This window comes from Diprion similis, chromosome 10 (genome assembly GCF_021155765.1).
Source record: "Diprion similis isolate iyDipSimi1 chromosome 10, iyDipSimi1.1, whole genome shotgun sequence".
Classification (NCBI taxonomy): domain Eukaryota; kingdom Metazoa; phylum Arthropoda; class Insecta; order Hymenoptera; family Diprionidae; genus Diprion; species Diprion similis.
The window spans coordinates 2,255,980-2,400,158 of NC_060114.1; positions in this window are offsets into that span (position 1 = coordinate 2,255,980).

A 144,179-nucleotide genomic window follows, 5' to 3' on the forward strand; every position below is an offset into this window, starting at 1 on the left:
CAATACTTCCTTATTGGGTAGCTCTCTCAAAGATGCTGGAAACCAATCAGGAAGTAGTTTCTCTCAATTCTCAATTCTCAGTTTTTCTGAACAGTGAGTTGTTACACAGACGTCAAACAATTGTTACACAGAGGTCAAACAGTTGTTACACAGACGTCAAACAGTTGTGACATAGTCGTCAAGCAGTCGTTACCGTTTCGTCAAACAGTCGTTACATTTTTTCGTCAACCAGTCTTCAACAAGAAGAAGCAGCTCTCAGTTTTTTCAAGACATTCATTGCTCAATTCTCATTTTCTCAAGTCTCATTCTCAGGCTTCATTTTCTAATATATCTTCTCAGTTATTGACAGTCTTCGACCAGAAATCGTTCTCTCAGTTTTAGGCAGATCAATCAGACCAGAGAATCTGTTAAAAATTCAAAAGGTCTTTTATTTTATTTAATTTAACAAACTAGAGTGCTGAAAGGGAATTCCGTGACTTTACATTCAAACCTTTCATCTTTTATAATTAAAATCATTATAAGAATTTTCTTTGAACTTAATTTGAATAAACAAATACTCGTGTGTTAAACCTTAATTGAATAAACAAATATTCGTGTGTTGAACTTACATCGCGAGTTAAACAATTAATTACCTTTAACGCGTAATATAAGTTAAGCGATCAGTAACTTTAACCAATCTCACCACCGGCCGAACACGCAGAGCCGCCGACATAGCCCGAATCAACGGTCACCAGCGAAAGGTAAGTGACCATTTTATTATGAAAGTCGGTTCAACCAAGAGGGAAAACGACATCAAAATTCGAATAATTCACCATCCGGGAAAACTAGTCCGAGCCAAGCGTTATATTTTTGGGAGTAGTTTGGTCATCAGCCAACCCAGCCCATAACACCCTCACCGAATGATCTTCCCAAAGGGGGGGGCGTGTTACGTCCGACGTCCCGCCTCACGTCTCTCCCACCTTCCTCGACGCTTGTCTTTACCTGCCATTCCCACACTCCATATCTTGTCATCCTATTTCCATGTTGCCTTACACCACTCGCTATCGCCCTTACCTTGCTATTTCGATCCCCCTCTGCCATGGATCCTCGCTCATTTTCTCACGCAAAAGCCACACTCGTATCCCAACGCTCTAACCTCTCACATTCAGCTTCAACTCCCGTTCCCCGAGAAACATTACCTCAACTATTCCCCATCGACTTCACCCAATTTCCAAATCAAAATAAAAGTTACAATCATTTTATAATTATTGTTCTTTCCCTTCCGTTCCCTGAACCAAGACGGCGACGACTACGAACCAACAAAAATAGCACCCGAACCAACACCTCGGGTGAGTACATGGACTGCCGTCCCCCTGTACCGTGACAGATTCATAAATAGCTGTAATCCGTTGAAAAATGTAGAATTCCTGGCTATCTCGTCTCCAAATCGTGATATCTTCAATTTTTCTGCTGGTCTAAGCTGAATGTCTGCGATTCTGACAAACGCGCATGACAATTCCAGGTTTTATTCGTAACTTGGTCAGAACGGCCGGAAGCGACAAGAATCGAGGGTTTCTCAGCCAAATACTAACTTTTTTCTGAATTTTCGGTGCGGGGCAGCTGAGTGTCTGCAACTCTGTTGAACCCACCCAAGAATTTCAGGATCGGTTCATAAATAGCCGAAATCCGTTGAAAAATGTAGACTTCCTGGCTATCTCGACACCCAATCGAGGTATCTTCAATTTTTCTGCTGGTTTGAGCTAAATGTCTGCGATTTTGGCGAACGCGCATGACATTTCCAGACTTTATTCGTAACTTGGTCAGAACGGTCAGAACCGACGAGAATCTCGAGTTTTTCAGCCAAATACCAACTTCTTTCTGAATTTCCGGTGCGGGGCAGCTGAGTGTCTGGAGCTCGGTCGAACCCACCCAAGAATTTCAGGATCGGTTCATAAACAGCCGAGATTTGGTGAAAAATGGCGGATTCCTGGCTATCTTGTCTCTAAATCAAGATTCCTCAATTTTTCTGCTGGTCTGACCTGAATGTCCGCGATTCTGAGAAACGCGCATTGCAATTTAAGGTCTGATCCGTAACTTGGTCAGAACGGTCAGAACCGACGAGAATCGCGGGTTTCTCGGCCAAATACCAACTTTTTTCTGAATTTTTGATGCAGGGCGGCTGAGTGTCTGGAGCTCGGTCAAACCCCCCAAAGAATTTCAGGATCGGTTCATGAACAGCGAAGATTTGTTGAAAAATGTCGATTTTCTGGCCATCTTATTTCGAAATCAAGATTCCTCAATTTTTCTGCTGGTCAGACCTGAATGTCTGCGATTCTGAGAACTGCGCATTGCAATTCGACATCTCATCCGTAACTTGGCCAGAACGGTCAGAACCGACGAGAATCGAGGGTTTTTCGGCCAAATACCAACTTTCTTCTGAATTTTTGGTGCGGGGCGGCTGAGTGTCTGGAGCTCTGTCGAACCCAACCGAGAATTTCAGGATCGGTTCATAAACAGTTGAGATTTGTTGAAAGATGTCGAATTTCCGGCTATCCTGTCTCTAAACCGAGATTCCTCAATTTTTCTGCTGGTCTGACCTGAATGTTTGCGATTCCGACAAACGCGCATTGCAATTTGAGGTCTCATCCGTAACTTGGACAGAACGGTCAGCACCGACGAGAATCGAGGGTTTCTCTGCCAAATACCAACTTTTTACTGAATTTTTGGTGCAAGGCAGCTGAGTGTCTGGAGCTCTGTCGAACCCACCCAAGAATTTCAGGATCGGTTCATAAACAGTCGAGATTTGGTGAAAAATGTCGAATTTCTGGCTATCTTGTCTCTAAATCGCGATTCCTCAATTTTTCTGCTGGTCTGACCTGGATGTCCGCGATTCTGAGTAACGCGCATTGCAATTTAAGGTCTTATCCGTAACTTGGTCAGAACGATCAGAACCGACGACAATCGCGGGTTTCTCGGCCAAATACCAACTTTTTTCTGAATTTTTGATGCGGGGCGGCTGAGTGTCTGGAGCTCTGTCGAACCCACCCAAGAATTTCTGGATCAGTTCATGAACAGTTGAGATTTGTTGAAAAATGTCGAATTTCCGGCTATCCTGTCTCTAAACCAAGATTCCTCAATTTTTCTGCTGGTCTGACCTGAATGTTTGCGATTCCGACAAACGCGCATTGCAATTTGAGGTCTCATCCGTAACTTGGACAGAACGGTCAGAACCGACGAGAATCGAGGGTTTCTTGGCCAGATACCAACTTTTTTCTGAATTTTTAGTGCGGGGCGGCTGAGTGTCTGGAGCTCGGTCGAACCCCCTCAAGAATTTCAGGATCGGTTCATAAACAGCGAAGATTTGTTGAAAAATGTCGATTTTCTGGCTATCTTATCTCCAAATCAAGATTCCTCAATTTTTCTGCTGGTCTGACCTGAATGTCTGCGATTCCGACAAACGCGCATTGCAATTTAAGGTCCCATCCGTAACTTGGTCGGAACGGTCAGAACCGACGAGAATCGCGGGTTTCTCAGCCAAATACCAACTTCTTTCTGAATTTCCGGTGCGGGGCAGCTGAGTGTCTGGAGCTCTGTCGAACCCACCCAAGAATTTCAGGATCGGTTCATAAACAGACGAGATTTGGTAGAAAATGTCGGATTTCTGGCTATCTTGTCTCTAAATCAAGATTCCTCAATTTTTCTGCTGGTCTGACCTGAATGTCCGCGATTCTGAGAAACGCGCATTGCAATTTGAGGTCTTATCCGTAACTTGGTCAGAACGGTCAGAACCGGCAAGAATCGCGGGTTTCTCGACCAAATACCAACTTTTTTCTGAATTTTCGGTGCGGGGCAGCTGAGTGTCTGGAGCTCAGTCGAACCCACCCAAGAATTTCAGGATTGGTACATAAACAGCTGAGATTTGTTGCAAAATGTCGAATTTCTGGCTATCTTGTCTCTAAATCAAGATTCCTCAATTTTTCTGCTGGTCTGACCTGAATGTCTGCGATTCCGACGAACGCGCATTGCAATTTGAGGTCTCATCCGTAACTTGGTCAGAACGGTCAGAATCGACGAGAATCGAGGGTTTCTAAGCCAAATACCAACTTTTTTCTGAATTTTCGGTGCGGGGCAGCTGAGTGTCTGGAGCTCAGTCGAACCCACCCAAGAATTTCAGGATCGGTTCATAAACAGACGAGATTTGGTGAAAAATGTCGGATTTCTGGCTATCTTGTCTCTAAATCAAGATTCCTCAATTTTTCTGCTGGTCTGACCTGAATGTCCGCGATTCTGAGAAACGCGCATTGCAATTTGAGGTCTTATCCGTACCTTGGTCAGAACGATCAGAACCGACGACAATCGCGGGTTTCTCGGCCAAATACCAACTTTTTTCTGAATTTTTGATGCGGGGCGGCTGAGTGTCTGGAGCTCTGTCGAACCCACCCAAGAATTTCTGGATCGGTTCATGAACAGTTGAGATTTGTTGAAAAATGTCGAATTTCCGGCTATCCTGTCTCTAAACCAAGAGTCCTCAATTTTTCTGCTGGTCTGACCTGAATGTTTGCGATTCCGACGGACGCGCATTGCTATTTGAGGTCTCATTTGTAACTTGGTCAGAACGGTCAGAACCGACGAGAATCAAGGGTTTCTTGGCCAAATACCAACTTTTTTCTGAATTTTTAGTGCGGGGCGGCTGAGTGTCTGGAGCTCGGTCGAACCCCCTCAAGAATTTCAGGATCGGTTCATAAACAGCGAAGATTTGTTGAAAAATGTCGATTTTCTGGCTATCTTATCTCTAAATCAAGATTCCTCAATTTTTCTGCTGGTCTGACCTGAATGTCTGCGATTCCGACAAACGCGCATTGCAATTTAAGGTCCCATCCGTAACTTGGTCGGAACGGTCAGAACCGACGAGAATCGCGGGTTTCTCAGCCAAATACCAACTTCTTTCTGAATTTCCGGTGCGGGGCGGCTGAGTGTCTGGAGCTCTGTCGAACCCACCCAAGAATTTCAGGATCGGTTCATAAACAGACGAGATTTGGTGAAAAATGTCGGATTTCTGGCTATCTTGTCTCTGAATCAAGATTCCTCAATTTTTCTGCTGGTCTGACCTGAATGTCCGCGATTCTGAGAAACGCGCATTGCAATTTGAGGTCTTATCCGTAACTTGGTCAGAACGGTCAGAACCGGCGAGAATCGCGGGTTTCTCAGCCAAATACCAACTTTTTTCTGAATTTCCGGTGCGGGGCAGCTGAGTGTCTGGAGCTCCGTCGAACCCCCTTAAGAATTTCAGAATCGGTTCATAAACAGCTGAGATTCGTTGGAAAATGTCGAATTTCTGGCTATCTAGTCTCTGAATCAAGATTCCTCAATTTTTCTGCTGGTAACACCTGAATGTTTGCGATTCCCACAAACGCGCATTGCAATTTGAGGTCTCATCCGTAACTTGGTCAGAACGGTCAGAACCGACGAGAATCGCGGGTTTCTCAGCCAAATACAAACTTTTTTCTGAATTTTCGGTGCGGGGCAGCTGAGTGTCTGGAGCCCTGTCGAGCGCACCCAAGAATTTCAGGATCGGTTCATAAATAGCCGAGATCCGTTGAAAAATGTCGAAGTTCCGGCTATCTTGTCTCTAAATCGAGATTCCTCAATTTTTCTGCTGGTCTGACCTGAATGTCTGCGATTCCGACAAACGCGCATTGCAATTTGAGATCTCATCCGCGACTTGGTCAGAACGGTCAGAACCGACAAGAATCGAGGGTTTCTCGGCCAAATACCAACTTTTTTCTGAATTTTTGGTGCGGGGTGGCTGAGGGTCTGGAGCTCTGTCGAACCCACCCAAAAATTTCAGAATCGGTTCATGAACAGTTGAGATTTGTTGAAAAATGTCGAATTTCCGGCTATCTTGTCTCTAAACCAAGATTTCTCAATTTTTCTGCTGGTCTGACCTGAATGTTTGCGATTCCGACGAACGCGCATTGCTATTTGAGGTCTCATCCGTAACTTGGTCAGAACGGTCAGAACCGACGAGAATCGCGGGTTTCCCAGCCAAATACCAACTTTTTTCTGAATTTTCGGTGCGGGGCAGCTGAGTGTCTGGAGCTCAGTCGAACCCACCCAGGAATTTCAGGATTGGTACATAAACAGCTGAGATTTGTTGCAAAATGTCGAATTTCTGGCTATCTTGTCTCTAAATCAAGATTCCTCAATTTTTCTGCTGGTCTGACCTGAATGTCTGCGATTTCGACGAACGCGCATTGCAATTTGAGGTCTCATCCGTAACTTGGTCAGAACGGTCAGAATCGACGAGAATCGAGGGTTTCTAAGCCAAATACCAACTTTTTTCTGAATTTTTGGTGCGGGGCAGCTGAGTGTCTGGAGCTCAGTCGAACCCACCCAAGAATTTCAGGATTGGTACATAAACAGCTGAGATTTGTTGCAAAATGTCGAATTTCTGGCTATCTTGTCTCTAAATCAAGATTCCTCAATTTTTCTGCTGGTCTGACCTGAATGTCTGCGATTTCGACGAACGCGCATTGCAATTTGAGGTCTCATCCGTAACTTGGTCAGAACGGTCGGAACCGACGAGAATCGAGGGTTTCTCTGCCAAATACCAACTTCTTTCTGAATTTCCGGTGCGGGGCGGCTGAGTGTCTGGAGCTCGGTCGAATTCACCCAAGAATATCAGGATCGGTTCATAAATAGCCGAGATCCGTTGAAAAATGTCGAATTTCTGGCTATCTTGTCTCTGAATCGAGATTCCTCAATTTTTCTGCTGGTCTGACCTGAATGTCTGCGATTTCGACAAACGCGCATTGCAATTTGAGGTCTCATCCGCGACTTGGTCCGAACGGTCAGAACCGACAAGAATCGAGGGTTTCTCGGCCAGATACCAACTTTTTTCTGAATTTTCGGTGCGGGGCAGCTGAGTGTCTGGAGCCCTGTCGAGCGCACCCAAGAATTTCAGGATCGGTTCATAAATAGCCGAGATCCGTTGAAAAATGTCGAAGTTCCGGCTATCTTGTCTCTAAATCGAGATTCCTCAATTTTTCTGCTGGTCTGACCTGAATGTCTGCGATTCCGACAAACGCGCATTGCAATTTGAGATCTCATCCGCAACTTGGTCAGAACGGTCAAAACCGACAAGAATCGAGGGTTTCTCGGCCAAATACCAACTTTTTTCTGAATTTTCGGTGCGGGGCAGCTGAGTGTCTGGAGCCCTGTCGAGCGCACCCAAGAATTTCAGGATCGGTTCATAAATAGCCGAGATCCGTTGAAAAATGTCGAATTTCTGGCTATCTTGTCTCTGAATCGAGATTCCTCAATTTTTCTGCTGGTCTGACCTGAATGTCTGCGATTTCGACAAACGCGCATTGCAATTTGAGGTCTCATCCGCGACTTGGTCAAAACGGTCAGAACCGACAAGAATCGAGGGTTTCTCGGCCAAATACCAACTTTTTTCTGAATTTTCGGTGCGGGGCAGCTGAGTGTCTGGAGCCCTGTCGAGCGCACCCAAGAATTTCAGGATCGGTTCATAAATAGCCGAGATCCGTTGAAAAATGTCGAAGTTCCGGCTATCTTGTCTCTAAATCGAGATTCCTCAATTTTTCTGCTGGTCTGACCTGAATGTCTGCGATTCCGACAAACGCGCATTGCAATTTGAGATCTCATCCGCGACTTGGTCAGAACGGTCAGAACCGACAAGAATCGAGGGTTTCTCGGCCAAATACCAACTTTTTTCTGAATTTTTGGTGCGGGGTGGCTGAGGGTCTGGAGCTCTGTCGAACCCACCCAAAAATTTCAGAATCGGTTCATAAACAGCTGAGATTTGTTGGAAAATGTCGAATTTCTGGCTATCTTGTCTCTCAATCAAGGTTCCTCAATTTTTCTGCTGGTCTGACCTGAATGTCTGCGATTCCCACAAACGCGCATTGCAATTCGAGGTCTCATCCGTAACTTGGTCAGAACGGTCAGAACCGACGAGAATCGAGGTTTTCTCGGCCAAATACCAACTTTCTTCTGAATTTTTGGTGCGGGGCGGCTGAGTGTCTGGAGCTCTGTCGAACCCACCCAAAAATGTCAGAATCGGTTCATAAACAGCTGAGATTTGTTGGAAAATGTCGAATTTCTGGCTATCTTGTCTCTCAATCAAGGTTCCTCAATTTTTCTGCTGGTCTGACCTGAATGTTTGCGATTCCGACAAACGCGCATTGCAATTTGAGGTCTCATCCGTAACTTGGACAGAACGGTCAGAACCGACGAGAATCGAGGGTTTCTCTGCCAAATACCAAATTTTTTTCTGAATTTTTGGTGCGGGGCAGCTGAGTGTCAGGAGCTCTGTCGAACCCACCCAAGAATTTCAGGATCGGTTCATAAACAGTCAAGATTTGGTGAAAAATGTGGAATTTCTGGCCATCTTGTCTCTAAATCGCGATTCCTCAATTTTTCTGCTGGTCTGACCTGAATGTCTGCGATTCCGACAAACGCGCATTGGGATTTAAGGTTCCATCCGTAACTTGGTCGGAACGGTCAGAACCGACGAGAATCGCGGGTTTCTCAGCCAAATACCAACTTCTTTCTGAATTTCCGGTGCGGGGCAGCTGAGTGTCTGGAGCTCGGTCGAACCCACCCAAGAATTTTAGGATCGGTTCATGAACAGTTGAGATTTGTTGAAAAATGTAGAATTTCCGGCTATCCTGTCTCTAAACCAAGATTTCTCAATTTTTCTGCTGGTCTGACCTGAATGTTTGCGATTCCGACGAACGCGCATTGCTATTTGAGGTCTCATCCGTAACTAGGTCAGAACGGTCAGAACCGACGAGAATCGAGGGTTTCTTGGCCAAATACCAACTTTTTTCTGAATTTTTAGTGCGGGGCGGCTGAGTGTCTGGAGCTCGGTCGAACCCCCTCAAGAATTTCAGGATCGGTTCATAAACAGCGAAGATTTGTTGAAAAATGTCGAATTTCTGGCTATCTTGTCTCTAAATCAAGATTCCTCAATTTTTCTGCTGGTCTGACCTGAATGTCTGCGATTCCGACGAACGCGTATTGCAATTCCAGGTCTCATCCGTAACCTGGTCAGAACGGTCAGAACCGACGAGAATCGCGGGTTTCCCAGCCAAATACCAACTTTTTTCTGAATTTTCGGTGCGGGGCAGCTGAGTGTCTGGAGCTCAGTCGAACCCACCGAAGAATTTCAGGATTGGTACATAAACAGCTGAGATTTGTTGCAAAATGTCGAATTTCTGGCTATCTTGTCTCTAAATCAAGATTCCTCAATTTTTCTGCTGGTCTGACCTGAATGTCTGCGATTCCGACGAACGCGCATTGCAATTTGAGGTCTCATCCGTAACTTGGTCAGAACGGTCAGAATCGACGAGAATCGAGGGTTTCTCGGCCAAATACCAACTTTTTCCTGAATTTTCGGTGCGGGGCAGCTGAGTGTCTGGAGCTCAGTCGAACCCACCCAAGAATTTTAGGATCGGTTCATAAACAGACGAGATTTGGTGAAAAATGTCGGATTTCTGGCTATCTTGTCTCTAAATCAAGATTCCTCAATTTTTCTGCTGGTCTGACCTGAATGTCCGCGATTCTGAGAAACGCGCATTGCAATTTGAGGTCTTATCCGTACCTTGGTCAGAACGATCAGAACCGACGACAATCGCGGGTTTCTCGGCCAAATACCAACTTTTTTCTGAATTTTTGATGCGGGGCGGCTGAGTGTCTGGAGCTCTGTCGAACCCACCCAAGAATTTCTGGATCGGTTCATGAACAGTTGAGATTTGTTGGAAAATGTCGAATTTCCGGCTATCCTGTCTCTAAACCAAGATTCCTCAATTTTTCTGCTGGTCTGACCTGAATGTTTGCGACTCCGACGAACGCGCATTGCTATTTGAGGTCTCATCCGTAACTTGGTCAGAACGGTCAGAACCGACGAGAATCGCGGGTTTCCCAGCCAAATACGAACTTTTTTCTGAATTTTTGGTGCGGGGCAGCTGAGTGTCTGGAGCTCAGTCGAACCCACCCAAGAATTTCAGGATTGGTACATGAACAGCTGAGATTTGTTGCAAAATGTCGAATTTCTGGCTATCTTGTCTCTAAATCAAGATTCCTCAATTTTTCTGCTGGTCTGACCTGAATGTCTGCGATTTCGACGAACGCGCATTGCAATTTGAGGTCTCATCCGTAACTTGGTCAGAACGGTCAGAATCGACGAGAATCGAGGGTTTCTAAGCCAAATACCAACTTTTCTCTGAATTTTTGGTGCGGGGCAGCTGAGTGTCTGGAGCTCAGTCGAACCCACCCAAGAATTTCAGGATTGGTACATAAACAGCTGAGATTTGTTGCAAAATGTCGAATTTCTGGCTATCTTGTCTCTAAATCAAGATTCCTCAATTTTTCTGCTGGTCTGACCTGAATGTCTGCGATTCCGACGAACGCGCATTGCAATTTGAGGTCTCATCCGTAACTTGGTCAGAACGGTCAGAACCGACGAGAATCGAGGGTTTCTCTGCCAAATACCAACTTCTTTCTGAATTTCCGGTGCGGGGCGGCTGAGTGTCTGGAGCTCGGTCGAATTCACCCAAGAATTTCAGGATCGGTTCATAAATAGCCGAGATCCGTTGAAAAATGTCGAATTTCTGGCTATCTTGTCTCTGAATCGAGATTCCTCAATTTTTCTGCTGGTCTGACCTGAATGTCTGCGATTTCGACAAACGCGCATTGCAATTTGAGGTCTCATCCGCGACTTGGTCAGAACGGTCAGAACCGACAAGAATCGAGGGTTTCTCGGCCAAATACCAACTTTTTTCTGAATTTTCGGTGCGGGGCGGCTGAGTGTCTGGAGCCCTGTCGAGCGCACCCAAGAATTTCAGGATCGGTTCATAAATAGCCGAGATCCGTTGAAAAATGTCGAAGTTCCGGCTATCTTGTCTCTAAATCGAGATTCCTCAATTTTTCTGCTGGTCTGACCTGAATGTCTGCGATTCCGACAAACGCGCATTGCAATTTGAGATCTCATCCGCAACTTGGTCAGAACGGTCAGAACCGACAAGAATCGAGGGTTTCTCGGCCAAATACCAACTTTTTTCTGAATTTTCGGTGCGGGGCAGCTGAGTGTCTGGAGCCCTGTCGAGCGCACCCAAGAATTTCAGGATCGGTTCATAAATAGCCGAGATCCGTTGAAAAATGTCGAATTTCTGGCTATCTTGTCTCTGAATCGAGATTCCTCAATTTTTCTGCTGGTCTGACCTGAATGTCTGCGATTTCGACAAACGCGCATTGCAATTTGAGGTCTCATCCGCGACTTGGTCAGAACGGTCAGAACCGACAAGAATCGAGGGTTTCTCGGCCAAATACCAACTTTTTTTCTGAATTTTCGGTGCGGGGCAGCTGAGTGTCTGGAGCCCTGTCGAGCGCACCCAAGAATTTCAGGATCGGTTCATAAATAGCCGAGATCCGTTGAAAAATGTCGAAGTTCCGGCTATCTTGTCTCTAAATCGAGATTCCTCAATTTTTCTGCTGGTCTGACCTGAATGTCTGCGATTCCGACAAACGCGCATTGCAATTTGAGATCTCATCCGCGACTTGGTCAGAACGGTCAGAACCGACAAGAATCGAGGGTTTCTCGGCCAAATACCAACTTTTTTCTGAATTTTCGGTGCGGGGCAGCTGAGTGTCTGGAGCCCTGTCGAGCGCACCCAAGAATTTCAGGATCGGTTCATAAATAGCCGAGATCCGTTGAAAAATGTCGAATTTCTGGCTATCTTGTCTCTGAATCGAGATTCCTCAATTTTTCTGCTGGTCTGACCTGAATGTCTGCGATTTCGACAAACGCGCATTGCAATTTGAGGTCTCATCCGCGACTTGGTCAGAACGGTCAGAACCGACAAGAATCGAGGGTTTCTCGGCCAAATACCAACTTTTTTTCTGAATTTTCGGTGCGGGGCAGCTGAGTGTCTGGAGCCCTGTCGAGCGCACCCAAGAATTTCAGGATCGGTTCATAAATAGCCGAGATCCGTTGAAAAATGTCGAAGTTCCGGCTATCTTGTCTCTAAATCGAGATTCCTCAATTTTTCTGCTGGTCTGACCTGAATGTCTGCGATTCCGACAAACGCGCATTGCAATTTGAGATCTCATCCGCGACTTGGTCAGAACGGTCAGAACCGACAAGAATCGAGGGTTTCTCGGCCAAATACCAACTTTTCCTGAATTTTTGGTGCGGGGTGGCTGAGGGTCTGGAGCTCTGTCGAACCCACCCAAAAATTTCAGAATCGGTTCATAAACAGCTGAGATTTGTTGGAAAATGTCGAATTTCTGGCTATCTTGTCTCTCAATCAAGGTTCCTCAATTTTTCTGCTGGTCTGACCTGAATGTCTGCGATTCCCACGAACGCGCATTGCAAATAGAGGTCTCATCCGTAACTTGGTCAGAACGGTCAGAACCGACGAGAATCGAGGGTTTCTCGGCCAAATACCAACTTTCTTCTGAATTTTTGGTGCGGGGCGGCTGAGTTTCTGGAGCTCTGTCGAACCCACCCAAAAATGTCAGAATCGGTTCATAAACAGCTGAGATTTGTTGGAAAATGTCGAATTTCTGGCTATCTTGTCTCTCAATCAAGGTTCCTCAATTTTTCTGCTGGTCTGACCTGAATGTTTGCGATTCCGACAAACGCGCATTGCAATTTGAGGTCTCATCCGTAACTTGGACAGAACGGTCAGAACCGACGAGAATCGAGGGTTTCTCTGCCAAATACCAACTTCTTACTGAATTTCCGGTGCGGGGCGGCTGAGTGTCTGGAGCTCTGTCGAACCCACCCAAGAATTTCAGGATCGGTTCATAAACAGACGAGATTTGGTGAAAAATGTCGGATTTCTGGCTATCTTGTCTCTAAATCAAGATTCCTCAATTTTTCTGCTGGTCTGACCTGAATGTCCGCGATTCTGAGAAACGCGCATTGCAATTTGAGGTCTTATCCGTAACTTGGTCAGAACGGTCAGAACCGGCAAGAATCGCGGGTTTCTCGGCCAAATACCAACTTTTTTCTGAATTTTTGGAGCGGGGCGGCTGAGTGTCTGGAGCTCGGTCGAATTCACCCAAGAATTTCAGGATCGGTTCATAAACAGCTGAGATTAGTTGGAAAATGTCGAATTTCTGGCTATCTTGTCTCCAAATCAAGATTCCTCAATTTTTCTGCTGGTCTGCCCTGAATGTCTGCGATTCCCACATACGCGCATTGGAATTTGAGGTCTCATCCGTAACTTGGTAAGAACGGTCAGAACCGACGAGAATCGCGGGTTTCTCAGCCAAATACCAACTTTTTTCTGAATTTTTGGTGCGGGGTGGCTGAGGGTCTGGAGCTCTGTCGAACCCACCCAAAAATTTCAGAATCGGTTCATAAACAGCTGAGATTTGTTGGAAAATGTCGAATTTCTGGCTATCTTGTCTCTCAATCAAGGTTCCTCAATTTTTCTGCTGGTCTGACCTGAATGTCTGCGATTCCCACAAACGCGCATTGCAATTCGAGGTCTCATCCGTAACTTGGTCAGAACGGTCAGAACCGACGAGAATCGAGGGTTTCTCGGCCAAATACCAACTTTCTTCTGAATTTTTGGTGCGGGGCGGCTGAGTGTCTGGAGCTCTGTCGAACCCACCCAAAAATGTCAGAATCGGTTCATAAACAGCTGAGATTTGTTGGAAAATGTCGAATTTCTGGCTATCTTGTCTCTCAATCAAGGTTCCTCAATTTTTCTGCTGGTCTGACCTGAATGTTTGCGATTCCGACAAACGCGCATTGCAATTTGAGGTCTCATCCGTAACTTGGACAGAACGGTCAGAACCGACGAGAATCGAGGGTTTCTCTGCCAAATACCAAATTTTTTTCTGAATTTTTGGTGCGGGGCAGCTGAGTGTCAGGAGCTCTGTCGAACCCACCCAAGAATTTCAGGATCGGTTCATAAACAGTCAAGATTTGGTGAAAAATGTCGAATTTCTGGCCATCTTGTCTCTAAATCGCGATTCCTCAATTTTTCTGCTGGTCTGACCTGAATGTCTGCGATTCCGACAAACGCGCATTGGGATTCAAGGTTCCATCCGTAACTTGGTCGGAACGGTCAGAACCGACGAGAATCGCGGGTTTCTCAGCCAAATACCAACTTCTTTCTGAATTTCCGGTGCGGGGCAGCTGAGTGTCTGGAGCTCGGTCGAACCCACCCAAGAATTTTAGGATCGGTTCGTGAACAGTTGAGATTTGTTGAAAAATGTAGAATTTCCGGCTATCCTGTCTCTAAACCAAGATTTCTCAATTTTTCTGCTGGTCTGACCTGAATGTTTGCGATTCCGACGAACGCGCATTGCTATTTGAGGTCTCATCCGTAACTAGGTCAGAACGGTCAGAACCGACGAGAATCGAGGGTTTCTTGGCCAAATACCAACTTTTTTCTGAATTTTTAGTGCGGGGCGGCTGAGTGTCTGGAGCTCGGTCGAACCCCCTCAAGAATTTCAGGATCGGTTCATAAACAGCGAAGATTTGTTGAAAAATGTCGAATTTCTGGCTATCTTGTCTCTAAATCAAGATTCCTCAATTTTTCTGCTGGTCTGACCTGAATGTCTGCGATTCCGACGAACGCGTATTGCAATTCCAGGTCTCATCCGTAACCTGGTCAGAACGGTCAGAACCGACGAGAATCGCGGGTTTCCCAGCCAAATACCAACTTTTTTCTGAATTTTCGGTGCGGGGCAGCTGAGTGTCTGGAGCTCAGTCGAACCCACCCAAGAATTTCAGGATTGGTACATAAACAGCTGAGATTTGTTGCAAAATGTCGAATTTCTGGCTATCTTGTCTCTAAATCAAGATTCCTCAATTTTTCTGCTGGTCTGACCTGAATGTCTGCGATTCCGACGAACGCGCATTGCAATTTGAGGTCTCATCCGTAACTTGGTCAGAACGGTCAGAATCGACGAGAATCGAGGGTTTCTCGGCCAAATACCAACTTTCTCCTGAATTTTCGGTGCGGGGCAGCTGAGTGTCTGGAGCTCAGTCGAACCCACCCAAGAATTTCAGGATCGGTTCATAAACAGACGAGATTTGGTGAAAAATGTCGGATTTCTGGCTATCTTGTCTCTAAATCAAGATTCCTCAATTTTTCTGCTGGTCTGACCTGAATGTCCGCGATTCTGAGAAACGCGCATTGCAATTTGAGGTCTTATCCGTACCTTGGTCAGAACGATCAGAATCGACGACAATCGCGGGTTTCTCGGCCAAATACCAACTTTTTTCTGAATTTTTGATGCGGGGCGGCTGAGTGTCTGGAGCTCTGTCGAACCCACCCAAGAATTTCCGGATCGGTTCATGAACAGTTGAGATTTGTTGAAAAATGTCGAATTTCCGGCTATCCTGTCTCTAAACCAAGATTCCTCAATTTTTCTGCTGGTCTGACCTGAATGTTTGCGATTCCGACGAACGCGCATTGCTATTTGAGGTCTCATCCGTAACTTGGTCAGAACGGTCAGAACCGACGAGAATCGCGGGTTTCCCAGCCAAATACGAACTTTTTTCTGAATTTTCGGTGCGGGGCAGCTGAGTGTCTGGAGCTCAGTCGAACCCACCCAAGATTTTCAGGATTGGTACATAAACAGCTGAGATTTGTTGCAAAATGTCGAATTTCTGGCTATCTTGTCTCTAAATCAAGATTCCTCAATTTTTCTGCTGGTCTGACCTGAATGTCTGCGATTTCGACGAACGCGCATTGCAATTTGAGGTCTCATCCGTAACTTGGTCAGAACGGTCAGAATCGACGAGAATCGAGGGTTTCTGAGCCAAATACCAACTTTTTTCTGAATTTTTGGTGCGGGGCAGCTGAGTGTCTGGAGCTCAGTCAAACCCACCCAAGAATTTCAGGATTGGAACATAAACAGCTGAGATTTGTTGCAAAATGTCGAATTTCTGGCTATCTTGTCTCTAAATCAAGATTCCTCAATTTTTCTGCTGGTCTGACCTGAATGTCTGCGATTCCGACGAACGCGCATTGCAATTTGAGGTCTCATCCGTAACTTGGTCAGAACGGTCAGAACCGACGAGAATCGAGGGTTTCTCTGCCAAATACCAACTTTTTACTGAATTTTTGGTGCGGGGCAGCTGAGTGTCTGGAGCTCTGTCGAACCCACCCAAGAATTTCAGGATCGGTTCATAAACAGTCGAGATTTGGTGAAAAATGTCGAATTTCTGGCTATCTTGTCTCTAAATCGCGATTCCTCAATTTTTCTGCTGGTCTGACCTGGATGTCCGCGATTCTGAGAAACGCGCATTGCAATTTGAGGTCTCATCCGTACCTTAGTCAGAACGATCAGAACCGACGACAATCGCGGGTTTCTCGGCCAAATACCAACTTTTTTCTGAATTTTTGATGCGGGGCGGCTGAGTGTCTGGAGCTCTGTCGAACCCACCCAAGAATTTCTGGATCGGTTCATGAACAGTTGAGATTTGTTGAAAAATGTCGAATTTCCGGCTATCCTGTCTCTAAACCAAGATTCCTCAATTTTTCTGCTGGTCTGACCTGAATGTTTGCGATTCCGACGGACGCGCATTGCTATTTGAGGTCTCATTCGTAACTTGGTCAGAACGGTCAGAACCGACGAGAATCAAGGGTTTCTTGGACAAATACCAACTTTTTTCTGAATTTTTAGTGCGGGGCGGCTGAGTGTCTGGAGCTCGGTCGAACCCCCTCAAGAATTTCAGGATCGGTTCATAAACAGCGAAGATTTGTTGAAAAATGTCGATTTTCTGGCTATCTTATCTCTAAATCAAGATTCCTCAATTTTTCTGCTGGTCTGACCTGAATGTCTGCGATTCCGACAAACGCGCATTGCAATTTAAGGTCCCATCCGTAACTTGGTCGGAACGGTCAGAACCGACGAGAATCGCGGGTTTCTCAGCCAAATACCAACTTCTTTCTGAATTTCCGGTGCGGGGCGGCTGAGTGTCTGAAGCTCTGTCGAACCCACCCAAGAATTTCAGGATCGGTTCATAAACAAACGAGATTTGGTGAAAAATGTCGGATTTCTGGCTATCTTGTCTCTAAATCAAGATTCCTCAATTTTTCTGCTGGTCTGACCTGAATGTCCGCGATTCTGAGAAACGCGCATTGCAATTTGAGGTCTTATCCGTAACTTGGTCAGAACGGTCAGAACCGGCAAGAATCGCGGGTTTCTCGGCCAAATACCAACTTTTTTCTGAATTTTTGGAGCGGGGCGGCTGAGTGTCTGGAGCTCGGTCGAATTCACCCAAGAATTTCAGGATCGGTTCATAAACAGCTGAGATTAGTTGGAAAATGTCGAATTTCTGGCTATCTTGTCTCCAAATCAAGATTCCTCAATTTTTCTGCTGGTCTGCCCTGAATGTCTGCGATTCCCACATACGCGCATTGGAATTTGAGGTCTCATCCGTAACTTGGTAAGAACGGTCAGAACCGACGAGAATCGCGGGTTTCTCAGCCAAATACCAACTTTTTTCTGAATTTTTGGTGCGGGGTGGCTGAGGGTCTGGAGCTCTGTCGAACCCACCCAAAAATTTCAGAATCGGTTCATAAACAGCTGAGATTTGTTGGAAAATGTCGAATTTCTGGCTATCTTGTCTCTCAATCAAGGTTCCTCAATTTTTCTGCTGGTCTGACCTGAATGTCTGCGATTCCCACAAACGCGCATTGCAATTCGAGGTCTCATCCGTAACTTGGTCAGAACGGTCAGAACCGACGAGAATCGAGGGTTTCTCGGCCAAATACCAACTTTCTTCTGAATTTTTGGTGCGGGGCGGCTGAGTGTCTGGAGCTCTGTCGAACCCACCCAAAAATGTCAGAATCGGTTCATAAACAGCTGAGATTTGTTGGAAAATGTCGAATTTCTGGCTATCTTGTCTCTCAATCAAGGTTCCTCAATTTTTCTGCTGGTCTGACCTGAATGTTTGCGATTCCGACAAACGCGCATTGCAATTTGAGGTCTCATCCGTAACTTGGACAGAACGGTCAGAACCGACGAGAATCGAGGGTTTCTCTGCCAAATACCAAATTTTTTTCTGAATTTTTGGTGCGGGGCAGCTGAGTGTCAGGAGCTCTGTCGAACCCACCCAAGAATTTCAGGATCGGTTCATAAACAGTCAAGATTTGGTGAAAAATGTCGAATTTCTGGCCATCTTGTCTCTAAATCGCGATTCCTCAATTTTTCTGCTGGTCTGACCTGAATGTCTGCGATTCCGACAAACGCGCATTGGGATTCAAGGTTCCATCCGTAACTTGGTCGGAACGGTCAGAACCGACGAGAATCGCGGGTTTCTCAGCCAAATACCAACTTCTTTCTGAATTTCCGGTGCGGGGCAGCTGAGTGTCTGGAGCTCGGTCGAACCCACCCAAGAATTTTAGGATCGGTTCATGAACAGTTGAGATTTGTTGAAAAATGTAGAATTTCCGGCTATCCTGTCTCTAAACCAAGATTTCTCAATTTTTCTGCTGGTCTGACCTGAATGTTTGCGATTCCGACGAACGCGCATTGCTATTTGAGGTCTCATCCGTAACTAGGTCAGAACGGTCAGAACCGACGAGAATCGAGGGTTTCTTGGCCAAATACCAACTTTTTTCTGAATTTTTAGTGCGGGGCGGCTGAGTGTCTGGAGCTCGGTCGAACCTCCTCAAGAATTTCAGGATCGGTTCATAAACAGCGAAGATTTGTTGAAAAATGTCGAATTTCTGGCTATCTTGTCTCTAAATCAAGATTCCTCAATTTTTCTGCTGGTCTGACCTGAATGTCTGCGATTCCGACGAACGCGTATTGCAATTCCAGGTCTCATCCGTAACCTGGTCAGAACGGTCAGAACCGACGAGAATCGCGGGTTTCCCAGCCAAATACCAACTTTTTTCTGAATTTTCGGTGCGGGGCAGCTGAGTGTCTGGAGCTCAGTCGAACCCACCCAAGAATTTCAGGATTGGTACATAAACAGACGAGATTTGGTGAAAAATGTCGGATTTCTGGCTATCTTGTCTCTAAATCAAGATTCCTCAATTTTTCTGCTGGTCTGACCTGAATGTCCGCGATTCTGAGAAACGCGCATTGCAATTTGAGGTCTTATCCGTACCTTGGTCAGAACGATCAGAATCGACGACAATCGCGGGTTTCTCGGCCAAATACCAACTTTTTTCTGAATTTTTGATGCGGGGCGGCTGAGTGTCTGGAGCTCGGTCGAACCCACCCAAGAATTTCTGGATCGGTTCATGAACAGTTGAGATTTGTTGAAAAATGTCGATTTTCTGGCTATCTTATCTCTAAATCAAGATTCCTCAATTTTTCTGCTGGTCTGACCTGAATGTTTGCGATTCCGACAAACGCGCATTGCAATTTGAGGTCTCATCCGTAACTTGGACAGAACGGTCAGAACCGACGAGAATCGAGGGTTTCTCTGCCAAATACCAAATTTTTTTCTGAATTTTTGGTGCGGGGCAGCTGAGTGTCAGGAGCTCTGTCGAACCCACCCAAGAATTTCAGGATCGGTTCATAAACAGTCAAGATTTGGTGAAAAATGTCGAATTTCTGGCCATCTTGTCTCTAAATCGCGATTCCTCAATTTTTCTGCTGGTCTGACCTGAATGTCTGCGATTCCGACAAACGCGCATTGGGATTCAAGGTTCCATCCGTAACTTGGTCGGAACGGTCAGAACCGACGAGAATCGCGGGTTTCTCAGCCAAATACCAACTTCTTTCTGAATTTCCGGTGCGGGGCAGCTGAGTGTCTGGAGCTCGGTCGAACCCACCCAAGAATTTTAGGATCGGTTCATGAACAGTTGAGATTTGTTGAAAAATGTAGAATTTCCGGCTATCCTGTCTCTAAACCAAGATTTCTCAATTTTTCTGCTGGTCTGACCTGAATGTTTGCGATTCCGACGAACGCGCATTGCTATTTGAGGTCTCATCCGTAACTAGGTCAGAACGGTCAGAACCGACGAGAATCGAGGGTTTCTTGGCCAAATACCAACTTTTTTCTGAATTTTTAGTGCGGGGCGGCTGAGTGTCTGGAGCTCGGTCGAACCCCCTCAAGAATTTCAGGATCGGTTCATAAACAGCGAAGATTTGTTGAAAAATGTCGAATTTCTGGCTATCTTGTCTCTAAATCAAGATTCCTCAATTTTTCTGCTGGTCTGACCTGAATGTCTGCGATTCCGACGAACGCGTATTGCAATTCCAGGTCTCATCCGTAACCTGGTCAGAACGGTCAGAACCGACGAGAATCGCGGGTTTCCCAGCCAAATACCAACTTTTTTCTGAATTTTCGGTGCGGGGCAGCTGAGTGTCTGGAGCTCAGTCGAACCCACCCAAGAATTTCAGGATTGGTACATAAACAGCTGAGATTTGTTGCAAAATGTCGAATTTCTGGCTATCTTGTCTCTAAATCAAGATTCCTCAATTTTTCTGCTGGTCTGACCTGAATGTCTAAGATTCCGACGAACGCGCATTGCAATTTGAGGTCTCATCCGTAACTTGGTCAGAACGGTCAGAATCGACGAGAATCGAGGGTTTCTCGGCCAAATACCAACTTTTTCCTGAATTTTCGGTGCGGGGCAGCTGAGTGTCTGGAGCTCAGTCGAACCCACCCAAGAATTTCAGGATCGGTTCATAAACAGACGAGATTTGGTGAAAAATGTCGGATTTCTGGCTATCTTGTCTCTAAATCAAGATTCCTCAATTTTTCTGCTGGTCTGACCTGAATGTCCGCGATTCTGAGAAACGCGCATTGCAATTTGAGGTCTTATCCGTACCTTGGTCAGAACGATCAGAATCGACGACAATCGCGGGTTTCTCGGCCAAATACCAACTTTTTTCTGAATTTTTGATGCGGGGCGGCTGAGTGTCTGGAGCTCTGTCGAACCCACCCAAGAATTTCTGGATCGGTTTATGAACAGTTGAGATTTGTTGAAAAATGTCGAATTTCCGGCTATCCTGTCTCTAAACCAAGATTCCTCAATTTTTCTGCTGGTCTGACCTGAATGTTTGCGATTCCGACGAACGCGCATTGCTATTTGAGGTCTCATCCGTAACTTGGTCAGAACGGTCAGAACCGACGAGAATCGCGGGTTTCCCAGCCAAATACGAACTTTTTTCTGAATTTTCGGTGCGGGGCAGCTGAGTGTCTGGAGCTCAGTCGAACCCACCCAAGAATTTCAGGATTGGTACATAAACAGCTGAGATTTGTTGCAAAATGTCGAATTTCTGGCTATCTTGTCTCTAAATCAAGATTCCTCAATTTTTCTGCTGGTCTGACCTGAATGTCTGCGATTTCGACGAACGCGCATTGCAATTTGAGGTCTCATCCGTAACTTGGTCAGAACGGTCAGAATCGACGAGAATCGAGGGTTTCTGAGCCAAATACCAACTTTTTTCTGAATTTTTGGTGCGGGGCAGCTGAGTGTCTGGAGCTCAGTCAAACCCACCCAAGAATTTCAGGATTGGAACATAAACAGCTGAGATTTGTTGCAAAATGTCGAATTTCTGGCTATCCTGTCTCTAAATCAAGATTCCTCAATTTTTCTGCTGGTCTGACCTGAATGTCTGCGATTCCGACGAACGCGCATTGCAATTTGAGGTCTCATCCGTAACTTGGTCAGAACGGTCAGAACCGACGAGAATCGAGGGTTTCTCTGCCAAATACCAACTTTTTACTGAATTTTTGGTGCGGGGCAGCTGAGTGTCTGGAGCTCTGTCGAACCCACCCAAGAATTTCAGGATCGGTTCATAAACAGTCGAGATTTGGTGAAAAATGTCGAATTTCTGGCTATCTTGTCTCTAAATCGCGATTCCTCAATTTTTCTGCTGGTCTGACCTGGATGTCCGCGATTCTGAGAAACGCGCATTGCAATTTGAGGTCTCATCCGTACCTTAGTCAGAACGATCAGAACCGACGACAATCGCGGGTTTCTCGGCCAAATACCAACTTTTTTCTGAATTTTTGATGCGGGGCGGCTGAGTGTCTGGAGCTCTGTCGAACCCACCCAAGAATTTCTGGATCGGTTCATGAACAGTTGAGATTTGTTGAAAAATGTCGAATTTCCGGCTATCCTGTCTCTAAACCAAGATTCCTCAATTTTTCTGCTGGTCTGACCTGAATGTTTGCGATTCCGACGGACGCGCATTGCTATTTGAGGTCTCATTCGTAACTTGGTCAGAACGGTCAGAACCGACGAGAATCAAGGGTTTCTTGGACAAATACCAACTTTTTTCTGAATTTTTAGTGCGGGGCGGCTGAGTGTCTGGAGCTCGGTCGAACCCCCTCAAGAATTTCAGGATCGGTTCATAAACAGCGAAGATTTGTTGAAAAATGTCGATTTTCTGGCTATCTTATCTCTAAATCAAGATTCCTCAATTTTTCTGCTGGTCTGACCTGAATGTCTGCGATTCCGACAAACGCGCATTGCAATTTAAGGTCCCATCCGTAACTTGGTCGGAACGGTCAGAACCGACGAGAATCGCGGGTTTCTCAGCCAAATACCAACTTCTTTCTGAATTTCCGGTGCGGGGCGGCTGAGTGTCTGGAGCTCTGTCGAACCCACCCAAGAATTTCAGGATCGGTTCATAAACAGACGAGATTTGGTGAAAAATGTCGGATTTCTGGCTATCTTGTCTCTAAATCAAGATTCCTCAATTTTTCTGCTGGTCTGACCTGAATGTCCGCGATTCTGAGAAACGCGCATTGCAATTTGAGGTCTTATCCGTAACTTGGTCAGAACGGTCAGAACCGGCAAGAATCGCGGGTTTCTCGGCCAAATACCAACTTTTTCCTGAATTTTTGGAGCGGGGCGGCTGAGTGTCTGGAGCTCGGTCGAATTCACCCAAGAATTTCAGGATCGGTTCATAAACAGCTGAGATTAGTTGGAAAATGTCGAATTTCTGGCTATCTTGTCTCCAAATCAAGATTCCTCAATTTTTCTGCTGGTCTGCCCTGAATGTCTGCGATTCCCACATACGCGCATTGGAATTTGAGGTCTCATCCGTAACTTGGTAAGAACGGTCAGAACCGACGAGAATCGCGGGTTTCTCAGCCAAATACCAACTTTTTTCTGAATTTTTGGTGCGGGGTGGCTGAGGGTCTGGAGCTCTGTCGAACCCACCCAAAAATTTCAGAATCGGTTCATAAACAGCTGAGATTTGTTGGAAAATGTCGAATTTCTGGCTATCTTGTCTCTCAATCAAGGTTCCTCAATTTTTCTGCTGGTCTGACCTGAATGTCTGCGATTCCCACAAACGCGCATTGCAATTCGAGGTCTCATCCGTAACTTGGTCAGAACGGTCAGAACCGACGAGAATCGAGGGTTTCTCGGCCAAATACCAACTTTCTTCTGAATTTTTGGTGCGGGGCGGCTGAGTGTCTGGAGCTCTGTCGAACCCACCCAAAAATGTCAGAATCGGTTCATAAACAGCTGAGATTTGTTGGAAAATGTCGAATTTCTGGCTATCTTGTCTCTCAATCAAGGTTCCTCAATTTTTCTGCTGGTCTGACCTGAATGTTTGCGATTCCGACAAACGCGCATTGCAATTTGAGGTCTCATCCGTAACTTGGACAGAACGGTCAGAACCGACGAGAATCGAGGGTTTCTCTGCCAAATACCAAATTTTTTTCTGAATTTTTGGTGCGGGGCAGCTGAGTGTCAGGAGCTCTGTCGAACCCACCCAAGAATTTCAGGATCGGTTCATAAACAGTCAAGATTTGGTGAAAAATGTCGAATTTCTGGCCATCTTGTCTCTAAATCGCGATTCCTCAATTTTTCTGCTGGTCTGACCTGAATGTCTGCGATTCCGACAAACGCGCATTGGGATTCAAGGTTCCATCCGTAACTTGGTCGGAACGGTCAGAACCGACGAGAATCGCGGGTTTCTCAGCCAAATACCAACTTCTTTCTGAATTTCCGGTGCGGGGCAGCTGAGTGTCTGGAGCTCGGTCGAACCCACCCAAGAATTCTAGGATCGGTTCATGAACAGTTGAGATTTGTTGAAAAATGTAGAATTTCCGGCTATCCTGTCTCTAAACCAAGATTTCTCAATTTTTCTGCTGGTCTGACCTGAATGTTTGCGATTCCGACGAACGCGCATTGCTATTTGAGGTCTCATCCGTAACTAGGTCAGAACGGTCAGAACCGACGAGAATCGAGGGTTTCTTGGCCAAATACCAACTTTTTTCTGAATTTTTAGTGCGAGGCGGCTGAGTGTCTGGAGCTCGGTCGAACCCCCTCAAGAATTTCAGGATCGGTTCATAAACAGCGAAGATTTGTTGAAAAATGTCGAATTTCTGGCTATCTTGTCTCTAAATCAAGATTCCTCAATTTTTCTGCTGGTCTGACCTGAATGTCTGCGATTCCGACGAACGCGTATTGCAATTCCAGGTCTCATCCGTAACCTGGTCAGAACGGTCAGAACCGACGAGAATCGCGGGTTTCCCAGCCAAATACCAACTTTTTTCTGAATTTTCGGTGCGGGGCAGCTGAGTGTCTGGAGCTCAGTCGAACCCACCCAAGAATTTCAGGATTGGTACATAAACAGCTGAGATTTGTTGCAAAATGTCGAATTTCTGGCTATCTTGTCTCTAAATCAAGATTCCTCAATTTTTCTGCTGGTCTGACCTGAATGTCTGCGATTCCGACGAACGCGCATTGCAATTTGAGGTCTCATCCGTAACTTGGTCAGAACGGTCAGAATCGACGAGAATCGAGGGTTTCTCGGCCAAATACCAACTTTTTCCTGAATTTTCGGTGCGGGGCAGCTGAGTGTCTGGAGCTCAGTCGAACCCACCCAAGAATTTCAGGATCGGTTCATAAACAGACGAGATTTGGTGAAAAATGTCGGATTTCTGGCTATCTTGTCTCTAAATCAAGATTCCTCAATTTTTCTGCTGGTCTGACCTGAATGTCCGCGATTCTGAGAAACGCGCATTGCAATTTGAGGTCTTATCCGTACCTTGGTCAGAACGATCAGAACCGACGACAATCGCGGGTTTCTCGGCCAAATACCAACTTTTTTCTGAATTTTTGATGCGGGGCGGCTGAGTGTCTGGAGCTCTGTCGAACCCACCCAAGAATTTCTGGATCGGTTCATGAACAGTTGAGATTTGTTGAAAAATGTCGAATTTCCGGCTATCCTGTCTCTAAACCAAGATTCCTCAATTTTTCTGCTGGTCTGACCTGAATGTTTGCGATTCCGACGAACGCGCATCGCTATTTGAGGTCTCATCCGTAACTTGGTCAGAACGGTCAGAACCGACGAGAATCGCGGGTTTCCCAGCCAAATACGAACTTTTTTCTGAATTTTCGGTGCGGGGCAGCTGAGTGTCTGGAGCTCTGTCGAACCCACCCAAGAATTTCAGGATCGGTTCATAAACAGACGAGATTTGGTGAAAAATGTCGGATTTCTGGCTATCTTGTCTCTAAATCAAGATTCCTCAATTTTTCTGCTGGTCTGACCTGAATGTCCGCGATTCTGAGAAACGCGCATTGCAATTTGAGGTCTTATCCGTAACTTGGTCAGAACGGTCAGAACCGGCGAGAATCGCGGGTTTCTCGGCCAAATACCAACTTTTTTCCGAATTTTCGGTGCGGGGCAGCTGAGTGTCTGGAGCTCTGTCGAACCCACCCAAGAATTTCAGGATCGGTTCATAAACAGACGAGATTTGGTGAAAAATGTCGGATTTCTGGCTATCTTGTCTCTAAATCAAGATTCCTCAATTTTTCTGCTGGTCTGACCTGAATGTCCGCGATTCTGAGAAACGCGCATTGCAATTTGAGGTCTTATCCGTAACTTGGTCAGAACGGTCAGAACCGGCAAGAATCGCGGGTTTCTCGGCCAAATACCAACTTTTTTCTGAATTTTTGGAGCGGGGCGGCTGAGTGTCTGGAGCTCGGTCGAATTCACCCAAGAATTTCAGGATCGGTTCATAAACAGCTGAGATTTGTTGGAAAATGTCGAATTTCTGGCTATCTTGTCTCCAAATCAAGATTCCTCAATTTTTCTGCTGGTCTGCCCTGAATGTCTGCGATTCCCACATACGCGCATTGGAATTTGAGGTCTCATCCGTAACTTGGTAAGAACGGTCAGAACCGACGAGAATCGCGGGTTTCTCAGCCAAATACCAACTTTTTTCTGAATTTCCGGTGCGGGGCAGCTGAGTGTCTGGAGCTCTGTCGAACCCACCCAAGAATTTCAGGATCGGTTTATAAACAGTCGAGATTTGGTGAAAAATGTCGAATTTCTGGCTATCTTGTCTCTAAATCGCGATTCCTCAATTTTTCTGCTGGTCTGACCTGGATGTCCGCGATTCTGAGAAACGCGCATTGCAATTTGAGGTCTTATCCGTAACTTGGTCAGAACGGTCAGAACCGGCAAGAATCGCGGGTTTCTCGGCCAAATACCAACTTTTTTCTGAATTTTTGGTGCGGGGCGGCTGAGTGTCTGGAGCTCGGTCGAATTCACCCAAGAATTCCAGGATCGGTTCATAAACAGCTGAGATTTGTTGAAAAATGTCGAATTTCTGGCTATCTTGTCTCCAAATCAAGATTCCTCAATTTTTCTGCTGAACTGCCCTGAATGTCTGCGATTCCCACATACGCGCATTGGAATTTGAGGTCTCATCCGTAACTTGGTAAGAACGGTCAGAACCGACGAGAATCGCGGGTTTCTCAGCCAAATACCAACTTTTTTCTGAATTTCCGGTGCGGGGCAGCTGAGTGTCTGGAGCTCCGTCAAACCCACCCAAGAATTTCAGGATCGGTTCATAAACAGCTGAGATTTGTTGAAAAATGTCGAATTTCCGGCTATCCTGTCTCTAAACCAAGATTTCTCAATTTTTCTGCTGGTCTGACCTGAATGTCTGCGATTTCGACAAACGCGCATTGCAATTTGAGGTCTCATCCGCGACTTGGTCAGAACGGTCAGAACCGACAAGAATCGAGGGTTTCTCGGCCAAATACCAACTTTTTTCTGAATTTTCGGTGCGGGGCGGCTGAGTGTCTGGAGCCCTGTCGAGCGCACCCAAGAATTTCAGGATCGGTTCATAAATAGCCGAGATCCGTTGAAAAATGTCGAAGTTCCGGCTATCTTGTCTCTAAATCGAGATTCCTCAATTTTTCTGCTGGTCTGACCTGAATGTCTGCGATTCCGACAAACGCGCATTGCAATTTGAGATCTCATCCGCAACTTGGTCAGAACGGTCAGAACCGACAAGAATCGAGGGTTTCTCGGCCAAATACCAACTTTTTTCTGAATTTTCGGTGCGGGGCAGCTGAGTGTCTGGAGCCCTGTCGAGCGCACCCAAGAATTTCAGGATCGGTTCATAAATAGCCGAGATCCGTTGAAAAATGTCGAATTTCTGGCTATCTTGTCTCTGAATCGAGATTCCTCAATTTTTCTGCTGGTCTGACCTGAATGTCTGCGATTTCGACAAACGCGCATTGCAATTTGAGGTCTCATCCGCGACTTGGTCAGAACGGTCAGAACCGACAAGAATCGAGGGTTTCTCGGCCAAATACCAACTTTTTTTCTGAATTTTCGGTGCGGGGCAGCTGAGTGTCTGGAGCCCTGTCGAGCGCACCCAAGAATTTCAGGATCGGTTCATAAATAGCCGAGATCCGTTGAAAAATGTCGAAGTTCCGGCTATCTTGTCTCTAAATCGAGATTCCTCAATTTTTCTGCTGGTCTGACCTGAATGTCTGCGATTCCGACAAACGCGCATTGCAATTTGAGATCTCATCCGCGACTTGGTCAGAACGGTCAGAACCGACAAGAATCGAGGGTTTCTCGGCCAAATACCAACTTTTTTCTGAATTTTCGGTGCGGGGCAGCTGAGTGTCTGGAGCCCTGTCGAGCGCACCCAAGAATTTCAGGATCGGTTCATAAATAGCCGAGATCCGTTGAAAAATGTCGAATTTCTGGCTATCTTGTCTCTGAATCGAGATTCCTCAATTTTTCTGCTGGTCTGACCTGAATGTCTGCGATTTCGACAAACGCGCATTGCAATTTGAGGTCTCATCCGCGACTTGGTCAGAACGGTCAGAACCGACAAGAATCGAGGGTTTCTCGGCCAAATACCAACTTTTTTTCTGAATTTTCGGTGCGGGGCAGCTGAGTGTCTGGAGCCCTGTCGAGCGCACCCAAGAATTTCAGGATCGGTTCATAAATAGCCGAGATCCGTTGAAAAATGTCGAAGTTCCGGCTATCTTGTCTCTAAATCGAGATTCCTCAATTTTTCTGCTGGTCTGACCTGAATGTCTGCGATTCCGACAAACGCGCATTGCAATTTGAGATCTCATCCGCGACTTGGTCAGAACGGTCAGAACCGACAAGAATCGAGGGTTTCTCGGCCAAATACCAACTTTTCCTGAATTTTTGGTGCGGGGTGGCTGAGGGTCTGGAGCTCTGTCGAACCCACCCAAAAATTTCAGAATCGGTTCATAAACAGCTGAGATTTGTTGGAAAATGTCGAATTTCTGGCTATCTTGTCTCTCAATCAAGGTTCCTCAATTTTTCTGCTGGTCTGACCTGAATGTCTGCGATTCCCACGAACGCGCATTGCAAATAGAGGTCTCATCCGTAACTTGGTCAGAACGGTCAGAACCGACGAGAATCGAGGGTTTCTCGGCCAAATACCAACTTTCTTCTGAATTTTTGGTGCGGGGCGGCTGAGTTTCTGGAGCTCTGTCGAACCCACCCAAAAATGTCAGAATCGGTTCATAAACAGCTGAGATTTGTTGGAAAATGTCGAATTTCTGGCTATCTTGTCTCTCAATCAAGGTTCCTCAATTTTTCTGCTGGTCTGACCTGAATGTTTGCGATTCCGACAAACGCGCATTGCAATTTGAGGTCTCATCCGTAACTTGGACAGAACGGTCAGAACCGACGAGAATCGAGGGTTTCTCTGCCAAATACCAACTTCTTACTGAATTTCCGGTGCGGGGCGGCTGAGTGTCTGGAGCTCTGTCGAACCCACCCAAGAATTTCAGGATCGGTTCATAAACAGACGAGATTTGGTGAAAAATGTCGGATTTCTGGCTATCTTGTCTCTAAATCAAGATTCCTCAATTTTTCTGCTGGTCTGACCTGAATGTCCGCGATTCTGAGAAACGCGCATTGCAATTTGAGGTCTTATCCGTAACTTGGTCAGAACGGTCAGAACCGGCAAGAATCGCGGGTTTCTCGGCCAAATACCAACTTTTTTCTGAATTTTTGGAGCGGGGCGGCTGAGTGTCTGGAGCTCGGTCGAATTCACCCAAGAATTTCAGGATCGGTTCATAAACAGCTGAGATTAGTTGGAAAATGTCGAATTTCTGGCTATCTTGTCTCCAAATCAAGATTCCTCAATTTTTCTGCTGGTCTGCCCTGAATGTCTGCGATTCCCACATACGCGCATTGGAATTTGAGGTCTCATCCGTAACTTGGTAAGAACGGTCAGAACCGACGAGAATCGCGGGTTTCTCAGCCAAATACCAACTTTTTTCTGAATTTTTGGTGCGGGGTGGCTGAGGGTCTGGAGCTCTGTCGAACCCACCCAAAAATTTCAGAATCGGTTCATAAACAGCTGAGATTTGTTGGAAAATGTCGAATTTCTGGCTATCTTGTCTCTCAATCAAGGTTCCTCAATTTTTCTGCTGGTCTGACCTGAATGTCTGCGATTCCCACAAACGCGCATTGCAATTCGAGGTCTCATCCGTAACTTGGTCAGAACGGTCAGAACCGACGAGAATCGAGGGTTTCTCGGCCAAATACCAACTTTCTTCTGAATTTTTGGTGCGGGGCGGCTGAGTGTCTGGAGCTCTGTCGAACCCACCCAAAAATGTCAGAATCGGTTCATAAACAGCTGAGATTTGTTGGAAAATGTCGAATTTCTGGCTATCTTGTCTCTCAATCAAGGTTCCTCAATTTTTCTGCTGGTCTGACCTGAATGTTTGCGATTCCGACAAACGCGCATTGCAATTTGAGGTCTCATCCGTAACTTGGACAGAACGGTCAGAACCGACGAGAATCGAGGGTTTCTCTGCCAAATACCAAATTTTTTTCTGAATTTTTGGTGCGGGGCAGCTGAGTGTCAGGAGCTCTGTCGAACCCACCCAAGAATTTCAGGATCGGTTCATAAACAGTCAAGATTTGGTGAAAAATGTCGAATTTCTGGCCATCTTGTCTCTAAATCGCGATTCCTCAATTTTTCTGCTGGTCTGACCTGAATGTCTGCGATTCCGACAAACGCGCATTGGGATTCAAGGTTCCATCCGTAACTTGGTCGGAACGGTCAGAACCGACGAGAATCGCGGGTTTCTCAGCCAAATACCAACTTCTTTCTGAATTTCCGGTGCGGGGCAGCTGAGTGTCTGGAGCTCGGTCGAACCCACCCAAGAATTTTAGGATCGGTTCGTGAACAGTTGAGATTTGTTGAAAAATGTAGAATTTCCGGCTATCCTGTCTCTAAACCAAGATTTCTCAATTTTTCTGCTGGTCTGACCTGAATGTTTGCGATTCCGACGAACGCGCATTGCTATTTGAGGTCTCATCCGTAACTAGGTCAGAACGGTCAGAACCGACGAGAATCGAGGGTTTCTTGGCCAAATACCAACTTTTTTCTGAATTTTTAGTGCGGGGCGGCTGAGTGTCTGGAGCTCGGTCGAACCCCCTCAAGAATTTCAGGATCGGTTCATAAACAGCGAAGATTTGTTGAAAAATGTCGAATTTCTGGCTATCTTGTCTCTAAATCAAGATTCCTCAATTTTTCTGCTGGTCTGACCTGAATGTCTGCGATTCCGACGAACGCGTATTGCAATTCCAGGTCTCATCCGTAACCTGGTCAGAACGGTCAGAACCGACGAGAATCGCGGGTTTCCCAGCCAAATACCAACTTTTTTCTGAATTTTCGGTGCGGGGCAGCTGAGTGTCTGGAGCTCAGTCGAACCCACCCAAGAATTTCAGGATTGGTACATAAACAGCTGAGATTTGTTGCAAAATGTCGAATTTCTGGCTATCTTGTCTCTAAATCAAGATTCCTCAATTTTTCTGCTGGTCTGACCTGAATGTCTGCGATTCCGACGAACGCGCATTGCAATTTGAGGTCTCATCCGTAACTTGGTCAGAACGGTCAGAATCGACGAGAATCGAGGGTTTCTCGGCCAAATACCAACTTTCTCCTGAATTTTCGGTGCGGGGCAGCTGAGTGTCTGGAGCTCAGTCGAACCCACCCAAGAATTTCAGGATCGGTTCATAAACAGACGAGATTTGGTGAAAAATGTCGGATTTCTGGCTATCTTGTCTCTAAATCAAGATTCCTCAATTTTTCTGCTGGTCTGACCTGAATGTCCGCGATTCTGAGAAACGCGCATTGCAATTTGAGGTCTTATCCGTACCTTGGTCAGAACGATCAGAATCGACGACAATCGCGGGTTTCTCGGCCAAATACCAACTTTTTTCTGAATTTTTGATGCGGGGCGGCTGAGTGTCTGGAGCTCTGTCGAACCCACCCAAGAATTTCCGGATCGGTTCATGAACAGTTGAGATTTGTTGAAAAATGTCGAATTTCCGGCTATCCTGTCTCTAAACCAAGATTCCTCAATTTTTCTGCTGGTCTGACCTGAATGTTTGCGATTCCGACGAACGCGCATTGCTATTTGAGGTCTCATCCGTAACTTGGTCAGAACGGTCAGAACCGACGAGAATCGCGGGTTTCCCAGCCAAATACGAACTTTTTTCTGAATTTTCGGTGCGGGGCAGCTGAGTGTCTGGAGCTCAGTCGAACCCACCCAAGATTTTCAGGATTGGTACATAAACAGCTGAGATTTGTTGCAAAATGTCGAATTTCTGGCTATCTTGTCTCTAAATCAAGATTCCTCAATTTTTCTGCTGGTCTGACCTGAATGTCTGCGATTTCGACGAACGCGCATTGCAATTTGAGGTCTCATCCGTAACTTGGTCAGAACGGTCAGAATCGACGAGAATCGAGGGTTTCTGAGCCAAATACCAACTTTTTTCTGAATTTTTGGTGCGGGGCAGCTGAGTGTCTGGAGCTCAGTCAAACCCACCCAAGAATTTCAGGATTGGAACATAAACAGCTGAGATTTGTTGCAAAATGTCGAATTTCTGGCTATCTTGTCTCTAAATCAAGATTCCTCAATTTTTCTGCTGGTCTGACCTGAATGTCTGCGATTCCGACGAACGCGCATTGCAATTTGAGGTCTCATCCGTAACTTGGTCAGAACGGTCAGAACCGACGAGAATCGAGGGTTTCTCTGCCAAATACCAACTTTTTACTGAATTTTTGGTGCGGGGCAGCTGAGTGTCTGGAGCTCTGTCGAACCCACCCAAGAATTTCAGGATCGGTTCATAAACAGTCGAGATTTGGTGAAAAATGTCGAATTTCTGGCTATCTTGTCTCTAAATCGCGATTCCTCAATTTTTCTGCTGGTCTGACCTGGATGTCCGCGATTCTGAGAAACGCGCATTGCAATTTGAGGTCTCATCCGTACCTTAGTCAGAACGATCAGAACCGACGACAATCGCGGGTTTCTCGGCCAAATACCAACTTTTTTCTGAATTTTTGATGCGGGGCGGCTGAGTGTCTGGAGCTCTGTCGAACCCACCCAAGAATTTCTGGATCGGTTCATGAACAGTTGAGATTTGTTGAAAAATGTCGAATTTCCGGCTATCCTGTCTCTAAACCAAGATTCCTCAATTTTTCTGCTGGTCTGACCTGAATGTTTGCGATTCCGACGGACGCGCATTGCTATTTGAGGTCTCATTCGTAACTTGGTCAGAACGGTCAGAACCGACGAGAATCAAGGGTTTCTTGGACAAATACCAACTTTTTTCTGAATTTTTAGTGCGGGGCGGCTGAGTGTCTGGAGCTCGGTCGAACCCCCTCAAGAATTTCAGGATCGGTTCATAAACAGCGAAGATTTGTTGAAAAATGTCGATTTTCTGGCTATCTTATCTCTAAATCAAGATTCCTCAATTTTTCTGCTGGTCTGACCTGAATGTCTGCGATTCCGACAAACGCGCATTGCAATTTAAGGTCCCATCCGTAACTTGGTCGGAACGGTCAGAACCGACGAGAATCGCGGGTTTCTCAGCCAAATACCAACTTCTTTCTGAATTTCCGGTGCGGGGCGGCTGAGTGTCTGAAGCTCTGTCGAACCCACCCAAGAATTTCAGGATCGGTTCATAAACAAACGAGATTTGGTGAAAAATGTCGGATTTCTGGCTATCTTGTCTCTAAATCAAGATTCCTCAATTTTTCTGCTGGTCTGACCTGAATGTCCGCGATTCTGAGAAACGCGCATTGCAATTTGAGGTCTTATCCGTAACTTGGTCAGAACGGTCAGAACCGGCAAGAATCGCGGGTTTCTCGGCCAAATACCAACTTTTTTCTGAATTTTTGGAGCGGGGCGGCTGAGTGTCTGGAGCTCGGTCGAATTCACCCAAGAATTTCAGGATCGGTTCATAAACAGCTGAGATTAGTTGGAAAATGTCGAATTTCTGGCTATCTTGTCTCCAAATCAAGATTCCTCAATTTTTCTGCTGGTCTGCCCTGAATGTCTGCGATTCCCACATACGCGCATTGGAATTTGAGGTCTCATCCGTAACTTGGTAAGAACGGTCAGAACCGACGAGAATCGCGGGTTTCTCAGCCAAATACCAACTTTTTTCTGAATTTTTGGTGCGGGGTGGCTGAGGGTCTGGAGCTCTGTCGAACCCACCCAAAAATTTCAGAATCGGTTCATAAACAGCTGAGATTTGTTGGAAAATGTCGAATTTCTGGCTATCTTGTCTCTCAATCAAGGTTCCTCAATTTTTCTGCTGGTCTGACCTGAATGTCTGCGATTCCCACAAACGCGCATTGCAATTCGAGGTCTCATCCGTAACTTGGTCAGAACGGTCAGAACCGACGAGAAACGAGGGTTTCTCGGCCAAATACCAACTTTCTTCTGAATTTTTGGTGCGGGGCGGCTGAGTGTCTGGAGCTCTGTCGAACCCACCCAAAAATGTCAGAATCGGTTCATAAACAGCTGAGATTTGTTGGAAAATGTCGAATTTCTGGCTATCTTGTCTCTCAATCAAGGTTCCTCAATTTTTCTGCTGGTCTGACCTGAATGTTTGCGATTCCGACAAACGCGCATTGCAATTTGAGGTCTCATCCGTAACTTGGACAGAACGGTCAGAACCGACGAGAATCGAGGGTTTCTCTGCCAAATACCAAATTTTTTTCTGAATTTTTGGTGCGGGGCAGCTGAGTGTCAGGAGCTCTGTCGAACCCACCCAAGAATTTCAGGATCGGTTCATAAACAGTCAAGATTTGGTGAAAAATGTCGAATTTCTGGCCATCTTGTCTCTAAATCGCGATTCCTCAATTTTTCTGCTGGTCTGACCTGAATGTCTGCGATTCCGACAAACGCGCATTGGGATTCAAGGTTCCATCCGTAACTTGGTCGGAACGGTCAGAACCGACGAGAATCGCGGGTTTCTCAGCCAAATACCAACTTCTTTCTGAATTTCCGGTGCGGGGCAGCTGAGTGTCTGGAGCTCGGTCGAACCCACCCAAGAATTTTAGGATCGGTTCATGAACAGTTGAGATTTGTTGAAAAATGTAGAATTTCCGGCTATCCTGTCTCTAAACCAAGATTTCTCAATTTTTCTGCTGGTCTGACCTGAATGTTTGCGATTCCGACGAACGCGCATTGCTATTTGAGGTCTCATCCGTAACTAGGTCAGAACGGTCAGAACCGACGAGAATCGAGGGTTTCTTGGCCAAATACCAACTTTTTTCTGAATTTTTAGTGCGGGGCGGCTGAGTGTCTGGAGCTCGGTCGAACCTCCTCAAGAATTTCAGGATCGGTTCATAAACAGCGAAGATTTGTTGAAAAATGTCGAATTTCTGGCTATCTTGTCTCTAAATCAAGATTCCTCAATTTTTCTGCTGGTCTGACCTGAATGTCTGCGATTCCGACGAACGCGTATTGCAATTCCAGGTCTCATCCGTAACCTGGTCAGAACGGTCAGAACCGACGAGAATCGCGGGTTTCCCAGCCAAATACCAACTTTTTTCTGAATTTTCGGTGCGGGGCAGCTGAGTGTCTGGAGCTCAGTCGAACCCACCCAAGAATTTCAGGATTGGTACATAAACAGACGAGATTTGGTGAAAAATGTCGGATTTCTGGCTATCTTGTCTCTAAATCAAGATTCCTCAATTTTTCTGCTGGTCTGACCTGAATGTCCGCGATTCTGAGAAACGCGCATTGCAATTTGAGGTCTTATCCGTACCTTGGTCAGAACGATCAGAATCGACGACAATCGCGGGTTTCTCGGCCAAATACCAACTTTTTTCTGAATTTTTGATGCGGGGCGGCTGAGTGTCTGGAGCTCGGTCGAACCCACCCAAGAATTTCTGGATCGGTTCATGAACAGTTGAGATTTGTTGAAAAATGTCGATTTTCTGGCTATCTTATCTCTAAATCAAGATTCCTCAATTTTTCTGCTGGTCTGACCTGAATGTTTGCGATTCCGACAAACGCGCATTGCAATTTGAGGTCTCATCCGTAACTTGGACAGAACGGTCAGAACCGACGAGAATCGAGGGTTTCTCTGCCAAATACCAAATTTTTTTCTGAATTTTTGGTGCGGGGCAGCTGAGTGTCAGGAGCTCTGTCGAACCCACCCAAGAATTTCAGGATCGGTTCATAAACAGTCAAGATTTGGTGAAAAATGTCGAATTTCTGGCCATCTTGTCTCTAAATCGCGATTCCTCAATTTTTCTGCTGGTCTGACCTGAATGTCTGCGATTCCGACAAACGCGCATTGGGATTCAAGGTTTCATCCGTAACTTGGTCGGAACGGTCAGAACCGACGAGAATCGCGGGTTTCTCAGCCAAATACCAACTTCTTTCTGAATTTCCGGTGCGGGGCAGCTGAGTGTCTGGAGCTCGGTCGAACCCACCCAAGAATTTTAGGATCGGTTCATGAACAGTTGAGATTTGTTGAAAAATGTAGAATTTCCGGCTATCCTGTCTCTAAACCAAGATTTCTCAATTTTTCTGCTGGTCTGACCTGAATGTTTGCGATTCCGACGAACGCGCATTGCTATTTGAGGTCTCATCCGTAACTAGGTCAGAACGGTCAGAACCGACGAGAATCGAGGGTTTCTTGGCCAAATACCAACTTTTTTCTGAATTTTTAGTGCGGGGCGGCTGAGTGTCTGGAGCTCGGTCGAACCCCCTCAAGAATTTCAGGATCGGTTCATAAACAGCGAAGATTTGTTGAAAAATGTCGAATTTCTGGCTATCTTGTCTCTAAATCAAGATTCCTCAATTTTTCTGCTGGTCTGACCTGAATGTCTGCGATTCCGACGAACGCGTATTGCAATTCCAGGTCTCATCCGTAACCTGGTCAGAACGGTCAGAACCGACGAGAATCGCGGGTTTCCCAGCCAAATACCAACTTTTTTCTGAATTTTCGGTGCGGGGCAGCTGAGTGTCTGGAGCTCAGTCGAACCCACCCAAGAATTTCAGGATTGGTACATAAACAGCTGAGATTTGTTGCAAAATGTCGAATTTCTGGCTATCTTGTCTCTAAATCAAGATTCCTCAATTTTTCTGCTGGTCTGACCTGAATGTCTAAGATTCCGACGAACGCGCATTGCAATTTGAGGTCTCATCCGTAACTTGGTCAGAACGGTCAGAATCGACGAGAATCGAGGGTTTCTCGGCCAAATACCAACTTTTTCCTGAATTTTCGGTGCGGGGCAGCTGAGTGTCTGGAGCTCAGTCGAACCCACCCAAGAATTTCAGGATCGGTTCATAAACAGACGAGATTTGGTGAAAAATGTCGGATTTCTGGCTATCTTGTCTCTAAATCAAGATTCCTCAATTTTTCTGCTGGTCTGACCTGAATGTCCGCGATTCTGAGAAACGCGCATTGCAATTTGAGGTCTTATCCGTACCTTGGTCAGAACGATCAGAATCGACGACAATCGCGGGTTTCTCGGCCAAATACCAACTTTTTTCTGAATTTTTGATGCGGGGCGGCTGAGTGTCTGGAGCTCTGTCGAACCCACCCAAGAATTTCTGGATCGGTTTATGAACAGTTGAGATTTGTTGAAAAATGTCGAATTTCCGGCTATCCTGTCTCTAAACCAAGATTCCTCAATTTTTCTGCTGGTCTGACCTGAATGTTTGCGATTCCGACGAACGCGCATTGCTATTTGAGGTCTCATCCGTAACTTGGTCAGAACGGTCAGAACCGACGAGAATCGCGGGTTTCCCAGCCAAATACGAACTTTTTTCTGAATTTTCGGTGCGGGGCAGCTGAGTGTCTGGAGCTCAGTCGAACCCACCCAAGAATTTCAGGATCGGTTCATAAACAGTCAAGATTTGGTGAAAAATGTCGAATTTCTGGCCATCTTGTCTCTAAATCGCGATTCCTCAATTTTTCTGCTGGTCTGACCTGAATGTCTGCGATTCCGACAAACGCGCATTGGGATTCAAGGTTCCATCCGTAACTTGGTCGGAACGGTCAGAACCGACGAGAATCGCGGGTTTCTCAGCCAAATACCAACTTCTTTCTGAATTTCCGGTGCGGGGCAGCTGAGTGTCTGGAGCTCGGTCGAACCCACCCAAGAATTCTAGGATCGGTTCATGAACAGTTGAGATTTGTTGAAAAATGTAGAATTTCCGGCTATCCTGTCTCTAAACCAAGATTTCTCAATTTTTCTGCTGGTCTGACCTGAATGTTTGCGATTCCGACGAACGCGCATTGCTATTTGAGGTCTCATCCGTAACTAGGTCAGAACGGTCAGAACCGACGAGAATCGAGGGTTTCTTGGCCAAATACCAACTTTTTTCTGAATTTTTAGTGCGAGGCGGCTGAGTGTCTGGAGCTCGGTCGAACCCCCTCAAGAATTTCAGGATCGGTTCATAAACAGCGAAGATTTGTTGAAAAATGTCGAATTTCTGGCTATCTTGTCTCTAAATCAAGATTCCTCAATTTTTCTGCTGGTCTGACCTGAATGTCTGCGATTCCGACGAACGCGTATTGCAATTCCAGGTCTCATCCGTAACCTGGTCAGAACGGTCAGAACCGACGAGAATCGCGGGTTTCCCAGCCAAATACCAACTTTTTTCTGAATTTTCGGTGCGGGGCAGCTGAGTGTCTGGAGCTCAGTCGAACCCACCCAAGAATTTCAGGATTGGTACATAAACAGCTGAGATTTGTTGCAAAATGTCGAATTTCTGGCTATCTTGTCTCTAAATCAAGATTCCTCAATTTTTCTGCTGGTCTGACCTGAATGTCTGCGATTCCGACGAACGCGCATTGCAATTTGAGGTCTAATCCGTAACTTGGTCAGAACGGTCAGAATCGACGAGAATCGAGGGTTTCTCGGCCAAATACCAACTTTTTCCTGAATTTTCGGTGCGGGGCAGCTGAGTGTCTGGAGCTCAGTCGAACCCACCCAAGAATTTCAGGATCGGTTCATAAACAGACGAGATTTGGTGAAAAATGTCGGATTTCTGGCTATCTTGTCTCTAAATCAAGATTCCTCAATTTTTCTGCTGGTCTGACCTGAATGTCCGCGATTCTGAGAAACGCGCATTGCAATTTGAGGTCTTATCCGTACCTTGGTCAGAACGATCAGAACCGACGACAATCGCGGGTTTCTCGGCCAAATACCAACTTTTTTCTGAATTTTTGATGCGGGGCGGCTGAGTGTCTGGAGCTCTGTCGAACCCACCCAAGAATTTCTGGATCGGTTCATGAACAGTTGAGATTTGTTGAAAAATGTCGAATTTCCGGCTATCCTGTCTCTAAACCAAGATTCCTCAATTTTTCTGCTGGTCTGACCTGAATGTTTGCGATTCCGACGAACGCGCATCGCTATTTGAGGTCTCATCCGTAACTTGGTCAGAACGGTCAGAACCGACGAGAATCGCGGGTTTCCCAGCCAAATACGAACTTTTTTCTGAATTTTCGGTGCGGGGCAGCTGAGTGTCTGGAGCTCTGTCGAACCCACCCAAGAATTTCAGGATCGGTTCATAAACAGACGAGATTTGGTGAAAAATGTCGGATTTCTGGCTATCTTGTCTCTAAATCAAGATTCCTCAATTTTTCTGCTGGTCTGACCTGAATGTCCGCGATTCTGAGAAACGCGCATTGCAATTTGAGGTCTTATCCGTAACTTGGTCAGAACGGTCAGAACCGGCGAGAATCGCGGGTTTCTCGGCCAAATACCAACTTTTTTCCGAATTTTCGGTGCGGGGCAGCTGAGTGTCTGGAGCTCTGTCGAACCCACCCAAGAATTTCAGGATCGGTTCATAAACAGACGAGATTTGGTGAAAAATGTCGGATTTCTGGCTATCTTGTCTCTAAATCAAGATTCCTCAATTTTTCTGCTGGTCTGACCTGAATGTCCGCGATTCTGAGAAACGCGCATTGCAATTTGAGGTCTTATCCGTAACTTGGTCAGAACGGTCAGAACCGGCAAGAATCGCGGGTTTCTCGGCCAAATACCAACTTTTTTCTGAATTTTTGGAGCGGGGCGGCTGAGTGTCTGGAGCTCGGTCGAATTCACCCAAGAATTTCAGGATCGGTTCATAAACAGCTGAGATTTGTTGGAAAATGTCGAATTTCTGGCTATCTTGTCTCCAAATCAAGATTCCTCAATTTTTCTGCTGGTCTGCCCTGAATGTCTGCGATTCCCACATACGCGCATTGGAATTTGAGGTCTCATCCGTAACTTGGTAAGAACGGTCAGAACCGACGAGAATCGCGGGTTTCTCAGCCAAATACCAACTTTTTTCTGAATTTCCGGTGCGGGGCAGCTGAGTGTCTGGAGCTCTGTCGAACCCACCCAAGAATTTCAGGATCGGTTTATAAACAGTCGAGATTTGGTGAAAAATGTCGAATTTCTGGCTATCTTGTCTCTAAATCGCGATTCCTCAATTTTTCTGCTGGTCTGACCTGGATGTCCGCGATTCTGAGAAACGCGCATTGCAATTTGAGGTCTTATCCGTAACTTGGTCAGAACGGTCAGAACCGGCAAGAATCGCGGGTTTCTCGGCCAAATACCAACTTTTTTCTGAATTTTTGGTGCGGGGCGGCTGAGTGTCTGGAGCTCGGTCGAATTCACCCAAGAATTCCAGGATCGGTTCATAAACAGCTGAGATTTGTTGAAAAATGTCGAATTTCTGGCTATCTTGTCTCCAAATCAAGATTCCTCAATTTTTCTGCTGAACTGCCCTGAATGTCTGCGATTCCCACATACGCGCATTGGAATTTGAGGTCTCATCCGTAACTTGGTAAGAACGGTCAGAACCGACGAGAATCGCGGGTTTCTCAGCCAAATACCAACTTTTTTCTGAATTTCCGGTGCGGGGCAGCTGAGTGTCTGGAGCTCCGTCAAACCCACCCAAGAATTTCAGGATCGGTTCATAAACAGCTGAGATTTGTTGAAAAATGTCGAATTTCCGGCTATCCTGTCTCTAAACCAAGATTTCTCAATTTTTCTGCTGGTCTGACCTGAATGTTTGCGATTCCGACGAACGCGCATTGCTATTTGAGGTCTCATTCGTAACTTGGTCAGAACGGTCAGAACCGACGAGAATCGAGGGTTTCTCGGCCAAATACCAACTTTTTTCTGAATTATTGGTGCGGGGTGGCTGAGGGTCTGGAGCTCTGTCGAACCCACCCAAGAACTTCAGGATCGGTTCATAAACAGCGAAGATTTGTTGAAAAATGTCGATTTTCTGGCTATCTTATCTGTAAATCAAGATTCCTCAATTTTCCTGCTGGTCTGACCTGAATGTCTGCGATTCCGACAAACGCGCATTGCAATTTAAGGTCCCATCCGTAACTTGGTCGGAACGGTCAGAACCGACGAGAATCGCGGGTTTCTCAGCCAAATACCAACTTCTTTCTGAATTTCCGGTGCGGGGCAGCTGAGTGTCTGGAGCTCTGTCGAACCCACCCAAGAATTTCAGGATCGGTTCATAAACAGACGAGATTTGGTGAAAAATGTCGTATTTCTGGCTATCTTGTCTCTAAATCAAGATTCCTCAATTTTTCTGCTGGTCTGACCTGAATGTCCGCGATTCTGAGAAACGCGCATTGCAATTTGAGGTCTTATCCGTAACTTGGTCAGAACGGTCAGAACCGGCGAGAATCGCGGGTTTCTCGGCCAAATACCAACTTTTTTCCGAATTTTTGGTGCGGGGCGGCTGAGTGTCTGGAGCTTGGTCGAATTCACCCAAGAATTTCAGGATCGGTTCATAAACAGCTGAGATTTGTTGGAAAATGTCGAATTTCTGGCTATCTTGTCTCCAAATCAAGATTCCTCAATTTTTCCGCTGGTCTGCCCTGAATGTCTGCGATTCCCACATACGCGCATTGGAATTTGAGGTCTCATCCGTAACTTGGTAAGAACGGTCAGAACCGACGAGAATCGCGGGTTTCTCAGCCAAATACCAACTTTTTTCTGAATTTCCGGTGCGGGGCAGCTGAGTGTCTGGAGCTCCGTCGAACCCACCCAAGAATTTCAGGATCGGTTCATAAACAGCTGAGATTCGTTGGAAAATGTCGAATTTCTGGCTATCTAATCTCTGAATCAAGATTCCTCAATTTTTCTGCTGGTCACACCTGAATGTTTGCGATTCCGACGAACGCGCATTGCTATTTGAGGTCTCATTCGTAACTTGGTCAGAACGGTCAGAACCGACGAGAATCGAGGGTTTCTCGGCCAAATACCAACTTTCTTCTAAATTTTTGGTGCGGGGCGGCTGAGTGTCTGGAGCTCTGTCGAACCCACCCAAAAATTTCAGAATCGGTTCATAAACAGCTGAGATTTGTTGGAAAATGTCAAATTTCTGGCTATCTTGTCTCTCAATCAAGGTTCCTCAATTTTTCTGCTGGTCTGACCTGAATGTCCGCGATTCTGAGAAACGCGCATTGCAATTTGAGGTCTTATCCGTAACTTGGTCAGAACGGTCAGAACCGACGAGAATCGAGGGTTTCTAAGCCAAATACCAACTTTTTTCTGAATTTTCGGTGCGGGGCAGCTGAGTGTCTGGAGCTCAGTCGAACCCACCCAAGAATTTTAGAATCGGTTCATAAACAGCTGAGATTCGTTGGAAAATGTCGAATTTCTGGCTATCTTGTCTCTAAATCAAGATTCCTCAATTTTTCTGCTGGTCTGACCTGAATGTCTGCGATTCCGACGAACGCGCATTGCAATTTAGGTCTCATCCGTAACTTGGTCAGAACGGTCAGAATCGACGAGAATCGAGGGTTTCTAAGCCAAATACCAACTTTCTGGTGAATTTTTGGTGCGGGGTGGCTGAGTGTCTGGAGCTCTGTCGAACCCACCCAAGAATTTCAGAATCGGTTCATAAACAGTTGAGATTTGTTGAAAAATGTCGAATTTCCGGCTATCCTGTCTCTAAACCAAGATTTCTCAATTTTTCTGCTGGTCTGACCTGAATGTTTGCGATTCCGTCGAACGCGCATTGCTATTTGAGGTCTCATCCGTAACTTGGTCAGAACGGTCAGAACCGACGAGAATCGAGGGTTTCTTGGCCAAATACCAACTTCTTTCTGAATTTCCGGTGCGGGGCAGCTGAGTGTCTGGAGCTCGGTCGAACCCACCCAAGAACTTCAGGATCGGTTCATAAACAGCCGAGATTTGGTGAAAAATGTCAGATTCCTGGCTATCTTGTCTCTAAATCAAGATTCCTCAATTTTTCTGCTGGTCTGACCTGAATGTCCGCGATTCTGAGAAACGCGCATTGCAATTTAAGGTCTGATCCGTAACTTGGTCAGAACGGTCAGAACCGACGAGAATCGAGGGTTTCTTGACCAAATACCAACTTTTTTCTGAATTTTTAGTGCGGGGCGGCTGAGTGTCTGGAGCTCGTTCGAACCCCCTCAAGAATTTCAGGATCGGTTCATAAACAGCGAAGATTTGTTGAAAAATGTCGAATATCTGGCTATCTTGTCTCTAAATCAAGATTCCTCAATTTTTCTGCTGGTCTGACCTGAATGTCTGCGATTCCGACGTACGCGTATTGCAATTCCAGGTCTCATCCGTAACCTGGTCAGAACGGTCAGAACCGACGAGAATCGCGGGTTTCCCAGCCAAATACCAACTTTTTTCTGAATTTTCGGTGCGGGGCAGCTGAGCGTCTGGAGCTCAGTCGAACCCACCCAAGAATTTCAGGATTGGTACATAAACAGCTGAGATTTGTTGCAAAATGTCGAATTTCTGGCTATCTTGTCTCTAAATCAAGATTCCTCAATTTTTCTGCTGGTCTGACCTGAATGTCTGCGATTCCGACGAACGCGCATTGCAATTTGAGGTCTCATCCGTAACTTGGTCAGAACGGTCAAAATCGACGAGAATCGAGGGTTTCTAAGCCAAATACCAACTTTTTTCCGAATTTTTGGTGCGGGGCGGCTGAGTGTCTGGAGCTTGGTCGAATTCACCCAAGAATTTCAGGATCGGTTCATAAACAGACGAGATTTGGTGAAAAATGTCGGATTTCTGGCTATCTTGTCTCTAAATCAAGATTCCTCAATTTTTCTGCTGGTCTGACCTGAATGTTTGCGATTCCGACGAACGCGCATTGCTATTTGGGGTCTCATCCGTAACTTGGTCAGAACGGTCAGAACCGACGAGAATCGAGGGTTTCTTGGCCAAATACCAACTTCTTTCTGAATTTCCGGTGCGGGGCAGCTGAGTGTCTGGAGCTCGGTCGAACCCACCCAAGAATTTCAGGATCGGTTCATAAACAGCCGAGATTTGGTGAAAAATGTCGGATTCCTGGCTATCTTGTCTCTAAATCAAGATTCCTCAATTTTTCTGCTGGCCTGACCTGAATGTCCGCGATTCTGAGAAACGCGCATTGCAATTTAAGGTCTGATCCGTAACTTGGTCAGAACGGTCAGAACCGACGAGAATCACGGGTTTCTCGGCCAAATACCAACTTTTTTCTGAATTTTTGGTGCAGGGCGGCTGAGTGTCTGGAGCTCGGTCAAACCCCCCCAAGAATTTCAGGATCGGTTCATAAACAGCGAAGATTTGTTGAAAAATGTCGATTTTCTGGCCATCTTATTTCGAAATCAAGATTCCTGAATTTTTCTGCTGGTCAGACCTGAATGTCTGTGATTCTGAGAACCGCGAATTGCAGTTCGACGTCTCATCCGTCACTTGGCCAGAACGGTCAGAACCGACGAAAATCGAGGGTTTTTCGGCCAAATACCAACTTTCTTCTGAATTTTTGGTGCTGGGCGGCTGAGTGTCTGGAGCTCTGTCAAACCCACCCAAGAATTTCAGGATCGGTTCATAAACAGTAAAGATTTGTTGAAAGATGTCGAATTTCCGGCTATCCTGTCTCTAAACCGAGATTCCTCAATTTTTCTGCTGGTCTGACCTGAATGTTTGCGATTCCGACAAACGCGCATTGCAATTTGAGGTCTCATCCGTAACTTGGACAGAACGGTCAGAACCGACGAGAATCGAGGGTTTTTCTGCCAAATACCAAATTTTTCCTGAATTTTTGGTGCGGGGCAGCTGAGTGTCTGGAGCTCTGTCGAACCCACCCAAGAATTTCAGGATCGGTTCATAAACAGTCGAGATTTGGTGAAAAATGTCGAATTTCTGGCCATCTTGTCTCTAAATCGCGATTCCTCAATTTTTCTGCTGGCCTGACCTGAATGTATGCGATTCCGACAAACGCGCATTGCAATTTAAGGTCCCATCCGTAACTTGGTCGGAACGGTCAGAACCGACGAGAATCGCGGGTTTCTCAGCCAAATACCAACTTCTTTCTGAATTTCCGGTGCGGGGCAGCTGAGTGTCTGGAGCTCTGTCGAACCCACTCAAGAATTTCAGGATCGGTTCATAAACAGACGAGATTTGGTGAAAAATGTCGGATTTCTGGCTATCTTGTCTCTAAATCAAGATTCCTTAATTTTTCTGCTGGTCTGACCTGAATGTCCGCGATTCTGAGAAACGCGCATTGCAATTTGAGGTCTTATCCGTAACTTGGTCAGAACGGTCAGAACCGGCGAGAATCGCGGGTTTCTCAGCCAAATACCGAAGTTTTTCTGAATTTCCGGTGCGGGGCAGCTGAGTGTCTGGAGCTCCGTCGAACCCCCTCAAGAATTTCAGAATCGGTTCATAAACAGCTGAGATTCGTTGGAAAATGTCGAATTTCTGGCTATCTAGTCTCTGAATCAAGATTCCTCAATTTTTCTGCTGGTAACACCTGAATGTTTGCGATTCCCACAAACGCGCATTGCAATTTGAGGTCTCATCCGTAACTTGGTCAGAACGGTCAGAACCGACGAGAATCGCGGGTTTATCAGCCAAATACCAACTTTTCTCTGAATTTTTGGTGCGGGGCAGCTGAGTGTCTGGAGCTCGGTCGAACCCACCCAAGAATTTCAGGATCGGTTCATGAACAGTTGAGATTTGTTGAAAAATGTCGAATTTCCGGCTATCCTGTCTCTAAACCAAGATTTCTCAATTTTTCTGCTGGTCTGACCTGAATGTTTGCGATTCCGACGAACGCGCATTGCTATTTGAGGTCTCATCCGTAACTTGGTCAGAACGGTCAGAACCGACGAGAATCGAGGGTTTCTTGGCCAAATACCAACTTTTTTCTGAATTTTTAGTGCGGGGCGGCTGAGTGTCTGGAGCTCGGTCGAACCCCCTCAAGAATTTCAGGATTGGTTCATAAACAGCGAAGATTTGTTGAAAAATGTCGAATTTTTGGCTATCTTGTCTCTAAATCAAGATTCCTCAATTTTTCTGCTGGTCTGACCTGAATGTCTGCGATTCCGACGAACGAGTATTGCAATTCCAGGTCTCATCCGTAACCTGGTCAGAACGGTCAGAACCGACGAGAATCGCGGGTTTCCCAGCCAAATACCAACTTTTTCCTGAATTTTCGGTGCGGGACAGCTGAGTGTCTCGAGCTCAGTCGAACCCACCCAAGAATTTCAGGATTGGTACATAAACAGCTGAGATTTGTTGCGAAATGTCGAGTTTCTGGCTATCTTGTCTCTAAATCAAGATTCCTCAATTTTTCTGCTGGTCTGACCTGAATGTTTGCGATTCCGACGAACGCGCATAGCTATTTGAGGTCTCATCCGTAACTTGGTCAGAACGGTCAGAACCGACGAGAATCGAGGGTTTCTTGGCCAAATACCAACTTTTTTCTGAATTTTTAGTGCGGGGCAGCTGAGTGTCTGGAGCTCGGTCGAACCCCCTCAAGAATTTCAGGATCGGTTCATAAACAGCAAAGATTTGTTGAAAAATGTCGAATTTCTGGCTATCTTGTCTCCAAATCAAGATTCCTCAATTTTTCTGCTGGTCTGACCTGAATGTCTGCGATTCCGACGAACGCGTATTGCAATTCCAGGTCTCATCCGTAACCTGGTCAGAACGGTCAGAACCGACGAGAATCGCGGGTTTTCCAGCCAAATACCAACTTTTTTCTGAATTTTCGGTGCGGGGCAGCTGAGTGTCTGGAGCTCAGTCGAACCCACCCAAGAATTTCAGGATTGGTACATAAACAGCTGAGATTTGTTGCAAAATGTCGAATTTCTGGCTATCTTGTCTCTAAATCAAGATTCCTCAATTTTTCTGCTGGTCTGACCTGAATGTCTGCGATTCCGACGAACGCGCATTGCAATTTGAGGTCTCATCCGTAACTTGGTCAGAACGGTCAGAATCGACGAGAATCGAGGGTTTTTAAGCCAAATACCAACTTTCTTCTGAATTTTTGGTGCGGGGCGGCTGAGTGTCTGGAGCTCTGTCGAACCCACCCAAGAATTTCAGAATCGGTTCATAAACAGTTGAGATTTGTTGAAAAATGTCGAATTTCCGGCTTTCCTGTCTCTAAACCAAGATTTCTCAATTTTTCTGCTGGTCTGACCTGAATGTTTGCGATTCCGACGAACGCGCATTGCTATTTGAGGTCTCATTCGTAACTTGGTCGGAACGGTCAGAACCGACGAGAATCGAGGGTTTCTCGGCCAAATACCAACTTTTTTCTGAATTTCCGGTGCGGGGCAGCTGAGTGTCTGGAGCTCGGTCGAACCCACCCAAGAATTTCAGGATCGGTTCATAAACAGTTGAGATTTGTTGAAAAATGTCGAATTTCCGGCTATCCTGTCTCTAAACCAAGATTCCTCAATTTTTCTGCTGGTAACACCTGAATGTTTGCGATTCCCACAAACGCGCATTGCAATTTGAGGTCTCATCCGTAACTTGGTCAGAACGGTCAGAACCGACGAGAATCGCGGGTGTCTCAGCCAAATACCAACTTTTTTCTGAATTTTTGGTGCGGGGCAGCTGAGTGTCTGGAGCTCGGTCGAACCCACCCAAGAATTTCAGGATCGGTTCATGAACAGACGAGATTTGGTGAAAAATGTCGGATTTCTGGCTATCTTGTCTCTAAATCAAGATTCCTCAATTTTTCTGCTGGTCTGACCTAAATGTCCGCGATTCTGAGAAACGCGCATTGCAATTTGAGGTCTTATCCGTAACTTGGTCAGAACGGTCAGAACCGGCGAGAATCGCGGGTTTCTCGGCCAAATACCAACTTTTTTCTGAATTTTTGGTGCGGGGCGGCTGAGTGTCTGGAGCTCGGTCGAACCCACCCAAGAATTTCAGGATCGGTTCATAAACAGCTGAGATTTGTTGGAAAATGTCGAATTTCTAGCTATCTTGTCTCCAAATCAAGATTCCTCAATTTTTCTGCTGGTCTGACCTGAATGTTTGCGATTCCGACAAACGCGCATCGCAATTTGAGGTCTCATCCGTAACTTGGACAGAACGGTCAGAACCGACGAGAATCGAGGGTTTCTCTGCCAAATACCAAATTTTTTCTGAATTTTAGGTGCGGGGCAGCTGAGTGTCTGGAGCTCTGTCGAACCCACCCAAGAATTTCAGGATCGGTTCATAAACAGTCGAGATTTGGTGAAAAATGTCGAATTTCTGGCCATCTTGTCTCTAAATCGCGATTCCTCAATTTTTCTGCTGGTCTGACCTGAATGTCTGCGATTCCGACAAACGCGCATTGCAATTTAAGGTTCCATCCGTAACTTGGTCGGAACGGTCAGAACCGACGAGAATCGCGGGTTTCTCAGCCATATACCAACTTCTTTCTGAATTTCCGGTGCGGGGCAGCTGAGTGTCTGGAGCTCTGTCGAACCCACCCAAGAATTTCAGGATCGGTTTATAAACAGACAAGATTTGGTGAAAAATGTCGGATTTCTGGCTATCTTGTCTCTAAATCAAGATTCCTCAATTTTTCTGCTGGTCTGACCTGAATGTCCGCGATTCTGAGAAACGCGCATTGCAATTTGAGGTCTTATCCGTAACTTGGTCAGAACGGTCAGAACCGGCGAGAATCGCGGGTTTCTCAGCCAAATACCAACTTTTTTCTGAATTTCCGGTGCGGGGCAGCTGAGTGTCTGGAGCTCCGTCGAACCCCCTCAAGAATTTCAGAATCGGTTCATAAACAGCTGAGATTCGTTGGAAAATGTCGAATTTCTGGCTATCTAGTCTCTGAATCAAGATTCCTCAATTTTGCTGCTGGTAACACCTGAATGTTTGCGATTCCCACAAACGCGCATTGCAATTTGAGGTCTCATCCGTAACTTGGTCAGAACGGTCAGAACCGACGAGAATCGCGGGTTTCTCAGCGAAATACCAACTTTTTTCTGAATTTTTGGTGCGGGGCAGCTGAGTGTCTGGAGCTCGGTCGGACCCACCCAAGAATTTCAGGATCGGTTCATGAACAGTTGAGATTTGTTGAAAAATGTCGAATTTCCGGCTATCCTGTCTCTAAACCAAGATTTCTCAATTTTTCTGCTGATCTGACCTGAATGTTTGCAATTCCGACGAACGCGCATTGCTATTTGAGGTCTCATCCGTAACTTGGTCAGAACGGTCAGAACCGACGAGAATCAAGGGTTTCTTGGCCAAATACCAACTTTTTTCTGAATTTTTAGTGCGGGGCGGCTAAGTGTCTGGAGCTCGGTCGAACCCCCTCAAGAATTTCAGGATCGGTTCATAAACAGCGAAGATTTGTTGAAAAATGTCGAATTTCTGGCTATCTTGTCTCTAAATCAAGATTCCTCAATTTTTCTGCTGGTCTGACCTGAATGTCTGCGATTCCGACGAACGCGTATTGCAATTCCAGGTCTCATCCGTAACCTGGTCAGAACGGTCAGAACCGACGAGAATCGCGGGTTTCCCAGCCAAATACCAACTTTTTTTTGAATTTTCGGTGCGGGGCAGCTGAGTGTCTGGAGCTCAGTCGAACCCACCCAAGAATTTCAGGATTGGTACATAAACAGCTGAGATTTGTTGCAAAATGTCGAATTTCTGGCTATCTTGTCTCTAAATCAAGATTCCTCAATTTTTCTGCTGGTCTGACCTGAATGTCTTCGATTCCGACGAACGCGCATTGCAATTTGAGGTCTCATCCGTAACTTGGTCAGAACGGTCAGAATCGACGAGAATCGAGGGTTTCTAAGCCAAATACCAACTTTCTTCTGAATTTTTGGTGCGGGGCGGCTGAGTGTCTGGAGCTCTGTCGAACCCACCCAAGAATTTCAGAATCGGTTCATAAACAGTTGAGATTTGTTGAAAAATGTCGAATTTCCGGCTATCCTGTCTCTTAACCAAGATTCCTCAATTTTTCTGCTGGTCCGACCTGAATGTTCGTGATTCCGACGGACGCGCATTGCTATTTGAGGTCTCATCTGTAACTTGGTCAGAACGGTCAGAACCGACGAGAATCGAGGGTTTCTTGGCCAAATACCAACTTTTTTCTGAATTTTTAGTGCGGGGCGGCTGAGTGTCTGGAGCTCGGTCGAACTCACCCAAGAATTTCAGGATCGGTTCATAAACAGCTGAGATTTGTTGGAAAATGTCGAATTTCTGGCTATCTTGTCTCCAAATCAAGATTCCTCAATTTTTCTGCTGGTCTGCTCTGAATGTCTGCGATTCCCACAAACGCGCATTGCTATTTGAGGTCTCATCCGTGACTTGGTCAGAACGGTCAGAATCGACGAGAATCGAGGGTTTCTAAGCCAAATACCAACTTTTTTCTGAATTTCCGGTGCGGGGCAGCTGAGTGTCTGGAGCTCCGTCGAACCCACCCAAGAATTTCAGGATCGGTTCCTAAACAGCTGAGATTCGTTGGAAAGCGTCGAATTTCTGGCTATCTAATCTCTGAATCAAAATTCCTGAATTTTTCTGCTGGTCACACCTGAATGTTTGCGATTCCGACGAACGCGCATTGCTATTTGAGGTCTCATTCGTAACTTGGTCAGAACGGTCAGAACCGACGAGAATCGAGAGTTTCTCGGCCAAATACCAACTTTTTTCTGAATTTTTGGTGCGGGGTGGCTGAGTGTCTGGAGCTCTGTCGAACCCACCCAAGAATATCAGAATCGGTTCATAAACAGCTGAGATTTGTTGGAAAATGTCGAATTTCTGGCTATCTTGTCTCTCAATCAAGGTTCCTCAATTTTTCTGCTGGTCTGACCTGAATGTCTGCGATTCCGACGAACGCGCATTGCTATTCGAGGTCTCATTCGTAACTTGGTCAGAACGGTCAGAACCGACGAGAATCGAGGGTTTCTCGGCCAAATACCAACTTTTTCCTGAATTTTTGGTGCGGGGCGGCTGAGTGTCTGGAGCTCTGTCGAACCCACCCAAGAATTTCAGAATCGGTTCATAAACAGTTGAGATTTGTTGAAAAATGTCGAATTTCCGGCTATCCTGTCTCTAAACCAAGATTTCTCAATTTTTTGCTGGTCTGACCTGAAAGTTTGCGATTCCGACGAACGCGCATTGCTATTTGAGGTCTCATCCGTAACTTGGTCAGAACGGTCAGAACCGACGAGAATCAAGGGTTTCTTGGCCAAATACCAACTTCTTTCTGAATTTCCGGTGCGGGGCAGCTGAGTGTCTGGAGCTCGGTCGAACCCACCCAAGAATTTCAGGATCGGTTCATAAACAGCCGAGATTTGGTGAAAAATGTCGGATTCCTGGCTATCTTGTCTCCAAATCAAGATTCCTCAATTTTTCTGCTGGTCTGACCTGAATGTCCGCGATTCTGAGAAACGCGCATTGCAATTTAAGGTCTGATCCGTAACTTGGTCAGAACGGTCAGAACCGACGAGAATCACGGGTTTCTCGGCCAAATACCAACTTTTTTCTGAATTTTCGGTGCAGGGCGGCTGAGTGTCTGGAGCTCGGTCAAACCCCCCCAAGAATTTCAGGATCGGTTCATAAACAGCGAAGATTTGTTGAAAAATGTCGATTTTCTGGCCATCTTATTTCGAAATCAAGATTCCTGAATTTTTCTGCTGGTCAGACCTGAATGTCTGCGATTCTGAGAACCGCGCATTGCAGTTCGACGTCTCATCCGTCACTTGGCCAGAACGGTCAGAACCGATGAAAATCGAGGGTTTTTCGGCCAAATACCAACTTTCTTCCGAATTTTTGGTGCGGGGCGGCTGAGTGTCTGGAGCACTGTCAAACCCACCCAAGAATTTCAGGATCGGTTCATAAACAGTAAAGATTTGTTGAAAGATGTCGAATTTCCGGCTATCCTGTCTCTAAACCGAGATTCCTCAATTTTTCTGCTGGTCTGACCTGAATGTTTGCGATTCCGACAAACGCGCATTGCAATTTGAGGTCTCATCCGTAACTTGGACAGAACGGTCAGAACCGACGAGAATCGAGGGTTTCTCTGCCAAATACCAAATTTTTTCTGAATTTTTGGTGCGGGGCAGCTGAGTGTCTGGAGCTCTGTCGAACCCACCCAAGAATTTCAGGATCGGTTCATAAACAGTCGAGATTTGGTGAAAAATGTCGAATTTCTGGCCATCTTGTCTCTAAATCGCGATTCCTCAATTTTTCTGCTGGTCTGACCTGAATGTCTGCGATTCCGACAAACGCGCATTGCAATTTAAGGTTTCATCCGTAACTTGGTCGGAACGGTCAGAACCGACGAGAATCGCGGGTTTCTCAGCCAAATACCAACTTCTTTCTGAATTTCCGGTGCGGGGCAGCTGAGTGTCTGGAGCTCGGTCGAACCCACCCAAGAATTTCAGGATCGGTTCATAAACAGCCGAGATTTGGTGAAAAATGTCGGATTCCTGGCTATCTTGTCTCTAAATCAAGATTCCTCAATTTTTCTGCTGGTCTGACCTGAATGTCCGCGATTCTGAGAAACGCGCATTGCAATTTAAGGTCTGATCCGTAACTTGCTCAGAACGGTCAGAACCGACGAGAATCACGGGTTTCTCGGCCAAATACCAACTTTTTTCTGAATTTTTGGTGCAGGGCGGCTGAGTGTCTGGAGCTCGGTCAAATCCCCCAAGAATTTCGGGATCGGTTCATAAACAGCGAAGATTTGTTGAAAAATGTCGATTTTCTGGCCATCTTATTTCGAAATCAAGATTCCTGACTTTTTCTGCTGGTCAGACCTGAATGTCTGCGATTCTGAGAACCGCGCATTGCATTTCGACGTCTCATCCGTCACTTGGCCAGAACGGTCAGAACCGACGAAAATCGAGGGTTTTTCGGCCAAATACCAACTTTCTTCTGAATTTTTGGTGCGGAGCGGCTGAGTGTCTGGAGCTCTGTCAAACCCACCCAAGAATTTCAGGATCGGTCCATAAACAGTAAAGATTTGTTGAAAGATGTCGAATTTCCGGCTATCCTGTCTCTAAACCGAGATTCCTCAATTTTTCTGCTGGTCTGACCTGAATGTTTGTGATTCCGACAAACGCGCATTGCAATTTGAGGTCTCATCCGTAACTTGGACAGAACGGTCAGAACCGACGAGAATCGAGGGTTTCTCTGCCAAATACCAAATTTTTTCTGAATTTTTGGTGCGGGGCAGCTGAGTGTCTGGAGCTCTGTCGAACCCACCCAAGAATTTCAGGATCGGTTCATAAACAGTCGAGATTTGGTGAAAAATGTCGAATTTCTGGCCATCTTGTCTCTGAATCGCGATTCCTCAATTTTTCTGCTGGTCTGACCTGAATGTCTGCGATTCCGACAAACGCGCATTGCAATTTAAGGTTCCATCCGTAACTTGGTCGGAACGTTCAGAACCGACGAGAATCGCGGGTTTCTCAGCCAAATACCAACTTCTTTCTGAATTTCCGGTGCGGGGCAGCTGAGTGTCTGGAGCTCTGTCGAACCCACCCAAGAATTTCAGGATCGGTTCATAAACAGACGAGATTTGGTGAAAAATGTCGGATTTCTGGCTATCTAGTCTCTGAATCAAGATTCCTCAATTTTTCTGCTGGTAACACCTGAATGTTTGCGATTCCCACAAACGCGCATCGCAATTTGAGGTCTCATCCGTAATTGGTCAGAACGGTCAGAACCGACGAGAATCGCGGGTTTCTCAGCCAAATACCAACTTTTTTCTGAATTTTTGGTGCGGAGCAGCTGAGTGTCTGGAGCTCGGTCGAACCCACCCAAGAATTTCAGGATCGGTTCATGAACAGTTGAGATTTGTTGAAAAATGTCGAATTTCCGGCTATCCTGTCTCTAAACCAAGATTTCTCAATTTTTCTGCTGGTCTGACCTGAATGTTTGCGATTCCGACGAACGCGCATTGCTATTTGAGGTCTCATCCGTAACTTGGTCAGAACGGTCAGAATCGACGAGAATCGAGGGTTTTTAAGCCAAATACCAACTTTCTTCTGAATTTTTGGTGCGGGGCGGCTGAGTGTCTGGAGCTCTGTCGAACCCACCCAAGAATTTCAGAATCGGTTCATAAACAGTTGAGATTTGTTGAAAAATGTCGAATTTCCGGCTTTCCTGTCTCTAAACCAAGATTTCTCAATTTTTCTGCTGGTCTGACCTGAATGTTTGCGATTCCGACGAACGCGCATTGCTATTTGAGGTCTCATTCGTAACTTGGTCGGAACGGTCAGAACCGACGAGAATCGAGGGTTTCTCGGCCAAATACCAACTTTTTTCTGAATTTCCGGTGCGGGGCAGCTGAGTGTCTGGAGCTCGGTCGAACCCACCCAAGAATTTCAGGATCGGTTCATAAACAGTTGAGATTTGTTGAAAAATGTCGAATTTCCGGCTGTCCCGTCTCTAAACCAAGATTCCTCAATTTTTCTGCTGGTAACACCTGAATGTTTGCGATTCCCACAAACGCGCATTGCAATTTGAGGTCTCATCCGTAACTTGGTCAGAACGGTCAGAACCGACGAGAATCGCGGGTGTCTCAGCCAAATACCAACTTTTTTCTGAATTTTTGGTGCGGGGCAGCTGAGTGTCTGGAGCTCGGTCGAACCCACCCAAGAATTTCAGGATCGGTTCATGAACAGACGAGATTTGGTGAAAAATGTCGGATTTCTGGCTATCTTGTCTCTAAATCAAGATTCCTCAATTTTTCTGCTGGTCTGACCTAAATGTCCGCGATTCTGAGAAACGCGCATTGCAATTTGAGGTCTTATCCGTAACTTGGTCAGAACGGTCAGAACCGGCGAGAATCGCGGGTTTCTCGGCCAAATACCAACTTTTTTCTGAATTTTTGGTGCGGGGCGGCTGAGTGTCTGGAGCTCGGTCGAACCCACCCAAGAATTTCAGGATCGGTTCATAAACAGCTGAGATTTGTTGGAAAATGTCGAATTTCTAGCTATCTTGTCTCCAAATCAAGATTCCTCAATTTTTCTGCTGGTCTGCCCTGAATGTCTGCGATTCCGACAAACGCGCATTGCAATTTAAGGTCCCATCCAAAACTTGGTCGGAACGGTCAGAACCGACGAGAATCGCGGGTTTCTCAGCCAAATACCAACTTCTTTCTGAATTTCCGGTGCGGGGCAGCTGAGTGTCTGGAGCTCGGTCGAACCCACCCAAGAATTTCAGGATCGGTTCATAAACAGCCGAGATTTGGTGAAAAATGTCGGAATCCTGGCTATCTTGTCTCTAAATCAAGGTTCCTCAATTTTTCTGCTGGTCTGACCTAAATGTCCGCGATTCTGAGAAACGCGCATTGCAATTTGAGGTCTTATCCGTAACTTGGTCAGAACGGTCAGAACCGGCGAGAATCGCGGGTTTCTCGGCCAAATACCAACTTTTTTCTGAATTTTTGGTGCGGGGCGGCTGAGTGTCTGGAGCTCGGTCGAACCCACCCAAGAATTTCAGGATCGGTTCATAAACAGCTGAGATTTGTTGGAAAATGTCGAATTTCTGGCTATCTTGTCTCCAAATCAAGATTCCTCAATTTTTCTGCTGGTCTGCCCTGAATGTCTGCGATTCCGACAAACGCGCATTGCAATTTAAGGTCCCATCCAAAACTTGGTCGGAACGGTCAGAACCGACGAGAATCGCGGGTTTCTCAGCCAAATACCAACTTCTTTCTGAATTTCCGGTGCGGGGCAGCTGAGTGTCTGGAGCTCGGTCGAACCCACCCAAGAATTTCAGGATCGGTTCATAAACAGCCGGGATTTGGTGAAAAATGTCGGAATCCTGGCTATCTTGTCTCCAAATCAAGATTCCCCAATTTCTCTGCTGGTCTGACCTGAATGTCCGCGATTCTGAGAAACGCGCATTGCAATTGAAGGTCTGATCCGTAACTTGGTCAGAACGGTCAGAACCGACGAGAATAACGGGTTTCTCGGCCAAATACCAACTCTTTTCTGAATTTTTGGTGCAGGGCGGCTGAGTGTCTGGAGCTCGGTCGAACCCCCCCAAGAATTTGAGGATCGGTTCATAAACAGCGAAGATTTGTTGAAAAATGTCGATTTTCTGGCCATCTTATTTCGAAATCAAGATTCCTGAATTTTTCTGCTGGTCAGACCTGAATGTCTGCGATTCTGAGAACCGCGCATTGCAATTTGACGTCTCATCCGTAACTTGGTCAGAACGGTCAGAACCGACAAGAATCGCGGGTTTCTCAGCCAAATACCAACTTTTTTCTGAATTTCCGGCGCGGGGCAGCTGAGTGTCTGGAGCTCCGTCGAACCCACCCAAGAATTTCAGGATCGGTTCATAAACAGCTGAGATTCGTTGGAAAATTTCGAATTTCTGGCTATCTAATCTCTGAATCAAGATTCCTCAATTTTTCTGCTGGTCACACCTGAATGTTTGCGATTCCGACGAACGCGCATTGCTATTTGAGGTCTCATTCGTAACTTGGTCAGAACGGTCAGAACCGACGAGAATCGAGGGTTTCTCGGCCAAATACCAACTTTCTCCTGAATTTTTGGTGCGGGGCGGCTGAGTGTCTGGAGCTCTGTCGAACCCACCCAAAAATTTCAGAATCGGTTCATAAACAGCTGAGATTTGTTGGAAAATGTCGAATTTCTGGCTATCTTGTCTCTCAATCAAGGTTCCTCAATTTTTCTGCTGGTCTAACCTGAATGTCTGCGATTCCCACGAACGCGCATTGCAATTCGAGGTCTCATCCGTAACTTGGTCAGAACGGTCAGAACCGACGAGAATCGCGGGTTTCTCAGCCAAATACCAACTTTTTTCTGAATTTCCGGTGCGGGGCAGCTGAGTGTCTGGAGCTCGGTCGAACCCACCCAAGAATTTCAGAATCGGTTCATAAACAGTTGAGATTTGTTGAAAAATGTCGAATTTCCGGCTATCCTGTCTCTAAACCAAGATTTCTCAATTTTTCTGCTGGTCTGACCTGAATGTTTGCGATTCCGACGAACGCGCATTGCTATTCGAGGTCTCATTCGTAACTTGGTCAGAACGGTCAGAACCGACGAGAATCGAGGGTTTCTCGGCCAAATACCAACTTTTTTCTGAATTTTCGGTGCGGGGTGGCTGAGGGTCTGGAGCTCTGTCGAACCCACCCAAGAATTTCAGGATCGGTTCATAAACAGCCGAGATTTGGTGAAAAATGTCGAATTTCTGGCTAACTTGTCTCTAAATCGCGATTCCTCAATTTTTCTGCTTGTCTGACCTGAATGTCCGCGATTCTGAGAAACGCGCATTGCAATTCAAGATCTTATCCGTAACTTGGTCAAAACGATCAAAACCGACGAGAATCGCGGGTTTCTCGGCCAAACACCAACTTTTTCCTGAATTTTTGATGCGGGGCGGCTGAGTGTCTGAAGCTCTGTCGAACCCACCCAAGAATTTCAGGATCGGTTCATAAACAGTTGAGATTTGTTGAAAAATGTCAAATTCCGGGTATCCTGTCTCTAAACCAAGATTCCTCAATTTTTCTGCTGGTCTGACCTGAATGTTTGCGATTCCGACGGACGCGCATTGCTATTTGAGGTCTCATCCGTAACTTGGTCAGAACGGTCAGAACCGACAAGAATCGAGGGTTTCTTGGCCAAATACCAACTTTTTTCTGAATTTTTAGTGCGGGGCGGCTGAGTGTCTGGAGCTCGGTCGAACCCCCTCAAGAATTTCAGGATCGGTTCATAAACAGCGAAGATTTGTTGAAAAATGTCGAATTTCTGGCTATCTTGTCTCTAAATCAAGATTCCCCAATTTCTCTGCTGGTCTGACCTGAATGTCCGCGATTCTGAGAAACGCGCATTGCAATTGAAGGTCTGATCCGTAACTTGGTCAGAACGGTCAGAACCGACGAGAATAACGGGTTTCTCGGCCAAATACCAACTCTTTTCTGAATTTTTAGTGCGGGGCGGCTGAGTGTCTGGAGCTCGGTCGAACCCCCCCAAGAATTTGAGGATCGGTTCATAAACAGCGAAGATTTGTTGAAAAATGTCGAATTTCTGGCTATCTTGTCTCTAAATCAAGATTCCTCAATTTTTCTGCTGGTCTGACCTGAATGTCTGCGATTCCGACGAACGCGTATTGCAATTCCAGGTCTCATCCGTAACCTGGTCAGAACGGTCAGAACCGACGAGAATCGCGGGTTTCCCAGCCAAATACCAACTTTTTTCTGAATTTTCGGTGCGGGGCAGCTGAGTGTCTCGAGCTCAGTCGAACCCACCCAAGAATTTCAGGATTGGTACATAAACAGCTGAGATTTGTTGCAAAATGTCGAATTTCTGGCTATCTTGTCTCTAAATCAAGATTCCTCAATTTTTCTGCTGGTCTGACCTGAATGTCTGCAATTCCGACGAACGCGCATTGCAATTTGAGGTCTCATCCGTAACTTGGTCAGAACGGTCAGAATCGACGAGAATCGAGGGTTTCTAAGCCAAATACCATTTTTCTTCTGAATTTTTGGTGCGGGGCGGCTGAGTGTCTGGAGCTCTGTCGAACCCACATAAGAATTTCAGAATCGGTTCATAAACAGTTGAGATTTGTTGAAAAATGTCGAATTTCCGGCTATCCTGTCTCTAAACCAAGATTTCTCAATTTTTCTGCTGGTCTGACCTGAATGTTTGCGATTCCGACGAACGCGCATTGCTATTTGAGGTCTTATTCGTAACTTGGTCGGAACGGACAGAACCGACGAGAATCGAGGGTTTCTCGGCCAAATACCAACTTTTTTCTGAGTTTTTCGTGCGGGGTGGCTGAGGGTCTGGAGCTCTGTCGAACCCACCCAAAAATTTCAGAATCGGTTCATAAACAGCTGAGATTTGTTGGAAAATGTCGAATTTTTGGCTATCTTGTCTCTCAATCAAGGTTCCTCAATTTTTCTGCTGGTCTGACCTGAATGTCTGCGATTCCCACAAACGCGCATTGCAATTCGAGGTCTCGTCCGTAACTTGGTCAGAACGGTCAGAACCGACGAGAATCGCGGGTTTCTCAGCCAAATACCAACTTTTTTCTGAATTTCCGGTGCGGGGCAGCTGAGTGTCTGGAGCTCGGTCGAACCCACCCAAGAATTTCAGGATCGGTTCATAAACAGTTGAGATTTGTTGAAAAATGTCGAATTTCCGGCTATCCTGTCTCTAAACCAAGATTCCTCAATTTTTCTGCTGGTAACACCTGAATGTTTGCGATTCCCACAAACGCGCATTGCAATTTGAGGTCTCATCCGTAACTTGGTCAGAACGGTCAGAACCGACGAGAATCGCGGGTTTCTCAGCCAAATACCAACTTTTTTCTGAATTTTTGGTGCGGGGCAGCTGAGTGTCTGGAGCTCGGTCGAACCCACCCAAGAATTTCAGGATCGGTTCATGAACAGTTGAGATTTGTTGAAAAATGTCGAATTTCCGGCTATCCTGTCTCTAAACCAAGATTTCTCAATTTTTCTGCTGGTCTGACCTGAATGTTTGCGATTCCGACGAACGCGCATTGCTATTTGAGGTCTCATCCGTAACTTGGTCAGAACGGTCAGAACCGACGAGAATCGAGGGTTTCTTGGCCAAATACCAACTTTTTTCTGAATTTTCAGTGCGGGGCGGCTGAGTGTCTGGAGCTCGGTCGAACCCCCTCAAGAATTTCAGGATCGGTTCATAAACAGCGAAGATTTGTTGAAAAATGTCGAATTTCTGGCTATCTTGTCTCTAAATCAAGATTCCTCAATTTTTCTGCTGGTCTGACCTGAATGTCCGCGATTCTGAGAAACGCGCATTGCAATTTAAGGTCTGATCCGTAACTTGGTCAGAACGGTCAGAACCGACGAGAATCGCGGGTTTTTCAGCCAAATACCGACTTTTTTTTGAATTTCTGGTGCGGGGCAGCTGAGTGTCTGGAGCTTGGTCGAACCCACCCAAGAATTTCAGGATCGGTTCATAAACAGCCGAGATTTGGTGAAAAATGTCGGATTCCTGGCTATCTTGTCTCTAAATCAAGATTCCTCAATTTTTCTGCTGGTCTGACCTGAATGTCCGCGATTCTGAGAAACGCGCATTGCAATTTAAGGTCTGATCCGTAACTTGGTCAGAACGGTCAGAACCGACGAGAATCACGGGTTTCTCGGCCAAATACCAACTTTTTTCTGAATTTTTGGTGCAGGGCGGCTGAGTGTCTGGAGCTCGGTCAAACCCCCCCAAGAATTTCAGGATCGGTTCATAAACAGCGAAGATTTGTTGAAAAATGTCGATTTTCTGGCCATCTTATTTCGAAATCAAGATTCCTGAATTTTTCTGCTGGTCAGACCTGAATGTCTGCGATTCTGAGAACCGCGCATTGCAGTTCGACGTCTCATCCGTCACTTGGCCAGAACGGTCAGAACCGATGAAAATCGAGGGTTTTTCGGCCAAATACCAACTTTCTTCCGAATTTTTGGTGCGGGTCGGCTGAGTGTCTGGAGCTCTGTCAAACCCACCCAAGAATTTCAGGATCGGTTCATAAACAGTAAAGATTTGTTGAAAGATGTCGAATTTCCGGCTATCCTGTCTCTAAACCGAGATTCCTCAATTTTTCTGCTGGTCTGACCTGAATGTTTGCGATTCCGACAAACGCGCATCGCAATTTGAGGTCTCATCCGTAACTTGGACAGAACGGTCAGAACCGACGAGAATCGAGGGTTTCTCTGCCAAATACCAAATTTTTTCTGAATTTTAGGTGCGGGGCAGCTGAGTGTCTGGAGCTCTGTCGAACCCACCCAAGAATTTCAGGATCGGTTCATAAACAGTCGAGATTTGGTGAAAAATGTCGAATTTCTGGCCATCTTGTCTCTAAATCGCGATTCCTCAATTTTTCTGCTGGTCTGACCTGAATGTCTGCGATTCCGACAAACGCGCATTGCAATTTAAGGTTCCATCCGTAACTTGGTCGGAACGGTCAGAACCGACGAGAATCGCGGGTTTCTCAGCCATATACCAACTTCTTTCTGAATTTCCGGTGCGGGGCAGCTGAGTGTCTGGAGCTCTGTCGAACCCACCCAAGAATTTCAGGATCGGTTTATAAACAGACAAGATTTGGTGAAAAATGTCGGATTTCTGGCTATCTTGTCTCTAAATCAAGATTCCTCAATTTTTCTGCTGGTCTGACCTGAATGTCCGCGATTCTGAGAAACGCGCATTGCAATTTGAGGTCTTATCCGTAACTTGGTCAGAACGGTCAGAACCGGCGAGAATCGCGGGTTTCTCAGCCAAATACCAACTTTTTTCTGAATTTCCGGTGCGGGGCAGCTGAGTGTCTGGAGCTCCGTCGAACCCCCTCAAGAATTTCAGAATCGGTTCATAAACAGCTGAGATTCGTTGGAAAATGTCGAATTTCTGGCTATCTAGTCTCTGAATCAAGATTCCTCAATTTTGCTGCTGGTAACACCTGAATGTTTGCGATTCCCACAAACGCGCATTGCAATTTGAGGTCTCATCCGTAACTTGGTCAGAACGGTCAGAACCGACGAGAATCGCGGGTTTCTCAGCCAAATACCAACTTTTTTCTGAATTTTTGGTGCGGGGCAGCTGAGTGTCTGGAGCTCGGTCGGACCCACCCAAGAATTTCAGGATCGGTTCATGAACAGTTGAGATTTGTTGAAAAATGTCGAATTTCCGGCTATCCTGTCTCTAAACCAAGATTTCTCAATTTTTCTGCTGGTCTGACCTGAATGTTTGCAATTCCGACGAACGCGCATTGCTATTTGAGGTCTCATCCGTAACTTGGTCAGAACGGTCAGAACCGACGAGAATCAAGGGTTTCTTGGCCAAATACCAACTTTTTTCTGAATTTTTAGTGCGGGGCGGCTAAGTGTCTGGAGCTCGGTCGAACCCCCTCAAGAATTTCAGGATCGGTTCATAAACAGCGAAGATTTGTTGAAAAATGTCGAATTTCTGGCTATCTTGTCTCTAAATCAAGATTCCTCAATTTTTCTGCTGGTCTGACCTGAATGTCTGCGATTCCGACGAACGCGTATTGCAATTCCAGGTCTCATCCGTAACCTGGTCAGAACGGTCAGAACCGACGAGAATCGCGGGTTTCCCAGCCAAATACCAACTTTTTTTTGAATTTTCGGTGCGGGGCAGCTGAGTGTCTGGAGCTCAGTCGAACCCACCCAAGAATTTCAGGATTGGTACATAAACAGCTGAGATTTGTTGCAAAATGTCGAATTTCTGGCTATCTTGTCTCTAAATCAAGATTCCTCAATTTTTCTGCTGGTCTGACCTGAATGTCTTCGATTCCGACGAACGCGCATTGCAATTTGAGGTCTCATCCGTAACTTGGTCAGAACGGTCAGAATCGACGAGAATCGAGGGTTTCTAAGCCAAATACCAACTTTCTTCTGAATTTTTGGTGCGGGGCGGCTGAGTGTCTGGAGCTCTGTCGAACCCACCCAAGAATTTCAGAATCGGTTCATAAACAGTTGAGATTTGTTGAAAAATGTCGAATTTCCGGCTATCCTGTCTCTTAACCAAGATTCCTCAATTTTTCTGCTGGTCCGACCTGAATGTTCGTGATTCCGACGGACGCGCATTGCTATTTGAGGTCTCATCTGTAACTTGGTCAGAACGGTCAGAACCGACGAGAATCGAGGGTTTCTTGGCCAAATACCAACTTTTTTCTGAATTTTTAGTGCGGGGCGGCTGAGTGTCTGGAGCTCGGTCGAACCCACCCAAGAATTTCAGGATCGGTTCATAAACAGCTGAGATTTGTTGGAAAATGTCGAATTTCTGGCTATCTTGTCTCCAAATCAAGATTCCTCAATTTTTCTGCTGGTCTGCTCTGAATGTCTGCGATTCCCACAAACGCGCATTGCTATTTGAGGTCTCATCCGTGACTTGGTCAGAACGGTCAGAATCGACGAGAATCGAGGGTTTCTAAGCCAAATACCAACTTTCTTCTGAATTTTTGGTGCGGGGCGGCTGAGTGTCTGGAGCTCTGTCGAACCCACCCAAGAATTTCAGAATCGGTTCATAAACAGTTGAGATTTGTTGAAAAATGTCGAATTTCCGGCTATCCTGTCTCTGAACCAAGATTTCTCAATTTTTCTGCTGGTCTGACCTGAATGTTCGCGATTCCGACGAACGCGCATTGCTATTTGAGGTCTCATTTGTAACTTGGTCAGAACGGTCAGAACCGACGAGAATCGCGGGTTTCTCAGCCAAATACCAACTTTTTTCTGAATTTCCCGTGCGGGGCAGCTGAGTGTCTGGAGCTCCGTCGAACCCACCCAAGAATTTCAGGATCGGTTCATAAACAGACGAGATTTGGTGAAAAATGTCGGATTTCTGGCTATCTAGTCTCTGAATCAAGATTCCTCAATTTTTCTGCTGGTAACACCTGAATGTTTGCGATTCCCACAAACGCGCATCGCAATTTGAGGTCTCATCCGTAATTGGTCAGAACGGTCAGAACCGACGAGAATCGCGGGTTTCTCAGCCAAATACCAACTTTTTTCTGAATTTTTGGTGCGGAGCAGCTGAGTGTCTGGAGCTCGGTCGAACCCACCCAAGAATTTCAGGATCGGTTCATAAACAGCGAAGATTTGTTGGAAAATGTCGAATTTCTGGCTATCTTGTCTCTAAATCAAGATTCCTCAATTTTTCTGCTGGTCTGACCTGAATGTCTGCGATTCCGACGAACGCGTATTGCAATTCCAGGTCTCATCCGTAACCTGGTCAGAACGGTCAGAACCGACGAGAATCGCGGGTTTCCCAGCCAAATACAAACTTTTTTCTGAATTTTCGGTGCGGGGCAGCTGAGTGTCTCGAGCTCAGTCGAACCCACCCAAGAATTTCAGGATTGGTACATAAACAGCTGAGATTTGTTGCAAAATGTCGAATTTCTGGCTATCTTGTCTCTAAATCAAGATTCCTCAATTTTTCTGCTGGTCTGACCTGAATGTCTGCGATTCCGACGAACGCGCATTGCAATTTGAGGTCTCATCCGTAACTTGGTCAGAACGGTCAGAATCGACGAGAATCGAGGGTTTCTAAGCCAAATACCAACTTTCTTCTGAATTTTTGGTGCGGGGCGGCTGAGTGTCTTGAGCTCTGTCGAACCCACCCAAGAATTTCAGAATCGGTTCATAAACAGTTGAGATTCGTTGAAAAATGTCGAATTTCCGGCTATCCTGTCTCTTAACCAAGATTCCTCAATTTTTCTGCTGGTCCGACCTGAATGTCTGCGATTCCGACGAACGCGCATTGCTATTCGAGGTCTCATTCGTAACTTGGTCAGAACGGTCAGAACCGACGAGAATCGAGGGTTTCTCGGCCAAATACCAACTTTTTCCTGAATTTTTGGTGCGGGGCGGCTGAGTGTCTGGAGCTCTGTCGAACCCACCCAAGAATTTCAGAATCGGTTCATAAACAGTTGAGATTTGTTGAAAATGGTCGAATTTCCGGCTATCCTGTCTCTAAACCAAGATTTCTCAATTTTTCTGCTGGTCTGACCTGAATGTTTGCGATTCCGACGAACGCGCATTGCTATTTGAGGTCTCATCCGTAACTTGGTCAGAACGGTCAGAACCGACGAGAATCGAGGGTTTCTTGGCCAAATACCGACTTCTTTCTGAATTTCCGGTGCGGGGCAGCTGAGTGTCTGAAGCTCGGTCGAACCCACCCAAGAATTTCAGGATCGGTTCATAAACAGCCGAGATTTGGTGAAAAATGTCGGATTCCTGGCTATCTTGTCTCTAAATCAAGATTCCTCAATTTTTCTGCTGGTCTGACCTGAATGTCCGCGATTCTGAGAAACGCGCATTGCAATTTAAGGTCTGATCCGTAACTTGGTCAGAACGGTCAGAACCGGCGAGAATCGCGGGTTTTTCAGCCAAATACCGACTTTTTTTTGAATTTCTGGTGCGGGGCAGCTGAGTGTCTGCAGCTCGGTCGAACCCACCCAAGAATTTCAGGATCGGTTCATAAACAGCCGAGATTTGGTGAAAAATGTCGGATTCCTGGCTATCTTGTCTCTAAATCAAGATTCCTCAATTTTTCTGCTGGTCTGACCTGAATGTCCGCGATTCTGAGAAACGCGCATTGCAATTTAAGGTCTGATCCGTAACTTGGTCAGAACGGTCAGAACCGACGAGAATCACGGGTTTCTCGGCCAAATACCAACTTTTTTCTGAATTTTTGGTGCAGGGCGGCTGAGTGTCTGGAGCTCGGTCAAACCCCCCCAAGAATTTCAGGATCGGTTCATAAACAGCGAAGATTTGTTGAAAAATGTCGATTTTCTGGCCATCTTATTTCGAAATCAAGATTCCTGAATTTTTCTGCTGGTCAGACCTGAATGTCTGCGATTCTGAGAACCGCGCATTGCAGTTCGACGTCTCATCCGTCACTTGGCCAGAACGGTCAGAACCGATGAAAATCGAGGGTTTTTCGGCCAAATACCAACTTTCTTCCGAATTTTTGGTGCGGGGCGGCTGAGTGTCTGGAGCTCTGTCAAACCCACCCAAGAATTTCAGGATCGGTTCATAAACAGTAAAGATTTGTTGAAAGATGTCGAATTTCCGGCTATCCTGTCTCTAAACCGAGATTCCTCAATTTTTCTGCTGGTCTGACCTGAATGTTTGCGATTCCGACAAACGCGCATTGCAATTTGAGGTCTCATCCGTAACTTGGACAGAACGGTCAGAACCGACGAGAATCGAGGGTTTCTCTGCCAAATACCAAATTTTTTCTGAATTTTTGGTGCGGGGCAGCTGAGTGTCTGGAGCTCTGTCGAACCCACCCAAGAATTTCAGGATCGGTTCATAAACAGTCGAGATTTGGTGAAAAATGTCGAATTTCTGGCCATCTTGTCTCTAAATCGCGATTCCTCAATTTTTCTGCTGGTCTGACCTGAATGTCTGCGATTCCGACAAACGCGCATTGCAATTTAAGGTTTCATCCGTAACTTGGTCGGAACGGTCAGAACCGACGAGAATCGCGGGTTTCTCAGCCAAATACCAACTTCTTTCTGAATTTCCGGTGCGGGGCAGCTGAGTGTCTGGAGCTCTGTCGAACCCACCCAAGAATTTCAGGATCGGTTCATAAACAGACGAGATTTGGTGAAAAATGTCGGATTTCTGGCTATCTTGTCTCTAAATCAAGATTTCTCAATTTTTCTGCTGGTCTGACCTGAATGTCCGCGATTCTGAGAAACGCGCATTGCAATTTGAGGTCTTATCCGTAACTTGGTCAGAACGGTCAGAACCGGCGAGAATCGCGGGTTTCTCAGCCAAATACCAACTTTTTTCTGAATTTTTGGTGCGGGGCAGCTGAGTGTCTGGAGCTCCGTCGAACCCCCTCAAGAATTTCAGAATCGGTTCATAAACAGCTGAGATTCGTTGGAAAATGTCGAATTTCTGGCTATCTAGTCTCTGAATCAAGATTCCTCAATTTTTCTGCTGGTAACACCTGAATGTTTGCGATTCCCACAAACACGCATTGCAATTTGAGGTCTCATCCGTAACTTGGTCAGAACGGTCAGAACCGACGAGAATCGCGGGTTTCTCAGCCAAATACCAACTTTTTTCTGAATTTTTGGTGCGGGGCAGCTGAGTGTCTGGAGCTCGGTCGAACCCACCCAAGAATTTCAGGATCGGTTCATGAACAGTTGAGATTTGTTGAAAAATGTCGAATTTCCGGCTATCCTGTCTCTAAACCAAGATTTCTCAATTTTTCTGCTGGTCTGACCTGAATGTTTGCGATTCCGACGAACGCGCATTGCTATTTGAGGTCTCATCCGTAACTTGGTCAGAACGGTCAGAACCGACGAGAATCGAGGGTTTCTTGGCCAAATACCAACTTTTTTCTGAATTTTTAGTGCGGGGCGGCTGAGTGTCTGGAGCTCGGTCGAACCCCCTCAAGAATTTCAGGATCGGTTCATAAACAGCGAAGATTTGTTGAAAAATGTCGAATTTCTGGCTATCTTGTCTCTAAATCATGATTCCTCAATTTTTCTGCTGGTCTGACCTGAATGTCTGCGATTCCGACGAACGCGTATTGCAATTCCAGGTCTCATCCGTAACCTGGTCAGAACGGTCAGAACCGACGAGAATCGCGGGTTTCCCAGCCAAATACCAACTTTTTTCTGAATTTTCGGTGCGGGGCAGCTGAGTGTCTGGAGCTCAGTCGAACCCACCCAAGAATTTCAGGATTGGTACATAAACAGCTGAGATTTGTTGCAAAATGTCGAATTTCTGGCTATCTTATCTCTAAATCAAGATTCCTCAATTTTTCTGCTGGTCTGACCTGAATGTCTGCGATTCCGACAAACGCGCATTGCAATTTGAGGTCTCATCCGTAACTTGGTCAGAACGGTCAGAATCGACGAGAATCGAGGGTTTCTAAGCCAAATACCAACTTTCTTCTGAATTTTTGGTGCGGGGCGGCTGAGTGTCTTGAGCTCTGTCGAACCCACCCAAGAATTTCAGAATCGGTTCATAAACAGTTGAGATTCGTTGAAAAATGTCGAATTTCCGGCTATCCTGTCTCTTAACCAAGATTCCTCAATTTTTCTGCTGGTCCGACCTGAATGTCTGCGATTCCGACGAACGCGCATTGCTATTCGAGGTCTCATTCGTAACTTGGTCAGAACGGTCAGAACCGACGAGAATCGAGGGTTTCTCGGCCAAATACCAACTTTTTCCTGAATTTTTGGTGCGGGGCGGCTGAGTGTCTGGAGCTCTGTCGAACCCACCCAAGAATTTCAGAATCGGTTCATAAACAGTTGAGATTTGTTGAAAATGGTCGAATTTCCGGCTATCCTGTCTCTAAACCAAGATTTCTCAATTTTTCTGCTGGTCTGACCTGAATGTTTGCGATTCCGACGAACGCGCATTGCTATTTGAGGTCTCATCCGTGACTTGGTCAGAACGGTCAGAACCGACGAGAATCGAGGGTTTCTTGGCCAAATACCGACTTCTTTCTGAATTTCCGGTGCGGGGCAGCTGAGTGTCTGAAGCTCGGTCGAACCCACCCAAGAATTTCAGGATCGGTTCATAAACAGCCGAGATTTGGTGAAAAATGTCGGATTCCTGGCTATCTTGTCTCTAAATCAAGATTCCTCAATTTTTCTGCTGGTCTGACCTGAATGTCCGCGATTCTGAGAAACGCGCATTGCAATTTAAGGTCTGATCCGTAACTTGGTCAGAACGGTCAGAACCGACGAGAATCACGGGTTTCTCGGCCAAATACCAACTTTTTTCTGAATTTTTGGTGCAGGGCGGCTGAGTGTCTGGAGCTCGGTCAAATCCCCCAAGAATTTCGGGATCGGTTCATAAACAGCGAAGATTTGTTGAAAAATGTCGATTTTCTGGCCATCTTATTTCGAAATCAAGATTCCTGACTTTTTCTGCTGGTCAGACCTGAATGTCTGCGATTCTGAGAACCGCGCATTGCATTTCGACGTCTCATCCGTCACTTGGCCAGAACGGTCAGAACCGACGAAAATCGAGGGTTTTTCGGCCAAATACCAACTTTCTTCTGAATTTTTGGTGCGGAGCGGCTGAGTGTCTGGAGCTCTGTCAAACCCACCCAAGAATTTCAGGATCGGTCCATAAACAGTAAAGATTTGTTGAAAGATGTCGAATTTCCGGCTATCCTGTCTCTAAACCGAGATTCCTCAATTTTTCTGCTGGTCTGACCTGAATGTTTGCGATTCCGACAAACGCGCATTGCAATTTGAGGTCTCATCCGTAACTTGGACAGAACGGTCAGAACCGACGAGAATCGAGGGTTTCTCTGCCAAATACCAAATTTTTTCTGAATTTTTGGTGCGGGGCAGCTGAGTGTCTGGAGCTCTGTCGAACCCACCCAAGAATTTCAGGATCGGTTCATAAACAGTCGAGATTTGGTGAAAAATGTCGAATTTCTGGCCATCTTGTCTCTGAATCGCGATTCCTCAATTTTTCTGCTGGTCTGACCTGAATGTCTGCGATTCCGACAAACGCGCATTGCAATTTAAGGTTCCATCCGTAACTTGGTCGGAACGGTCAGAACCGACGAGAATCGCGGGTTTCTCAGCCAAATACCAACTTCTTTCTGAATTTCCGGTGCGGGGCAGCTGAGTGTCTGGAGCTCCGTCGAACCCACCCAAGAATTTCAGGATCGGTTCATAAACAGCCGAGATTTGGTGAAAAATGTCGAATTTCTGGCTAACTTGTCTCTAAATCGCGATTCCTCAATTTTTCTGCTTGTCTGACCTGAATGTCCGCGATTCTGAGAAACGCGCATTGCAATTCAAGATCTTATCCGTAACTTGGTCAAAACGATCAAAACCGACGAGAATCGCGGGTTTCTCGGCCAAACACCAACTTTTTCCTGAATTTTTGATGCGGGGCGGCTGAGTGTCTGAAGCTCTGTCGAACCCACCCAAGAATTTCAGGATCGGTTCATAAACAGTTGAGATTTGTTGAAAAATGTCAAATTCCGGGTATCCTGTCTCTAAACCAAGATTCCTCAATTTTTCTGCTGGTCTGACCTGAATGTTTGCGATTCCGACGGACGCGCATTGCTATTTGAGGTCTCATCCGTAACTTGGTCAGAACGGTCAGAACCGACAAGAATCGAGGGTTTCTTGGCCAAATACCAACTTTTTTCTGAATTTTTAGTGCGGGGCGGCTGAGTGTCTGGAGCTCGGTCGAACCCCCTCAAGAATTTCAGGATCGGTTCATAAACAGCGAAGATTTGTTGAAAAATGTCGAATTTCTGGCTATCTTGTCTCTAAATCAAGATTCCCCAATTTCTCTGCTGGTCTGACCTGAATGTCCGCGATTCTGAGAAACGCGCATTGCAATTGAAGGTCTGATCCGTAACTTGGTCAGAACGGTCAGAACCGACGAGAATAACGGGTTTCTCGGCCAAATACCAACTCTTTTCTGAATTTTTAGTGCGGGGCGGCTGAGTGTCTGGAGCTCGGTCGAACCCCCCCAAGAATTTGAGGATCGGTTCATAAACAGCGAAGATTTGTTGAAAAATGTCGAATTTCTGGCTATCTTGTCTCTAAATCAAGATTCCTCAATTTTTCTGCTGGTCTGACCTGAATGTCTGCGATTCCGACGAACGCGTATTGCAATTCCAGGTCTCATCCGTAACCTGGTCAGAACGGTCAGAACCGACGAGAATCGCGGGTTTCCCAGCCAAATACCAACTTTTTTCTGAATTTTCGGTGCGGGGCAGCTGAGTGTCTCGAGCTCAGTCGAACCCACCCAAGAATTTCAGGATTGGTACATAAACAGCTGAGATTTGTTGCAAAATGTCGAATTTCTGGCTATCTTGTCTCTAAATCAAGATTCCTCAATTTTTCTGCTGGTCTGACCTGAATGTCTGCAATTCCGACGAACGCGCATTGCAATTTGAGGTCTCATCCGTAACTTGGTCAGAACGGTCAGAATCGACGAGAATCGAGGGTTTCTAAGCCAAATACCATTTTTCTTCTGAATTTTTGGTGCGGGGCGGCTGAGTGTCTGGAGCTCTGTCGAACCCACATAAGAATTTCAGAATCGGTTCATAAACAGTTGAGATTTGTTGAAAAATGTCGAATTTCCGGCTATCCTGTCTCTAAACCAAGATTTCTCAATTTTTCTGCTGGTCTGACCTGAATGTTTGCGATTCCGACGAACGCGCATTGCTATTTGAGGTCTTATTCGTAACTTGGTCGGAACGGACAGAACCGACGAGAATCGAGGGTTTCTCGGCCAAATACCAACTTTTTTCTGAGTTTTTCGTGCGGGGTGGCTGAGGGTCTGGAGCTCTGTCGAACCCACCCAAAAATTTCAGAATCGGTTCATAAACAGCTGAGATTTGTTGGAAAATGTCGAATTTTTGGCTATCTTGTCTCTCAATCAAGGTTCCTCAATTTTTCTGCTGGTCTGACCTGAATGTCTGCGATTCCCACAAACGCGCATTGCAATTCGAGGTCTCGTCCGTAACTTGGTCAGAACGGTCAGAACCGACGAGAATCGCGGGTTTCTCAGCCAAATACCAACTTTTTTCTGAATTTCCGGTGCGGGGCAGCTGAGTGTCTGGAGCTCGGTCGAACCCACCCAAGAATTTCAGGATCGGTTCATAAACAGTTGAGATTTGTTGAAAAATGTCGAATTTCCGGCTATCCTGTCTCTAAACCAAGATTCCTCAATTTTTCTGCTGGTAACACCTGAATGTTTGCGATTCCCACAAACGCGCATTGCAATTTGAGGTCTCATCCGTAACTTGGTCAGAACGGTCAGAACCGACGAGAATCGCGGGTTTCTCAGCCAAATACCAACTTTTTTCTGAATTTTTGGTGCGGGGCAGCTGAGTGTCTGGAGCTCGGTCGAACCCACCCAAGAATTTCAGGATCGGTTCATGAACAGTTGAGATTTGTTGAAAAATGTCGAATTTCCGGCTATCCTGTCTCTAAACCAAGATTTCTCAATTTTTCTGCTGGTCTGACCTGAATGTTTGCGATTCCGACGAACGCGCATTGCTATTTGAGGTCTCATCCGTAACTTGGTCAGAACGGTCAGAACCGACGAGAATCGAGGGTTTCTTGGCCAAATACCAACTTTTTTCTGAATTTTCAGTGCGGGGCGGCTGAGTGTCTGGAGCTCGGTCGAACCCCCTCAAGAATTTCAGGATCGGTTCATAAACAGCGAAGATTTGTTGAAAAATGTCGAATTTCTGGCTATCTTGTCTCTAAATCAAGATTCCTCAATTTTTCTGCTGGTCTGACCTGAATGTCCGCGATTCTGAGAAACGCGCATTGCAATTTAAGGTCTGATCCGTAACTTGGTCAGAACGGTCAGAACCGACGAGAATCGCGGGTTTTTCAGCCAAATACCGACTTTTTTTTGAATTTCTGGTGCGGGGCAGCTGAGTGTCTGGAGCTTGGTCGAACCCACCCAAGAATTTCAGGATCGGTTCATAAACAGCCGAGATTTGGTGAAAAATGTCGGATTCCTGGCTATCTTGTCTCTAAATCAAGATTCCTCAATTTTTCTGCTGGTCTGACCTGAATGTCCGCGATTCTGAGAAACGCGCATTGCAATTTAAGGTCTGATCCGTAACTTGGTCAGAACGGTCAGAACCGACGAGAATCACGGGTTTCTCGGCCAAATACCAACTTTTTTCTGAATTTTTGGTGCAGGGCGGCTGAGTGTCTGGAGCTCGGTCAAACCCCCCCAAGAATTTCAGGATCGGTTCATAAACAGCGAAGATTTGTTGAAAAATGTCGATTTTCTGGCCATCTTATTTCGAAATCAAGATTCCTGAATTTTTCTGCTGGTCAGACCTGAATGTCTGCGATTCTGAGAACCGCGCATTGCAGTTCGACGTCTCATCCGTCACTTGGCCAGAACGGTCAGAACCGATGAAAATCGAGGGTTTTTCGGCCAAATACCAACTTTCTTCCGAATTTTTGGTGCGGGTCGGCTGAGTGTCTGGAGCTCTGTCAAACCCACCCAAGAATTTCAGGATCGGTTCATAAACAGTAAAGATTTGTTGAAAGATGTCGAATTTCCGGCTATCCTGTCTCTAAACCGAGATTCCTCAATTTTTCTGCTGGTCTGACCTGAATGTTTGCGATTCCGACAAACGCGCATCGCAATTTGAGGTCTCATCCGTAACTTGGACAGAACGGTCAGAACCGACGAGAATCGAGGGTTTCTCTGCCAAATACCAAATTTTTTCTGAATTTTAGGTGCGGGGCAGCTGAGTGTCTGGAGCTCTGTCGAACCCACCCAAGAATTTCAGGATCGGTTCATAAACAGTCGAGATTTGGTGAAAAATGTCGAATTTCTGGCCATCTTGTCTCTAAATCGCGATTCCTCAATTTTTCTGCTGGTCTGACCTGAATGTCTGCGATTCCGACAAACGCGCATTGCAATTTAAGGTTCCATCCGTAACTTGGTCGGAACGGTCAGAACCGACGAGAATCGCGGGTTTCTCAGCCATATACCAACTTCTTTCTGAATTTCCGGTGCGGGGCAGCTGAGTGTCTGGAGCTCTGTCGAACCCACCCAAGAATTTCAGGATCGGTTTATAAACAGACAAGATTTGGTGAAAAATGTCGGATTTCTGGCTATCTTGTCTCTAAATCAAGATTCCTCAATTTTTCTGCTGGTCTGACCTGAATGTCCGCGATTCTGAGAAACGCGCATTGCAATTTGAGGTCTTATCCGTAACTTGGTCAGAACGGTCAGAACCGGCGAGAATCGCGGGTTTCTCAGCCAAATACCAACTTTTTTCTGAATTTCCGGTGCGGGGCAGCTGAGTGTCTGGAGCTCCGTCGAACCCCCTCAAGAATTTCAGAATCGGTTCATAAACAGCTGAGATTCGTTGGAAAATGTCGAATTTCTGGCTATCTAGTCTCTGAATCAAGATTCCTCAATTTTGCTGCTGGTAACACCTGAATGTTTGCGATTCCCACAAACGCGCATTGCAATTTGAGGTCTCATCCGTAACTTGGTCAGAACGGTCAGAACCGACGAGAATCGCGGGTTTCTCAGCCAAATACCAACTTTTTTCTGAATTTTTGGTGCGGGGCAGCTGAGTGTCTGGAGCTCGGTCGGACCCACCCAAGAATTTCAGGATCGGTTCATGAACAGTTGAGATTTGTTGAAAAATGTCGAATTTCCGGCTATCCTGTCTCTAAACCAAGATTTCTCAATTTTTCTGCTGGTCTGACCTGAATGTTTGCAATTCCGACGAACGCGCATTGCTATTTGAGGTCTCATCCGTAACTTGGTCAGAACGGTCAGAACCGACGAGAATCAAGGGTTTCTTGGCCAAATACCAACTTTTTTCTGAATTTTTAGTGCGGGGCGGCTAAGTGTCTGGAGCTCGGTCGAACCCCCTCAAGAATTTCAGGATCGGTTCATAAACAGCGAAGATTTGTTGAAAAATGTCGAATTTCTGGCTATCTTGTCTCTAAATCAAGATTCCTCAATTTTTCTGCTGGTCTGACCTGAATGTCTGCGATTCCGACGAACGCGTATTGCAATTCCAGGTCTCATCCGTAACCTGGTCAGAACGGTCAGAACCGACGAGAATCGCGGGTTTCCCAGCCAAATACCAACTTTTTTTTGAATTTTCGGTGCGGGGCAGCTGAGTGTCTGGAGCTCAGTCGAACCCACCCAAGAATTTCAGGATTGGTACATAAACAGCTGAGATTTGTTGCAAAATGTCGAATTTCTGGCTATCTTGTCTCTAAATCAAGATTCCTCAATTTTTCTGCTGGTCTGACCTGAATGTCTTCGATTCCGACGAACGCGCATTGCAATTTGAGGTCTCATCCGTAACTTGGTCAGAACGGTCAGAATCGACGAGAATCGAGGGTTTCTAAGCCAAATACCAACTTTCTTCTGAATTTTTGGTGCGGGGCGGCTGAGTGTCTGGAGCTCTGTCGAACCCACCCAAGAATTTCAGAATCGGTTCATAAACAGTTGAGATTTGTTGAAAAATGTCGAATTTCCGGCTATCCTGTCTCTTAACCAAGATTCCTCAATTTTTCTGCTGGTCCGACCTGAATGTTCGTGATTCCGACGGACGCGCATTGCTATTTGAGGTCTCATCTGTAACTTGGTCAGAACGGTCAGAACCGACGAGAATCGAGGGTTTCTTGGCCAAATACCAACTTTTTTCTGAATTTTTAGTGCGGGGCGGCTGAGTGTCTGGAGCTCGGTCGAACCCACCCAAGAATTTCAGGATCGGTTCATAAACAGCTGAGATTTGTTGGAAAATGTCGAATTTCTGGCTATCTTGTCTCCAAATCAAGATTCCTCAATTTTTCTGCTGGTCTGCTCTGAATGTCTGCGATTCCCACAAACGCGCATTGCTATTTGAGGTCTCATCCGTGACTTGGTCAGAACGGTCAGAATCGACGAGAATCGAGGGTTTCTAAGCCAAATACCAACTTTCTTCTGAATTTTTGGTGCGGGGCGGCTGAGTGTCTGGAGCTCTGTCGAACCCACCCAAGAATTTCAGAATCGGTTCATAAACAGTTGAGATTTGTTGAAAAATGTCGAATTTCCGGCTATCCTGTCTCTGAACCAAGATTTCTCAATTTTTCTGCTGGTCTGACCTGAATGTTCGCGATTCCGACGAACGCGCATTGCTATTTGAGGTCTCATTTGTAACTTGGTCAGAACGGTCAGAACCGACGAGAATCGCGGGTTTCTCAGCCAAATACCAACTTTTTTCTGAATTTCCCGTGCGGGGCAGCTGAGTGTCTGGAGCTCCGTCGAACCCACCCAAGAATTTCAGGATCGGTTCATAAACAGACGAGATTTGGTGAAAAATGTCGGATTTCTGGCTATCTAGTCTCTGAATCAAGATTCCTCAATTTTTCTGCTGGTAACACCTGAATGTTTGCGATTCCCACAAACGCGCATCGCAATTTGAGGTCTCATCCGTAATTGGTCAGAACGGTCAGAACCGACGAGAATCGCGGGTTTCTCAGCCAAATACCAACTTTTTTCTGAATTTTTGGTGCGGAGCAGCTGAGTGTCTGGAGCTCGGTCGAACCCACCCAAGAATTTCAGGATCGGTTCATAAACAGCGAAGATTTGTTGGAAAATGTCGAATTTCTGGCTATCTTGTCTCTAAATCAAGATTCCTCAATTTTTCTGCTGGTCTGACCTGAATGTCTGCGATTCCGACGAACGCGTATTGCAATTCCAGGTCTCATCCGTAACCTGGTCAGAACGGTCAGAACCGACGAGAATCGCGGGTTTCCCAGCCAAATACAAACTTTTTTCTGAATTTTCGGTGCGGGGCAGCTGAGTGTCTCGAGCTCAGTCGAACCCACCCAAGAATTTCAGGATTGGTACATAAACAGCTGAGATTTGTTGCAAAATGTCGAATTTCTGGCTATCTTGTCTCTAAATCAAGATTCCTCAATTTTTCTGCTGGTCTGACCTGAATGTCTGCGATTCCGACGAACGCGCATTGCAATTTGAGGTCTCATCCGTAACTTGGTCAGAACGGTCAGAATCGACGAGAATCGAGGGTTTCTAAGCCAAATACCAACTTTCTTCTGAATTTTTGGTGCGGGGCGGCTGAGTGTCTTGAGCTCTGTCGAACCCACCCAAGAATTTCAGAATCGGTTCATAAACAGCTGAGATTCGTTGGAAAATGTCGAATTTCTGGCTATCTAGTCTCTGAATCAAGATTCCTCAATTTTTCTGCTGGTAACACCTGAATGTTTGCGATTCCCACAAACACGCATTGCAATTTGAGGTCTCATCCGTAACTTGGTCAGAACGGTCAGAACCGACGAGAATCGCGGGTTTCTCAGCCAAATACCAACTTTTTTCTGAATTTTTGGTGCGGGGCAGCTGAGTGTCTGGAGCTCGGTCGAACCCACCCAAGAATTTCAGGATCGGTTCATGAACAGTTGAGATTTGTTGAAAAATGTCGAATTTCCGGCTATCCTGTCTCTAAACCAAGATTTCTCAATTTTTCTGCTGGTCTGACCTGAATGTTTGCGATTCCGACGAACGCGCATTGCTATTTGAGGTCTCATCCGTAACTTGGTCAGAACGGTCAGAACCGACGAGAATCGAGGGTTTCTTGGCCAAATACCAACTTTTTTCTGAATTTTTAGTGCGGGGCGGCTGAGTGTCTGGAGCTCGGTCGAACCCCCTCAAGAATTTCAGGATCGGTTCATAAACAGCGAAGATTTGTTGAAAAATGTCGAATTTCTGGCTATCTTGTCTCTAAATCATGATTCCTCAATTTTTCTGCTGGTCTGACCTGAATGTCTGCGATTCCGACGAACGCGTATTGCAATTCCAGGTCTCATCCGTAACCTGGTCAGAACGGTCAGAACCGACGAGAATCGCGGGTTTCCCAGCCAAATACCAACTTTTTTCTGAATTTTCGGTGCGGGGCAGCTGAGTGTCTGGAGCTCAGTCGAACCCACCCAAGAATTTCAGGATTGGTACATAAACAGCTGAGATTTGTTGCAAAATGTCGAATTTCTGGCTATCTTATCTCTAAATCAAGATTCCTCAATTTTTCTGCTGGTCTGACCTGAATGTCTGCGATTCCGACAAACGCGCATTGCAATTTGAGGTCTCATCCGTAACTTGGTCAGAACGGTCAGAATCGACGAGAATCGAGGGTTTCTAAGCCAAATACCAACTTTCTTCTGAATTTTTGGTGCGGGGCGGCTGAGTGTCTTGAGCTCTGTCGAACCCACCCAAGAATTTCAGAATCGGTTCATAAACAGTTGAGATTCGTTGAAAAATGTCGAATTTCCGGCTATCCTGTCTCTTAACCAAGATTCCTCAATTTTTCTGCTGGTCCGACCTGAATGTCTGCGATTCCGACGAACGCGCATTGCTATTCGAGGTCTCATTCGTAACTTGGTCAGAACGGTCAGAACCGACGAGAATCGAGGGTTTCTCGGCCAAATACCAACTTTTTCCTGAATTTTTGGTGCGGGGCGGCTGAGTGTCTGGAGCTCTGTCGAACCCACCCAAGAATTTCAGAATCGGTTCATAAACAGTTGAGATTTGTTGAAAATGGTCGAATTTCCGGCTATCCTGTCTCTAAACCAAGATTTCTCAATTTTTCTGCTGGTCTGACCTGAATGTTTGCGATTCCGACGAACGCGCATTGCTATTTGAGGTCTCATCCGTGACTTGGTCAGAACGGTCAGAACCGACGAGAATCGAGGGTTTCTTGGCCAAATACCGACTTCTTTCTGAATTTCCGGTGCGGGGCAGCTGAGTGTCTGAAGCTCGGTCAAACCCACCCAAGAATTTCAGGATCGGTTCATAAACAGCCGAGATTTGGTGAAAAATTTCGGATTCCTGGCTATCTTGTCTCTAAATCAAGATTCCTCAATTTTTCTGCTGGTCTGACCTGAATGTCCGCGATTCTGAGAAACGCGCATTGCAATTTAAGGTCTGATCCGTAACTTGGTCAGAACGGTCAGAACCGACGAGAATCACGGGTTTCTCGGCCAAATACCAACTTTTTTCTGAATTTTTGGTGCAGGGCGGCTGAGTGTCTGGAGCTCGGTCAAATCCCCCAAGAATTTCGGGATCGGTTCATAAACAGCGAAGATTTGTTGAAAAATGTCGATTTTCTGGCCATCTTATTTCGAAATCAAGATTCCTGACTTTTTCTGCTGGTCAGACCTGAATGTCTGCGATTCTGAGAACCGCGCATTGCATTTCGACGTCTCATCCGTCACTTGGCCAGAACGGTCAGAACCGACGAAAATCGAGGGTTTTTCGGCCAAATACCAACTTTCTTCTGAATTTTTGGTGCGGAGCGGCTGAGTGTCTGGAGCTCTGTCAAACCCACCCAAGAATTTCAGGATCGGTCCATAAACAGTAAAGATTTGTTGAAAGATGTCGAATTTCCGGCTATCCTGTCTCTAAACCGAGATTCCTCAATTTTTCTGCTGGTCTGACCTGAATGTTTGCGATTCCGACAAACGCGCATTGCAATTTGAGGTCTCATCCGTAACTTGGACAGAACGGTCAGAACCGACGAGAATCGAGGGTTTCTCTGCCAAATACCAAATTTTTTCTGAATTTTTGGTGCGGGGCAGCTGAGTGTCTGGAGCTCTGTCGAACCCACCCAAGAATTTCAGGATCGGTTCATAAACAGTCGAGATTTGGTGAAAAATGTCGAATTTCTGGCCATCTTGTCTCTGAATCGCGATTCCTCAATTTTTCTGCTGGTCTGACCTGAATGTCTGCGATTCCGACAAACGCGCATTGCAATTTAAGGTTCCATCCGTAACTTGGTCGGAACGGTCAGAACCGACGAGAATCGCGGGTTTCTCAGCCAAATACCAACTTCTTTCTGAATTTCCGGTGCGGGGCAGCTGAGTGTCTGGAGCTCTGTCGAACCCACCCAAGAATTTCAGGATCGGTTCATAAACAGACGAGATTTGGTGAAAAATGTCGGATTTCTGGCTATCTAGTCTCTGAATCAAGATTCCTCAATTTTTCTGCTGGTAACACCTGAATGTTTGCGATTTCCACAAACGCGCATCGCAATTTGAGGTCTCATCCGTAATTGGTCAGAACGGTCAGAACCGACGAGAATCGCGGGTTTCTCAGCCAAATACCAACTTTTTTCTGAATTTTTGGTGCGGGGCAGCTGAGTGTCTGGAGCTCGGTCGAACCCACCCAAGAATTTCAGGATCGGTTCATGAACAGTTGAGATTTGTTGAAAAATGTCGAATTTCCGGCTATCCTGTCTCTAAACCAAGATTTCTCAATTTTTCTGCTGGTCTGACCTGAATGTTTGCGATTCCGACGAACGCGCATTGCTATTTGAGGTCTCATCCGTAACTTGGTCAGAACGGTCAGAACCGACGAGAATCGAGGGTTTCTTGGCCAAATACCAACTTTTTTCTGAATTTTTAGTGCGGGGCGGCTGAGTGTCTGGAGCTCGGTCGAACCCCCTCAAGAATTTCAGGATCGGTTCATAAACAGCGAAGATTTGTTGAAAAATGTCGAATTTCTGGCTATCTTGTCTCTAAATCAAGATTCCTCAATTTTTCTGCTGGTCTGACCTGAATGTCTGCGATTCCGACGAACGCGTATTGCAATTCCAGGTCTCATCCGTAACCTGGTCAGAACGGTCAGAACCGACGAGAATCGCGGGTTTCCCAGCCAAATACCAACTTTTTTCTGAATTTTCGGTGCGGGGCAGCTGAGTGTCTCGAGCTCAGTCGAACCCACCCAAGAATTTCAGGATTGGTACATAAACAGCTGAGATTTGTTGCAAAATGTCGAATTTCTGGCTATCTTGTCTCTAAATCAAGATTCCTCTATTTTTCTGCTGGTCTGACCTGAATGTCTGCAATTCCGACGAACGCGCATTGCAATTTGAGGTCTCATCCGTAACTTGGTCAGAACGGTCAGAATCGACGAGAATCGAGGGTTTCTAAGCCAAATACCATTTTTCTTCTGAATTTTTGGTGCGGGGCGGCTGAGTGTCTGGAGCTCTGTCGAACCCACATAAGAATTTCAGAATCGGTTCATAAACAGTTGAGATTTGTTGAAAAATGTCGAATTTCCGGCTATCCTGTCTCTAAACCAAGATTTCTCAATTTTTCTGCTGGTCTGACCTGAATGTTTGCGATTCCGACGAACGCGCATTGCTATTTGAGGTCTTATCCGTAACTTGGTCGGAACGGACAGAACCGACGAGAATCGAGGGTTTCTCGGCCAAATACCAACTTTTTTCTGAGTTTTTCGTGCGGGGTGGCTGAGGGTCTGGAGCTCTGTCGAACCCACCCAAAAATTTCAGAATCGGTTCATAAACAGCTGAGATTTGTTGGAAAATGTCGAATTTTTGGCTATCTTGTCTCTCAATCAAGGTTCCTCAATTTTTCTGCTGGTCTGACCTGAATGTCTGCGATTCCCACAAACGCGCATTGCAATTCGAGGTCTCGTCCGTAACTTGGTCAGAACGGTCAGAACCGACGAGAATCGCGGGTTTCTCAGCCAAATACCAACTTTTTTCTGAATTTCCGGTGCGGGGCAGCTGAGTGTCTGGAGCTCGGTCGAACCCACCCAAGAATTTCAGGATCGGTTCATAAACAGTTGAGATTTGTTGAAAAATGTCGAATTTCCGGCTATCCTGTCTCTAAACCAAGATTCCTCAATTTTTCTGCTGGTAACACCTGAATGTTTGCGATTCCCACAAACGCGCATTGCAATTTGAGGTCTCATCCGTAACTTGGTCAGAACGGTCAGAACCGACGAGAATCGCGGGTTTCTCAGCCAAATACCAACTTTTTTCTGAATTTTTGGTGCGGGGCAGCTGAGTGTCTGGAGCTCGGTCGAACCCACCCAAGAATTTCAGGATCGGTTCATGAACAGTTGAGATTTGTTGAAAAATGTCGAATTTCCGGCTATCCTGTCTCTAAACCAAGATTTCTCAATTTTTCTGCTGGTCTGACCTGAATGTTTGCGATTCCGACGAACGCGCATTGCTATTTGAGGTCTCATCCGTAACTTGGTCAGAACGGTCAGAACCGACGAGAATCGAGGGTTTCTTGGCCAAATACCAACTTTTTTCTGAATTTTCAGTGCGGGGCGGCTGAGTGTCTGGAGCTCGGTCGAACCCCCTCAAGAATTTCAGGATCGGTTCATAAACAGCGAAGATTTGTTGAAAAATGTCGAATTTCTGGCTATCTTGTCTCTAAATCAAGATTCCTCAATTTTTCTGCTGGTCTGACCTGAATGTCCGCGATTCTGAGAAACGCGCATTGCAATTTAAGGTCTGATCCGTAACTTGGTCAGAACGGTCAGAACCGACGAGAATCGCGGGTTTTCCAGCCAAATACCGACTTTTTTTTGAATTTCTGGTGCGGGGCAGCTGAGTGTCTGGAGCTCGGTCGAACCCACCCAAGAATTTCAGGATCGGTTCATAAACAGCCGAGATTTGGTGAAAAATGTCGGATTCCTGGCTATCTTGTCTCTAAATCAAGATTCCTCAATTTTTCTGCTGGTCTGACCTGAATGTCTGCGATTCCGACGAACGCGCATTGCAATTTGAGGTCTCATCCGTAACTTGGTCAGAACGGTCAGAATCGACGAGAATCGAGGGTTTCTAAGCCAAATACCAACTTTCTTCTGAATTTTTGGTGCGGGGCGGCTGAGTGTCTTGAGCTCTGTCGAACCCACCCAAGAATTTCAGAATCGGTTCATAAACAGTTGAGATTCGTTGAAAAATGTCGAATTTCCGGCTATCCTGTCTCTTAACCAAGATTCCTCAATTTTTCTGCTGGTCCGACCTGAATGTCTGCGATTCCGACGAACGCGCATTGCTATTCGAGGTCTCATTCGTAACTTGGTCAGAACGGTCAGAACCGACGAGAATCGAGGGTTTCTCGGCCAAATACCAACTTTTTCCTGAATTTTTGGTGCGGGGCGGCTGAGTGTCTGGAGCTCTGTCGAACCCACCCAAGAATTTCAGAATCGGTTCATAAACAGTTGAGATTTGTTGAAAATGGTCGAATTTCCGGCTATCCTGTCTCTAAACCAAGATTTCTCAATTTTTCTGCTGGTCTGACCTGAATGTTTGCGATTCCGACGAACGCGCATTGCTATTTGAGGTCTCATCCGTAACTTGGTCAGAACGGTCAGAACCGACGAGAATCGAGGGTTTCTTGGCCAAATACCGACTTCTTTCTGAATTTCCGGTGCGGGGCAGCTGAGTGTCTGAAGCTCGGTCGAACCCACCCAAGAATTTCAGGATCGGTTCATAAACAGCCGAGATTTGGTGAAAAATGTCGGATTCCTGGCTATCTTGTCTCTAAATCAAGATTCCTCAATTTTTCTGCTGGTCTGACCTGAATGTCCGCGATTCTGAGAAACGCGCATTGCAATTTAAGGTCTGATCCGTAACTTGGTCAGAACGGTCAGAACCGGCGAGAATCGCGGGTTTTTCAGCCAAATACCGACTTTTTTTTGAATTTCTGGTGCGGGGCAGCTGAGTGTCTGCAGCTCGGTCGAACCCACCCAAGAATTTCAGGATCGGTTCATAAACAGCCGAGATTTGGTGAAAAATGTCGGATTCCTGGCTATCTTGTCTCTAAATCAAGATTCCTCAATTTTTCTGCTGGTCTGACCTGAATGTCCGCGATTCTGAGAAACGCGCATTGCAATTTAAGGTCTGATCCGTAACTTGGTCAGAACGGTCAGAACCGACGAGAATCACGGGTTTCTCGGCCAAATACCAACTTTTTTCTGAATTTTTGGTGCAGGGCGGCTGAGTGTCTGGAGCTCGGTCAAACCCCCCCAAGAATTTCAGGATCGGTTCATAAACAGCGAAGATTTGTTGAAAAATGTCGATTTTCTGGCCATCTTATTTCGAAATCAAGATTCCTGAATTTTTCTGCTGGTCAGACCTGAATGTCTGCGATTCTGAGAACCGCGCATTGCAGTTCGACGTCTCATCCGTCACTTGGCCAGAACGGTCAGAACCGATGAAAATCGAGGGTTTTTCGGCCAAATACCAACTTTCTTCCGAATTTTTGGTGCGGGGCGGCTGAGTGTCTGGAGCTCTGTCAAACCCACCCAAGAATTTCAGGATCGGTTCATAAACAGTAAAGATTTGTTGAAAGATGTCGAATTTCCGGCTATCCTGTCTCTAAACCGAGATTCCTCAATTTTTCTGCTGGTCTGACCTGAATGTTTGCGATTCCGACAAACGCGCATTGCAATTTGAGGTCTCATCCGTAACTTGGACAGAACGGTCAGAACCGACGAGAATCGAGGGTTTCTCTGCCAAATACCAAATTTTTTCTGAATTTTTGGTGCGGGGCAGCTGAGTGTCTGGAGCTCTGTCGAACCCACCCAAGAATTTCAGGATCGGTTCATAAACAGTCGAGATTTGGTGAAAAATGTCGAATTTCTGGCCATCTTGTCTCTAAATCGCGATTCCTCAATTTTTCTGCTGGTCTGACCTGAATGTCTGCGATTCCGACAAACGCGCATTGCAATTTAAGGTTTCATCCGTAACTTGGTCGGAACGGTCAGAACCGACGAGAATCGCGGGTTTCTCAGCCAAATACCAACTTCTTTCTGAATTTCCGGTGCGGGGCAGCTGAGTGTCTGGAGCTCTGTCGAACCCACCCAAGAATTTCAGGATCGGTTCATAAACAGACGAGATTTGGTGAAAAATGTCGGATTTCTGGCTATCTTGTCTCTAAATCAAGATTTCTCAATTTTTCTGCTGGTCTGACCTGAATGTCCGCGATTCTGAGAAACGCGCATTGCAATTTGAGGTCTTATCCGTAACTTGGTCAGAACGGTCAGAACCGGCGAGAATCGCGGGTTTCTCAGCCAAATACCAACTTTTTTCTGAATTTTTGGTGCGGGGCAGCTGAGTGTCTGGAGCTCCGTCGAACCCCCTCAAGAATTTCAGAATCGGTTCATAAACAGCTGAGATTCGTTGGAAAATGTCGAATTTCTGGCTATCTAGTCTCTGAATCAAGATTCCTCAATTTTTCTGCTGGTAACACCTGAATGTTTGCGATTCCCACAAACACGCATTGCAATTTGAGGTCTCATCCGTAACTTGGTCAGAACGGTCAGAACCGACGAGAATCGCGGGTTTCTCAGCCAAATACCAACTTTTTTCTGAATTTTTGGTGCGGGGCAGCTGAGTGTCTGGAGCTCGGTCGAACCCACCCAAGAATTTCAGGATCGGTTCATGAACAGTTGAGATTTGTTGAAAAATGTCGAATTTCCGGCTATCCTGTCTCTAAACCAAGATTTCTCAATTTTTCTGCTGGTCTGACCTGAATGTTTGCGATTCCGACGAACGCGCATTGCTATTTGAGGTCTCATCCGTAACTTGGTCAGAACGGTCAGAACCGACGAGAATCGAGGGTTTCTTGGCCAAATACCAACTTTTTTCTGAATTTTTAGTGCGGGGCGGCTGAGTGTCTGGAGCTCGGTCGAACCCCCTCAAGAATTTCAGGATCGGTTCATAAACAGCGAAGATTTGTTGAAAAATGTCGAATTTCTGGCTATCTTGTCTCTAAATCATGATTCCTCAATTTTTCTGCTGGTCTGACCTGAATGTCTGCGATTCCGACGAACGCGTATTGCAATTCCAGGTCTCATCCGTAACCTGGTCAGAACGGTCAGAACCGACGAGAATCGCGGGTTTCCCAGCCAAATACCAACTTTTTTCTGAATTTTCGGTGCGGGGCAGCTGAGTGTCTGGAGCTCAGTCGAACCCACCCAAGAATTTCAGGATTGGTACATAAACAGCTGAGATTTGTTGCAAAATGTCGAATTTCTGGCTATCTTATCTCTAAATCAAGATTCCTCAATTTTTCTGCTGGTCTGACCTGAATGTCTGCGATTCCGACAAACGCGCATTGCAATTTGAGGTCTCATCCGTAACTTGGTCAGAACGGTCAGAATCGACGAGAATCGAGGGTTTCTAAGCCAAATACCAACTTTCTTCTGAATTTTTGGTGCGGGGCGGCTGAGTGTCTTGAGCTCTGTCGAACCCACCCAAGAATTTCAGAATCGGTTCATAAACAGTTGAGATTCGTTGAAAAATGTCGAATTTCCGGCTATCCTGTCTCTTAACCAAGATTCCTCAATTTTTCTGCTGGTCCGACCTGAATGTCTGCGATTCCGACGAACGCGCATTGCTATTCGAGGTCTCATTCGTAACTTGGTCAGAACGGTCAGAACCGACGAGAATCGAGGGTTTCTCGGCCAAATACCAACTTTTTCCTGAATTTTTGGTGCGGGGCGGCTGAGTGTCTGGAGCTCTGTCGAACCCACCCAAGAATTTCAGAATCGGTTCATAAACAGTTGAGATTTGTTGAAAATGGTCGAATTTCCGGCTATCCTGTCTCTAAACCAAGATTTCTCAATTTTTCTGCTGGTCTGACCTGAATGTTTGCGATTCCGACGAACGCGCATTGCTATTTGAGGTCTCATCCGTGACTTGGTCAGAACGGTCAGAACCGACGAGAATCGAGGGTTTCTTGGCCAAATACCGACTTCTTTCTGAATTTCCGGTGCGGGGCAGCTGAGTGTCTGAAGCTCGGTCGAACCCACCCAAGAATTTCAGGATCGGTTCATAAACAGCCGAGATTTGGTGAAAAATGTCGGATTCCTGGCTATCTTGTCTCTAAATCAAGATTCCTCAATTTTTCTGCTGGTCTGACCTGAATGTCCGCGATTCTGAGAAACGCGCATTGCAATTTAAGGTCTGATCCGTAACTTGGTCAGAACGGTCAGAACCGACGAGAATCACGGGTTTCTCGGCCAAATACCAACTTTTTTCTGAATTTTTGGTGCAGGGCGGCTGAGTGTCTGGAGCTCGGTCAAATCCCCCAAGAATTTCGGGATCGGTTCATAAACAGCGAAGATTTGTTGAAAAATGTCGATTTTCTGGCCATCTTATTTCGAAATCAAGATTCCTGACTTTTTCTGCTGGTCAGACCTGAATGTCTGCGATTCTGAGAACCGCGCATTGCATTTCGACGTCTCATCCGTCACTTGGCCAGAACGGTCAGAACCGACGAAAATCGAGGGTTTTTCGGCCAAATACCAACTTTCTTCTGAATTTTTGGTGCGGAGCGGCTGAGTGTCTGGAGCTCTGTCAAACCCACCCAAGAATTTCAGGATCGGTCCATAAACAGTAAAGATTTGTTGAAAGATGTCGAATTTCCGGCTATCCTGTCTCTAAACCGAGATTCCTCAATTTTTCTGCTGGTCTGACCTGAATGTTTGCGATTCCGACAAACGCGCATTGCAATTTGAGGTCTCATCCGTAACTTGGACAGAACGGTCAGAACCGACGAGAATCGAGGGTTTCTCTGCCAAATACCAAATTTTTTCTGAATTTTTGGTGCGGGGCAGCTGAGTGTCTGGAGCTCTGTCGAACCCACCCAAGAATTTCAGGATCGGTTCATAAACAGTCGAGATTTGGTGAAAAATGTCGAATTTCTGGCCATCTTGTCTCTGAATCGCGATTCCTCAATTTTTCTGCTGGTCTGACCTGAATGTCTGCGATTCCGACAAACGCGCATTGCAATTTAAGGTTCCATCCGTAACTTGGTCGGAACGGTCAGAACCGACGAGAATCGCGGGTTTCTCAGCCAAATACCAACTTCTTTCTGAATTTCCGGTGCGGGGCAGCTGAGTGTCTGGAGCTCGGTCGAACCCACCCAAGAATTTCAGGATCGGTTCATGAACAGTTGAGATTTGTTGAAAAATGTCGAATTTCCGGCTATCCTGTCTCTAAACCAAGATTTCTCAATTTTTCTGCTGGTCTGACCTGAATGTTTGCGATTCCGACGAACGCGCATTGCTATTTGAGGTCTCATCCGTAACTTGGTCAGAACGGTCAGAACCGACGAGAATCGAGGGTTTCTTGGCCAAATACCAACTTTTTTCTGAATTTTTAGTGCGGGGCGGCTGAGTGTCTGGAGCTCGGTCGAACCCCCTCAAGAATTTCAGGATCGGTTCATAAACAGCGAAGATTTGTTGAAAAATGTCGAATTTCTGGCTATCTTGTCTCTAAATCAAGATTCCTCAATTTTTCTGCTGGTCTGACCTGAATGTCTGCGATTCCGACGAACGCGTATTGCAATTCCAGGTCTCATCCGTAACCTGGTCAGAACGGTCAGAACCGACGAGAATCGCGGGTTTCCCAGCCAAATACCAACTTTTTTCTGAATTTTCGGTGCGGGGCAGCTGAGTGTCTCGAGCTCAGTCGAACCCACCCAAGAATTTCAGGATTGGTACATAAACAGCTGAGATTTGTTGCAAAATGTCGAATTTCTGGCTATCTTGTCTCTAAATCAAGATTCCTCTATTTTTCTGCTGGTCTGACCTGAATGTCTGCAATTCCGACGAACGCGCATTGCAATTTGAGGTCTCATCCGTAACTTGGTCAGAACGGTCAGAATCGACGAGAATCGAGGGTTTCTAAGCCAAATACCATTTTTCTTCTGAATTTTTGGTGCGGGGCGGCTGAGTGTCTGGAGCTCTGTCGAACCCACATAAGAATTTCAGAATCGGTTCATAAACAGTTGAGATTTGTTGAAAAATGTCGAATTTCCGGCTATCCTGTCTCTAAACCAAGATTTCTCAATTTTTCTGCTGGTCTGACCTGAATGTTTGCGATTCCGACGAACGCGCATTGCTATTTGAGGTCTTATCCGTAACTTGGTCGGAACGGACAGAACCGACGAGAATCGAGGGTTTCTCGGCCAAATACCAACTTTTTTCTGAGTTTTTCGTGCGGGGTGGCTGAGGGTCTGGAGCTCTGTCGAACCCACCCAAAAATTTCAGAATCGGTTCATAAACAGCTGAGATTTGTTGGAAAATGTCGAATTTTTGGCTATCTTGTCTCTCAATCAAGGTTCCTCAATTTTTCTGCTGGTCTGACCTGAATGTCTGCGATTCCCACAAACGCGCATTGCAATTCGAGGTCTCGTCCGTAACTTGGTCAGAACGGTCAGAACCGACGAGAATCGCGGGTTTCTCAGCCAAATACCAACTTTTTTCTGAATTTCCGGTGCGGGGCAGCTGAGTGTCTGGAGCTCGGTCGAACCCACCCAAGAATTTCAGGATCGGTTCATAAACAGTTGAGATTTGTTGAAAAATGTCGAATTTCCGGCTATCCTGTCTCTAAACCAAGATTCCTCAATTTTTCTGCTGGTAACACCTGAATGTTTGCGATTCCCACAAACGCGCATTGCAATTTGAGGTCTCATCCGTAACTTGGTCAGAACGGTCAGAACCGACGAGAATCGCGGGTTTCTCAGCCAAATACCAACTTTTTTCTGAATTTTTGGTGCGGGGCAGCTGAGTGTCTGGAGCTCGGTCGAACCCACCCAAGAATTTCAGGATCGGTTCATGAACAGTTGAGATTTGTTGAAAAATGTCGAATTTCCGGCTATCCTGTCTCTAAACCAAGATTTCTCAATTTTTCTGCTGGTCTGACCTGAATGTTTGCGATTCCGACGAACGCGCATTGCTATTTGAGGTCTCATCCGTAACTTGGTCAGAACGGTCAGAACCGACGAGAATCGAGGGTTTCTTGGCCAAATACCAACTTTTTTCTGAATTTTCAGTGCGGGGCGGCTGAGTGTCTGGAGCTCGGTCGAACCCCCTCAAGAATTTCAGGATCGGTTCATAAACAGCGAAGATTTGTTGAAAAATGTCGAATTTCTGGCTATCTTGTCTCTAAATCAAGATTCCTCAATTTTTCTGCTGGTCTGACCTGAATGTCCGCGATTCTGAGAAACGCGCATTGCAATTTAAGGTCTGATCCGTAACTTGGTCAGAACGGTCAGAACCGACGAGAATCGCGGGTTTTCCAGCCAAATACCGACTTTTTTTTGAATTTCTGGTGCGGGGCAGCTGAGTGTCTGGAGCTCGGTCGAACCCACCCAAGAATTTCAGGATCGGTTCATAAACAGCCGAGATTTGGTGAAAAATGTCGGATTCCTGGCTATCTTGTCTCTAAATCAAGATTCCTCAATTTTTCTGCTGGTCTGACCTGAATGTCTGCGATTCCGACGAACGCGCATTGCAATTTGAGGTCTCATCCGTAACTTGGTCAGAACGGTCAGAATCGACGAGAATCGAGGGTTTCTAAGCCAAATACCAACTTTCTTCTGAATTTTTGGTGCGGGGCGGCTGAGTGTCTTGAGCTCTGTCGAACCCACCCAAGAATTTCAGAATCGGTTCATAAACAGTTGAGATTCGTTGAAAAATGTCGAATTTCCGGCTATCCTGTCTCTTAACCAAGATTCCTCAATTTTTCTGCTGGTCCGACCTGAATGTCTGCGATTCCGACGAACGCGCATTGCTATTCGAGGTCTCATTCGTAACTTGGTCAGAACGGTCAGAACCGACGAGAATCGAGGGTTTCTCGGCCAAATACCAACTTTTTCCTGAATTTTTGGTGCGGGGCGGCTGAGTGTCTGGAGCTCTGTCGAACCCACCCAAGAATTTCAGAATCGGTTCATAAACAGTTGAGATTTGTTGAAAATGGTCGAATTTCCGGCTATCCTGTCTCTAAACCAAGATTTCTCAATTTTTCTGCTGGTCTGACCTGAATGTTTGCGATTCCGACGAACGCGCATTGCTATTTGAGGTCTCATCCGTAACTTGGTCAGAACGGTCAGAACCGACGAGAATCGAGGGTTTCTTGGCCAAATACCGACTTCTTTCTGAATTTCCGGTGCGGGGCAGCTGAGTGTCTGAAGCTCGGTCGAACCCACCCAAGAATTTCAGGATCGGTTCATAAACAGCCGAGATTTGGTGAAAAATGTCGGATTCCTGGCTATCTTGTCTCTAAATCAAGATTCCTCAATTTTTCTGCTGGTCTGACCTGAATGTCCGCGATTCTGAGAAACGCGCATTGCAATTTAAGGTCTGATCCGTAACTTGGTCAGAACGGTCAGAACCGGCGAGAATCGCGGGTTTTTCAGCCAAATACCGACTTTTTTTTGAATTTCTGGTGCGGGGCAGCTGAGTGTCTGCAGCTCGGTCGAACCCACCCAAGAATTTCAGGATCGGTTCATAAACAGCCGAGATTTGGTGAAAAATGTCGGATTCCTGGCTATCTTGTCTCTAAATCAAGATTCCTCAATTTTTCTGCTGGTCTGACCTGAATGTCCGCGATTCTGAGAAACGCGCATTGCAATTTAAGGTCTGATCCGTAACTTGGTCAGAACGGTCAGAACCGACGAGAATCACGGGTTTCTCGGCCAAATACCAACTTTTTTCTGAATTTTTGGTGCAGGGCGGCTGAGTGTCTGGAGCTCGGTCAAACCCCCCCAAGAATTTCAGGATCGGTTCATAAACAGCGAAGATTTGTTGAAAAATGTCGATTTTCTGGCCATCTTATTTCGAAATCAAGATTCCTGAATTTTTCTGCTGGTCAGACCTGAATGTCTGCGATTCTGAGAACCGCGCATTGCAGTTCGACGTCTCATCCGTCACTTGGCCAGAACGGTCAGAACCGATGAAAATCGAGGGTTTTTCGGCCAAATACCAACTTTCTTCCGAATTTTTGGTGCGGGGCGGCTGAGTGTCTGGAGCTCTGTCAAACCCACCCAAGAATTTCAGGATCGGTTCATAAACAGTAAAGATTTGTTGAAAGATGTCGAATTTCCGGCTATCCTGTCTCTAAACCGAGATTCCTCAATTTTTCTGCTGGTCTGACCTGAATGTTTGCGATTCCGACAAACGCGCATTGCAATTTGAGGTCTCATCCGTAACTTGGACAGAACGGTCAGAACCGACGAGAATCGAGGGTTTCTCTGCCAAATACCAAATTTTTTCTGAATTTTTGGTGCGGGGCAGCTGAGTGTCTGGAGCTCTGTCGAACCCACCCAAGAATTTCAGGATCGGTTCATAAACAGTCGAGATTTGGTGAAAAATGTCGAATTTCTGGCCATCTTGTCTCTAAATCGCGATTCCTCAATTTTTCTGCTGGTCTGACCTGAATGTCTGCGATTCCGACAAACGCGCATTGCAATTTAAGGTTTCATCCGTAACTTGGTCGGAACGGTCAGAACCGACGAGAATCGCGGGTTTCTCAGCCAAATACCAACTTCTTTCTGAATTTCCGGTGCGGGGCAGCTGAGTGTCTGGAGCTCTGTCGAACCCACCCAAGAATTTCAGGATCGGTTCATAAACAGACGAGATTTGGTGAAAAATGTCGGATTTCTGGCTATCTTGTCTCTAAATCAAGATTTCTCAATTTTTCTGCTGGTCTGACCTGAATGTCCGCGATTCTGAGAAACGCGCATTGCAATTTGAGGTCTTATCCGTAACTTGGTCAGAACGGTCAGAACCGGCGAGAATCGCGGGTTTCTCAGCCAAATACCAACTTTTTTCTGAATTTTTGGTGCGGGGCAGCTGAGTGTCTGGAGCTCCGTCGAACCCCCTCAAGAATTTCAGAATCGGTTCATAAACAGCTGAGATTCGTTGGAAAATGTCGAATTTCTGGCTATCTAGTCTCTGAATCAAGATTCCTCAATTTTTCTGCTGGTAACACCTGAATGTTTGCGATTCCCACAAACACGCATTGCAATTTGAGGTCTCATCCGTAACTTGGTCAGAACGGTCAGAACCGACGAGAATCGCGGGTTTCTCAGCCAAATACCAACTTTTTTCTGAATTTTTGGTGCGGGGCAGCTGAGTGTCTGGAGCTCGGTCGAACCCACCCAAGAATTTCAGGATCGGTTCATGAACAGTTGAGATTTGTTGAAAAATGTCGAATTTCCGGCTATCCTGTCTCTAAACCAAGATTTCTCAATTTTTCTGCTGGTCTGACCTGAATGTTTGCGATTCCGACGAACGCGCATTGCTATTTGAGGTCTCATCCGTAACTTGGTCAGAACGGTCAGAACCGACGAGAATCGAGGGTTTCTTGGCCAAATACCAACTTTTTTCTGAATTTTTAGTGCGGGGCGGCTGAGTGTCTGGAGCTCGGTCGAACCCCCTCAAGAATTTCAGGATCGGTTCATAAACAGCGAAGATTTGTTGAAAAATGTCGAATTTCTGGCTATCTTGTCTCTAAATCATGATTCCTCAATTTTTCTGCTGGTCTGACCTGAATGTCTGCGATTCCGACGAACGCGTATTGCAATTCCAGGTCTCATCCGTAACCTGGTCAGAACGGTCAGAACCGACGAGAATCGCGGGTTTCCCAGCCAAATACCAACTTTTTTCTGAATTTTCGGTGCGGGGCAGCTGAGTGTCTGGAGCTCAGTCGAACCCACCCAAGAATTTCAGGATTGGTACATAAACAGCTGAGATTTGTTGCAAAATGTCGAATTTCTGGCTATCTTATCTCTAAATCAAGATTCCTCAATTTTTCTGCTGGTCTGACCTGAATGTCTGCGATTCCGACAAACGCGCATTGCAATTTGAGGTCTCATCCGTAACTTGGTCAGAACGGTCAGAATCGACGAGAATCGAGGGTTTCTAAGCCAAATACCAACTTTCTTCTGAATTTTTGGTGCGGGGCGGCTGAGTGTCTTGAGCTCTGTCGAACCCACCCAAGAATTTCAGAATCGGTTCATAAACAGTTGAGATTCGTTGAAAAATGTCGAATTTCCGGCTATCCTGTCTCTTAACCAAGATTCCTCAATTTTTCTGCTGGTCCGACCTGAATGTCTGCGATTCCGACGAACGCGCATTGCTATTCGAGGTCTCATTCGTAACTTGGTCAGAACGGTCAGAACCGACGAGAATCGAGGGTTTCTCGGCCAAATACCAACTTTTTCCTGAATTTTTGGTGCGGGGCGGCTGAGTGTCTGGAGCTCTGTCGAACCCACCCAAGAATTTCAGAATCGGTTCATAAACAGTTGAGATTTGTTGAAAATGGTCGAATTTCCGGCTATCCTGTCTCTAAACCAAGATTTCTCAATTTTTCTGCTGGTCTGACCTGAATGTTTGCGATTCCGACGAACGCGCATTGCTATTTGAGGTCTCATCCGTGACTTGGTCAGAACGGTCAGAACCGACGAGAATCGAGGGTTTCTTGGCCAAATACCGACTTCTTTCTGAATTTCCGGTGCGGGGCAGCTGAGTGTCTGAAGCTCGGTCGAACCCACCCAAGAATTTCAGGATCGGTTCATAAACAGCCGAGATTTGGTGAAAAATGTCGGATTCCTGGCTATCTTGTCTCTAAATCAAGATTCCTCAATTTTTCTGCTGGTCTGACCTGAATGTCCGCGATTCTGAGAAACGCGCATTGCAATTTAAGGTCTGATCCGTAACTTGGTCAGAACGGTCAGAACCGACGAGAATCACGGGTTTCTCGGCCAAATACCAACTTTTTTCTGAATTTTTGGTGCAGGGCGGCTGAGTGTCTGGAGCTCGGTCAAATCCCCCAAGAATTTCGGGATCGGTTCATAAACAGCGAAGATTTGTTGAAAAATGTCGATTTTCTGGCCATCTTATTTCGAAATCAAGATTCCTGACTTTTTCTGCTGGTCAGACCTGAATGTCTGCGATTCTGAGAACCGCGCATTGCATTTCGACGTCTCATCCGTCACTTGGCCAGAACGGTCAGAACCGACGAAAATCGAGGGTTTTTCGGCCAAATACCAACTTTCTTCTGAATTTTTGGTGCGGAGCGGCTGAGTGTCTGGAGCTCTGTCAAACCCACCCAAGAATTTCAGGATCGGTCCATAAACAGTAAAGATTTGTTGAAAGATGTCGAATTTCCGGCTATCCTGTCTCTAAACCGAGATTCCTCAATTTTTCTGCTGGTCTGACCTGAATGTTTGCGATTCCGACAAACGCGCATTGCAATTTGAGGTCTCATCCGTAACTTGGACAGAACGGTCAGAACCGACGAGAATCGAGGGTTTCTCTGCCAAATACCAAATTTTTTCTGAATTTTTGGTGCGGGGCAGCTGAGTGTCTGGAGCTCTGTCGAACCCACCCAAGAATTTCAGGATCGGTTCATAAACAGTCGAGATTTGGTGAAAAATGTCGAATTTCTGGCCATCTTGTCTCTGAATCGCGATTCCTCAATTTTTCTGCTGGTCTGACCTGAATGTCTGCGATTCCGACAAACGCGCATTGCAATTTAAGGTTCCATCCGTAACTTGGTCGGAACGGTCAGAACCGACGAGAATCGCGGGTTTCTCAGCCAAATACCAACTTCTTTCTGAATTTCCGGTGCGGGGCAGCTGAGTGTCTGGAGCTCTGTCGAACCCACCCAAGAATTTCAGGATCGGTTCATAAACAGACGAGATTTGGTGAAAAATGTCGGATTTCTGGCTATCTAGTCTCTGAATCAAGATTCCTCAATTTTTCTGCTGGTAACACCTGAATGTTTGCGATTTCCACAAACGCGCATCGCAATTTGAGGTCTCATCCGTAATTGGTCAGAACGGTCAGAACCGACGAGAATCGCGGGTTTCTCAGCCAAATACCAACTTTTTTCTGAATTTTTGGTGCGGGGCAGCTGAGTGTCTGGAGCTCGGTCGAACCCACCCAAGAATTTCAGGATCGGTTCATGAACAGTTGAGATTTGTTGAAAAATGTCGAATTTCCGGCTATCCTGTCTCTAAACCAAGATTTCTCAATTTTTCTGCTGGTCTGACCTGAATGTTTGCGATTCCGACGAACGCGCATTGCTATTTGAGGTCTCATCCGTAACTTGGTCAGAACGGTCAGAACCGACGAGAATCGAGGGTTTCTTGGCCAAATACCAACTTTTTTCTGAATTTTTAGTGCGGGGCGGCTGAGTGTCTGGAGCTCGGTCGAACCCCCTCAAGAATTTCAGGATCGGTTCATAAACAGCGAAGATTTGTTGAAAAATGTCGAATTTCTGGCTATCTTGTCTCTAAATCAAGATTCCTCAATTTTTCTGCTGGTCTGACCTGAATGTCTGCGATTCCGACGAACGCGTATTGCAATTCCAGGTCTCATCCGTAACCTGGTCAGAACGGTCAGAACCGACGAGAATCGCGGGTTTCCCAGCCAAATACCAACTTTTTTCTGAATTTTCGGTGCGGGGCAGCTGAGTGTCTCGAGCTCAGTCGAACCCACCCAAGAATTTCAGGATTGGTACATAAACAGCTGAGATTTGTTGCAAAATGTCGAATTTCTGGCTATCTTGTCTCTAAATCAAGATTCCTCTATTTTTCTGCTGGTCTGACCTGAATGTCTGCAATTCCGACGAACGCGCATTGCAATTTGAGGTCTCATCCGTAACTTGGTCAGAACGGTCAGAATCGACGAGAATCGAGGGTTTCTAAGCCAAATACCATTTTTCTTCTGAATTTTTGGTGCGGGGCGGCTGAGTGTCTGGAGCTCTGTCGAACCCACATAAGAATTTCAGAATCGGTTCATAAACAGTTGAGATTTGTTGAAAAATGTCGAATTTCCGGCTATCCTGTCTCTAAACCAAGATTTCTCAATTTTTCTGCTGGTCTGACCTGAATGTTTGCGATTCCGACGAACGCGCATTGCTATTTGAGGTCTTATCCGTAACTTGGTCGGAACGGACAGAACCGACGAGAATCGAGGGTTTCTCGGCCAAATACCAACTTTTTTCTGAGTTTTTCGTGCGGGGTGGCTGAGGGTCTGGAGCTCTGTCGAACCCACCCAAAAATTTCAGAATCGGTTCATAAACAGCTGAGATTTGTTGGAAAATGTCGAATTTTTGGCTATCTTGTCTCTCAATCAAGGTTCCTCAATTTTTCTGCTGGTCTGACCTGAATGTCTGCGATTCCCACAAACGCGCATTGCAATTCGAGGTCTCGTCCGTAACTTGGTCAGAACGGTCAGAACCGACGAGAATCGCGGGTTTCTCAGCCAAATACCAACTTTTTTCTGAATTTCCGGTGCGGGGCAGCTGAGTGTCTGGAGCTCGGTCGAACCCACCCAAGAATTTCAGGATCGGTTCATAAACAGTTGAGATTTGTTGAAAAATGTCGAATTTCCGGCTATCCTGTCTCTAAACCAAGATTCCTCAATTTTTCTGCTGGTAACACCTGAATGTTTGCGATTCCCACAAACGCGCATTGCAATTTGAGGTCTCATCCGTAACTTGGTCAGAACGGTCAGAACCGACGAGAATCGCGGGTTTCTCAGCCAAATACCAACTTTTTTCTGAATTTTTGGTGCGGGGCAGCTGAGTGTCTGGAGCTCGGTCGAACCCACCCAAGAATTTCAGGATCGGTTCATGAACAGTTGAGATTTGTTGAAAAATGTCGAATTTCCGGCTATCCTGTCTCTAAACCAAGATTTCTCAATTTTTCTGCTGGTCTGACCTGAATGTTTGCGATTCCGACGAACGCGCATTGCTATTTGAGGTCTCATCCGTAACTTGGTCAGAACGGTCAGAACCGACGAGAATCGAGGGTTTCTTGGCCAAATACCAACTTTTTTCTGAATTTTCAGTGCGGGGCGGCTGAGTGTCTGGAGCTCGGTCGAACCCCCTCAAGAATTTCAGGATCGGTTCATAAACAGCGAAGATTTGTTGAAAAATGTCGAATTTCTGGCTATCTTGTCTCTAAATCAAGATTCCTCAATTTTTCTGCTGGTCTGACCTGAATGTCCGCGATTCTGAGAAACGCGCATTGCAATTTAAGGTCTGATCCGTAACTTGGTCAGAACGGTCAGAACCGACGAGAATCGCGGGTTTTCCAGCCAAATACCGACTTTTTTTTGAATTTCTGGTGCGGGGCAGCTGAGTGTCTGGAGCTCGGTCGAACCCACCCAAGAATTTCAGGATCGGTTCATAAACAGCCGAGATTTGGTGAAAAATGTCGGATTCCTGGCTATCTTGTCTCTAAATCAAGATTCCTCAATTTTTCTGCTGGTCTGACCTGAATGTCCGCGATTCTGAGAAACGCGCATTGCAATTTAAGGTCTGATCCGTAACTTGGTCAGAACGGTCAGAACCGACAAGAATCACGGGTTTCTCGGCCAAATACCAACTTTTTTCTGAATTTTTGGTGCAGGGCGGCTGAGTGTCTGGAGCTCGGTCAAACCCCCCCAAGAATTTCAGGATCGGTTCATAAACAGCGAAGATTTGTTGAAAAATGTCGATTTTCTGGCCATCTTATTTCGAAATCAAGATTCCTGAATTTTTCTGCTGGTCAGACCTGAATGTCTGCGATTCTGAGAACCGCGCATTGCAGTTCGACGTCTCATCCGTCACTTGGCCAGAACGGTCAGAACCGATGAAAATCGAGGGTTTTTCGGCCAAATACCAACTTTCTTCCGAATTTTTGGTGCGGGGCGGCTGAGTGTCTGGAGCTCGGTCGAACCCCCTCAAGAATTTCAGGATCGGTTCATAAACAGCGAAGATTTGTTGAAAAATGTCGAATTTCTGGCTATCTTGTCTCTAAATCATGATTCCTCAATTTTTCTGCTGGTCTGACCTGAATGTCTGCGATTCCGACGAACGCGTATTGCAATTCCAGGTCTCATCCGTAACCTGGTCAGAACGGTCAGAACCGACGAGAATCGCGGGTTTCCCAGCCAAATACCAACTTTTTTCTGAATTTTCGGTGCGGGGCAGCTGAGTGTCTGGAGCTCAGTCGAACCCACCCAAGAATTTCAGGATTGGTACATAAACAGCTGAGATTTGTTGCAAAATGTCGAATTTCTGGCTATCTTATCTCTAAATCAAGATTCCTCAATTTTTCTGCTGGTCTGACCTGAATGTCTGCGATTCCGACGAACGCGCATTGCAATTTGAGGTCTCATCCGTAACTTGGTCAGAACGGTCAGAATCGACGAGAATCGAGGGTTTCTAAGCCAAATACCAACTTTCTTCTGAATTTTTGGTGCGGGGCGGCTGAGTGTCTTGAGCTCTGTCGAACCCACCCAAGAATTTCAGAATCGGTTCATAAACAGTTGAGATTCGTTGAAAAATGTCGAATTTCCGGCTATCCTGTCTCTTAACCAAGATTCCTCAATTTTTCTGCTGGTCCGACCTGAATGTCTGCGATTCCGACGAACGCGCATTGCTATTCGAGGTCTCATTCGTAACTTGGTCAGAACGGTCAGAACCGACGAGAATCGAGGGTTTCTCGGCCAAATACCAACTTTTTCCTGAATTTTTGGTGCGGGGCGGCTGAGTGTCTGGAGCTCTGTCGAACCCACCCAAGAATTTCAGAATCGGTTCATAAACAGTTGAGATTTGTTGAAAATGGTCGAATTTCCGGCTATCCTGTCTCTAAACCAAGATTTCTCAATTTTTCTGCTGGTCTGACCTGAATGTTTGCGATTCCGACGAACGCGCATTGCTATTTGAGGTCTCATCCGTAACTTGGTCAGAACGGTCAGAACCGACGAGAATCGAGGGTTTCTTGGCCAAATACCGACTTCTTTCTGAATTTCCGGTGCGGGGCAGCTGAGTGTCTGGAGCTCGGTCGAACCCACCCAAGAATTTCAGGATCGGTTCATAAACAGCCGAGATTTGGTGAAAAATGTCGGATTCCTGGCTATCTTGTCTCTAAATTAAGATTCCTCAATTTTTCTGCTGGTCTGACCTGAATGTCCGCGATTCTGAGAACCGCGCATTGCATTTCGACGTCTCATCCGTCACTTGGCCAGAACGGTCAGAACCGACGAAAATCGAGGGTTTTTCGGCCAAATACCAACTTTCTTCTGAATTTTTGGTGCGGAGCGGCTGAGTGTCTGGAGCTCGGTCAAACCCCCCCAAGAATTTCGGGATCGGTTCATAAACAGCGAAGATTTGTTGAAAAATGTCGATTTTCTGGCCATCTCATTTCGAAATCAAGATTCCTGAATTTTTCTGCTGGTCAGACCTGAATGTCTGCGATTCTGAGAACCGCGCATTGCATTTCGACGTCTCATCCGTCACTTGGCCAGAACGGTCAGAACCGACGAAAATCGAGGGTTTTTCGGCCAAATACCAACTTTCTTCTGAATTTTTGGTGCGGAGCGGCTGAGTGTCTGGAGCTCTGTCAAACCCACCCAAGAATTTCAGGATCGGTCCATAAACAGTAAAGATTTGTTGAAAGATGTCGAATTTCCGGCTATCCTGTCTCTAAACCGAGATTCCTCAATTTTTCTGCTGGTCTGACCTGAATGTTTGCGATTCCGACAAACGCGCATTGCAATTTGAGGTCTCATCCGTAACTTGGACAGAACGGTCAGAACCGACGAGAATCGAGGGTTTCTCTGCCAAATACCAAATTTTTTCTGAATTTTTGGTGCGGGGCAGCTGAGTGTCTGGAGCTCTGTCGAACCCACCCAAGAATTTCAGGATCGGTTCATAAACAGTCGAGATTTGGTGAAAAATGTCGAATTTCTGGCCATCTTGTCTCTAAATCGCGATTCCTCAATTTTTCTGCTGGTCTGACCTGAATGTCTGCGTTTCCGACAAACGCGCATTGCAATTTAAGGTTCCATCCGTAACTTGGTCGGAACGGTCAGAACCGACGAGAATCGCGGGTTTCTCAGCCAAATACCAACTTCTTTCTGAATTTCCGGTGCGGGGCAGCTGAGTGTCTGGAGCTCTGTCGAACCCACCCAAGAATTTCAGGATCGGTTCATAAACAGACGAGATTTGGTGAAAAATGTCGGATTTCTGGCTATCTAGTCTCTGAATCAAGATTCCTCAATTTTTCTGCTGGTAACACCTGAATGTTTGCGATTCCCACAAACGCGCATTGCAATTTGAGGTCTCATCCGTAACTTGGTCAGAACGGTCAGAACCGACGAGAATCGCGGGTTTCTTAGCCAAATACCAACTTTTTTCTGAATTTTTGGTGCGGGGCAGCTGAGTGTCTGGAGCTCGGTCGAACCCACCCAAGAATTTCAGGATCGGTTCATGAACAGTTGAGATTTGTTGAAAAATGTCGAATTTCCGGCTATCCTGTCTCTAAACCAAGATTTCTCAATTTTTCTGCTGGTCTGACCTGAATGTTTGCGATTCCGACGAACGCGCATTGCTATTTGAGGTCTCATCCGTAACTTGGTCAGAACGGTCAGAACCGACGAGAATCGAGGGTTTCTTGGCCAAATACCAACTTTTTTCTGAATTTTTAGTGCGGGGCGGCTGAGTGTCTGGAGCTCGGTCGAACCCCCTCAAGAATTTCAGGATCGGTTCATAAACAGCGAAGATTTGTTGAAAAATGTCGAATTTCTGGCTATCTTGTCTCTAAATCATGATTCCTCAATTTTTCTGCTGGTCTGACCTGAATGTCTGCGATTCCGACGAACGCGTATTGCAATTCCAGGTCTCATCCGTAACCTGGTCAGAACGGTCAGAACCGACGAGAATCGCGGGTTTCCCAGCCAAATACCAACTTTTTTCTGAATTTTCGGTGCGGGGCAGCTGAGTGTCTGGAGCTCAGTCGAACCCACCCAAGAATTTCAGGATTGGTACATAAACAGCTGAGATTTGTTGCAAAATGTCGAATTTCTGGCTATCTTATCTCTAAATCAAGATTCCTCAATTTTTCTGCTGGTCTGACCTGAATGTCTGCGATTCCGACGAACGCGCATTGCAATTTGAGGTCTCATCCGTAACTTGGTCAGAACGGTCAGAATCGACGAGAATCGAGGGTTTCTAAGCCAAATACCAACTTTCTTCTGAATTTTTGGTGCGGGGCGGCTGAGTGTCTTGAGCTCTGTCGAACCCACCCAAGAATTTCAGAATCGGTTCATAAACAGTTGAGATTCGTTGAAAAATGTCGAATTTCCGGCTATCCTGTCTCTTAACCAAGATTCCTCAATTTTTCTGCTGGTCCGACCTGAATGTCTGCGATTCCGACGAACGCGCATTGCTATTCGAGGTCTCATTCGTAACTTGGTCAGAACGGTCAGAACCGACGAGAATCGAGGGTTTCTCGGCCAAATACCAACTTTTTCCTGAATTTTTGGTGCGGGGCGGCTGAGTGTCTGGAGCTCTGTCGAACCCACCCAAGAATTTCAGAATCGGTTCATAAACAGTTGAGATTTGTTGAAAATGGTCGAATTTCCGGCTATCCTGTCTCTAAACCAAGATTTCTCAATTTTTCTGCTGGTCTGACCTGAATGTTTGCGATTCCGACGAACGCGCATTGCTATTTGAGGTCTCATCCGTAACTTGGTCAGAACGGTCAGAACCGACGAGAATCGAGGGTTTCTTGGCCAAATACCAACTTTTTTCTGAATTTTTAGTGCGGGGCGGCTGAGTGTCTGGAGCTCGGTCGAACCCCCTCAAGAATTTCAGGATCGGTTCATAAACAGCGAAGATTTGTTGAAAAATGTCGAATTTCTGGCTATCTTGTCTCTAAATCAAGATTCCTCAATTTTTCTGCTGGTCTGACCTGAATGTCTGCGATTCCGACGAACGCGTATTGCAATTCCAGGTCTCATCCGTAACCTGGTCAGAACGGTCAGAACCGACGAGAATCGCGGGTTTCCCAGCCAAATACCAACTTTTTTCTGAATTTTCGGTGCAGGGCGGCTGAGTGTCTGGAGCTCGGTCAAACCCCCCCAAGAATTTCAGGATCGGTTCATAAACAGCGAAGATTTGTTGAAAAATGTCGATTTTCTGGCCATCTTGTCTCTAAATCAAGATTCCTCAATTTTTCTGCTGGTCTGACCTGAATGTCCGCGATTCTGAGAAACGCGCATTGCAATTTGAGGTCTTATCCGTAACTTGGTCAGAACGGTCAGAACCGGCGAGAATCGCGGGTTTCTCAGCCAAATACCAACTTTTTTCTGAATTTCCGGTGCGGGGCAGCTGAGTGTCTGGAGCTCCGTCGAACCCCCTCAAGAATTTCAGAATCGGTTCATAAACAGCTGAGATTCGTTGGAAAATGTCGAATTTCTGGCTATCTAGTCTCTGAATCAAGATTCCTCAATTTTTCTGCTGGTAACACCTGAATGTTTGCGATTCCCACAAACGCGCATTGCAATTTGAGGTCTCATCCGTAACTTGGTCAGAACGGTCAGAACCGACGAGAATCGCGGGTTTCTCAGCCAAATACCAACTTTTTTCTGAATTTTTGGTGCGGGGCAGCTGAGTGTCTGGAGCTCGGTCGAACCCACCCAAGAATTTCAGGATCGGTTCATGAACAGTTGAGATTTGTTGAAAAATGTCGAATTTCCGGCTATCCTGTCTCTAAACCAAGATTTCTCAATTTTTCTGCTGGTCTGACCTGAATGTTTGCGATTCCGACGAACGCGCATTGCTATTTGAGGTCTCATCCGTAACTTGGTCAGAACGGTCAGAACCGACGAGAATCGAGGGTTTCTTGGCCAAATACCAACTTTTTTCTGAATTTTTAGTGCGGGGCGGCTGAGTGTCTGGAGCTCGGTCGAACCCCCTCAAGAATTTCAGGATCGGTTCATAAACAGCGAAGATTTGTTGAAAAATGTCGAATTTCTGGCTATCTTGTCTCTAAATCAAGATTCCTCAATTTTTCTGCTGGTCTGACCTGAATGTCTGCGATTCCGACGAACGCGTATTGCAATTCCAGGTCTCATCCGTAACCTGGTCAGAACGGTCAGAACCGACGAGAATCGCGGGTTTCCCAGCCAAATACCAACTTTTTTCTGAATTTTCGGTGCGGGGCAGCTGAGTGTCTGGAGCTCAGTCGAACCCACCCAAGAATTTCAGGATTGGTACATAAACAGCTGAGATTTGTTGCAAAATGTCGAATTTCTGGCTATCTTATCTCTAAATCAAGATTCCTCAATTTTTCTGCTGGTCTGACCTGAATGTCTGCGATTCCGACGAACGCGCATTGCAATTTGAGGTCTCATCCGTAACTTGGTCAGAACGGTCAGAATCGACGAGAATCGAGGGTTTCTAAGCCAAATACCAACTTTCTTCTCAATTTTTGGTGCGGGGCGGCTGAGTGTCTTGAGCTCTGTCGAACCCACCCAAGAATTTCAGAATCGGTTCATAAACAGTTGAGATTCGTTGAAAAATGTCGAATTTCCGGCTATCCTGTCTCTTAACCAAGATTCCTCAATTTTTCTGCTGGTCCGACCTGAATGTCTGCGATTCCGACGAACGCGCATTGCTATTCGAGGTCTCATTCGTAACTTGGTCAGAACGGTCAGAACCGACGAGAATCGAGGGTTTCTCGGCCAAATACCAACTTTTTCCTGAATTTTTGGTGCGGGGCGGCTGAGTGTCTGGAGCTCTGTCGAACCCACCCAAGAATTTCAGAATCGGTTCATAAACAGTTGAGATTTGTTGAAAATGGTCGAATTTCCGGCTATCCTGTCTCTAAACCAGGATTTCTCAATTTTTCTGCTGGTCTGACCTGAATGTTTGCGATTCCGACGAACGCGCATTGCTATTTGAGGTCTCATCCGTAACTTGGTCAGAACGGTCAGAACCGACGAGAATCGAGGGTTTCTTGGCCAAATACCGACTTCTTTCTGAATTTCCGGTGCGGGGCAGCTGAGTGTCTGGAGCTCGGTCGAACCCACCCAAGAATTTCAGGATCGGTTCATAAACAGCCGAGATTTGGTGAAAAATGTCGGATTCCTGGCTATCTTGTCTCTAAATCAAGATTCCTCAATTTTTCTGCTGGTCTGACCTGAATGTCCGCGATTCTGAGAAACGCGCATTGCAATTTAAGGTCTGATCCGTAACTTGGTCAGAACGGTCAGAACCGACGAGAATCACGGGTTTCTCGGCCAAATACCAACTTTTTTCTGAATTTTTGGTGCAGGGCGGCTGAGTGTCTGGAGCTCGGTCAAACCCCCCCAAGAATTTCGGGATCGGTTCATAAACAGCGAAGATTTGTTGAAAAATGTCGATTTTCTGACCATCTTATTTCGAAATCAAGATTCCTGAATTTTTCTGCTGGTCAGACCTGAATGTCTGCGATTCTGAGAACCGCGCATTGCATTTCGACGTCTCATCCGTCACTTGGCCAGAACGGTCAGAACCGACGAAAATCGAGGGTTTTTCGGCCAAATACCAACTTTCTTCTGAATTTTTGGTGCAGAGCGGCTGAGTGTCTGGAGCTCTGTCAAACCCACCCAAGAATTTCAGGATCGGTCCATAAACAGTAAAGATTTGTTGAAAGATGTCGAATTTCCGGCTATCCTGTCTCTAAACCGAGATTCCTCAATTTTTCTGCTGGTCTGACCTGAATGTTTGCGATTCCGACAAACGCGCATTGCAATTTGAGGTCTCATCCGTAACTTGGACAGAACGGTCAGAACCGACGAGAATCGAGGGTTTCTCTGCCAAATACCAAATTTTTTCTGAATTTTTGGTGCGGGGCAGCTGAGTGTCTGGAGCTCTGTCGAACCCACCCAAGAATTTCAGGATCGGTTCATAAACAGTCGAGATTTGGTGAAAAATGTCGAATTTCTGGCCATCTTGTCTCTAAATCGCGATTCCTCAATTTTTCTGCTGGTCTGACCTGAATGTCTGCGATTCCGACAAACGCGCATTGCAATTTAAGGTTCCATCCGTAACTTGGTCGGAACGGTCAGAACCGACGAGAATCGCGGGTTTCTCAGCCAAATACCAACTTCTTTCTGAATTTCCGGTGCGGGGCAGCTGAGTGTCTGGAGCTCTGTCGAACCCACCCAAGAATTTCAGGATCGGTTCATAAACAGACGAGATTTGGTGAAAAATGTCGGATTTCTGGCTATCTAGTCTCTGAATCAAGATTCCTCAATTTTTCTGCTGGTAACACCTGAATGTTTGCGATTCCCACAAACGCGCATCGCAATTTGAGGTCTCATCCGTAATTGGTCAGAACGGTCAGAACCGACGAGAATCGCGGGTTTCTCAGCCAAATACCAACTTTTTTCTGAATTTTTGGTGCGGGGCAGCTGAGTGTCTGGAGCTCGGTCGAACCCACCCAAGAATTTCAGGATCGGTTCATGAACAGTTGAGATTTGTTGAAAAATGTCGAATTTCCGGCTATCCTGTCTCTAAACCAAGATTTCTCAATTTTTCTGCTGGTCTGACCTGAATGTTTGCGATTCTGAGAACCGCGCATTGCATTTCGACGTCTCATCCGTCACTTGGCCAGAACGGTCAGAACCGACGAAAATCGAGGGTTTTTCGGCCAAATACCAACTTTCTTCTGAATTTTTGGTGCGGAGCGGCTGAGTGTCTGGAGCTCTGTCAAACCCACCCAAGAATTTCAGGATCGGTCCATAAACAGTAAAGATTTGTTGAAAGATGTCGAATTTCCGGCTATCCTGTCTCTAAACCGAGATTCCTCAATTTTTCTGCTGGTCTGACCTGAATGTTTGCGATTCCGACAAACGCGCATTGCAATTTGAGGTCTCATCCGTCACTTGGACAGAACGGTCAGAACCGACGAGAATCGAGGGTTTCTCTGCCAAATACCAAATTTTTTCTGAATTTTTGGTGCGGGGCAGCTGAGTGTCTGGAGCTCTGTCGAACCCACCCAAGAATTTCAGGATCGGTTCATAAACAGTCGAGATTTGGTGAAAAATGTCGAATTTCTGGCCATCTTGTCTCTAAATCGCGATTCCTCAATTTTTCTGCTGGTCTGACCTGAATGTCTGCGATTCCGACAAACGCGCATTGCAATTTAAGGTTCCATCCGTAACTTGGTCGGAACGGTCAGAACCGACGAGAATCGCGGGTTTCTCAGCCAAATACCAACTTCTTTCTGAATTTCCGGTGCGGGGCAGCTGAGTGTCTGGAGCTCTGTCGAACCCACCCAAGAATTTCAGGATCGGTTCATAAACAGACGAGATTTGGTGAAAAATGTCGGATTTCTGGCTATCTAGTCTCTGAATCAAGATTCCTCAATTTTTCTGCTGGTAACACCTGAATGTTTGCGATTCCCACAAACGCGCATCGCAATTTGAGGTCTCATCCGTAATTGGTCAGAACGGTCAGAACCGACGAGAATCGCGGGTTTCTCAGCCAAATACCAACTTTTTTCTGAATTTTTGGTGCGGGGCAGCTGAGTGTCTGGAGCTCGGTCGAACCCACCCAAGAATTTCAGGATCGGTTCATGAACAGTTGAGATTTGTTGAAAAATGTCGAATTTCCGGCTATCCTGTCTCTAAACCAAGATTTCTCAATTTTTCTGCTGGTCTGACCTGAATGTTTGCGATTCCGACGAACGCGCATTGCTATTTGAGGTCTCATCCGTAACTTGGTCAGAACGGTCAGAACCGACGAGAATCGAGGGTTTCTTGGCCAAATACCAACTTTTTTCTGAATTTTTAGTGCGGGGCGGCTGAGTGTCTGGAGCTCGGTCGAACCCCCTCAAGAATTTCAGGATCGGTTCATAAACAGCAAAGATTTGGTGAAAAATGTCGAATTTCTGGCTATCTTGTCTCTAAATCAAGATTCCTCAATTTTTCTGCTGGTCTGACCTGAATGTCTGCGATTCCGACGAACGCGTATTGCAATTCCAGGTCTCATCCGTAACCTGGTCAGAACGGTCAGAACCGACGAGAATCGCGGGTTTCCCAGCCAAATACCAACTTTTTTCTGAATTTTCGGTGCAGGGCGGCTGAGTGTCTGGAGCTCGGTCGAACCCCCCCAAGAATTTCAGGATCGGTTCATAAACAGCGAAGATTTGTTGAAAAATGTCGATTTTCTGGCCATCTTATTTCGAAATCAAGATTCCTGAATTTTTCTGCTGGTCAGACCTGAATGTCTGCGATTCTGAGAACCGCGCATCTCAGTTCGACGTCTCATCCGTCACTTGGCCAGAACGGTCAGAACCGATGAAAATCGAGGGTTTTTCGGCCAAATACCAACTTTCTTCCGAATTTTTGGTGCGGGGCGGCTGAGTGTCTGGAGCTCTGTCAAACCCACCCAAGAATTTCAGGATCGGTTCATAAACAGTAAAGATTTGTTGAAAGATGTCGAATTTCCGGCTATCCTGTCTCTAAACCGAGATTCCTCAATTTTTCTGCTGGTCTGACCTGAATGTTTGCGATTCCGACAAACGCGCATTGCAATTTGAGGTCTTATCCGTAACTTGGACAGAACGGTCAGAACCGACGAGAATCGAGGGTTTCTCTGCCAAATACCAAATTTTTTCTGAATTTTTGGTGCGGGGCAGCTGAGTGTCTGGAGCTCTGTCGAACCCACCCAAGAATTTCAGGATCGGTTCATAAACAGTCGAGATTTGGTGAAAAATGTCGAATTTCTGGCCATCTTGTCTCTAAATCGCGATTCCTCAATTTTTCTGCTGGTCTGACCTGAATGTCTGCGATTCCGACAAACGCGCAATGCAATTTAAGGTTTCATCCGTAACTTGGTCGGAACGGTCAGAACCGACGAGAATCGCGGGTTTCTCAGCCAAATACCAACTTTTTTATGAATTTCCGGTGCGGGGCAGCTGAGTGTCTGGAGCTCTGTCGAACCCACCCAAGAATTTCAGGATCGGTTCATAAACAGACGAGATTTGGTGAAAAATGTCGGATTTCTGGCTATCTTGTCTCTAAATCAAGATTCCTCAATTTTTCTGCTGGTCTGACCTGAATGTCCGCGATTCTGAGAAACGCGCATTGCAATTTGAGGTCTTATCCGTAACTTGGTCAGAACGGTCAGAACCGGCGAGAATCGCGGGTTTCTCAGCCAAATACCAACTTTTTTCTGAATTTCCGGTGCGGGGCAGCTGAGTGTCTGGAGCTCCGTCGAACCCCCTCAAGAATTTCAGAATCGGTTCATAAACAGCTGAGATTCGTTGGAAAATGTCGAATTTCTGGCTATCTAGTCTCTGAATCAAGATTCCTCAATTTTTCTGCTGGTAACACCTGAATGTTTGCGATTCCCACAAACGCGCATTGCAATTTGAGGTCTCATCCGTAACTTGGTCAGAACGGTCAGAATCGACGAGAATCGAGGGTTTCTAAGCCAAATACCAACTTTCTTCTGAATTTTTGGTGCGGGGCCGCTGAGTGTCTAGAGCTCTGTCGAACCCACCCAAGAATTTCAGAATCGGTTCATAAACAGTTGAGATTTGTTGAAAAATGTCGAATTTCCGGCTATCCTGTCTCAAAACCAAGATTTCTCAATTTTTCTGCTGGTCTGACCTGAATGTTTGCGATTCCGACGAACGCGCATTGCTATTTGAGGTCTCATTCGTAACTTGGTCGGAACGGTCAGAACCGACGAGAATCGAGGGTTTCTCGGCCAAATACCGACTTTTTTCTGAATTTTTGGTGCGGGGTGGCTGAGGGTCTGGAGCTCTGTCGAACCCACCCAAAAATTTCAGAATCGGTTCATAAACAGCTGAGATTTGTTGGAAAATGTCGAATTTCTGGCTATCTTGTCTCTCAATCAAGGTTCCTCAATTCTTCTGCTGGTCTGACCTGAATGTCTGCGATTCCCACAAACGCGCATTGCAATTCGAGGTCTCATCCGTAACTTGGTCAGAACGGTCAGAACCGACGAGAATCGCGGGTTTCTCAGCCAAATACCAACTTTTTTCTGAATTTCTGGTGCGGGGCAGCTGAGTGTCTGGAGCTCGGTCGAACCCACCCAAGAATTTCAGGATCGGTTCATGAACAGTTGAGATTTGTTGAAAAATGTCGAATTTCCGGCTATCCTGTCTCTAAACCAAGATTTCTCAATTTTTCTGCTGGTCTGACCTGAATGTTTGCGATTCCGACGAACGCGCATTGCTATTTGAGGTCTCATCCGTAACTTGGTCAGAACGGTCAGAACCGACGAGAATCGAGGGTTTCTTGGCCAAATACCAACTTTCTTCTGAATTTTTAGTGCGGGGCGGCTGAGTGTCTGGAGCTCGGTCGAACCCCCTCAAGAATTTCAGGATCGGTTCATAAACAGCGAAGATTTGTTGAAAAATGTCGAATTTCTGGCTATCTTGTCTCTAAATCAAGATTCCTCAATTTTTCTGCTGGTCTGACCTGAATGTCCGCGATTCTGAGAAACGCGCATTGCAATTTAAGGTCTGATCCGTAACTTGGTCAGAACGGTCAGAACCGACGAGAATCGCGGGTTTCTCAGCCAAATACCGACTTTTTTTTGAATTTCTGGTGCGGGGCAGCTGAGTGTCTGGAGCTCGGTCGAACCCACCCAAGAATTTCAGGATCGGTTCATAAACAGCCGAGATTTGGTGAAAAATGTCGGATTCCTGGCTATCTTGTCTCTAAATCAAGATTCCTCAATTTTTCTGCTGGTCTGACCTGAATGTCCGCGATTCTGAGAAACGCGCATTGCAATTTAAGGTCTGATCCGTAACTTGGTCAGAACGGTCAGAACCGACGAGAATCACGGGTTTCTCGGCCAAATACCAACTTTTTTCTGAATTTTTGGTGCAGGGCGGCTGAGTGTCTGGAGCTCGGTCAAACCCCCCCAAGAATTTCAGGATCGGTTCATAAACAGCGAAGATTTGTTGAAAAATGTCGATTTTCTGGCCATCTTATTTCGAAATCAAGATTCCTGAATTTTTCTGTTGGTCAGACCTGAATGTCTGCGATTCTGAGAACCGCGCATTGCAGTTCGACGTCTCATCCGTCACTTGGCCAGAACGGTCAGAACCGACGAAAATCGAGGGTTTTTCGGCCAAATACCAACTTTCTTCTGAATTTTTGGTGCGGGGCGGCTGAGTGTCTGGAGCTCTGTCAAACCCACCCAAGAATTTCAGAATCGGTTCATAAACAGTAAAGATTTGTTGAAAAATGTCGAATTTCCGGCTATCCTGTCTCTAAACCGAGATTCCTCAATTTTTCTGCTGGTCTGACCTGAATGTCTGCGATTTCGACAAACGCGCATTGCAATTTGAGGTCCCATCCGCAACTTGGTCAGAACGGTCAGAACCGACAAGAATCGAGGGTTTCTCGGCCAAATACCAACTTTTTTCTGAATTTTCGGTGCGGGGCAGCTGAGTGTCTGGAGCCCTGTCGAGCGCACCCAAGAATTTCAGGATCGGTTCAAAACTAGCCGAGATCCGTTGAAAAATGTCGAATTTCTGGCTATCTTGTCTCTGAATCGAGATTCCTCAATTTTTCTGCTGGTCTGACCTGAATGTCTGCGATTTCGACAAACGCGCATTGCAATTTGAGGTCTCATCCGCAACTTGGTCAGAACGGTCAGAACCGACAAGAATCGAGGGTTTCTCGGCCAAATACCAACTTTTTTCTGAATTTTTGGTGCGTGGCAGCTGAGTGTCTGGAGCCCTGTCGAACGCACCCAAGAATTCCAGGATCGGTTCATAAATAGCCGAGATCCGTCGAAAAATGTCGAATTTCTGGCTATCTTGTCTCCAAATCCAGATTCCTCAATTTTTCCGCTGGTCTGACCTGAATGTCTGCGATTCCGACAAACGCGCATTGCAATTTGAGGTCTCATCCGCGACTTGGTCAGAACGGTCAGAACCGACAAGAATCGAGGGTTTCTCGGCCAAATACCAACTTTTTTCTGAATTTCCGGTGCGGGGCAGCTGAGTGTCTGGAGCCCTGTCGAGCGCACCCAAGAATTTCAGGATCGGTTTATAAATAGCCGGGATCCGTTGAAAAATGTCGAATTTCTGGCTATCTTGTCTCTAAATCGAGATTCCTCAATTTTTCTGCTGGTCTGACCTGAATGTCTGCGATTCCGACAAACGCGCATTGCAATTTGAGGTCTCATCCGCAACTTGGTCTGAACGGTCAGAACCGACGGTTTCTCGGCTAAATGTTAACTTTTTTCTGAATTGTTGGTGCATGGCAGCTGAGTGTCTGGAGCCCTGTCGAGCGCACCCAAGAATTTCAGGATCGGTTCATAAATAGCCGAGATCCGTTGAAAAATGTCGAATTTCTGGCTATCTTGTCTCCAAATCCAGATTCCTCAATTTTTCCGCTGGTCTGACCTGAATGTCTGCGATTCCGACAAACGCGCATTGCAATTTGAGGTCTCATCCGCGACTTGGTCAGAACGGTCAGAACCGACAAGAATCGAGGGTTTCTCGGCCAAATACCAACTTTTTTCTGAATTTTCAGTGCGGGGCAGCCGAGTGTCTGGAACCCTGTCGAGCGCACCCAAGAATTTCAGGATCGGTTCATAAATAGCCGAGATCCGTTGAAAAATGTCGAAGTTCCGGCTATCTTGTCTCTAAATCGAGATTCCTCAATTTTTCTGCTGGTCTGACCTGAATGTCTGCGATTCCGACAAACGCGCATTGCAATTTGAGATCTCATCCGCGACTTGGTCAGAACGGTCAGAACCGACAAGAATCGAGGGTTTCTCGGCCAAATACCAACTTTTTTCTGAATTTTCGGTGCGGGGCAGCTGAGTGTCTGGAGCCCTGTCGAGCGCACCCAAGAATTTCAGGATCGGTTCATAAATAGCCGAGATCCGTTGAAAAATGTCGAAGTTCCGGCTATCTTGTCTCTAAATCGAGATTCCTCAATTTTTCTGCTGGTCTGACCTGAATGTCCGCGATTCCGACAAACGCGCATTGCAATTTGAGGTCTCATCCGCGACTTGGTCAGAACGGTCAGAACCGACAAGAATCGAGGGTTTCTCGGCCAAATACCAACTTTTTTCTGAATTTTCGGTGCGGGGCAGCTGAGTGTCTGGAGCCCTGTCGAGCGCACCCAAGAATTTCAGGATCGGTCTATAAATAGCCGGGATCCGTTGAAAAATGTCGTATTTCTGGCTATCTTGTCTCTAAATCGAGATTCCTCAATTTTTCTGCTGGTCTGACCTGAATGTCTGCGATTCCGACAAACGCGCATTGCAATTTGAGGTCTCATCCGCAACTTGGTCTGAACGGTCAGAACCGACAAGAATCGACGGTTTCTCGGCCAAATGTTAACTTTTTTCTGAATTTTCGGTGCATGGCAGCTGAGTGTCTGGAGCCCTGTCGAGCGCACCCAAGAATTTCAGGATCGGTTCATAAATAGCCGAGATCCGTTGAAAAATGTCGAATTTCTGGCTATCTTGTCTCCAAATCCAGATTCCTTAATTTTTCCGCTGGTCTGACCTGAATGTCTGCGATTCCGACAAACGCGCATTGCAATTTGAGGTCTCATCCGCGACTTGGTCAGAACGGTCAGAACCGACAAGAATCGAGGGTTTCTCGGCCAAATACCAACTTTTTTCTGAATTTTCAGTGCGGGGCAGCTGAGTGTCTGGAACCCTGTCGAGCGCACCCAAGAATTTCAGGATCGGTTCATAAATAGCCGAGATCCGTTGAAAAATGTCGAAGTTCCGGCTATCTTGTCTCTAAATCGAGATTCCTCAATTTTTCTGCTGGTCTGACCTGAATGTCTGCGATTCCGACAAACGCGCATTGCAATTTGAGATCTCATCCGCGACTTGGTCAGAACGGTCAGAACCGACAAGAATCGAGGGTTTCTCGGCCAAATACCAACTTTTTTCTGAATTTTCGGTGCGGGGCAGCTGAGTGTCTGGAGCCCTGTCGAGCGCACCCAAGAATTTCAGGATCGGTTCATAAATAGCCGAGATCCGTTGAAAAATGTCGAATTTCTGGCTATCTTGTCTCTGAATCGAGATTCCTCAATTTTTCTGCTGGTCTGACCTGAATGTCTGCGATTCCGACAAACGCGCATTGCAATTTGAGGTCTCATCCGCAACTTGGTCAGAACGGTCAGAACCGACAAAAATCGAGGGTTTCTCGGCCAAATGTTAACTTTTTTCTGAATTTTCGGTGCATGGCAGCTGAGTGTCTGGAGCCCTGTCGAGCGCACCCAAGAATTTCAGGATCGGTTCATAAATAGCCGAGATCCGTTGAAAAATGTCGAATTTCTGGCTATCTTGTCTCCAAATCCAGATTCCTCAATTTTTCCGCTGGTCTGACCTGAATGTCTGCGATTCCGACAAACGCGCATTGCAATTTGAGGTCTCATCCGCGACTTGGTCAGAACGGTCAGAACCGACAAGAATCGAGGGTTTCTCGGCCAAATACCAACTTTTTTCTGAATTTCCGGTGCGGGGCAGCTGAGTGTCTGGAGCCCTGTCAAGCGCACCCAAGAATTTCAGGATCGGTTCATAAATAGCCGAGATCCGTTGAAAAATGTCGAATTTCTGGCTATCTTGTCTCTGAATTGAGATTCCTCAATTTTTCTGCTGGTCTGACCTGAATGTCTGCGATTTCGACAAACGCGCATTGCAATTTGAGGTCTCATCCGCAACTTGGTCAGAACGGTCAGAACCGACAAGAATCGAGGGTTTCTCGGCCAAATACCAACTTTTTTCTGAATTTTTGGTGCGTGGCAGCTGAGTGTCTGGAGCCCTGTCAAACGCACCCAAGAATTCCAGGATCGGTTCATAAATAGCCGAGATCCGTTGAAAAATGTCGAATTTCTGGCTATCTTGTCTCCAAATCCAGATTCCTCAATTTTTCCGCTGGTCTGACCTGAATGTCTGCGATTCCGACAAACGCGCATTGCAATTTGAGGTCTCATCCGCGACTTGGTCAGAACGGTCAGAACCGACAAGAATCGAGGGTTTCTCGGCCAAATACCAACTTTTTTCTGAATTTTCGGTGCGGGGCAGCTGAGTGTCTGGAGCCCTGTCAAGCGCACCCAAGAATTTCAGGATCGGTTCATAAATAGCCGAGATCCGTTGAAAAATGTTGAATTTCTGGCTATCTTGTCTCCAAATCCAGATTCCTCAATTTTTCCGCTGGTCTGACCTGAATGTCTGCGATTCCGACAAACGCGCATTGCAATTTGAGGTCTCATCCGTTACTTGGTCAGAACGGTCAGAACCGACAAGAATCGAGGGTTTCTCGGCCAAATACCAACTTTTTTCTGAATTTTCGGTGCGGGGCAGCTGAGTGTCTGGAGCCCTGTCGAGCGCACCCAAGAATTTCAGGATCGGTTCATAAATAGCCGAGATCCGTTGAAAAATGTCGAAGTTCCGGCTATCTTGTCTCTAAATCGAGATTCCTCAATTTTTCTGCTGGTCTGACCTGAATGTCTGCGATTCCGACAAACGCGCATTGCAATTTGAGGTCTCATCCGCGACTTGGTCAGAACGGTCAGAACCGACAATAATCGAGGGTTTCTCGGCCAAATACCAACTTTTTTCTGAATTTTCGGTGCGGGGCAGCTGAGTGTCTGGAGCCCTGTCGAGCGCACCTAAGAATTTCAGGATCGGTTTATAAATAGCCGGGATCCGTTGAAAAATGTCGAATTTCTGGCTATCTTGTCTCTAAATCGAGATTCCTCAATTTTTCTGCTGGTCTGACCTGAATGTCTGCGATTCCGACAAACGCGCATTGCAATTTGAGGTCTCATCCGCAACTTGGTCTGAACGGTCAGAACCGACAAGAATCGACGGTTTCTCGGCCAAATGTTAACTTTTTTCTGAATTTTCGGTGCATGGCAGCTGAGTGTCTGGAGCCCTGTCGAGCGCACCCAAGAATTTCAGGATCGGTTCATAAATAGCCGAGATCCGTTGAAAAATGTCGAATTTCTGGCTATCTTGTCTCCAAATCCAGATTCCTCAATTTTTCCGCTGGTCTGACCTGAATGTCTGCGATTCCGACAAACGCGCATTGCAATTTGAGGTCTCATCCGCGACTTGGTCAGAACGGTCAGAACCGACAAGAATCGAGGGTTTCTCGGCCAAATACCAACTTTTTTCTGAATTTTCAGTGCGGGGCAGCTGAGTGTCTGGAACCCTGTCGAGCGCACCCAAGAATTTCAGGATCGGTTCATAAATAGCCGAGATCCGTTGAAAAATGTCGAAGTTCCGGCTATCTTGTCTCTAAATCGAGATTCCTCAATTTTTCTGCTGGTCTGACCTGAATGTCTGCGATTCCGACAAACGCGCATTGCAATTTGAGATCTCATCCGCGACTTGGTCAGAACGGTCAGATCCGACAAGAATCGAGGGTTTCTCGGCCAAATACCAACTTTTTTCTGAATTTTCGGTGCGGGGCAGCTGAGTGTCTGGAGCCCTGTCGAGCGCACCCAAGAATTTCAGGATCGGTTCATAAATAGCCGAGATCCGTTGAAAAATGTCGAAGTTCCAGCTATCTTGTCTCTAAATCGAGATTCCTCAATTTTTCTGCTGGTCTGACCTGAATGTCTGCGATTCCGACAAACGCGCATTGCAATTTGAGGTCTCATCCGCAACTTGGTCTGAACGGTCAGAACCGACAAGAATCGACGGTTTCTCGGCCAAATGTTAACTTTTTTCTGAATTTTCGGTGCATGGCAGCTGAGTGTCTGGAGCCCTGTCGAGCGCACCCAAGAATTTCAGGATCGGTTCATAAATAGCCGAGATCCGTTGAAAAATGTCGAATTTCTGGCTATCTTGTCTCCAAATCCAGATTCCTTAATTTTTCCGCTGGTCTGACCTGAATGTCTGCGATTCCGACAAACGCGCATTGCAATTTGAGGTCTCATCCGCAACTTGGTCAGAACGGTCAGAACCGACAAGAATCGAGGGTTTCTCGGCCAAATACCAACTTTTTTCTGAATTTTCAGTGCGGGGCAGCTGAGTGTCTGGAACCCTGTCGAGCGCACCCAAGAATTTCAGGATCGGTTCATAAATAGCCGAGATCCGTTGAAAAATGTCGAAGTTCCGGCTATCTTGTCTCTAAATCGAGATTCCTCAATTTTTCTGCTGGTCTGACCTGAATGTCTGCGATTCCGACAAACGCGCATTGCAATTTGAGATCTCATCCGCGACTTGGTCAGAACGGTCAGAACCGACAAGAATCGAGGGTTTCTCGGCCAAATACCAACTTTTTTCTGAATTTTCGGTGCGGGGCAGCTGAGTGTCTGGAGCCCTGTCGAGCGCACCCAAGAATTTCAGGATCGGTTCATAAATAGCCGAGATCCGTTGAAAAATGTCGAATTTCTGGCTATCTTGTCTCTGAATCGAGATTCCTCAATTTTTCTGCTGGTCTGACCTGAATGTCTGCGATTCCGACAAACGCGCATTGCAATTTGAGGTCTCATCCGCGACTTGGTCAGAACGGTCAGAACCGACAAGAATCGAGGGTTTCTCGGCCAAATACCAACTTTTTTCTGAATTTCCGGTGCGGGGCAGCTGAGTGTCTGGAGCCCTGTCAAGCGCACCCAAGAATTTCAGGATCGGTTCATAAATAGCCGAGATCCGTTGAAAAATGTCGAATTTCTGGCTATCTTGTCTCTGAATTGAGATTCCTCAATTTTTCTGCTGGTCTGACCTGAATGTCTGCGATTTCGACAAACGCGCATTGCAATTTGAGGTCTCATCCGCAACTTGGTCAGAACGGTCAGAACCGACAAGAATCGAGGGTTTCTCGGCCAAATACCAACTTTTTTCTGAATTTTTGGTGCGTGGCAGCTGAGTGTCTGGAGCCCTGTCGAACGCACCCAAGAATTCCAGGATCGGTTCATCAATAGCCGAGATCCGTTGAAAAATGTCGAATTTCTGGCTATCTTGTCTCCAAATCCAGATTCCTCAATTTTTCCGCTGGTCTGACCTGAATGTCTGCGATTCCGACAAACGCGCATTGCAATTTGAGGTCTCATCCGCGACTTGGTCAGAACGGTCAGAACCGACAAGAATCGAGGGTTTCTCGGCCAAATACCAACTTTTTTCTGAATTTTCGGTGCGGGGCAGCTGAGTGTCTGGAGCCCTGTCAAGCGCACCCAAGAATTTCAGAATCGGTTCATAAATAGCCGAGATCCGTTGAAAAATGTTGAATTTCTGGCTATCTTGTCTCCAAATCCAGATTCCTCAATTTTTCCGCTGGTCTGACCTGAATGTCTGCGATTCCGACAAACGCGCATTGCAATTTGAGGTCTCATCCGTTACTTGGTCAGAACGGTCAGAACCGACAAGAATCGAGGGTTTCTCGGCCAAATACCAACTTTTTTCTGAATTTTCGGTGCGGGGCAGCTGAGTGTCTGGAGCCCTGTCGAGCGCACCCAAGAATTTCAGGATCGGTTCATAAATAGCCGAGATCCGTTGAAAAATGTCGAAGTTCCGGCTATCTTGTCTCCAAATCCAGATTCCTCAATTTTTCCGCTGGTCTGACCTGAACGTCTGCGATTCCTACAAACGCGCATTGCAATTTGAGGTCTCATCCGCGACTTGGTCAGAACGGTCAGAACCGACAAGAATCGAGGGTTTCTCGGCCAAATACCAACTTTTTTCTGAATTTTTGGTGCGGGGCAGCTGAGTGTCTGGAGCCCTGTCGAGCGCACCCAAGAATTTCAGGATCGGTTCATAAATAGCCGAGATCCGTTGAAAAATGTCGAAGTTCCGGCTATCTTGTCTCTAAATCGAGATTCCTTAATTTTTCTGCTGGTCTGACCTGAATGTCTGCGATTCCGACAAACGCGCATTGCAATTTGAGGTCTCATCCGCGACTTGGTCAGAACGGTCAGAACCGACAAGAATCGAGGGTTTCTCGGCCAAATACCAACTTTTTTCTGAATTTTTGGTGCGTAGCAGCTGAGTGTCTGGAGCCCTGTCGAACGCACCCAAGAATTCCAGGATCGGTTCATAAATAGCCGAGATCCGTTAAAAAATGTCGAATTTCTGGCTATCTTGTCTCCAAATCCAGATTCCTCAATTTTTCCGCTGGTCTGACCTGAATGTCTGCGATTCCGACAAACACGCATTGCAATTTGAGGTCTCATCCGCGACTTGGTCAGAACGGTCAGAACCGACAAGAATCGAGGGTTTCTCGGCCAAATACCAACTTTTTTCTGAATTTTCGGTGCGGGGCAGCTGAGTGTCTGGAGCCCTGTCGAGCGCACCCAAGAATTTCAGGATCGGTTTATAAATAGCCGGGATCCGTTGAAAAATGTCGAATTTCTGGCTATCTTGTCTCTAAATCGAGATTCCTCAATTTTTCTGCTGGTCTGACCTGAATGTCTGCGATTCCGACAAACGCGCATTGCAATTTGAGGTCTCATCCGCAACTTGGTCTGAACGGTCAGAACCGACAAGAATCGACGGTTTCTCGGCCAAATGTTAACTTTTTTCTGAATTTTCGGTGCATGGCAGCTGAGTGTCTGGAGCCCTGTCAAGCGCACCCAAGAATTTCAGGATCGGTTCATAAATAGCCGAGATCCGTTGAAAAATGTCGAATTTCTGGCTATCTTGTCTCCAAATCCAGATTCCTCAATTTTTCCGCTGGTCTGACCTAAATGTCTGCGATTCCGACAAACGCGCATTGCAATTTGAGGTCTCATCCGCGACTTGGTCAGAACGGTCAGAACCGACAAGAATCGAGGGTTTCTCGGCCAAATACCAACTTTTTTCTGAATTTTCAGTGCGGGGCAGCTGAGTGTCTGGAACCCCGTCGAGCGCACCCAAGAATTTCAGGATCGGTTCATAAATAGCCGAGATCCGTTGAAAAATGTCGAAGTTCCGGCTATCTTGTCTCTAAATCGAGATTCCTCAATTTTTCTGCTGGTCTGACCTGAATGTCTGCGATTCCGACAAACGCGCATTGCAATTTGAGATCTCATCCGCGACTTGGTCAGAACGGTCAGAACCGACAAGAATCGAGGGTTTCTCGGCCAAATACCAACTTTTTTCTGAATTTTCGGTGCGGGGCAGCTGAGTGTCTGGAGCCCTGTCGAGCGCACCCAAGAATTTCAGGATCGGTTCATAAATAGCCGAGATCCGTTGAAAAATGTCGAAGTTCCGGCTATCTTGTCTCTAAATCGAGATTCCTCAATTTTTCTGCTGGTCTGACCTGAATGTCTGCGATTCCGACAAACGCGCATTGCAATTTGAGGTCCCATCCGCGACTTGGTCAGAACGGTCAGAACCGACAAGAATCGAGGGTTTCTCGGCCAAATACCAACTTTTTCCTGAATTTTCGGTGCGGGGCAGCTGAGTGTCTGGAGCCCTGTCGAGCGCACCCAAGAATTTCAGGATCGGTTTATAAATAGCCCGGATCCGTTGAAAAATGTCGAATTTCTGGCTATCTTGTCTCTAAATCGAGATTCCTCAATTTTTCTGCTGGTCTGACCTGAATGTCTGCGATTCCGACAAACGCGCATTGCAATTTGAGGTCTCATCCGCAACTTGGTCTGAACGGTCAGAACCGACAAGAATCGACGGTTTCTCGGCCAAATGTTAATTTTTTTCTGAATTTTCGGTGCATGGCAGCTGAGTGTCTGGAGCCCTGTCGAGCGCACCCAAGAATTTCAGGATCGGTTCATAAATAGCCGAGATCCGTTGAAAAATGTCGAATTTCTGGCTATCTTGTCTCCAAATCCAGATTCCTCAATTTTTCCGCTGGTCTGACCTGAATGTCTGCGATTCCGACAAACGCGCATTGCAATTTGAGGTCTTATCCGCGACTTGGTCAGAACGGTCAGAACCGACAAGAATCGAGGGTTTCTCGGCCAAATACCAACTTTTTTCTGAATTTTCAGTGCGGGGCAGCTGAGTGTCTGGAACCCTGTCGAGCGCACCCAAGAATTTCAGGATCGGTTCATAAATAGCCGAGATCCGTTGAAAAATGTCAAAGTTGCGGCTATCTTGTCTCTAAATCGAGATTCCTCAATTTTTCTGCTGGTCTGACCTGAATGTCTGCGATTCCGACAAACGCGCATTGCAATTTGAGGTCTCATCCGCGACTTGGTCAGAACGGTCAGAACCGACAAGAATCGAGGGTTTCTCGGCCAAATACCAACTTTTTTCTGAATTTTCGGTGCGGGGCAGCTGAGTGTCTGGAGCCCTGTCGAGCGCACCCAAGAATTTCAGGATCGGTTCATAAATAGCCGAGATCCGTTGAAAAATGTCGAATTTCTGGCTATCTTGTCTCTGAATCGAGATTCCTCAATTTTTCTGCTGGTCTGACCTGAATGTCTGCGATTTCGACAAACGCGCATTGCAATTTGAGGTCTCATCCGCGACTTGGTCAGAACGGTCAGAACCGACAAGAATCGAGGGTTTCTCGGCCAAATACCAACTTTTTTCTGAATTTTCGGTGCGGGGCAGCTGAGTGTCTGGAGCCCTGTCGAGCGCACCCAAGAATTTCAGGATCGGTTCATAAATAGCCGAGATCCGTTGAAAAATGTCGAATTTCTGGCTATCTTGTCTCTGAATCAAGATTCCACAATTTTTCTGCTGGTCTGACCTGAATGTCTGCGATACCGACAAACGCGCATTGCAATTTGAGGTCTCATCCGCGACTTGGTCAGAACGGTCAGAAACGACAAGAATCGAGGGTTTCTCGGCCAAATACCAACTTTTTTCTGAATTTTTGGTGCGGGGCAGCTGAGTGTCTGGAGCCCTGTCGAGCGCACCCAAGAATTCCAGGATCGGTTTATAAATAGCCGAGATCCGTTGAAAAATGTCGAAGTTCCGGCTATCTTGTCTCTAAATCGAGATTCCTTAATTTTTCTGCTGGTCTGACCTGAATGTCTGCGATTCCGACAAACGCGCATTGCAATTTGAGGTCTCATCCGCGACTTGGTCAGAACGGTCAGAACCGACAAGAATCGAGGGTTTCTCGGCCAAATACCAACTTTTTTCTCAATTTTCGGTGCGGGGCAGCTGAGTGTCTGGAGCCCTGTCGAGCGCACCCAAGAATTTCAGGATCGGTTCATAAATAGCCGAGATCCGTTGAAAAATGTCGAATTTCTGGCTATCTTGTCTCTGAATCGAGATTCCTCAATTTTTCTGCTGGTCTGACCTGAATGTCTGCGATTTCGACAAACGCGCATTGCAATTTGAGGTCTCATCCGCAACTTGGTCAGAACGGTCAGAACCGACAAAAATCGAGGGTTTCTCGGCCAAATACCAACTTTTTTCTGAATTTTTGGTGCGCGGCAGCTGAGTGTCTGGAGCCCTGTCGAACGCACCCAAGAATTCCAGGATCGGTTCATAAATAGCCGAGATCCGTTGAAAAATGTCGAATTTCTGGCTATCTTGTCTCCAAATCCAGATTCCTTAATTTTTCCGCTGGTCTGACCTGAATGTCTGCGATTCCGACAAACGCGCATTGCAATTTGAGGTCTCATCCGCGACTTGGTCAGAACGGTCAGAACCGACAAGAATCGAGGGTTTCTCGGCCAAATACCAACTTTTTTCTGAATTTTCGGTGCGGGGCAGCTGAGTGTCTGGAGCCCTGTCGAGCGCACCCAAGAATTTCAGGATCGGTTCATAAATAGCCGAGATCCGTTGAAAAATGTCGAAGTTCCGGCTATCTTGTCTCTAAATCGAGATTCCTTAATTTTTCTGCTGGTCTGACCTGAATGTCTGCGATTCCGACAAACGCGCATTGCAATTTGAGGTCTCATCCGCGACTTGGTCAGAACGGTCAGAACCGACAAGAATCGAGGGTTTCTCGGCCAAATACCAACTTTTTTCTGAATTTTTGGTGCGTAGCAGCTGAGTGTCTGGAGCCCTGTCGAACGCACCCAAGAATTCCAGGATCGGTTCATAAATAGCCGAGATCCGTTAAAAAATGTCGAATTTCTGGCTATCTTGTCTCCAAATCCAGATTCCTCAATTTTTCCGCTGGTCTGACCTGAATGTCTGCGATTCCGACAAACACGCATTGCAATTTGAGGTCTCATCCGCGACTTGGTCAGAACGGTCAGAACCGACAAGAATCGAGGGTTTCTCGGCCAAATACCAACTTTTTTCTGAATTTTCGGTGCGGGGCAGCTGAGTGTCTGGAGCCCTGTCGAGCGCACCCAAGAATTTCAGGATCGGTTTATAAATAGCCGGGATCCGTTGAAAAATGTCGAATTTCTGGCTATCTTGTCTCTAAATCGAGATTCCTCAATTTTTCTGCTGGTCTGACCTGAATGTCTGCGATTCCGACAAACGCGCATTGCAATTTGAGGTCTCATCCGCAACTTGGTCTGAACGGTCAGAACCGACAAGAATCGACGGTTTCTCGGCCAAATGTTAACTTTTTTCTGAATTTTCGGTGCATGGCAGCTGAGTGTCTGGAGCCCTGTCAAGCGCACCCAAGAATTTCAGGATCGGTTCATAAATAGCCGAGATCCGTTGAAAAATGTCGAATTTCTGGCTATCTTGTCTCCAAATCCAGATTCCTCAATTTTTCCGCTGGTCTGACCTAAATGTCTGCGATTCCGACAAACGCGCATTGCAATTTGAGGTCTCATCCGCGACTTGGTCAGAACGGTCAGAACCGACAAGAATCGAGGGTTTCTCGGCCAAATACCAACTTTTTTCTGAATTTTCAGTGCGGGGCAGCTGAGTGTCTGGAACCCTGTCGAGCGCACCCAAGAATTTCAGGATCGGTTCATAAATAGCCGAGATCCGTTGAAAAATGTCGAAGTTCCGGCTATCTTGTCTCTAAATCGAGATTCCTCAATTTTTCTGCTGGTCTGACCTGAATGTCTGCGATTCCGACAAACGCGCATTGCAATTTGAGATCTCATCCGCGACTTGGTCAGAACGGTCAGAACCGACAAGAATCGAGGGTTTCTCGGCCAAATACCAACTTTTTTCTGAATTTTCGGTGCGGGGCAGCTGAGTGTCTGGAGCCCTGTCGAGCGCACCCAAGAATTTCAGGATCGGTTCATAAATAGCCGAGATCCGTTGAAAAATGTCGAAGTTCCGGCTATCTTGTCTCTAAATCGAGATTCCTCAATTTTTCTGCTGGTCTGACCTGAATGTCTGCGATTCCGACAAACGCGCATTGCAATTTGAGGTCTCATCCGCGACTTGGTCAGAACGGTCAGAACCGACAAGAATCGAGGGTTTCTCGGCCAAATACCAACTTTTTCCTGAATTTTCGGTGCGGGGCAGCTGAGTGTCTGGAGCCCTGTCGAGCGCACCCAAGAATTTCAGGATCGGTTTATAAATAGCCCGGATCCGTTGAAAAATGTCGAATTTCTGGCTATCTTGTCTCTAAATCGAGATTCCTCAATTTTTCTGCTGGTCTGACCTGAATGTCTGCGATTCCGACAAACGCGCATTGCAATTTGAGGTCTCATCCGCAACTTGGTCTGAACGGTCAGAACCGACAAGAATCGACGGTTTCTCGGCCAAATGTTAATTTTTTTCTGAATTTTCGGTGCATGGCAGCTGAGTGTCTGGAGCCCTGTCGAGCGCACCCAAGAATTTCAGGATCGGTTCATAAATAGCCGAGATCCGTTGAAAAATGTCGAATTTCTGGCTATCTTGTCTCCAAATCCAGATTCCTCAATTTTTCCGCTGGTCTGACCTGAATGTCTGCGATTCCGACAAACGCGCATTGCAATTTGAGGTCTTATCCGCGACTTGGTCAGAACGGTCAGAACCGACAAGAATCGAGGGTTTCTCGGCCAAATACCAACTTTTTTCTGAATTTTCAGTGCGGGGCAGCTGAGTGTCTGGAACCCTGTCGAGCGCACCCAAGAATTTCAGGATCGGTTCATAAATAGCCGAGATCCGTTGAAAAATGTCAAAGTTGCGGCTATCTTGTCTCTAAATCGAGATTCCTCAATTTTTCTGCTGGTCTGACCTGAATGTCTGCGATTCCGACGAACGCGCATTGCAATTTGAGGTCTCATCCGCGACTTGGTCAGAACGGTCAGAACCGACAAGAATCGAGGGTTTCTCGGCCAAATACCAACTTTTTTCTGAATTTTCGGTGCGGGGCAGCTGAGTGTCTGGAGCCCTGTCGAGCGCACCCAAGAATTTCAGGATCGGTTCATAAATAGCCGAGATCCGTTGAAAAATGTCGAATTTCTGGCTATCTTGTCTCTGAATCGAGATTCCTCAATTTTTCTGCTGGTCTGACCTGAATGTCTGCGATTTCGACAAACGCGCATTGCAATTTGAGGTCTCATCCGCGACTTGGTCAGAACGGTCAGAACCGACAAGAATCGAGGGTTTCTCGGCCAAATACCAACTTTTTTCTGAATTTTCGGTGCGGGGCAGCTGAGTGTCTGGAGCCCTGTCGAGCGCACCCAAGAATTTCAGGATCGGTTCATAAATAGCCGAGATCCGTTGAAAAATGTCGAATTTCTGGCTATCTTGTCTCTGAATCAAGATTCCACAATTTTTCTGCTGGTCTGACCTGAATGTCTGCGATTCCGACAAACGCGCATTGCAATTTGAGGTCTCATCCGCGACTTGGTCAGAACGGTCAGAAACGAAAAGAATCGAGGGTTTCTCGGCCAAATACCAACTTTTTTCTGAATTTTTGGTGCGGGGCAGCTGAGTGTCTGGAGCCCTGTCGAGCGCACCCAAGAATTCCAGGATCGGTTTATAAATAGCCGAGATCCGTTGAAAAATGTCGAAGTTCCGGCTATCTTGTCTCTAAATCGAGATTCCTTAATTTTTCTGCTGGTCTGACCTGAATGTCTGCGATTCCGACAAACGCGCATTGCAATTTGAGGTCTCATCCGCGACTTGGTCAGAACGGTCAGAACCGACAAGAATCGAGGGTTTCTCGGCCAAATACCAACTTTTTTCTCAATTTTCGGTGCGGGGCAGCTGAGTGTCTGGAGCCCTGTCGAGCGCACCCAAGAATTTCAGGATCGGTTCATAAATAGCCGAGATCCGTTGAAAAATGTCGAATTTCTGGCTATCTTGTCTCTGAATCGAGATTCCTCAATTTTTCTGCTGGTCTGACCTGAATGTCTGCGATTTCGACAAACGCGCATTGCAATTTGAGGTCTCATCCGCAACTTGGTCAGAACGGTCAGAACCGACAAAAATCGAGGGTTTCTCGGCCAAATACCAACTTTTTTCTGAATTTTTGGTGCGCGGCAGCTGAGTGTCTGGAGCCCTGTCGAACGCACCCAAGAATTCCAGGATCGGTTCATAAATAGCCGAGATCCGTTGAAAAATGTCGAATTTCTGGCTATCTTGTCTCCAAATCCAGATTCCTCAATTTTTCCGCTGGTCTGACCTGAATGTCTGCGATTCCGACAAACGCGCATTGCAATTTGAGGTCTCATCCGCAACTTGGTCAGAACGGTCAGAACCGACAAGAATCGAGGGTTTCTCGGCCAAATACCAACTTTTTTCTGAATTCTCAGTGCGGGGCAGCTGAGTGTCTGGAACCCTGTCGAGCGCACCCAAGAATTTCGGGATCGGTTCATAAATAGCCGAGATCCGTTGAAAAATGTCGAAGTTCCGGCTATCTTGTCTCTAAATCGAGATTCCTCAATTTTTCTGCTGGTCTGACCTGAATGTCTGCGATTCCGACAAACGCGCATTGCAATTTGAGATCTCATCCGCGACTTGGTCAGAACGGTCAGAACCGACAAGAATCAAGGGTTTCTCGGCCAAATACCAACTTTTTTCTGAATTTTCAGTGCGGGGCAGCTGAGTGTCTGGAACCCTGTCGAGCGCACCCAAGAATTTCAGGATCGGTTCATAAATAGCCGAGATCCGTTGAAAAATGTCGAAGTTCCGGCTATCTTGTCTCTAAATCGAGATTCCTCAATTTTTCTGCTGGTCTGACCTGAATGTCTGCGATTCCGACAAACGCGCATTGCAATTTGAGATCTCATCCGCGACTTGGTCAGAACGGTCAGATCCGACAAGAATCGAGGGTTTCTCGGCCAAATACCAACTTTTTTCTGAATTTTCGGTGCGGGGCAGCTGAGTGTCTGGAGCCCTGTCGAGCGCACCCAAGAATTTCAGGATCGGTTCATAAATAGCCGAGATCCGTTGAAAAATGTCGAAGTTCCAGCTATCTTGTCTCTAAATCGAGATTCCTCAATTTTTCTGCTGGTCTGACCTGAATGTCTGCGATTCCGACAAACGCGCATTGCAATTTGAGGTCTCATCCGCAACTTGGTCTGAACGGTCAGAACCGACAAGAATCGACGGTTTCTCGGCCAAATGTTAACTTTTTTCTGAATTTTCGGTGCATGGCAGCTGAGTGTCTGGAGCCCTGTCGAACGCACCCAAGAATTTCAGGATCGGTTCATAAATAGCCGAGATCCGTTGAAAAATGTCGAATTTCTGGCTATCTTGTCTCCAAATCCAGATTCCTTAATTTTTCCGCTGGTCTGACCTGAATGTCTGCGATTCCGACAAACGCGCATTGCAATTTGAGGTCTCATCCGCAACTTGGTCAGAACGGTCAGAACCGACAAGAATCGAGGGTTTCTCGGCCAAATACCAACTTTTTTCTGAATTTTCAGTGCGGGGCAGCTGAGTGTCTGGAACCCTGTCGAGCGCACCCAAGAATTTCAGGATCGGTTCATAAATAGCCGAGATCCGTTGAAAAATGTCGAAGTTCCGGCTATCTTGTCTCTAAATCGAGATTCCTCAATTTTTCTGCTGGTCTGACCTGAATGTCTGCGATTCCGACAAACGCGCATTGCAATTTGAGATCTCATCCGCGACTTGGTCAGAACGGTCAGAACCGACAAGAATCGAGGGTTTCTCGGCCAAATACCAACTTTTTTCTGAATTTTCGGTGCGGGGCAGCTGAGTGTCTGGAGCCCTGTCGAGCGCACCCAAGAATTTCAGGATCGGTTCATAAATAGCCGAGATCCGTTGAAAAATGTCGAATTTCTGGCTATCTTGTCTCTGAATCGAGATTCCTCAATTTTTCTGCTGGTCTGACCTGAATGTCTGCGATTCCGACAAACGCGCATTGCAATTTGAGGTCTCATCCGCGACTTGGTCAGAACCGTCAGAACCGACAAGAATCGAGGGTTTCTCGGCCAAATACCAACTTTTTTCTGAATTTCCGGTGCGGGGCAGCTGAGTGTCTGGAGCCCTGTCAAGCGCACCCAAGAATTTCAGGATCGGTTCATAAATAGCCGAGATCCGTTGAAAAATGTCGAATTTCTGGCTATCTTGTCTCTGAATTGAGATTCCTCAATTTTTCTGCTGGTCTGACCTGAATGTCTGCGATTTCGACAAACGCGCATTGCAATTTGAGGTCTCATCCGCAACTTGGTCAGAACGGTCAGAACCGACAAGAATCGAGGGTTTCTCGGCCAAATACCAACTTTTTTTTGAATTTTTGGTGCGTGGCAGCTGAGTGTCTGGAGCCCTGTCGAACGCACCCAAGAATTCCAGGATCGGTTCATCAATAGCCGAGATCCGTTGAAAAATGTCGAATTTCTGGCTATCTTGTCTCCAAATCCAGATTCCTCAATTTTTCCGCTGGTCTGACCTGAATGTCTGCGATTCCGACAAACGCGCATTGCAATTTGAGGTCTCATCCGCGACTTGGTCAGAACGGTCAGAACCGACAAGAATCGAGGGTTTCTCGGCCAAATACCAACTTTTTTCTGAATTTTCGGTGCGGGGCAGCTGAGTGTCTGGAGCCCTGTCAAGCGCACCCAAGAATTTCAGGATCGGTTCATAAATAGCCGAGATCCGTTGAAAAATGTTGAATTTCTGGCTATCTTGTCTCCAAATCCAGATTCCTCAATTTTTCCGCTGGTCTGACCTGAATGTCTGCGATTCCGACAAACGCGCATTGCAATTTGAGGTCTCATCCGTTACTTGGTCAGAACGGTCAGAACCGACAAGAATCGAGGGTTTCTCGGCCAAATACCAACTTTTTTCTGAATTTTCGGTGCGGGGCAGCTGAGTGTCTGGAGCCCTGTCGAGCGCACCCAAGAATTTCAGGACCGGTTCATAAATAGCCGAGATCCGTTGAAAAATGTCGAAGTTCCGGCTATCTTGTCTCCAAATCCAGATTCCTCAATTTTTTCGCTGGTCTGACCTGAACGTCTGCGATTCCTACAAACGCGCATTGCAATTTGAGGTCTCATCCGCGACTTGGTCAGAACGGTCAGAACCGACAAGAATCGAGGGTTTCTCGGCCAAATACCAACTTTTTTCTGAATTTTCGGTGCGGGGCAGCTGAGTGTCTGGAGCCCTGTCGAGCGCACCCAAGAATTTCAGGATCGGTTCATAAATAGCCGAGATCCGTTGAAAAATGTCGAATTTCTGGCTATCTTGTCTCTGAATCGAGATTCCTCAATTTTTCTGCTGGTCTGACCTGAATGTCTGCGATTCCGACAAACGCGCATTGCAATTTGAGGTCTCATCCGCGACTTGGTCAGAACGGTCAGAACCGACAAGAATCGAGGGTTTCTCGGCCAAATACCAACTTTTTTCTGAATTTCCGGTGCGGGGCAGCTGAGTGTCTGGAGCCCTGTCAAGCGCACCCAAGAATTTCAGGATCGGTTCATAAATAGCCGAGATCCGTTGAAAAATGTCGAATTTCTGGCTATCTTGTCTCTGAATTGAGATTCCTCAATTTTTCTGCTGGTCTGACCTGAATGTCTGCGATTTCGACAAACGCGCATTGCAATTTGAGGTCTCATCCGCAACTTGGTCAGAACGGTCAGAACCGACAAGAATCGAGGGTTTCTCGGCCAAATACCAACTTTTTTTTGAATTTTTGGTGCGTGGCAGCTGAGTGTCTGGAGCCCTGTCGAACGCACCCAAGAATTCCAGGATCGGTTCATCAATAGCCGAGATCCGTTGAAAAATGTCGAATTTCTGGCTATCTTGTCTCCAAATCCAGATTCCTCAATTTTTCCGCTGGTCTGACCTGAATGTCTGCGATTCCGACAAACGCGCATTGCAATTTGAGGTCTCATCCGCGACTTGGTCAGAACGGTCAGAACCGACAAGAATCGAGGGTTTCTCGGCCAAATACCAACTTTTTTCTGAATTTTCGGTGCGGGGCAGCTGAGTGTCTGGAGCCCTGTCAAGCGCACCCAAGAATTTCAGGATCGGTTCATAAATAGCCGAGATCCGTTGAAAAATGTTGAATTTCTGGCTATCTTGTCTCCAAATCCAGATTCCTCAATTTTTCCGCTGGTCTGACCTGAATGTCTGCGATTCCGACAAACGCGCATTGCAATTTGAGGTCTCATCCGTTACTTGGTCAGAACGGTCAGAACCGACAAGAATCGAGGGTTTCTCGGCCAAATACCAACTTTTTTCTGAATTTTCGGTGCGGGGCAGCTGAGTGTCTGGAGCCCTGTCGAGCGCACCCAAGAATTTCAGGACCGGTTCATAAATAGCCGAGATCCGTTGAAAAATGTCGAAGTTCCGGCTATCTTGTCTCCAAATCCAGATTCCTCAATTTTTTCGCTGGTCTGACCTGAACGTCTGCGATTCCTACAAACGCGCATTGCAATTTGAGGTCTCATCCGCGACTTGGTCAGAACGGTCAGAACCGACAAGAATCGAGGGTTTCTCGGCCAAATACCAACTTTTTTCTGAATTTTCGGTGCGGGGCAGCTGAGTGTCTGGAGCCCTGTCGAGCGCACCCAAGAATTTCAGGATCGGTTCATAAATAGCCGAGATCCGTTGAAAAATGTCGAAGTTCCGGCTATCTTGTCTCTAAATCGAGATTCCTTAATTTTTCTGCTGGTCTGACCTGAATGTCTGCGATTCCGACAAACGCGCATTGCAATTTGAGGTCTCATCCGCGACTTGGTCAGAACGGTCAGAACCGACAAGAATCGAGGGTTTCTCGGCCAAATACCAACTTTTTTCTGAATTTTTGGTGCGTAGCAGCTGAGTGTCTGGAGCCCTGTCGAACGCACCCAAGAATTCCAGGATCGGTTCATAAATAGCCGAGATCCGTTAAAAAATGTCGAATTTCTGGCTATCTTGTCTCCAAATCCAGATTCCTCAATTTTTCCGCTGGTCTGACCTGAATGTCTGCGATTCCGACAAACACGCATTGCAATTTGAGGTCTCATCCGCGACTTGGTCAGAACGGTCAGAACCGACAAGAATCGAGGGTTTCTCGGCCAAATACCAACTTTTTTCTGAATTTTCGGTGCGGGGCAGCTGAGTGTCTGGAGCCCTGTCGAGCGCACCCAAGAATTTCAGGATCGGTTTATAAATAGCCGGGATCCGTTGAAAAATGTCGAATTTCTGGCTATCTTGTCTCTAAATCGAGATTCCTCAATTTTTCTGCTGGTCTGACCTGAATGTCTGCGATTCCGACAAACGCGCATTGCAATTTGAGGTCTCATCCGCAACTTGGTCTGAACGGTCAGAACCGACAAGAATCGACGGTTTCTCGGCCAAATGTTAACTTTTTTCTGAATTTTCGGTGCATGGCAGCTGAGTGTCTGGAGCCCTGTCAAGCGCACCCAAGAATTTCAGGATCGGTTCATAAATAGCCGAGATCCGTTGAAAAATGTCGAATTTCTGGCTATCTTGTCTCCAAATCCAGATTCCTCAATTTTTCCGCTGGTCTGACCTAAATGTCTGCGATTCCGACAAACGCGCATTGCAATTTGAGGTCTCATCCGCGACTTGGTCAGAACGGTCAGAACCGACAAGAATCGAGGGTTTCTCGGCCAAATACCAACTTTTTTCTGAATTTTCAGTGCGGGGCAGCTGAGTGTCTGGAACCCTGTCGAGCGCACCCAAGAATTTCAGGATCGGTTCATAAATAGCCGAGATCCGTTGAAAAATGTCGAAGTTCCGGCTATCTTGTCTCTAAATCGAGATTCCTCAATTTTTCTGCTGGTCTGACCTGAATGTCTGCGATTCCGACAAACGCGCATTGCAATTTGAGATCTCATCCGCGACTTGGTCAGAACGGTCAGAACCGACAAGAATCGAGGGTTTCTCGGCCAAATACCAACTTTTTTCTGAATTTTCGGTGCGGGGCAGCTGAGTGTCTGGAGCCCTGTCGAGCGCACCCAAGAATTTCAGGATCGGTTCATAAATAGCCGAGATCCGTTGAAAAATGTCGAAGTTCCGGCTATCTTGTCTCTAAATCGAGATTCCTCAATTTTTCTGCTGGTCTGACCTGAATGTCTGCGATTCCGACAAACGCGCATTGCAATTTGAGGTCTCATCCGCGACTTGGTCAGAACGGTCAGAACCGACAAGAATCGAGGGTTTCTCGGCCAAATACCAACTTTTTCCTGAATTTTCGGTGCGGGGCAGCTGAGTGTCTGGAGCCCTGTCGAGCGCACCCAAGAATTTCAGGATCGGTTTATAAATAGCCCGGATCCGTTGAAAAATGTCGAATTTCTGGCTATCTTGTCTCTAAATCGAGATTCCTCAATTTTTCTGCTGGTCTGACCTGAATGTCTGCGATTCCGACAAACGCGCATTGCAATTCGAGGTCTCATCCGCAACTTGGTCTGAACGGTCAGAACCGACAAGAATCGACGGTTTCTCGGCCAAATGTTAATTTTTTTCTGAATTTTCGGTGCATGGCAGCTGAGTGTCTGGAGCCCTGTCGAGCGCACCCAAGAATTTCAGGATCGGTTCATAAATAGCCGAGATCCGTTGAAAAATGTCGAATTTCTGGCTATCTTGTCTCCAAATCCAGATTCCTCAATTTTTCCGCTGGTCTGACCTGAATGTCTGCGATTCCGACAAACGCGCATTGCAATTTGAGGTCTTATCCGCGACTTGGTCAGAACGGTCAGAACCGACAAGAATCGAGGGTTTCTCGGCCAAATACCAACTTTTTTCTGAATTTTCAGTGCGGGGCAGCTGAGTGTCTGGAACCCTGTCGAGCGCACCCAAGAATTTCAGGATCGGTTCATAAATAGCCGAGATCCGTTGAAAAATGTCAAAGTTGCGGCTATCTTGTCTCTAAATCGAGATTCCTCAATTTTTCTGCTGGTCTGACCTGAATGTCTGCGATTCCGACAAACGCGCATTGCAATTTGAGGTCTCATCCGCGACTTGGTCAGAACGGTCAGAACCGACAAGAATCGAGGGTTTCTCGGCCAAATACCAACTTTTTTCTGAATTTTCGGTGCGGGGCAGCTGAGTGTCTGGAGCCCTGTCGAGCGCACCCAAGAATTTCAGGATCGGTTCATAAATAGCCGAGATCCGTTGAAAAATGTCGAATTTCTGGCTATCTTGTCTCTGAATCGAGATTCCTCAATTTTTCTGCTGGTCTGACCTGAATGTCTGCAATTTCGACAAACGCGCATTGCAATTTGAGGTCTCATCCGCGACTTGGTCAGAACGGTCAGAACCGACAAGAATCGAGGGTTTCTCGGCCAAATACCAACTTTTTTCTGAATTTTCGGTGCGGGGCAGCTGAGTGTCTGGAGCCCTGTCGAGCGCACCCAAGAATTTCAGGATCGGTTCATAAATAGCCGAGATCCGTTGAAAAATGTCGAATTTCTGGCTATCTTGTCTCTGAATCAAGATTCCACAATTTTTCTGCTGGTCTGACCTGAATGTCTGCGATTCCGACAAACGCGCATTGCAATTTGAGGTCTCATCCGCGACTTGGTCAGAACGGTCAGAAACGACAAGAATCGAGGGTTTCTCGGCCAAATACCAACTTTTTTCTGAATTTTTGGTGCGGGGCAGCTGAGTGTCTGGAGCCCTGTCGAGCGCACCCAAGAATTCCAGGATCGGTTTATAAATAGCCGAGATCCGTTGAAAAATGTCGAAGTTCCGGCTATCTTGTCTCTAAATCGAGATTCCTTAATTTTTCTGCTGGTCTGACCTGAATGTCTGCGATTCCGACAAACGCGCATTGCAATTTGAGGTCTCATCCGCGACTTGGTCAGAACGGTCAGAACCGACAAGAATCGAGGGTTTCTCGGCCAAATACCAACTTTTTTCTCAATTTTCGGTGCGGGGCAGCTGAGTGTCTGGAGCCCTGTCGAGCGCACCCAAGAATTTCAGGATCGGTTCATAAATAGCCGAGATCCGTTGAAAAATGTCGAATTTCTGGCTATCTTGTCTCTGAATCGAGATTCCTCAATTTTTCTGCTGGTCTGACCTGAATGTCTGCGATTTCGACAAACGCGCATTGCAATTTGAGGTCTCATCCGCAACTTGGTCAGAACGGTCAGAACCGACAAAAATCGAGGGTTTCTCGGCCAAATACCAACTTTTTTCTGAATTTTTGGTGCGCGGCAGCTGAGTGTCTGGAGCCCTGTCGAACGCACCCAAGAATTCCAGGATCGGTTCATAAATAGCCGAGATCCGTTGAAAAATGTCGAATTTCTGGCAATCTTGTCTCCAAATCCAGATTCCTCAATTTTTCCGCTGGTCTGACCTGAATGTCTGCGATTCCGACAAACGCGCATTGCAATTTGAGATCTCATCCGCGACTTGGTCAGAACGGTCAGAACCGACAAGAATCGAGGGTTTCTCGGCCAAATACCAACTTTTTTCTGAATTTTCGGTGCGGGGCAGCTGAGTGTCTGGAGCCCTGTCGAGCGCACCCAAGAATTTCAGGATCGGTTCATAAATAGCCGAGATCCGTTGAAAAATGTCGAAGTTCCGGCTATCTTGTCTCTAAATCGAGATTCCTCAATTTTTCTGCTGGTCTGACCTGAATGTCTGCGATTCCGACAAACGCGCATTGCAATTTGAGGTCTCATCCGCGACTTGGTCAGAACGGTCAGAACCGACAAGAATCGAGGGTTTCTCGGCCAAATACCAACTTTTTTCTGAATTTTCGGTGCGGGGCAGCTGAGTGTCTGGAGCCCTGTCGAGCGCACCCAAGAATTTCAGGATCGGTTTATAAATAGCCGGGATCCGTTGAAAAATGTCGAATTTCTGGCTATCTTGTCTCTAAATCGAGATTCCTCAATTTTTCTGCTGGTCTGACCTGAATGTCTGCGATTCCGACAAACGCGCATTGCAATTTGAGGTCTCATCCGCAACTTGGTCTGAACGGTCAGAACCGACAAGAATCGACGGTTTCTCGGCCAAATGTTGATTTTTTTCTGAATTTTCGGTGCATGGCAGCTGAGTGTCTGGAGCCCTGTCGAGCGCACCCAAGAATTTCAGGATCGGTTCATAAATAGCCGAGATCCGTTGAAAAATGTCGAATTTCTGGCTATCTTGTCTCCAAATCCAGATTCCTCAATTTTTCCGCTGGTCTGACCTGAATGTCTGCGATTCCGACAAACGCGCATTGCAATTTGAGATCTCATCCGCGACTTGGTCAGAACGGTCAGAACCGACAAGAATCGAGGGTTTCTCGGCCAAATACCAACTTTTTTCTGAATTTTCGGTGCGGGGCAGCTGAGTGTCTGGAGCCCTGTCGAGCGCACCCAAGAATTTCAGGATCGGTTCATAAATAGCCGAGATCCGTTGAAAAATGTCGAAGTTCCGGCTATCTTGTCTCTAAATCGAGATTCCTTAATTTTTCTGCTGGTCTGACCTGAATGTCTGCGATTCCGACAAACGCGCATTGCAATTTGAGGTCTCATCCGCGACTTGGTCAGAACGGTCAGAACCGACAAGAATCGAGGGTTTCTCGGCCAAATACCAACTTTTTTCTCAATTTTCGGTGCGGGGCAGCTGAGTGTCTGGAGCCCTGTCGAGCGCACCCAAGAATTTCAGGATCGGTTCATAAATAGCCGAGATCCGTTGAAAAATGTCGAATTTCTGGCTATCTTGTCTCTGAATCGAGATTCCTCAATTTTTCTGCTGGTCTGACCTGAATGTCTGCGATTTCGACAAACGCGCATTGCAATTTGAGGTCTCATCCGCAACTTGGTCAGAACGGTCAGAACCGACAAAAATCGAGGGTTTCTCGGCCAAATACCAACTTTTTTCTGAATTTTTGGTGCGCGGCAGCTGAGTGTCTGGAGCCCTGTCGAACGCACCCAAGAATTCCAGGATCGGTTCATAAATAGCCGAGATCCGTTGAAAAATGTCGAATTTCTGGCAATCTTGTCTCCAAATCCAGATTCCTCAATTTTTCCGCTGGTCTGACCTGAATGTCTGCGATTCCGACAAACGCGCATTGCAATTTGAGATCTCATCCGCGACTTGGTCAGAACGGTCAGAACCGACAAGAATCGAGGGTTTCTCGGCCAAATACCAACTTTTTTCTGAATTTTCGGTGCGGGGCAGCTGAGTGTCTGGAGCCCTGTCGAGCGCACCCAAGAATTTCAGGATCGGTTCATAAATAGCCGAGATCCGTTGAAAAATGTCGAAGTTCCGGCTATCTTGTCTCTAAATCGAGATTCCTCAATTTTTCTGCTGGTCTGACCTGAATGTCTGCGATTCCGACAAACGCGCATTGCAATTTGAGGTCTCATCCGCGACTTGGTCAGAACGGTCAGAACCGACAAGAATCGAGGGTTTCTCGGCCAAATACCAACTTTTTTCTGAATTTTCGGTGCGGGGCAGCTGAGTGTCTGGAGCCCTGTCGAGCGCACCCAAGAATTTCAGGATCGGTTTATAAATAGCCGGGATCCGTTGAAAAATGTCGAATTTCTGGCTATCTTGTCTCTAAATCGAGATTCCTCAATTTTTCTGCTGGTCTGACCTGAATGTCTGCGATTCCGACAAACGCGCATTGCAATTTGAGGTCTCATCCGCAACTTGGTCTGAACGGTCAGAACCGACAAGAATCGACGGTTTCTCGGCCAAATGTTGATTTTTTTCTGAATTTTCGGTGCATGGCAGCTGAGTGTCTGGAGCCCTGTCGAGCGCACCCAAGAATTTCAGGATCGGTTCATAAATAGCCGAGATCCGTTGAAAAATGTCGAATTTCTGGCTATCTTGTCTCCAAATCCAGATTCCTCAATTTTTCCGCTGGTCCGACCTGAATGTCTGCGATTCCGACAAACGCGCATTGCAATTTGAGATCTCATCCGCGACTTGGTCAGAACGGTCAGAACCGACAAGAATCGAGGGTTTCTCGGCCAAATACCAACTTTTTTCTGAATTTTCGGTGCGGGGCAGCTGAGTGTCTGGAGCCCTGTCGAGCGCACCCAAGAATTTCAGGATCGGTTCATAAATAGCCGAGATCCGTTGAAAAATGTCGAAGTTCCGGCTATCTTGTCTCTAAATCGAGATTCCTTAATTTTTCTGCTGGTCTGACCTGAATGTCTGCGATTCCGACAAACGCGCATTGCAATTTGAGGTCTGATCCGCGACTTGGTCAGAACGGTCAGAACCGACAAGAATCGAGGGTTTCTCGGCCAAATACTAACTTATTTCTGAATTTTCGGTGCGGGGCAGCTGAGTGTCTGGAGCCCTGTCGAGCGCACCCAAGAATTTCGGGATCGGTTCATAAATAGCCGAGATCCGTTGAAAAATGTCGAATTTCTGGCAATCTTGTCTCCAAATCCAGATTCCTCAATTTTTCCGCTGGTCTGACCTGAATGTCTGCGATTCCGACAAACGCGCATTGCAATTTGAGGTCTCATCCGCGACTTGGTCAGAACGGTCAGAAACGACAAGAATCGAGGGTTTCTCGGCCAAATACCAACTTTTTTCTGAATTTTCGGTGCGGGGCAGCTGAGTGTCTGGAGCCCTGTCGAGCGCACCCAAGAATTTCAGGATCGGTTTATAAATAGCCGAGATCCGTTGAAAAATGTCGAAGTTCCGGCTATCTTGTCTCTAAATCGAGATTCCTTAATTTTTCTGCTGGTCTGACCTGAATGTCTGCGATTCCGACAAACGCGCATTGCAATTTGAGGTCTCATCCGCGACTTGGTCAGAACGGTCAGAACCGACAAGAATCGAGGGTTTCTCGGCCAAATACCAACTTTTTTCTGAATTTTCGGTGCGGGGCAGCTGAGTGTCTGGAGCCCTGTCGAGCGCACCCAAGAATTTCAGGATCGGTTCATAAATAGCCGAGATCCGTTGAAAAATGTCGAAGTTCCGGCTATCTTGTCTCTAAATCGAGATTCCTTAATTTTTCTGCTGGTCTGACCTGAATGTCTGCGATTCCGACAAACGCGCATTGCAATTTGAGGTCTCATCCGCGACTTGGTCAGAACGGTCAGAACCGACAAGAATCGAGGGTTTCTCGGCCAAATACCAACTTTTTTCTGAATTTTCGGTGCGGGGCAGCTGAGTGTCTGAAGCCCTGTCGAGCGCACCCAAGAATTTCAGGATCGGTTCATAAATAGCCGAGATCCGTTGAAAAATGTCGAATTTCTGGCAATCTTGTCTCCAAATCCAGATTCCTCAATTTTTCCGCTGGTCTGACCTGAATGTCTGCGATTCCGACAAACGCGCATTGCAATTTGAGATCTCATCCGCGACTTGGTCAGAACGGTCAGTACCGACAAGAATCGAGGGTTTCTCGGCCAAATACCAACTTTTTTCTGAATTTTCGGTGCGGGGCAGCTGAGTGTCTGGAGCCCTGTCGAGCGCACCCAAGAATTTCAGGATCGGTTCATAACTAGCCGAGATCCGTTGAAAAATGTCGAATTTCTGGCTATCTTGTCTCTGAATCGAGATTCCTCAATTTTTCTGCTGGTCTGACCTGAATGTCTGCGATTTCGACAAACGCGCATTGCAATTTGAGGTCTCATCCGCAACTTGGTCAGAACGGTCAGAACCGACAAGAATCGAGGGTTTCTCGGCCAAATACCAACTTTTTTCTGAATTTTCGGTGCGGGGCAGCTGAGTGTCTGGAGCCCTGTCGAGCGCACCCAAGAATTTCAGGATCGGTTCATAAATAGCCGAGATCCGTTGAAAAATGTCGAAGTTCCGGCTATCTTGTCTCTAAATCGAGATTCCTTAATTTTTCTGCTGGTCTGACCTGAATGTCTGCGATTCCGACAAACGCGCATTGCAATTTGAGGTCTGATCCGCGACTTGGTCAGAACGGTCAGAACCGACAAGAATCGAGGGTTTCTCGGCCAAATACCAACTTATTTCTGAATTTTCGGTGCGGGGCAGCTGAGTGTCTGGAGCCCTGTCGAGCGCACCCAAGAATTTCAGGATCGGTTCATAAATAGCCGAGATCCGTTGAAAAATGTCGAATTTCTGGCTATCTTGTCTTTGAATCGAGATTCCACAATTTTTCTGCTGGTCTGACCTGAATGTCTGCGATTCCGACAAACGCGCATTGCAATTTGAGGTCTCATCCGCGACTTGGTCAGAACGGTCAGAACCGACAAGAATCGAGGGTTTCTCGGCCAAATACCAACTTTTTTCTGAATTTTCGGTGCGGGGCAGCTGAGTGTCTGGAGCCCTGTCGAGCGCACCCAAGAATTTCAAGATCGGTTTATAAATAGCCGAGATCCGTTGAAAAATGTCGAAGTTCCGGCTATCTTGTCTCTAAATCGAGATTCCCTAATTTTTCTGCTGGTCTGACCTGAATGTCTGCGATTCCGACAAACGCGCATTGCAATTTGAGGTCTCATCCGCGACTTGGTCAGAACGGTCAGAACCGACAAGAATCGAGGGTTTCTTGGCCAAATACCAACTTTTTTCTGAATTTTCGGTGCGGGGCAGCTGAGTGTCTGGAGCCCTGTCGAGCGCACCCAAGAATTTCGGGATCGGTTTATAAATAGCCGAGATCCGTTGAAAAATGTCGAATTTCTGGCAATCTTGTCTCCAAATCCAGATTCCTCAATTTTTCCGCTGGTCTGACCTGAATGTCTGCGATTCCGACAAACGCGCATTGCAATTTGAGGTCTCATCCGCGACTTGGTCAGAACGGTCAGAAACGACAAGAATCGAGGGTTTCTCGGCCAAATACCAACTTTTTTCTGAATTTTCGGTGCGGGGCAGCTGAGTGTCTGGAGCCCTGTCGAGCGCACCCAAGAATTTCAGGATCGGTTTATAAATAGCCGAGATCCGTTGAAAAATGTCGAAGTTCCGGCTATCTTGTCTCTAAATCGAGATTCCTTAATTTTTCTGCTGGTCTGACCTGAATGTCTGCGATTCCGACAAACGCGCATTGCAATTTGAGGTCTCATCCGCGACTTGGTCAGAACGGTCAGAACCGACAAGAATCGAGGGTTTCTCGGCCAAATACCAACTTTTTTCTGAATTTTCGGTGCGGGGCAGCTGAGTGTCTGGAGCCCTGTCGAGCGCACCCAAGAATTTCAGGATCGGTTCATAAATAGCCGAGATCCGTTGAAAAATGTCGAATTTCTGGCTATCTTGTCTCTGAATCAAGATTCCACAATTTTTCTGCTGGTCTGACCTGAATGTCTGCGATTCCGACAAACGCGCATTGCAATTTGAGGTCTCATCCGCGACTTGGTCAGAACGGTCAGAAACGACAAGAATCGAGGGTTTCTCGGCCAAATACCAACTTTTTTCTGAATTTTTGGTGCGGGGCAGCTGAGTGTCTGGAGCCCTGTCGAGCGCACCCAAGAATTCCAGGATCGGTTTATAAATAGCCGAGATCCGTTGAAAAATGTCGAAGTTCCGGCTATCTTGTCTCTAAATCGAGATTCCTTAATTTTTCTGCTGGTCTGACCTGAATGTCTGCGATTCCGACAAACGCGCATTGCAATTTGAGGTCTCATCCGCGACTTGGTCAGAACGGTCAGAACCGACAAGAATCGAGGGTTCCTCGGCCAAATACCAACTTTTTTCTCAATTTTCGGTGCGGGGCAGCTGAGTGTCTGGAGCCCTGTCGAGCGCACCCAAGAATTTCAGGATCGGTTCATAAATAGCCGAGATCCGTTGAAAAATGTCGAATTTCTGGCTATCTTGTCTCTGAATCGAGATTCCTCAATTTTTCTGCTGGTCTGACCTGAATGTCTGCGATTTCGACAAACGCGCATTGCAATTTGAGGTCTCATCCGCAACTTGGTCAGAACGGTCAGAACCGACAAAAATCGAGGGTTTCTCGGCCAAATACCAACTTTTTTCTGAATTTTTGGTGCGCGGCAGCTGAGTGTCTGGAGCCCTGTCGAACGCACCCAAGAATTCCAGGATCGGTTCATAAATAGCCGAGATCCGTTGAAAAATGTCGAATTTCTGGCAATCTTGTCTCCAAATCCAGATTCCTCAATTTTTCCGCTGGTCTGACCTGAATGTCTGCGATTCCGACAAACGCGCATTGCAATTTGAGATCTCATCCGCGACTTGGTCAGAACGGTCAGAACCGACAAGAATCGAGGGTTTCTCGGCCAAATACCAACTTTTTTCTGAATTTTCGGTGCGGGGCAGCTGAGTGTCTGGAGCCCTGTCGAGCGCACCCAAGAATTTCAGGATCGGTTCATAAATAGCCGAGATCCGTTGAAAAATGTCGAAGTTCCGGCTATCTTGTCTCTAAATCGAGATTCCTCAATTTTTCTGCTGGTCTGACCTGAATGTCTGCGATTCCGACAAACGCGCATTGCAATTTGAGGTCTCATCCGCGACTTGGTCAGAACGGTCAGAACCGACAAGAATCGAGGGTTTCTCGGCCAAATACCAACTTTTTTCTGAATTTTCGGTGCGGGGCAGCTGAGTGTCTGGAGCCCTGTCGAGCGCACCCAAGAATTTCAGGATCGGTTTATAAATAGCCGGGATCCGTTGAAAAATGTCGAATTTCTGGCTATCTTGTCTCTAAATCGAGATTCCTCAATTTTTCTGCTGGTCTGACCTGAATGTCTGCGATTCCGACAAACGCGCATTGCAATTTGAGGTCTCATCCGCAACTTGGTCTGAACGGTCAGAACCGACAAGAATCGACGGTTTCTCGGCCAAATGTTGATTTTTTTCTGAATTTTCGGTGCATGGCAGCTGAGTGTCTGGAGCCCTGTCGAGCGCACCCAAGAATTTCAGGATCGGTTCATAAATAGCCGAGATCCGTTGAAAAATGTCGAATTTCTGGCTATCTTGTCTCCAAATCCAGATTCCTCAATTTTTCCGCTGGTCTGACCTGAATGTCTGCGATTCCGACAAACGCGCATTGCAATTTGAGATCTCATCCGCGACTTGGTCAGAACGGTCAGAACCGACAAGAATCGAGGGTTTCTCGGCCAAATACCAACTTTTTTCTGAATTTTCGGTGCGGGGCAGCTGAGTGTCTGGAGCCCTGTCGAGCGCACCCAAGAATTTCAGGATCGGTTCATAAATAGCCGAGATCCGTTGAAAAATGTCGAAGTTCCGGCTATCTTGTCTCTAAATCGAGATTCCTTAATTTTTCTGCTGGTCTGACCTGAATGTCTGCGATTCCGACAAACGCGCATTGCAATTTGAGGTCTCATCCGCGACTTGGTCAGAACGGTCAGAACCGACAAGAATCGAGGGTTTCTCGGCCAAATACCAACTTTTTTCTCAATTTTCGGTGCGGGGCAGCTGAGTGTCTGGAGCCCTGTCGAGCGCACCCAAGAATTTCAGGATCGGTTCATAAATAGCCGAGATCCGTTGAAAAATGTCGAATTTCTGGCTATCTTGTCTCTGAATCGAGATTCCTCAATTTTTCTGCTGGTCTGACCTGAATGTCTGCGATTTCGACAAACGCGCATTGCAATTTGAGGTCTCATCCGCAACTTGGTCAGAACGGTCAGAACCGACAAAAATCGAGGGTTTCTCGGCCAAATACCAACTTTTTTCTGAATTTTTGGTGCGCGGCAGCTGAGTGTCTGGAGCCCTGTCGAACGCACCCAAGAATTCCAGGATCGGTTCATAAATAGCCGAGATCCGTTGAAAAATGTCGAATTTCTGGCAATCTTGTCTCCAAATCCAGATTCCTCAATTTTTCCGCTGGTCTGACCTGAATGTCTGCGATTCCGACAAACGCGCATTGCAATTTGAGATCTCATCCGCGACTTGGTCAGAACGGTCAGAACCGACAAGAATCGAGGGTTTCTCGGCCAAATACCAACTTTTTTCTGAATTTTCGGTGCGGGGCAGCTGAGTGTCTGGAGCCCTGTCGAGCGCACCCAAGAATTTCAGGATCGGTTCATAAATAGCCGAGATCCGTTGAAAAATGTCGAAGTTCCGGCTATCTTGTCTCTAAATCGAGATTCCTCAATTTTTCTGCTGGTCTGACCTGAATGTCTGCGATTCCGACAAACGCGCATTGCAATTTGAGGTCTCATCCGCGACTTGGTCAGAACGGTCAGAACCGACAAGAATCGAGGGTTTCTCGGCCAAATACCAACTTTTTTCTGAATTTTCGGTGCGGGGCAGCTGAGTGTCTGGAGCCCTGTCGAGCGCACCCAAGAATTTCAGGATCGGTTTATAAATAGCCGGGATCCGTTGAAAAATGTCGAATTTCTGGCTATCTTGTCTCTAAATCGAGATTCCTCAATTTTTCTGCTGGTCTGACCTGAATGTCTGCGATTCCGACAAACGCGCATTGCAATTTGAGGTCTCATCCGCAACTTGGTCTGAACGGTCAGAACCGACAAGAATCGACGGTTTCTCGGCCAAATGTTGATTTTTTTCTGAATTTTCGGTGCATGGCAGCTGAGTGTCTGGAGCCCTGTCGAGCGCACCCAAGAATTTCAGGATCGGTTCATAAATAGCCGAGATCCGTTGAAAAATGTCGAATTTCTGGCTATCTTGTCTCCAAATCCAGATTCCTCAATTTTTCCGCTGGTCTGACCTGAATGTCTGCGATTCCGACAAACGCGCATTGCAATTTGAGATCTCATCCGCGACTTGGTCAGAACGGTCAGAACCGACAAGAATCGAGGGTTTCTCGGCCAAATACCAACTTTTTTCTGAATTTTCGGTGCGGGGCAGCTGAGTGTCTGGAGCCCTGTCGAGCGCACCCAAGAATTTCAGGATCGGTTCATAAATAGCCGAGATCCGTTGAAAAATGTCGAAGTTCCGGCTATCTTGTCTCTAAATCGAGATTCCTTAATTTTTCTGCTGGTCTGACCTGAATGTCTGCGATTCCGACAAACGCGCATTGCAATTTGAGGTCTGATCCGCGACTTGGTCAGAACGGTCAGAACCGACAAGAATCGAGGGTTTCTCGGCCAAATACCAACTTATTTCTGAATTTTCGGTGCGGGGCAGCTGAGTGTCTGGAGCCCTGTCGAGCGCACCCAAGAATTTCAGGATCGGTTCATAAATAGCCGGGATCCGTTGAAAAATGTCGAATTTCTGGCTATCTTGTCTCTGAATCGAGATTCCTCAATTTTCCTGCTGGTCTGACCTGAATGTCTGCGATTTCGACAAACGCGCATTGCAATTTGAGGTCCCATCCGCAACTTGGTCAGAACGGTCAGAACCGACAAGAATCGAGGGTTTCTCGGCCAAATACCAACTTTTTTCTGAATTTTCGGTGCGGGGCAGCTGAGTGTCTGGAGCCCTGTCGAGCGCACCCAAGAATTTCAGGATCGGTTCATAACTAGCCGAGATCCGTTGAAAAATGTCGAATTTCTGGCTATCTTGTCTCTGAATCGAGATTCCTCAATTTTTCTGCTGGTCTGACCTGAATGTCTGCGATTTCGACAAACGCGCATTGCAATTTGAGGTCTCATCCGCAACTTGGTCAGAACGGTCAGAACCGACAAGAATCGAGGGTTTCTCGGCCAAATACCAACTTTTTTCTGAATTTTCGGTGCGGGGCAGCTGAGTGTCTGGAGCCCTGTCGAGCGCACCCAAGAATTTCAGGATCGGTTCATAAATAGCCGAGATCCGTTGAAAAATGTCGAAGTTCCGGCTATCTTGTCTCTAAATCGAGATTCCTTAATTTTTCTGCTGGTCTGACCTGAATGTCTGCGATTCCGACAAACGCGCATTGCAATTTGAGGTCTGATCCGCGACTTGGTCAGAACGGTCAGAACCGACAAGAATCGAGGGTTTCTCGGCCAAATACCAACTTATTTCTGAATTTTCGGTGCGGGGCAGCTGAGTGTCTGGAGCCCTGTCGAGCGCACCCAAGAATTTCAGGATCGGTTCATAAATAGCCGAGATCCGTTGAAAAATGTCGAATTTCTGGCTATCTTGTCTTTGAATCGAGATTCCACAATTTTTCTGCTGGTCTGACCTGAATGTCTGCGATTCCGACAAACGCGCATTGCAATTTGAGGTCTCATCCGCGACTTGGTCAGAACGGTCAGAACCGACAAGAATCGAGGGTTTCTCGGCCAAATACCAACTTTTTTCTGAATTTTCGGTGCGGGGCAGCTGAGTGTCTGGAGCCCTGTCGAGCGCACCCAAGAATTTCAAGATCGGTTTATAAATAGCCGAGATCCGTTGAAAAATGTCGAAGTTCCGGCTATCTTGTCTCTAAATCGAGATTCCCTAATTTTTCTGCTGGTCTGACCTGAATGTCTGCGATTCCGACAAACGCGCATTGCAATTTGAGGTCTCATCCGCGACTTGGTCAGAACGGTCAGAACCGACAAGAATCGAGGGTTTCTTGGCCAAATACCAACTTTTTTCTGAATTTTCGGTGCGGGGCAGCTGAGTGTCTGGAGCCCTGTCGAGCGCACCCAAGAATTTCGGGATCGGTTCATAAATAGCCGAGATCCGTTGAAAAATGTCGAATTTCTGGCAATCTTGTCTCCAAATCCAGATTCCTCAATTTTTCCGCTGGTCTGACCTGAATGTCTGCGATTCCGACAAACGCGCATTGCAATTTGAGGTCTCATCCGCGACTTGGTCAGAACGGTCAGAAACGACAAGAATCGAGGGTTTCTCGGCCAAATACCAACGTTTTCTGAATTTTCGGTGCGGGGCAGCTGAGTGTCTGGAGCCCTGTCGAGCGCACCCAAGAATTTCAGGATCGGTTTATAAATAGCCGAGATCCGTTGAAAAATGTCGAAGTTCCGGCTATCTTGTCTCTAAATCGAGATTCCTTAATTTTTCTGCTGGTCTGACCTGAATGTCTGCGATTCCGACAAACGCGCATTGCAATTTGAGGTCTCATCCGCGACTTGGTCAGAACGGTCAGAACCGACAAGAATCGAGGGTTTCTCGGCCAAATACCAACTTTTTTCTGAATTTTCGGTGCGGGGCAGCTGAGTGTCTGGAGCCCTGTCGAGCGC